At 31.7% G+C, this 144,179-nt stretch overlaps 2 protein-coding genes and 1 long non-coding RNA gene across 3 annotated transcripts; 2 read left to right on the top strand and 1 right to left on the bottom strand.

Moving 5' to 3' along the window:
* The first annotated feature begins 4,358 nt into the window (after positions 1–4,358).
* LOC121113669 (uncharacterized) lies at positions 4,359–8,312 on the top strand. The gene is made up of 4 exons (XM_040707510.2): positions 4,359–4,695; positions 5,929–6,226; positions 6,292–7,210; positions 7,276–8,312. The coding sequence occupies exons 3-4, from the start codon at positions 7,184–7,186 to the stop codon at positions 7,801–7,803; spliced, it is 555 nt and encodes a 184-aa protein (XP_040563444.1). The 5' UTR covers positions 4,359–4,695; positions 5,929–6,226; positions 6,292–7,183; the 3' UTR covers positions 7,804–8,312.
* A 23,487-nt stretch (positions 8,313–31,799) lies between these two features.
* Positions 31,800–35,811, top strand: deltaCOP (coatomer subunit delta). Its single transcript, XM_040707512.2, has 8 exons — positions 31,800–32,646; positions 32,714–32,980; positions 33,878–34,132; positions 34,187–34,332; positions 34,393–34,563; positions 34,620–35,051; positions 35,105–35,306; positions 35,371–35,811. The coding sequence occupies exons 1-8, from the start codon at positions 32,644–32,646 to the stop codon at positions 35,458–35,460; spliced, it is 1,566 nt and encodes a 521-aa protein (XP_040563446.1). The 5' UTR covers positions 31,800–32,643; the 3' UTR covers positions 35,461–35,811.
* A 69,135-nt stretch (positions 35,812–104,946) lies between these two features.
* Positions 104,947–139,066, bottom strand: LOC139904804 (uncharacterized). Its single transcript, XR_011779022.1, has 2 exons — positions 138,887–139,066; positions 104,947–105,563 (listed from the first exon to the last, which is right to left on the bottom strand). It is a non-coding gene; the product is annotated as an uncharacterized lncRNA (long non-coding RNA).
* Positions 139,067–144,179: the final 5,113 nt, after the last annotated feature.

Here is a 144,179-nt window from a genome sequence, read left to right as displayed (position 1 = left end):
TACGTGTAATATATAAGAGCAGCCTGATCTAGAGAGGTGTATGAAATATGCCCTGCAAGTATGTAAAAATAAAATAAACCGAAAATAAATTTGGTGATCCGAACAATTTGACGAATATTTGGGTAGACCTCAGCATGACGTCATGACGTTTTATTAGATCAGCTACAAGGAGCCTTGAGAGAAAGGAAAATACCAGAAGTTCAACTCCTTATATGGTAATGATATAGACAGAAATTACTTCAATGTTAATTTTCAATTTACTCCGATGTCGATCTTCAATTCTACTCCAAGTCCGGCAAAGGCTTCCACTTATAACTCCTAAGCAAACCATCATTTATACTCTCCATGCTTTGGGGCGTCGGCTGGACTTCTTCTTTTTTTTCCAAAACTTTGTTTTTGGATTTTTTTTTTTAAATATCCAAAACCAAAACTATTCACAGAAAATTAAATGTTTTTCTGAAACAAAATTGCAAAATTCCATAGCTATTCAAAATAAACTTTTTTTTTTAAATGCACTGCTATTTACACAAAAATAAATTTCAAATTTTGTAGAAAATAATTAAAAATCCATATTCATTTACAAAATAATAAATTTATGTGAAAAAATATTAAATTATTTGCTCTGCCGCATAATTTTTCCCGAACGAGGAATAAAATTCTAGCTAAAGGCAAAAATTCCGTAATTTAGTTTGGGGCTACAGCTACTCCAGCCCACCCACCCCCCTTTGCAGACACCCCTGTTTTTTTATGATGGCACACACAAGCTAATAATTTATATTTAAATCCTTCCTTCTCACAAATAACATAATAACGATAACAGCTTTAGAAAATAATAAATCATGTTTATGTTGCTACAACAAAAAGTCTCTCCCACTTTCTAAGGCATTTTTTATACACCTCTAATGATCTTATAGATAACAATGTAGTAACAAGGCTGTGTAGTTAAAGCTCAGGGTGTCGTATGAAAAAAGAGAAGACAAGGAAAGTTCATATCTATATTTTGAAGAAAGTTCATAGACGGCTAATAACTCCGAGCAATGCCCTAAGGAGGTCCCGGTAGTTAATGATATTGATGAATGTAGGTCGCATGTTGTAGTATTGCCATATGTAAAATGGTGATTGAAGCTTATAGGTGATTTAAATATCCATATACTTGCAGTGTTGTTTTGTATATCCGTACTAAAGTGGTACCATGGTACTCAAGGGCGTCCTGGAGTTTTGGAGGCTCCTAAAATGCCCATTTTTAGAAAATACAATTCCATTTTTTTCTACATTACAAAAATAAATTTTTCGAACGACAACAACTATAGACAGATGCAAATAATCCAATGGGAGGTGTCACACACAGCCGAATGCGACGAACACGGAGGCATGGACTTATTTAAAACAGAAATACCATTTGGTATTGAAATCAAACATTCAGTGGCATTACGTCATAAAAACATATAACACCACACCACAAATTCTTGAGCCAGCCAAAAAATGAATCTATCTCTCCCAATTTTATAGAATAAGTTAATGTAATTTATACTATTTTAGGTGGAAACGTATTCAAATACATATACATATTTATGTACAAAAATATTGGTAACTTGACAACAATAGGTGCAAAGGACATAACCATATACCTAGTTTGTAATTAATAATAATAATAATTTGGCCCCTTCTATTACCCATTTCAAACCCCCCCCCCTTGCAGACATAGGACCAAGTGACCATGTACAAGTGACAAATCCATATCCTTAAAGTCATAAGTAAGTCTGAAGTATTATGTACTTTTTTAGGAAACACAATATTTTGACGAAAAACACCTTCTTTTTTTTACCAATAATCTTTTTTCTTTTTAGCTCAAAGGCATTATGCTAGTCACAACTCACATGTCAAGTACGTCTACACTGTACAGAGTGAGGACCCAAAACTTGCAGTCACCTGATTAAATTACAAAAACGTGATTTTTATGGGATCAATAGAAGACAACTGAATACAATTATGTGTTATTTTTAAATACTATATTTAGATATATTTTGTATTCAATATGGTGTCCTTCACAAGCAATAACACCTTCCGGACGCTGGTAAACAGATTGACAGCTCTTGACGATGAAGGCCGCGTAATTAGAAATGACGGGGTCAACATCCGGAGCTAAAATCATGTCCGATTCAGGTCACAATAAAAAAGCGAGTCAAGTTCCTCTCCACATGTCTTGCACTGCCCAGGTATAAATTCCAAACACTGCCTATGTACCATATGCCTAGGATATCCCCTGAGTAAGTTCTTGCTCTTTTTTTTTTTTTTTTTTTTTTGGCTATTATATTATAATTATGACGAGGGGACTGAAATAGCATTTCCTTGTATAAGAGAAATGGGTCCTTCCTGGATTGTACATAAAATAAGAAAAACGTAAATAGAGTTTTAACTTTCTCCTGTGATGGCATTTTTCATATAATGTTGATATATATATATATATATGGAAAAAGTGAGAGAAAGAAGCAAAAAGTAATAATAAAAAATAATAATACTTGTGAGTTTCCTTCGGTAGCATTTTTCATATTTCTACAGAGTGATCACTTCATATAACAACATTTTAACATACGGGAGTATTTTTATATTTATTCCCCTTTTAAACGGGATCAAAGTCATCATCTACACACTCACTCTTGATATTTAATCAATTTCTTATATCAAGTCTTTTATTGTGTCTCGTAACCTTTCTTCCAAAAAGAAACATAACAAAAGGCCCAAAATTAGTTGGAAGCAGATAGCCGATTCTTCCAAGGCATGGGATTATCACTGTTCACTGTTTTGTTATGGGAAGGGGGCATTGTTTTTTTTAATTTGAGAAAACTTTTTGGAAAAAATATTGCAAAATTTTACTTTTTAAAAAAAAAAATTTATAATTAAATTTCATATTTTAGAATTTTTTGAAAAAAAATGTAAAAAACCACAACTATTTAGGAAAAATTAAATTTTTGAAAAAAAAATATTTAATTAAATTTCAATAATTAATTTTTTTTTTGAAAAAAGTTAATAAATTTACTTATTTTGGAACGAAAAATTGTAATATTAAATTTTTTGGAAAAAAAGTTCAAAAATTCACAGCCATTCACAAAAAAATTCTAAAATTAGTTTTCAAATATTAAATCTTCTGATCAAAAATTCAAATATTACATTTTCTGGTATAAAATTTCAAATATTAAATTTTCTTGTAAAAAGCAAAAATTCCTTAATTTGGAGAGGGCTACATCCACGCCAGCCCACCCTCCTGCGGACGTCCCTACTTTTAGGAATTGACGTTCAACAGCTTAGCAACAGCTAATTCAACTAATTACTGTTAATAACTAGGGCTGTTTGTCGTAAGCATTTTCGTTCTGTAGAAAAAAAAATCGAAAATCAAAATGGTAACCCTGAAAATTTAAAATGTTTTAGATGAAAGCAACAAAGATGTCATGATGTTTCAGGATCCAATCAATTTCCAATCCTTAGTTCTTCTCTGAGTGCAACAGGAACTTATTTTTATAACTCCCCAAGGGGAAGAGATGTACGTTCTTCATACATGAATTTAGAATGGGACAGGCGCGTACTAGCTGTGGGGTAAGAGGGGGAAGTAAAAATTAGATTTCTCACAAGAATAAAGGCTGTTTAGAGAAATATTTATAGACACTATATTATGTATAGGTGATCAATCTATTTTAATCATTTCATTTGTTCAAATATGAAATTATAATGAAAAATTATTTAATTCCATCATTATGCAATGCGTGAATGTTTTGTAAATTTAAAAAAATAATCTGCAGGAGCTCCTTAGCGTTACTCTCTGCTAGACTAATAAACTTTGATGTTCCTTCCTCAAGAATGAAAGAATTATTATAGCAGCTTTATAAAATAAAATAAAAATAAGACTTAATCTACAAAACACAACAAAAACTCGCACGCTAAAAAATGCTTATGATTTACAATCCTATCCATAAAACTAATTAGATATTATGAACAAAGTACGCAGTGCTTGAAATTGAGAACAACAGCTATAATAATTAATAAACTATGTTCATATTGTCTCCCAAATGCAAACATGAGAGAGGGGGTCAAAAAATGGGGAAAAATTGCCTAGATACATTGTACATGATCCCTTAGGAGGAAAAAATAGTAACACCGTGATATCCATGCTCAAATACCGTTGCTGATTGAGGGAAACACTCTTTACTTATGTAATGCGTGTTATGATTAGAAAGCCTTTTTCTTGTGAAAAAATAATAATAATAAAAAGTTTTGGCGCCCTACCTCGGGCTCAGTTTCTCAATATGAAATATGATATTGATGTTTATTTCCCCCTCTTTTCCAAAAATTGTAATACACATACAACCTACTAAACAGGAGTAGAGCAGTAATAAATAGAAAGAGGGATACTCTCTGATATTAGAACTATTACTTCATACCCTGAGACTACTTAGCACTATCATTCAAAAGTGGAAGCTGCTTACGTAGATATCTTCTTCTTTCGTCACTACGACAACAACACTCCATTCCTTCCTCCTTTCTGTGCGTGTGTGTGTGTGTGTGCGTAATCCTATTAATTAATTAGGAACAAAGAATTCTAACAAAAGAAGATTCAGACTTTATACTTCCCTCAGGCTGAAAGTTAACACAGAGCTTTTGGAAATATATGCCTTACTCGAAGAAGAAAATTGAAGAATTCACGTAAGTGCTTCATGGCAAATAGCATTAGTGTTGGATTTGAGTTACAAATATAGAATTGAATTTTTGATGATTGAGTTAACTCGAGTTCGAGTAAAGACATCAGAGAATTGATGTAATTTAAGTTTGACATCTTCAATGAAGCAGAAGTCAATTATTAACCAAATAATGTAATTTTTAAACATCATTGTATGAAGTTGTATGATCTATAATATCAGAACCAAGCATCAATTAAAATAATGTGGGTGGCCACACGATTAGAGGGATACGATATTTTACAAATGTATCCCTCACAGCATTTGGTGTGTTTTGACACAATTGGTTTGTTTTGTTGGCCAACAGATTAATATTCTAAGGATATCATACTTTTAAAATAATCAAAATGTAATATTTATTACTTGCTTTTCAGTGACGAGATATTATTTCTAGATGAAGAGATATATATAAATATTCAGCCATTAGAATATGCTATATATCAGTTAATATTTAAGTAATAAATCAATCATCAATTTAATCCCGTTTATGTAAGCAAGATGACCGTTTAAAAAGAGAGAGAGAGAGCAATTTTAATGGAAGACATATTTAACAAGCCTTGGGGATGAATACATCTTATCTTGGATTTTTTACTAAATGTAATGACCAGGGAGGCACAAACTTTGTGATCCATGCTTTTTAGGAAGTAACTATATAAGTAAAAAAAATGCATCATTCATATGGCTAAGTTTTAGTACTCTGTACTAAAACAAAGCATTCCTTTGCTAAAAAAATTAAATAGTAATTTTTTTTTATTAAAATCTTTCTTATGGCATCATAAAAATATCAAACAATCTTTTCCACGATACTTTTCGATGCAGTGTTTGGATATTTTCTCCAATGTATTTCATTTTTTCCAGTTTTTATCCCATATATCAGTTCATGCCTAGTTGGCATGTCAGTTATTAATATCTCAGTCACATCACAGCCAATTTGATTTCTTCAAAATCGATATAGCTTCGATTTTTCAAACTAATTTATACTCGAATATTTTTAGTTTTTGATCAATCGAGCTTAGTGCTGTTTTCAAATAATATTGCTTTGAGGAGTTTGATTATTTTTCAAGAAACTACTCCAACCTTAGTCAGGTAATTTTTTTTTTTTTTTTCGAGTTTGAGTAATACTCGAATCCAACACAAAATCGCATCATTTTTTATCATAATACATATTTTTACCTTCATGGTCATTTTTTTATTATTATAGACTGCCTCCTCCCTCCTGCTTTCACGACGTACATATCTAGTTCACCTATGCAAACGGACACTCAACTATGAAATATTCTACAAACGATGTACTATTTATTTAACTAGCTTCTACTACTTACTTAAAAATGAAGAGGGGAGGTCATGTCTCTTTTTTTAGAAACATTTAACATATTATATATGTACTATACTACACCAGCAACATCTAACACTACTCTTAACTCGTGAGGAATTGATTAATTTCACACATCAAGGCGGGGAAGAAGGAAGGAGGATGTGTTTGACAATCAGTTCCATATGTGAGTGTGGCGAAGTAATATTGTTTCACTGAAAAAAATTTCATATTTATATATTATGTACTTAGTGCTCATATCGTGCCTCCATGTCCACAGATATTAGGAGATGGGATTTTTTTCACATTTTTTAAAAGCTATTTACACAAGAGTGATTTGATTCAACTAACAATTTTCGCCGGAGAGTCGTCATCCAATAAAAACGCAGGAATGAAAAATGCCAACTATATTCTTCCTCGAACTGCAATTGACTATAGTATAAAAAGTGATACTTCGACATGATCAATATATATTTCTTTGTAGACAGCAACGCAACATATAAGTACTATACATGGAAGTCGATATTTCGTTTATAAATAGACTCAATTTTCTCATAAGTGGTGATGTTGAATTAACTAAAAAAAATTATTACCTGTATCTTCAGTGTTTAGTGAGAAAATATCATTTCAATGGCATCTCTCTAGGTCTAAAGATACTAGAGATAAGTTCCCTGCTTTCTAACTGAGATTTGAGTTGAGTTTGCCCTTTAAATTGACCGTTTTTCGTCGTTTTTTGACGGATTTTCACCGATTTTTTTTTAAAAATCCCGGGCTTTTAATCAGAGAGGTATAAATAAAAAGAAGAAGAGAAAAAATAGAAGGGAATATAAACATCTTGGCCCTCTTTGGCGACGTGAAGATCCACTTACTATATGTGAATAAAGATTCTTCATAGAGCAGCCCAGGCGCCTGTTGAATAAAGAAAAAGAGTGTATAAAGGGACACTTGTTGGAGAATTCTGACAACATAGATACATTCAATAGCTCCATGTGTTTTTTAAAACATCTATTTTACTGTTTCTCAACATAAATAATCGTCCAAAATTACTCAAAATTCTCGTCAAAAGTCATACGTGTTTTACCTTACACTGAAAACGACGCTGTGAAAAAGGGGAAGCACTTCATTGAATTGTTATTGTCTTAAAATGGGGAATCTCTGCAGTGATAATAAAGTAAGTAAATTGTATTTCCCCGTCATTCGAGCCTTAAATAATTATTATCTTTATGACCTCTTTAGAGTTGTTCACCAAACGCCAAAGGTCGTAACGCTCCGAGGGACCTTAATGCCCTGCTTGTGGAAATCCGTAACCCTGAGGACACGGAAATTTCTCCATGGGCCAAGAAATTTCGTTCCTACCTTAAGGAAAATACTCCGGAATTAGAGCCTGTTTTTGACTTTGTCATTGTGTGCAATGTACTACGCTCTAAAGAAAACGAGCTCAAAAACGTAACTGCAATCAAATGGCGAGTAGTAGAAATACATAAGGAACGACGAGAACTTTTAAATCAAATTGGCTCAACATTCTTTTTCGAAGATGCCCCTACTCCGATAATTTTAGCAAATCGGGTATTGAGAGACACTATTGTGGGCAGGTTGCAGGAATTAGAAAAGGATAAAAGCCTAAGTGAGGCCTATGAGCTAGTATGGCAAGCTCGTTGTGATTATATGGTATGGAAGGGGGGTTTGGATATGGCCTATCAAAAGTTTCTGCGATACGAAAATCGTCCTGCTTCATTTGTGGCTGTTCTCATGAGTATATTATGAACTTATTCTTCATCATCCAATGAAAAAGATCTCAAACACAAGTGAAGATTACATTCAGAATACGTTTATTATTTTTTAATGTTATTATTTTATTTTTTTTGTATCATATTTGCTTCAATCTTTTTGTTTTTGTATCATCATAGCCTCAGACAGAACAACATCCTCTCTTAATGAAGTGAACTGTTATTATCATTAAGGATACGTTGTTAAAGATGTAGGTTATGCTATGAACTATTGCAGCTGCCGTTTACTTCTTTTGGAAGTATGTTCCTATTCATTTTTTATTACTTTATTATACATATACATGAGTCATCATCATTATTATATATTCAATTAATGTCTAAATATGTTGAAGTTGTTTAAATTTTTGCAATTAAAATGTAGCCGAGATCTCATGTAGGCAACTCAACATCTACACACCAGTTCGAAATTTGTATCATATTTCTCAATAAATACAAAAGTATATATTCCTATTTACAAATAAATAGTTTCCGTGTTATAAAAATAAACCCATTTATTTTAGTTATTTCACAATACCGTGGCTACTCCATTAACTACTATCTTTATTATCTGTTTCAAACTTGTTTCACCATCTAAAGTGTGAATAATATATTTTCTATAATATCCCAATCATATCAAATTACACTTTGTAAGAAATAAAGAAAGTTAGAAAGAGCAACAACATTTCTTTATTTCATAATGTTTAATAATTAAATTAATTTATATATTCGACAATAGCCTCTGCGCTAAGTAAAAAGTTAACTCAAGACAATTAATCATGAGCTAATTGAGTGAAGACTTGAAAAAGTACACAGATGTGACGTTTTTACTCAATATTTCAATGTTAATGAGCAATATGTATATTTTTGAAAAGATAAATACAAAAAAATTGTTGTTCTTTTCAGTCGAAGGAAGTTATAAATTCTTTATTATCACTTCTCAATAGTAAAGTTATGTGTCTTGAGAAATAATATGCGAAACATAAATGTTCGGAACATTTTTATATTGAGAGGTTGTGTGATTTAATTTATTTATTAACTGGTGATCATTTTCTCTCTTAAGATCGAAGAATGGTCATGTTATCAAGAATAAAAATTGGTAATTATATTCCAACAACCATTGAACAGAAGCTTATGGGCACGGTTTGGTTATGTATGGCTTTAATCAGAAAAAATAAAAAACAAGATCTACAGGTGTAACAAAGTTGTATATTTAAGCATGGGTAAAGACAGTATTTTTCCAGTGTGGATCATTTTCTTTGAAAATTCCCAAGCTTATTTGATAGATCTATACAATCAAGTGGTCAAGGCTACACAATGTTTCTTTATACAGCTATCGATGATAGTTAAATTTTATTTACGGAAGATGAGAGCAAGGTAACTGTTACGTCACTATCTGGCAAAATATTTATATTGGACATTGTATATTTAAAAACTATTTAGAGTTAGTGATCAATTGTTTGTGTAATAGATTTAAACTTGTACAATTAGTCATAGGAATTAATTCTATAGCTCCTGGTAGTTTGCTGATACTTACGTTAGCCTATTTTTGTTTTTAGAAAAAAACATAATTCATATGTTTATTTTTATATACCTCATAAGAACAATTTCAATACAAACTCAAAATACTTTAATAAAAAAAATCAAACTTATAACTTAAAAATAATAAATTGACCAGGTTATTTATATATTTTTGTAAGGTAAATAAGTTATAAATATTTACTTCAATGTTTACGGAGTTTCAAATCCACAATATTTTGAGGAAGACTGTTTGACTTATAAGTGAATTTCTTTTTTGAAAAGATTGATACATTTGTACATTCGAGATTGCAATGATTGACAATATTTTAATATTGATTCCTACCATAGATTACACAAGTAAAGGATATATATAAGATAAAATATTGTTGGCGTTCTATACATTAGTCGTCACAATATTTTCTTCTTATTTCTATAATTTAATATATAGTATAAAAGAAAAATATCAACATTGAATGGCACATCGTAAATATTTCTTAGTAGTATATCCAGAACAAAGCTAAGTTTTTTCTAGTAATACTATTTTCCCAGTTCTTTCAATCATTTTTATTGGTATTCAAATCCTTATGTAGCTTATAATTGATCTCATTTGTCGAAAAGTTTAAAAAAATATTGTATATATTATAATTAGTGTGCGTAGCTATGTCTGTTAAGTCGACTAATGTATTTTTATATTTTTCATGTTCCACCCCTTGTTAGTGTATCACACAATTACAACACGGGTCATACGAAGTAGGGACCCGAAACTTGAAATAGTATTTAATTACGATTTCATCACCGTTATTTTTAGCCACGAGGTTTCATTATACAAGCAAATGACAGCTAAAAGATCTCCTCCGTGCCAGTACCAGTCCTGAGAAGGACGCAAAGACCGTGGGTATCTCCATCCGGACTTCTCACAACATGAAGAAATCAATTACAGCCCCATACAGCCAAGAAGAACCAAAACTTAGTCGGCAGCAACATGGCTGACTTCTGTCCTGTCTCTATATGGCCCTACTCTAGCCCTGATCTAAATTCCCTGTAATTAAGAGTTCGGGTCGTTTTAGGGAAGAATGTTTGTCAGACCTCTCATTCAAACCATGATTCGATCCAGGCTGCCATCATGACAGAGTGGTTTACCATGGACCCGTCCTTCATCGTTAAGAGCTGCCAATCTGTTCGACGGCGTGTGAAGGCTATTTTTGTATGTGAAAAAGGACATATTATTGAATATAAAATATAGCTAAATATTGTAGCATTTAAACATGTCTCAAATTGGTTTGAGTTGTCTTTTCTGGATTCCATAAAAATAACGTTTTTCGTAATTTAGTCATGATGATGCAAGTTTTGTTTCCTCACTCTACATAGTGGGTAATAGGTAACGTTGTATAAAATATATTCGCATAATGACATTTTGGATAACAACAATATTGAAATAATTTCGACCTCATCTTTTACCTCCATGCTCGAGAGCCCGGAAGTATGAACCATCATGTCGACTACTCTTTTTATCCTTGCAGAAGATGATAGCCCATATCGGACTAATATGGATTTCTTCGCTACCTCATAAGTCGGATTCTCCTCACTAATAGGAATAATATTGAAAACCTCACCCGGCAATGCTGACACCATAGGACTATATTTAACTTTGGTATGACAAATTCCCCTCAACGTAAAATCAAGTTCAATTCTCCGGAACCAGTTCTCAACATCCGAAGAACAGAGCCTAGGAAGGCGGAGTCCCGCAACGGCCATTGCTAAATTCGCCTCTTCCGTTTTAATTGGCCATGATTGTTTTAGGGGAGACACAAGTGGTGAAATTTGCTTTCGGGGCATTTTTCGAATCACGTTGGGGTCACCAATGTAAAGCATTTAAAGAACAAATATCTACTGATTATATTCCAGATAAATATCAATAAGAAGAAAAAGGAGAAGTGATCCACTTGATCAAATCAAACTTCAACATTTATTAGGTAACGGGACATAGTCTTTATGAATTGTCATTTTGTACCTCGAATGTTGGGGATATTTTCAGGTACCGTTGATACTTAAGTAACTACTAAGACCCTGCAATTGTAACCCGAATGTTGGGGGTATTTTGGGTAACGCCGGATTCCAAAACAGGATGCAACCCACTGCGGATACATGAAGAAACTACTGAGAGCCTCTTACAAACCCTCCACTGTACCCCAAATGTTGAAGGTGTTTTTGGGTACCGCCGGGTCCCAAACCGGATGCAACCTACCACCGATACTTAAGAAACAACTAATTCCCATTCACACCCCAAAATTATACCCCAAGTGTTGAGGGTGTTTTTGCCTACAGCCGGGTCCCAAAACAGGATGAATCCAAGCACCGATACTTAAGAAACAGGTAAAAATTGATAGAACTACTAAAAACTGAAAATACCCAACATTCGAGTTACAATTGTTGGTTTTTGAGGGGCTCTTAGTAGTTATTTAAGTATTTGCAGTTTTTAGACCTAGTTGTACTCTCGAATGCACCCCAAACATTCAGGCTCCAATTGGAGGGGGGGGCGTGGTTAGTGACAGACTTTTAGTTGTTTCTTCAAGTATTGGCGGTAAGTTGCATCACGTTTTGGGATCTAGGTGTACTTAAAACACACCCAATATTAAATATTTTCAAAAAATAAATTTTTTGGAGAAAAATTAGATTTCAAATTTTTTGAAAAAAAAATCAAATATCTAATTTTCTAAACTTAATATTTTCACCGCAACAATGGGGGGGGGTTACAGATTTAAACTCCGCCAACATTCGTGGTACAAAATGACAATTCATGAAGTCTTATTCCTTATGTTTTATACGAATTGTCCTTATAGTTATACGAATACGTTTTATACGAAGTTACCGTACACTTGTATATGGTGAAGATATTTTGTCTTTCAAAAACGGACATGTGTTCCAATGCAGGCGCGGCCGCAAAAATATATGTATTATTTATTTTTTGGGGAAGGGGCATGGTTTAATGGATTACTTTTTTTTTAAACAAAAAAATAGAAAATTTAATTTTCGGGAAAAAAATGTGAAAAATTAAATTAAATTTCAAATAATAAAGTTTTTGAAAAAAATAGATTTAAAAAAATCCAAATATTAAATTTTCTATTAAAAAAGCAAAAATTCCTTAATTTCGGGGGAGGGTGGGGGCTACAGGCCCTTGCAATACGTGACAGTGTTAGGGGTTTTTAAAACGAAGGTTAGGGTTAATATTTTGACATATATAAAATTCATAAATACTAACAATATTTTATTTTTAATTATCTATTTAGTTATTTTCATCTTTCCTTATTTTTATTATAACTTATAATTAACTATTTATAAGTTAAAAAGTACCCGATACGATGTAAAAAGAGTATATGTCCATAGAAAAAAGGATGGTTGATAACCCTACGTAATTTATAGATGCTCGTGCATAAATGTTACAACTTGTAGAAAACCTGTAATATGTATTATTTAAGTTGAGAAGTCAAGGCGATTATATTTGGCTACTCTCATATTATACATATTATTTGATATGGGAAAGTAATCTAGGTATTTGAAACATTCTCATTATACTTTATTGGAAAGGTAAAAGAAAGTCTTAAAGTATATGTATTTTGTATACATTTTAAATACCTAATGCATTTAGCTTAAATACAATAGTATTAGTTATAACACTTTGACGTAAATTTGAATCTGGAAAAATAAATATATGTACAGTTGAGTGACTCTTAAATTTAGGGTAAACATAGTCCAAAAATGCCTTTTGTATAAATAAACTGTCTTAAGTGAATTCCGAAAAGGATGTTCAATAAATATATGCACTTTTTCACTATAAAAAACGATTAGGGTTTGTGATTGTGTGTTTTTATTTTTCCTCTGAAAGAAGAACTCTCGCCTATCTGTGGTGTAAAGTGTTACAAAAATATGTGCTTAAATGTTATTTTAAATATAATAGGTTTTCCATTCTATAACAATAATCAAAGTTGTGCGCTTATCAGTCTAGAACCGTTAGAACTGGAACTGACTAAGTCGAACAGAGACTGCAATATATCGCTTATCGGTCTCGGTTCTTGTACTTATTTTCATCTGTTGTATTTTTTAGTATATTTATAACCTTTCAATATTTCATCTAAATTTTTTATGTAGATGAAACACGTCGTTACCTATATTGTATCATGCAACCTTTTCTCTTAAATATGTACTGAGAGACTATTAATGTCATATTATTTTTTCATAATCTTGAAAATGAATTCAGAATTACGCATATATGTATATGTACATTCATAATATTAAAATTTTTGTGCCCCTGCACCCCTACCCTCCCGTCACAGCCACCATTTTGAAAATCATTGTCTTAACCAACTTAGTTTTTTGTGCCCCTGCTAGAAAAAACAGATGGGGCACTATGCACCTGCAGATATTAAAAAATCAAAGAACAGTCAGCAGATATTAACTAGAATACTAATTCAGTAAACCCATAAGTATTGCCCCTGCCTTTTCCTCGCGCTCTCCAACAATGCCATAGCATTCATAAAGAACAAAAAATATGCACGCTTGAATAACATATTTAATCTTGTTTTCTAAGAAATAATGATTGGTGGGGAAAGTTATTTTATTAGCTTTTGAAAGACTGTTGATTCATGTAAAATAGTTATCATTTATAAATTCCTCTATTTTGACTATTTTCAGGTATGAATACCATTTCCTTCAACAAATTATCAAGGACGACGCACACCCTCTAAACATTGAGCCTTAGTCCTCAAACTTTATATTTCTTCATTTTTTACGATAAGGAACATTTTTGGTCTATGTCCTTCTCCTCATATTTTGAAAGAAATAAATTAATCAGCACTCTAATGTCGACTCAAATGGTGATTCGACCTTCAAGTTTGAAAATACCTGAGTTGACTTAATTTCTTATAAAGTTGCCTTTATTTTTATTGCTACACCTCAACAAATGTTTTATGCTTTCTGTTACGATCCTAAGGAATTTTCTAATTAATCAGAATTTCTAATGAGGCTCTAATGAATCTCAGAGAAGACCGACGGTTTTGTTACTAATTGCACAATATCACAGTTAATATGGGGCCTGGGCCATGGTCACCCTATGATAATTTACAATTATCAAAAAGCTAGGGTGTCCATATTTGGATTTCCAATAAAAAAAAGACATATGGCCAAATTAGGGAAGTTTTTCGGGAAAAGAAGTTAATACTTTGTAATTAGTTAATCTTAGAACTAATTTTTTAATCCTTGTCTATTGTCTTAGATTATGAATTTCTAAAAGAATTTTGATTTTCATCTTCTTTTAAATATATTACATTTTATTTTATATTATTACAGAAAATCCTTGATATATATTGAATTAGGAATAGCAATCATTATCTTTTAGCATAAACATATCACCTTTTAACAATCCAAAACAATTAACTTAGGCCATAAAAAATCGGACGTTTAACTCATTAATTAAAAAATCCCGGACAGGATGTAGAAAAAGGAGATGGCCGAGCAAATGAGAAGGTTGGTCACCCAACATATAGCAGCAAAAAAAAATATTTTACTTCATTTGTGTTCTCAATGCAACAAAAAAAATGGCCGAAATAATAGATAAGCTACTTCATTTTTTGTCTTTCCTACTGCCCTTTTCTACTCGATTTCTACTTAATTACTTGACTCGAGTCGATCCTTAACGAATCAACTCATGTCAACACAGCACTATTATTTTGGCATCAACTAGACACATTTTTGCTCATAGTTAAAGGTGGATATTGTATGCAATATACTTTGAAAAATTTGAGAATGTACAACATGTGAACATTGTTGTTTGTATATTATTAGTACCTGTCTATAGATATCAAGATACTAATTACAGCTACTCTTGTAAATGGACCGATAAGAATCGAATTGAACAGATGTGAATTGACTTATATATGTACATATTATAGATTATATTTTTAAGGGTGGTAAAAAATTGATTAAGATAAATCTAAAATATACAAAATACAATTTGTTTGTTGTATTCTTTCAATCAAATAATAATTATAGCGTGATTGTTCAATACAATGAAGGTATATACATTAGATTAGTGATGTGCCGGTCCTTATTTAGGACTGAAGACTAGAGTTCAGTCCTAAAAACTTATAAAGTACGTTCTTTACTCAACTTTATTTCTTCTATTTTAAATCAGTACAGAGAGTCTTAAGGGCCTGGACTAGACCGAACAAATAAGGATCGAACAACACTACAAATGATTCAATAAATAATTATTGATTAAAAAAAATGAATCACATGTTGTACATAAAAATCTTACAAGCTTTTGTATGAATAATTGATAAGCAATTAAAGTGTACCTACCTATGTTACTTGTAATTGTATGTACAATATACATTTAAAAGCACGTGTTGATAATTTTATCACTTACTTTTAGCACCTAAGTCCTAGATATTAGGTAATTAGATAATCAGGAGAAATTGATCAATAATTATAGAGATGGAAAATTTAGGGTACATAATAACTTATCTTCATTAATCTAAACTAATTAATCAGCCAAGGGATGTATTAAATACTTGGTTTTTTGATTTTTTCAAAAAAAAATCCAAATATTAAATATTTGGAAGAAAAAATTAAAAATTAACAGCAATTACCAAAAAAAATTGGAAAAAAATATCAAACATTAAATGTTTTACTCTGCTACATAATTTGCCCGAAAAAAAAATCTTGTTAAAATCAAAAACTCCAACAAATCTTCAAAATTACTCGCCGTCTTTTATGTGCAGACTTGAATGTTCAATCAGATTTTGAATATAATGGATTCTAGTAGGAAATGGAATTCGCTACTCAGGGATTCAATAATAATGACAACTGCTAAGGAAAAGATAATTCATTCTTCAGATTACCAATTCCAAAAAAACGGGCCAGCTAAAAAATACACACAATTTACATCATTACTAATGGCACTGCTGAATTAAAAACCTTGTTAATATCAGCTGCCTGTTACGTAATTTGGGAGGCGGAAGAAAATGAATTACTGCTGTAAAATAGGAAAACCTTCACTATTTAAAATAGCATTAGTACAGAGGAAATAATGTAATTATATTTAAATTCATATATACATATAAATATTTTATAACAATTTATACCTAAGATAGACAATGATGCCTACTTCAGAGTTAACACCACAACGACCAATTAAATAATGAAAAAAAAAACAAAAAAAAAACAGAGTACACACTACAACCGTTTTTCCTTTTCTAATTTTTAAAGGTAGTTTTTTGTTACAAATTGCTCAGTTCTAATTATGTCTCATTTTTCAAAATTTAACCAGAGGTACAGATATGGTTTTTAGACTGGGAAGACCATTTTAGAATTAAACTAGGGACGTACCCTGACATTGCTCATTAATATTGATAAATCTATAACACAAAGTATCTTAACGCCTTCATTACACACATTAATTGTGGGTATTTCCATTATATTTCAAATAAAATTCAAACAATTTTATACCCAGTACAATGAAAATTTATTTTAACTACGCTATTGAATTTGAGAATGAAGGATTTCACGAAATTTTGAAAAAAAAAAAAAAATCCTTCAAGAGTTCCATATTCACTTTTTTTTTTTTTTTTTTTTTTTTTTTTTTTTTTTTTAGGTCAGTTACTTCTCTCAACTTTAATTCAACCATGTAAATTTTATATTAATTTAACATGAATAACATTGAAAATTATTGGTTTTCCTTAGTTTTACACTGTTTATACCATCAAATTCAAGCTACTCACGCCGAAGAGCATATAATTTGGTACTAAAATCATACTTCTATAATAAGTATTACCTCTAAGATAAGTTATTGAAGTTTTTGAATATGTGAGCACCACCTAGTGGTTAAAATTTTAAAAAGGGATGGTTTTAAAATCGGATGGCTGATTTTTTTTTTTTTTTTTTTTTTTTTTTTTTGAAGAGTAAATTTAACTGCATTCATCCCATTTTTAAATACTTTTCACATAATTCAACCATGAGTATATTGCATTTATTGAAATATAATAGAAATACCCTTGTATGGTCATTTGGAAAATTTCATTTTAATTTAAACATGTATTTGAAAATTATAGTTATTTAAAGAACGTTCTTTAAAAATATAATCATAAATTATAACTGAATATAGAAAATTGCAAACATAGATAATTAACATACATTTTTTTGAATAATATTTGTATCACTTCCGTCTCCCATTAAGATAGATAAACCTTTTTTAATATCAAATCTTTCGCATTCCAAAGTGTGTGTTGTTGTTTTTTTTGTTTTTTATATAACATGACTCACTTAAACTCATTACTACATTTTTTTTGTTAGATCAAGTTGTCACCTAGTTCTAAGATATCAAGCACATACTCAAAAAAGAGTCCTTCACAAACAGAAGGATAAACTTTGCTTTATTAATATAGATTATAAGGTTTGACTATCGTATCGTTTGTTGTGTTTTTTATATATGTATATATATCCTTAAAATGTTCAACGTAACCGTGTAAGCAGAAAGTTTAAATTTATTATCACAACCTTTTTATTATAAGGAAATAACTCTACTAAGATGTAAGGAATCATTATGTCGAAGAAAGTTTTGAATTTATGTCTTATAGAGTATTAGAGAGAGGGGGGGGGGCGAGAAACTCGTTGTCGATCCGTGAACTGAGAGAGTAGGCCAGAGGAGATTACATCCCATTATGTAAATGACTAAAACTTTTTATTGTAGATTTACATTATAGTATATTCATGATGGATACAGGAACGAAGTAGTTGTGTCTTCTGTAATGAGATGTAATCTCCTCCAGCCTCATCCCTCTGTCCTCAGATCGACTCCAAGACCTTCTCCTTCCTCCTGCCCGCGTATACTATATTGGAGACAAACTCATTTTATAGAGGATTGACACCATAAAATGTACAAAATATATTCATGTTTAGATTTTGAATGATTTTAATTTCAAAAAACACCCTAATGTACATATATGTATTACAAAAAAATGTATAGATATTAGACGAACAAATTCTTCCATTTATTACTTATGTTATTATTAATAAAATATAAGTTTATAAAATATTTACATTAAATATCTCAATACAGGTAGAATTTACAAATATAAATGAATATACAGGATCTAATCGACGCTTGCATGTACCGACAATTTGGTTTTGATGCAGCTGTATAATGGCGGTTTTTTTGCTTTGTTATTTTTTTCTGGCAGAAACGTTGCTGTATCAAAAAACTTTCGCTAAATTTTGGGCATCATGGTAACAGCTGTTCAAGATATAAAGTAAATGGAATTTACGAAGGAGGACCAGTGTTGTACCTTGACGATTATTTTTGTCCGCAACAACACAAATATTTCAAATTGGGAGGTCTCAAATGTGACTTCATCCCAAAGCAGATTGTGCAAAAGATTTATAAGGCTCTTTTGGAGACGGATGATCCCAAATCCGTCATCAGGTGCAAAAAAGTGAGTACTGCTATTACTTTATTGGCAAGAAAATAAGGACCCCAGCAGTCCAAATCTTAATCCAACGGATTATATTGTCTGAGACTACTCCAAAACTTAAAATGAATCTAACATATGAATAAGATAATTACTAACATGTCAAGGAACTACGTCGTCAACCCCTGCTCCTCCTTCTGGGGCCGTTTCCAGGCCGTCATTGATGCTGGAGGAAAATACATCCCTTAAGCTCTTTTTTAACATTCATATGTACAATTCAAGCTAATTTTCAAATAAATCCACTAAAAAATTTGGGCTCTGTGACAATTGAAAGATTTTTGACAAGTGCGTTGTTTTGATCTTAACACCCTGTATTTGTGTTTTTTGGTGAAAACCCTTAGATCTACAAGGTCAATTTGTACTTAATTTAAAAGAATTTTTTAGTAATACCCCATTAATTGGGATCAGACTTCTGATTGGCCATTGAGATAAGGATAACCAGGATGAATTTGATTTTGTATTATGAACGGACTCAAAATGCAATAGCCAATAGCAAACTAGAAAATATATATTATCTACAAGCGGGTGTGACAGTCTGTAGGTTGTTGTTCAAACTAGTTTTTTGAAAGAAATAGTGAGATTTGCTGTTTGGATTTTATGTTAAGTACATAATTACTATATTTAGGTAAATTGTATAAGTTTTTCCTCAATCTGTATGTCATATTTTCGCTTTCTATCTCCAATTTGGAGACAGTGAGAGCGTATAGTTGAAATTCAATTATTATCACAACCTTTTAATAGTAAGAAAATAACTTCACCAAGTATCACACGTTTATCCTGTAATTATACTGTAATAGTTCATAGTAAATTCAAGAAATAGTCTTAGTGCTTTACTTAATGAGATGTGATCTCCTCCGGCCTCATATAGATCGACTCCTAGCCTCCCCCCTCGACCACTTCATTAGAAACAAAACACAAACCGTACTCCACGTAATGAGACCTTCCATTTACTTTCATGATAATCCAAAGTAGTAGTCGTTCGAATGTCTCAAACAAATCGAGATCCAGATAACATAATTTCCTTATTATTAATAAGTTGCAATAATTGAATTTCAACTCCCCACTTTTACTCTCTCCAATTTCGAGATAGAAAATATAACCTTAACCTAATGTCTTAACCCTATATATTGAACATGATTTAAGTTTTTTTGATATTTTTCTCATCGGGGCATGATACAAAAAGGATAAAACAATCGAAAAATTAAAGTAAATTTGGGGGAAAATGTTTTTACCTATGACATGAATCCCTATGAATACTTATGAATCTGATCTCCTCACAAATAGGTTCTAAATAGTAATTCACTGAATGTAGTTAAATACATAATATAACTGAAAAAAAATTACATATTATTATTTGCAAAAAATCATATGAAATAGTAAAAATATATCAGTATTCATTTTTTTAAATCGTAGTTGTTAAAGAGCTGTCAAGCTCTTTGGATCTATTTTCTTTGAACAGATGGTGAACTTCTGAGGACTTTTTCTTTGGAAACTCTCTTTGGAGAGGTCTCTGAATTAACTCAATTCAAATTATCTTTCCCTGGGCCTTCTCAACTTCACTTTGCAAGTGAAGGAAATGAGTTCCATTGTCAATATTCTGTTAATTTAGTTTTATTTTCTAAAGTTATTTTTTCCCCTTTGTACTTCTATTCGGGAATTGGGATATGGAGAGTGAGACACGTAGTAGTAAAAGGTTTTTCCATTGTATTTGGGGTTCACGACGTCCCCTTTTTTATTCAAAAAACCAACTATTTGGTGTGTTCTTATTAATAAAATTATCATGAATGTGTTGCAATTTTCCTTATAAATTATACTATACAATGGCATTTTCTTCTACCGGCCACATTTAACTATTATATTTTAACTATTTCGTGAAGAATTCATGTAATATCTGACTGTACAAAACCCACACTAATAATAAAGCTTTTAAATCCACTAAAAAACCATATATGGGAAGAGTAAAATTATATTGTACTCGCATAAACAATGTACCTGCATTCAATACCTGCTTTCCACGATGTTATGTATACCTTTTATTAAGTATGTACATGAAACTTACATACATAGGGGCTCTGCTAAATAATTGACACGTGACAACGGTAATAAAAGTTTTGATTTATTGGACAAATATTTGAAATTCAGGTCAATTTGTGTTTGGTGGGATTTTTTTATTTTTTGAATACACTATTTTCAGCGTACCTATATTTTGAGGACTGTTAAAAGAATTATGAGATATGAGGAGATGTTATCACTCAATGTACAGTAATTACTAGATACTTTCTGAAATCCTAAAAGTATCTAATGGTCATATTTTCATACATCAAATGAAAGTCAAAACTTATAATTAGTCTATTTACTAGAAGATTTTATGTGTACTACTTTGAATGGAAAAATGAAAAAATGCTCTGGATACGTGCTTCAATAAATATCCGCGCTTCCTCATCAATTAATGTTAAAACTTATTTTCAGGCTATGAACATATGACTGAATTGTGCATATGTGATTTTGTTACTGGTAGTGGTCAAAGAGACTTGAAATTCTTGGCAGAACTGTTTTTAATGCATTCACTGTCAGAAAAGACATTAAGTATAACAGCAATTCAAGGGCTTATTCAAATTTAGCCAATCGACGTTAGAAACACTGATAAGAGGAAAAGAAGTAGAAAATCGACAATTGATAACAAAATAGGTATATAGTCATTTTTGGAAGTAACGCCATTGTCTACACATTTATCTCTTGTGCTGTTACAACTAAGAAACATTTTAAACCACATGATGCCCTCATTTAGAAAATAAGAATGGTTGAGTTCCGATGATTATAATACGAACAGTTTTTAGAAATAAATTGTCCCCTCCAGACATGTCGTGACATGCACACGTCTGATAGATGTAGAAAATCGTCTTCATAAACCCGAAATGATTACTCTGTGCATTGCTTTTATGCCAAGTTAATTTGAAAACCGACCTCTGATCGGGGTCTTCATGGAACAGAGATCAGGTCCCGAATGTTTTAATGGAACAAGTAATCTGACACAACTTGTGACATTTTATGAGTAGTAGGAAAAAGTGTCAAAGTACAAAATCTCGAATAGAATTTTTTTCGAAAAGACGTTTCTAGGAATTCCTTTGTAAAAACACATTGAAATCAATTATAAACACAAATAATAGTAACTTGTAAAAGCAAATTGTACTAATAAAGAGGAGGAGTTAATTTTTACTCTTTCTTAAACTGCTCAGATTAAGCAGATTTCTTCCTTTTTGCTGTGTAAAAGAGACCTAAATTACCTTTTTAATTCTTTTTTGAGCCTAATGTAATGTTTTTAAATAGAACAACTGGTCTATGAAATGGAAGAACTTGCCATCCTCATCCAATATATACAATGTTGGTTCCCCAAAAAAAAGTCAAATTATAGGTTAATTTATTTGAAAAATTTGTACGAAACTTTAAGTGTGACATGGAAGCACCAAAAAGGGTAGATTCGATTGAGTTTTTAGTTTATGGAGTAAGAGTTAAGAGCCTTAGAATGTCGGCACTTTTTATTAATTAAAAAATATGACATATATAGTGGAGGTGGTTTTTTAGCTACAAAATGATGAACTAGCTGATGATTGTTGGAACTGGGAGTTGGAAATACAGAGCTCGATTCGTGGGTAATGGTGCATCACTATTGCAGATACATATGTGGTTAGCCTACTGGCTGTTCTATTAAAATCTAAACACCTTGAATTTTAAACTTCAACGAGATATAATTTATTAATTAACATTAGAATTTGAACAAAATTAATTCTATAAAAAGATGTGTGTCTGAGCTCTCTAAATCATTAATGTAGCCGCCCTTAGCGGCAATTATGACTTCGGGACGGCGGTGGACGCCCTGGCACCTGCTGCAGATATAGTATTCTATCATGGCGTCCCAGTGCTGGCTGGCAGTGGCTTTGAGGGCCTCGATGTTTGGATGAGAGAAACTACAAGCCTTCCCCTTGACATCCATCTAAAAAAAGATGGTTGAAGGGGTTGGCATCAGGACTGTAGGAGGCTAAAGCGTTTAGGATGGTTTGTTTGCACCCATGGCACAAGGTTCTCCTTCAAGGCAATCATAAATTCGGGCCCTGCGAGCCTCTAACCGACGGGGAACCTCGCCAGAGGGGTTTCCTTGCCGTCAGAGGCAACAAAGCCCAAGGATATGGCGGAGGCAGTGTGCTTTCTGGTACTATGTGTCCTCACTGATTCATTAATGTCTCCAAAGCTTCAGTACTTGTCATTCTGCATGTACCAGCGTCAAGGAGCACGTGAATGGAAATTAATTTCAATACCTAAACCTTCAATAATTAATTATTGAATTAGTAAACTGTCAGATTTCAATGGACCACCCAGTATATATGTGTGGTAGGGGAGATTTAGAGTAGATAGTTGTAACAGGCCCTTTTTTTCGAAAATAAAAAAATTAATTACCACAAAATTTATAACATATGTCTATGGCAGTGGTTCCCAACAGTTTGGGATCGCGACACCAATGCATTTGGGCTGCAAATTGATTTTAACCCGAACGTGAATATTATATAAAACACGATAAAAAATGAAGACAGTTAAATAAATAAAATTATAAAATAAAATAAAGACAGTTATATAAATTCACACTATGAAAATAAATGTAACTGTTCCTTAAGTCACTCAACACAACGTCTGAGACGATATTGAACATGCTTAATTGGTTTGCACCACAGCTGTCGCTCCTCCCATTAGCGTTGTTGTCGCACACTTTGTTAGCTTTATTCGAGTGATTCTTAAACCTTTAAAAATGAGTGTAATAAAAAAAATAATACAGCAATGATTTCTTGAAGAGAGGATTCACTGACATAGTTAATGCGGGTGTTCAAAGACCACAGTGTGTAGTATGTTTGGAAATTCTTGCCCATGAGTCTATGAAACCAGCTAAACTTCAAAAACCCTGCTTTGAAAGATAAAAGATTTATTTTTTTAAAGCAAAAGTTGATGGTGTCAAAAAGTCGCCGCCTTGATAGCAGTGGATTATTTCAAAACAAAAATTTAGCCGTCATTGAAGCTTCATATATGGTTGCATTATGAAAAGAACAAGCTAAAAAACCACAGACAATAGCTGAGAATCGAATTTTTTCCATGCACCAAAGATATTGTGCTTCTCATTATTGGTCCTGAAGCAGTAAATAAATTATCCCCTCTATCCGAGTCGAACAATACAGTAAAACGAAGGATAACAGATATGTCCGAGGATATTTTAAAGAATTAAAACTGGGCTCTTTAGCATACAACTTGATGAAACTACTGATGTGACAAACTTTTCATAACTTCTTGTGTATGTTCGTTATTATAAAAATAAAAAAAAATAAAGGAAGATTTCTTGTTTTGTAGTATTTTTTTTTTTTAAATATATTTTTGCAGAATAAAAAAAGGTAATCAAAATAGCCATTTAATATTATAAAAACGTAAAAAAAGGACCTCACATTTTATTTTCCAGAGAAAAACACGACTATTCCTAATTATTTAAAGAAAACAAAATTATAAATTCAATTCAATTTTTTTTTTTAAACAGCCATGTGTCTGAGTAAAGCTTACTCTGGATAGTTGAGCCAAAGTAAAAGTTCCACAACTTTTTTCAGTCTCTTTAACCACTTTCAAAGATGTTTGTTATAAATACTTCAATCAAAAAGCGCATTATAAGCGTGCAAGGATAAAATTGAATAGTTTTTATGTAAAAATGATTATATCCCAGTTGTAATTAGTACAAGCTAAATGTATCATCGTACGCTGAAAAATGTGTACATTTTCACACATCCATTTATAACCAGTAATGATGCTCTAGGGCAGTGGTCCCCAACACGCGGTCCGTGGATTAATTAGTACCGGGCCGCACAATCATTAATTAGTTATTTATGTTTAATTTATTTGTCTGGGACGACAAGAAAGAAAAATAATTTTTAAAATATTCATCGGATTTCATAGACAATAAGCTACAATGCTTTCTGTATGTTCTTTGCGCTCTTTTGCTAATTTTCTTCATATTTAATCTCTTCTTCTTCTCCTACAAACTGTAAATAGAGTAGTAAACCTTCTTCTAGTATAGTCACAGTCTAAATCAATTATTTATACCCCTTATCAGAATTAAAGTTGTCAAGTGTTGACCGAACCGCAGTTAGAAAAAGGTTGGTGACCACTGCTCTGTGACTCTATGGAAAATATTCAATTACCGTTTACTAACATAATATCATTAACCAAAAATATAGTTATAAATATAATTAAACTTCTGTGGACAATCGAGTCCTTAGCAATGATCGAGGATTCTTATTATGGCAACAAATCTGTTTAAACTAAATGTAGGAACATTGTAGAAGCTTTATTTGACGGTATTATGATAGTACAAAAGTAATGGAGTATTTAGTTTAACCATCTTCTTTAAAAAAAATGTATTTTTGAGCTACAAATCATATTTGATTGTTTAGATGCAGCTGCAGATATACCAATATGATACAGCGATGATTTGACGAAATGAAACAAACCATTCTTCATACTTCTTTATATGAAGTATATTTTAGAAAAGTTTTATTTAGAACAAATCATAAATAATCAAAATTGAGCTAAGGAAACACGGTGTTTTAATCACAATAAGTAAGCACATTCAACAAACTAACATGTGTGAAACGAATATAATGTGTAGTGTGCATATGATCACACATGTATGTGTAATATTTAGTGTTGTACTATGTACATAAATCTAATTGGCGCCTAGTTTTTGAGTGCCTTTGGAGTTAGCCAAAGTGACTTAATTGTTCATATTTTGTTGACTTTATCAATTCAATGAAAAAACTCTATTTGACCCAATATCCAATTACTCAAACTCAATTTTGTTTGGTTTGGAACCCAAATATTAAAAGTGTAGCGGCTTTAATGAAATTTCTTCCTATACTTCTGTTATCTTGATTCACAAACAAAATAGAACTGCGGTTTCCTTTCATTCGAGTTAGTTATATAATATGATGGGTCCTTTTTTATTGTTGAGATTACATTTATATGTTTTTGATAAATTTTGACATTTATTTTATTTTTTCAAATAACTTTTTTTTAATATACATTTCTGAGATCTAAAGTAAATGACCCTCCCTCTCCCCCATATGAAATAATATCACTAAGATTTAATTTGTCAAATAGTTGTTTCGAAAAAATTTCATTAAAAACACTCTGTGAAAATTGTCAAAGATTTGTCACCAACACCAAAACCCCCTTTAAAAAAACTGTAATATGGAAACCTATTACAGTTATTGAAGTTTCCTTCATCAAAGGCATATTCTTTTGTTAAAGTGTTGTTTTTCGAGTACAATGAAGACGTACATTAGTCCAAACAGTGACGACCTAGCCCAATTTTAACAAGAGGGAAGGGGGACGTAAAAAAATGACATAGCTATGACAAAAGGAATAACCACAAGTCCTGATCCTAGTAATGATATAGGCATGAATCATACCGATGGAGCTCCTCAATTCCACTCTGAGTCTAACAAGGACTTACACTTATATCACCGCGACAAATCATCAGTAATACTTTTCGTTTTTCAGGCACGGGTGAATAAAAACCAAGTATAATGAAAATAGCATTGGAAAATCAATATTTTTAGGTTGGAATTACAAAAAGCTGCACCTTCTATCATTATCATATTTTTTTTTCATAACTGATAATTAACTTGGGGATGAGGTCACGTTCATCAAGACCCATGTTTTTCACGTCATTAATTTTAAACGATATGTAGTTTGTTTCAAGACCCCTAGAGCAAGCAAAATCATCCTTAGAATCCCATGAAATCCAGTTTTCCTCTTAAACTAACATGTTCAGAAACTCGAACAAAATAATTTGAATCCATGAAAATTAAACAGTATAACAGAACTCTGACGCAGTTCAATCTATCCTTTTCATTGTTTTATGTTAGATTTTGATGCATCTAAACCGCTGCGGAATGAGTAATAACCAAGGTTGAAATAAGGTTCAAGGGTTATTTTGGTTTCATTTTCAGTTCTTTCATTTAACACAATTTTTTAGTCGTTGTAGATTAACTCACTATCATCTGGAGTCTTCCTGAGGAGTATTTTTTCTTCAAGGTGAAACACAGTGGCGTAACCAGTGATGTATTGTAGGAAAAGATAATAACTAAATTAGAGAAACAAGGTATTTTAAACATCCTTTTTTTTAAAGTAAACATTGTTAGGAGTAATCATTTTTACGCCTCAAAATTTTTTTGTTGATCAGTTTAATTTATCACAACCAATCTCCTTATAACAAGAGTCGACTGTATTTCATTTTCATTAATTACACTATTATTAGAGTAATTGTAAATTGTCATCGTAAATTTTAAGTGTTTATATTCGAGGAAAAAAGGGCGTGAGGTTAAAGATAGACCATTTCCTATATAAACACCACATAATGGGATATAGGGTTCAAGTACCTTTCAAGCTGTTGGAATCGTAATCTTTCCCTTAATTTTTTTAGTATTCCTATAATACAAAACCATTTTGATTTCACTTCTAAGAAATATTTTTAATAAAATTGAGAGCCCTTTTGACTCTAATTACACCGAGTTGTAACGATTAGTTTTGCCCTCCTGAAACAACCCTTTAGCATGTATTCAACTGTACTAAAAATGAAAGGAAAACGATAGAGAAGGGTTCTGGAAAGATGGTCAAATATCAAAGATGCCGTGTTCCTCTACCCAATCTGAGCTAAAGAGTGTAGGAACGAAATTTTAATTTTCCCATTAAGCATTTTTTTTAATTAAAGTCAATTTAAAAATAAACAAAGTTCTAAATCAGTTTTTTTACTAAATAAAATCTGAAACAAAATACAAGAATCAAAGTTTAACCTTAAATTTTACTAACTTCAAAATATTTACCTTCTTCCACCTAAAAAGACACTAATAGGTCATGAACAAGTCATGGTGTGACTTTCTGTTACCTGGGCTAATATATGCACGTATAAATTGCTTCGTCTCTCCTCTATATGATAATGATAATTATCATTCAGGGAGTTATATTACTTTGGAGCAATACTCTCTGTTACCTTATTTACAAAATAATATTAGTAAACTATGCTCATTACCTATTGAGCCACATGTCCTTTTTGAAAATCAAAAATGGACAACCTAGCTATATATATTAATGGTAAATTATCCAAAAGTGGGGTGGCCATAGCCCCCTGTTGCGTGGCTCCTATCTTGTGAAAGGCAAAACCACAGCATATCTCAATGATGAGAGATTAAATATATATATGTTTTTTTATAAAGGAAGTCTAGCTATCTTTTATTTATATCATTTTCAATAGTAATACAGTTTATTAATAGTAATTACTTGATTGTATAACATGAATTAAATCATTATCAAAGGGTCTGATAAAATCTTTTCAAATATCTATGACCTATTAATATCATGTATTATTTTTTTCTAATTATTTGATTACGTTGAATAAATATATTGAAACAAGACAGGTGTGAATGGAATTATAAAGCATTTTGCCCGACACCGAGGGTAAGAGCAAGATTTGCAAATGAGTAGAAAGTTTTTCCAAGAATTTCATAGAAATTTTGGTAATTTTTAAATGAGAAGGTTATGTGACTTAAGTGGTCCGTATACATTTGTTGGACAATACTTTAGACTGTTTGAGTTCTTATTCTAATCATTAGATACCAGAGTCGGGCAAGTTAATGCAACTTAACTTAACTTAGATGAGTTAATAAGTTAAGTTAATTAATTTTTAATCATATCAAATCGATAAATAGGATATTTTTTCAGTGTCGTAGAAAATGTAGTTTTTATATTATCTCCGATATTTTTATAATTTTATATATAGTTTAAAATTATATAGAAGCTCAAAAATCTAAAATTTTAGCTGTCTTCGACTTCCACTTTAGTAGTAGCTTAAATCTTAATTTTTTTCTTGATCGTACAATTGGAAGTGGAAAAAATTTCAGTCAGAGAAACCGACAGAATAATTTTATTATAAAACTTTGATAAAATTTCTCAATGGACTAACTTAAATAGTTATTTTTTAACCTATAAATTATTGTTTAATTTAACTTAAACTACTCTAAACTTAACTAGTTAAAAAATCGCTTGAAATTAACTCTAACTTTACTAGTTAATTGTCATAGAAATCGAAACTAATTTTAATTCAACTAATTACGAAAAAATAATTTACTGTAACTTAACTAGTAAGAAAGATTAGTTCACTTGCCCATCACTCTTAGATACTGAATTTTTGAGCCCCCTGAAGATACCTTCCCCTCCAACTCTACCTTCCTCCATCACAAATATATCTTAATATTTATAATTATAGAAAAAGATTAACTTCAGCCCAAAAAATCTTTGTTTTTTGTGTGTTGTATCTGATCAAAGATGTTAGGTTGTCGCAGAAGAGGGGAGAAAAGGTCTGCACTTTCTTCATTTTAATACATAGATAGAATGGGTCATCATCGGGGGTACAGTGGGTCTAATATTCAATGCCCACGACTTAAGGGGACTACTTTTTTATAAATATTGAATTGATTTCTTTAAAAATGATATTTTATAGCTGATTTAACGAACTTTCAATCGTATCAAGCAGAAAATATTTTCATATTGGGTTCATACATTTATGACGTCCAGTTGACAGTGGGCCGATTTAAAGATTTTTTAGGATGGGGGGAGAGGGTTATGAATATTTCGAAGTCCACTATATTGAAAATGGATCACTGCTTCACTGATCAACAAAACCTTCTAATTATAGCTACAAAAATTAAATTACAATCCATTTTTTTTTTTAATTCAGCCAATTTTGCCTACTTTTCTTTGATGAAATCGATTAAAAGTATAAAATTAATTTTTTAAGATTGAAAGAGATATTATGACGTGCGGGCGCACTTGTGCAGAATACCCAGTCATTCAAATTCACATCAATCCTCATTCAGATTTGATGTTGAAAATACGAATTTGAAGGCATAGTTTTTAATTAAATAATTTGAGATGATAAATAAAAGAACAAGGAACTTAAACATTAATTATTGAAAATGAATTAATATACTTATGTATATATATTTGACCTAAGTTTTGACCGTAAATAAATGGATTTGATGAGCATTTACATTCACAGAGTGAGTATTCTAATAAACTATTTCGAAATCCATATGAAATTTTAAATTTTGGGTCTGTATTTATTTATATTTTCATATTTTTAAAGCTCGCTTGGTCCACTTATTTGTGGACTTGAAGAGGGCGAAACGAGTTCATTTCTAGTTTTTATTAATTTTGAAAATTAGCAAAAGAAAAAAATGTCAGAATATTTTTTTTATTATTTATTCTCTGGATACCCAAAATCTATTAACATTTTTAAATTTGTCAATGACAGTTTTTGTAATTATTAGATAGGAATTTTCATTTAATTAAAATAAATGTACTGATTTTAATATCACGGTAATTATTGTATTAGAATCCAGACTTTATTTCATTAGCGTCAAATGAGTTTGGCAAGGTATGACAACAGTTAAATTAAACAATAATTTATATGTTAAAAAATACCTATTTAAGTTAGTCCATTGAGAAATTTATCAAGGTCTTTGACCTCCAAAAAAGATATAAAATAATTAACTTTGATGGAAAACGTATATTTCAGCTACATCCCTGGAATTTGTCATATATCTTTGCTTTGGCTGAATAGACACCATAACTCTCTGGACATAGATCCATCGTCTTCCAATCATATGACTCACATTTTGAACCATATTATTATATCGTCATTTACACAAGATCAATAATCTCTTTGTTTTATCATTCCTTGATGCAATGGAGATTAATGTAGAGTTTTTTCATGAATAACATAAAATATATTCTTATCAAAGGATTTTTAAAGTATAGCTCAACATTGATGATTAATAAATAATGGCCATTAATTATAAGTATTGCTATTATGGACACATTGGGAAATATATCAATTACTATTCTGATGAATCGAGAGACAAGATTTGAGTACAACTTCAGAAGTAATTCACTGACTAGTAACTATACAAAATGTTTAAGCAGGTTATTTCAATGCAAAGAGCTCAATTTAAAATCCAAGTTACTCACAGTTCAATCACAAATTTTGGTGCATATACTCTAACATTGTCATATTACTTTCTAAGTAGAAACTTAACTACAAATGTTGAGAGACCCAATTCCGTACCTCAGGGATTAGACAAATATTTAAAACTAGGTACTTATATTAGTAAGAATGTGAATTCATTTAAATATACGAAGATTATTTTTGACATAGAGTAAATTATTAATATCTGTTCATTTTTGTGGAGTGTTAAATGACACATGGTTCATAAACTATTTAAGAATATAATTAAATTCTTGATAATTTATTGAATTATATCTAGAGATAAATAAATAATATATGAATTATTGAAAACTTAATGCTAGTTTATAAAATAGATCTTGGATTTAGAAGCCGAATGGTACCTCAGGGACTCGATCAATAAGCTTTTATAGTTATTTTCTCATTTACTGAAATAATACAGAGATACATTGATTTTAGTTTTCGACATATAATTGTTGAGGTTTTTTAGAATTATCTAATTAAATTTGAATACAAAATTCTTGTGCCACAAATATCAACATTTTTAGGCAACGATTCATCAAGAAATCAATCTAATCTCAATTTAAACTAGGACCAACTTGTAACAATGCTTAGTTGAATAAAAATAATTGTGGAATGATTTGATCTAAGGAAATTATATTGATATTCTATTCCAATAGATCTAAATTAATATGTAGGAGTAATAGCCCACCCATCACGCGATCTGTTATGGTGAAAAACATACTTTTTGATGAGATTTTCATAGATGTTGGTAAACTAATATTAATTTACTCTTAGTACAATAATAAGGAAATAATATTCGTTGTAGTTGTTGTGTTATAATGACGTCACATGATATTTTAATCAACTCATTCATTTTAGGTCAATACTTGAAATCCCCAAAAATTGATTTGAGTAAAAAATGAATAGACTGAATGATTGTATACAACTGACAATCAAAGCAAATATATGTTATTGGGTTTTTAAAGTAAATATTCAAAAAATTAGAGAATCAATTATTCTAACTATTGAATTTGGCCTTCAAAAATAAGGTATCAACTTCATTTCGTATTTGTACAAGATTATGTTATAGGAAGTATCACTAAAATAATTAATCATAAGAAATATTATTGCTCGATTGATATTTCTCCAATACTAATATATATGATTATTCCATAAAGTTGGTAGAGCCGAGTTTGGGGGATTTCAAATATTACCCTAAAATGGAAGATTTGATTAATTTATCACATGACGTTAATTTAAAACTATAACTACAACAACTATATAGCTGTATACAATGTTCAAATTAGTTTACCAACAGCTAGGAATTTATAATCAAAAAGGATGTTTTTTATCACAAAAGGTTACAAGATGAGTTCTAATACTACAAGGAGGAACACCAGATACACGGTACTCCTCCAGATAATGTTAGAACTCATTCATCAATTTATTTAATTCGAGTCCTTCCTAGCACCATAATAAAAACTAAGTATAGGCGAGAGGCTCAATGACATCATGTTGTAGATTGGCCCAATGAAATTGCTGCCTTGACTTTATTTACAGTGACGGAGAGCCAATGAAAAGAAAAGAGGAAGGAAAACTTAGGAGTTGAAATAATTAAAAGGAGAGGAACGTCACAACCACGTCACCTTAAAACTTAAAAAGTCAAAGAGAATAAGAAGAAGCTCGGAGGATGGTGAGTTCAGACCTGAGTTTGAGTTCCAGAATGCTGATTTTTCATCCTTTACCCCTCTTTTTCATAGGTCTTGATAGCTGCGGGTGTGAGTACTAAAGGGGGCAAGTCCCTATTGTCCCGTCAATTCGTGGAGATGAATAAATCTCGAATCGAAGGTCTCTTGGCTGCTTTCCCGAAGCTCATGGGTGGAGGCTCCAAGCAACATACTTTTGTGGAGACGGATTCTGTTCGTTATGTCTATCAGCCACTTGATAAGATATATGTCTTGCTTATCACTACCAAGACATCCAATATCCTTGAAGACTTGGAAACTCTCAGGCTCTTTGCTCGCGTTGTAATATTCTTATTAATTATCCCTATAGAGCGTGTTCATGTCACGTCAGACATTTTGGGGGACAAAATAACACATTTATATAACAATAAAACTACATTCTTTCTATAATATTAAAGAAATTAGTCATTGGCATCAAGTAGTATTCCATGCCGGTGTTGAGTCTCTTTTTATATTTTCAAGCCATTTGATGAAGTTTAATCAAGATTGGATGTCAAAAATATAAGGACTTAAACCTTAGCCTCTATAATAATATGTCCCTCCGATGCTTATGTTTTATTATTTATATATCTAACAATAATACCTATCAAAAATGTTCTATCACAATGAAATTAATAAGATATTTTTCTCTAATTAGCTGTCTATCAAAAAAATTATCCCCCTAATGTCTAGTTATATATATATATATTACCAATATGTTATACAATCTTAATTCCCATTTTGTGGCTAAAAATGAATTAAAATGGAAATAATCATAATTGTACAAATTTAGACATTTAAAAGGGATTCTCAGTATATATTACTTTAATTATATTCAAATATTACTGTTTATCATTGGCATCAAAATAGTATTCAATTTATGTGTTGAGTCTTTTTTTTTATTATTATTTTAAGCATTTGATGAAGTTTCATCAAGATTTATTGGAAATTTGTCCATATTATGAAGTAAAAATATCAACTTTGAGCCCCTAAGATGGCATCTCCTTCAATTATTATGCAACTTAAGACGTCACTGAAAACGCTCTATACTTGATTTTCTTTGCCATACTTACGATCATCATAATTTTTTTCATCCACTTATCATTTTAAATTTTGTTAACATTGTCTTTGTTTTTAATCAAATTTAATGTACTTTAAATTCCAAGTGACCTAGTTTTTTTTTGGTTTTTTTTTCAACAGATTCTAGAATACTGTCGCACTATGGAAGAATCAGAAATATTGGACAATGCTTTTAATCTCATATTTGCTTTTGATGAAATTGTCGCTCTTGGTTACCGAGAGAGTGTCAATTTAGCTCAGATTCGCACCTTTGTTGAGATGGATTCTCATGAAGAAAAGGTATATCAAGCAGTTAGGCAAACACAAGAAAGAGAGGCAAAACAAAAGTCCAGAGAAAAGGCTAAGGAACTTCAAAGACAAAAGATAGAAATTCAGGTGAGTTCGACCTTCTTTTAATGAATTCAACTTATATATGTACTTTTTCTTTAGAAGCGTGGTGGAAGAAGCAGTGGTGGAATATCGTTTGGTGGATATGGAAGCTCTGGAGGATTCTCTTCTTCCATGATGGGAAGTGGTAGTGGGGATACACTGTCAACTCCAGCTGAGCCTCCTAAACCCACTTACAGCTCTTCAAGGTAGTCTCAATCCAGTTATTATAGACAAATACTATATTACTATTGATTTTATTTTGGCAGTTCTAAAAAACAGCTTCTACCCTCAAAGGCCATGAAGCTTGGCGGAAAATCTAAAGATGTTGATAGTTTTGTTGATCAATTGAAATCAGAAGGACAAACTGTATCTGAATTGACTACTCAATCATCGAAGATCGTTCCTTCCGTCCAAAAGTCTCAAATAAACATTGAAAGGTACTCCCTTAATTAGATATATTTTCTTTTACAAAGTTAACAATATTTTACAATAGTGTTCATGCTAAACTTGAAGAGAAAATTAATTTGAGTGGTAGCCGGGATGGTGGTCTTGAAAGTATGGAAATCTCTGGTATGCTAACTCTTCGTATAACCGATGAATCGCTGGCCCGTATTATATTGAAATTGGAGGATAGCACTAAATCCATGAATTTAGTCCAATTACAGACTCATCCTAACATTGACAAGGAGCATTTAAAAAAATTCAATCAAATTGGTCTTAAGAATTCAAATAAACCTTTTCCCCTTAATACTGATGTTGGAGTACTTAAATGGAGATTTCAAAGTACAGACGAATCTTATATACCACTTACAATCAATTGTTGGCCCTCTGACAATGGTCAAGGTGGTTGTGATGTGAACATTGAATATGAATTAGAAAATACCAATCTTGAACTTAATGATGTTGTTATTACAATTTCTATGCCGTAAGTATCATGTCTGAGTGATTTGCTTAACTTGATAGTTTATTTATTATTAGACACGGAGCCGCTACACCTGTTGTTGCTGAATGTGTCGGAGATTATACCTATGAGAGAAGGGGAGTGCTTCTTTGGCAACTTCCTATGATAGATGGGTCAAACAAAGCTGGTAGTATGGAATTTTCAGCCAATGGACAACCCGATGATTTCTTTCCTGTTAATGTTAGTTTTTATTCTAAGAAACTTTTCTCAGGAATTGAGGTATCCAATATTATGAATTACGCCTTTTTTTTAAACTTGATGTGAATATATTTATTACTTTTAGGTGGAAGACGTCATATTTGTGCAGGATGGAGGCTCTGTTAAACATTCAGTTGAATCAATTTTAACAACTGACAAATATCAAATTGTTTAGAAGTATTAATGTTGATATCATTACCACCTTTAAGAAGCTACTATTTCATTTTTCTTCCATTTGGTGCTCATTTATAGACGTGTTTTTTTTTTTTTTTTTTTGAATAATTAAATCCTTGCATCAAATGTACTCAGATCATTTCATTGACTGTAATTTTTCAAAAAAAATATATAACTTAAAGGACAGTGACATACTTGCTTCCTTAGTCTGAAGAAAAATATTTCTATGAGTTGAATACGTTCCCCTTAGCCATTTGAGAAAAGTTGAATATGTTTTTAAGTTATTATCTATATTTGCATTTTGTTGATTTATAAGTCTGTTCTTTATATATAAAAAGACATTTGAATTTTATAATAAGTTTTTTTTCTTTTCTTTCATCGGGGTGTTTTGTGTGTAATATATGGGTTTTTATTCAAACAATTATGAATGCATTTAATATATTATACGCTGTACTCCTTATAGGATCACTTCAAATATAGTGTATAAATGACTGATTATAGTAAGCAAAAGCTAGTCGTGTTTGCACAATAAGTGGTCTTTATTTCATATTTATTCTATAATTTCTTATTCATTAGAGGCATCAATTATTTCATTCGAAAGACGTGTTTCAAGATCAAGACAATTTGTACAATATTTTGATCGTATCAGCTAATTAGGAATGGAAACACATAGTTAAAATTAAAGTAATTCGGTATGGCTTTACTGACACACACAAAAACTTGAGTGTTATTAAGAGATGTTATGAAAATGAAATAATATGTAAAATTGGTATGTAACAAAATCAAGCAGCAAACACCTTTGTATCCTGACTTAGATGTGAACTTATGAACGATTCGGTTAAGAGCTATATTCATATAAAGTATATATTACAAAAATATCGCACTCACTTTATACTATGATTCATTCAATATAAATTATAAAATTCAATTCGTTGAATAGAAACTGCTAAAAAAATATCTATATAATATGTTTTAAAAATATATATTGTCCAATGATTCCTGGGAATAAAACCCGTTTGACATGATGAAAATACGATATGTCATGTGTCTTTGGAATGGTCCATGAATGAATGTATATGTTGAAGGAAGGAGTAAGAGGAATCACCTCCGCTGATTCATGTCTAAAGAAGGAGATTCGTAATGTTGTTGCTGCAGGACGGCATGAGGACCCGAGGCCCCTCGAGGTTCATTTCTGTTGAGGCATAGGACGGCAGGATTGAGATTTTTATCTCTCACTCTTTGTTCCAATTTGGTAATGACATCAACAGCCATGTTGAGGACACCTAATTTGGTTTGAGGCTTCTCGGTTCGTTCTTTCCCATCTAAGGACATACAAATTCTTCCTAACTCCGTCAGAGCATCGTTTATATCTCGAATCCGCATACGTTCCCGTGTGTTGTTAGAGAAGCGCCTCTCCTTATCCCGCGCGGCTTTTGCAAGAGGATCCACTAATTCCTCCACCTTTTTCCTTTTCCCACCGCCTCCTCCTCCTCGACCTTTGGAACTGGACTTGGTAGAGGAAGTCGTAGAACCCCTAGAACGACGCCCATCTTCGATGGGCAGGAAATCCGTGCCCAACATGGAAGAGAAATCATCGTGAGCAGATGTGGGAGGCTGAGGTGGGAGATAGGAGGAAGAGGCGGAGGCGGAAGAGGAGGAAGGAGAGGGACCAGAGAGGATCAAATCCTCGTACTCTGCTTTCACTTGAGATGACTGTCCAAGTTGTTGCTGCTGCGGCGGCTGCTGTGGGCCACCCTGCTGCCCCGTGCTCACATATGCATTCCCGCCCCAACCCCCGTTCGCTCCTTCCATTCCCTCCACATAATGAGATCCGCCGTATGTGTCGTAGGGATTGTAGTAAGATGCGCCCGGGGCTCCTGCTGTGGGAGGGACGGCCCCTCCCCCGCCAAGCCCCACGCCACCGCCTTCATAAGAATAGCGATAATCTGATGTGAATTCACTGCCTCCCTGATGCTGCGCCTGCTGTTGCGGCCCACTCGACCCTGGGTTGCTGTAGTTGTTCCAAGCCGTGGCCGCCGCAGAACTCCCCACTCCCGATTCACAATAGTCCTCCACTAAGCCATTCTGGGCCACTTTGTTATACGAGTTTTGAAACACTTGATACAAATGCTCACTACTGTTATTCGTGGTTGTGGCTTCCCCCTCCATTTCAAGAACAACACTCATTCACTCACAAGGAGACACACTCTTCGCATCCCCGCCACAAAACCAAGTCTCGATCAGGGATTCCTACACGAAACGCAAATCCCAAATGGGTAGAGAGTTCAATCTTGATAGCCAAACTAATCACTAAAAAAACTAACTAACTGAGTAACGACGCGCGTTCCCCTCGTACTATGCGCCCAAGACGCGACTAATATATCTATAGAAATGTTCGTTGTTTTCCTTTTTCTTTCTTTCTTTCTTTCTTTCCTTCTTTCCCTTTAGTCTTTTTCTTCTTCTTCTCCTTTTCTCATTATTGAGCAGAGGCTAGATTGGCAGCTCTACTCCATTCTACTACGCGTGCCTAATAAGTAATAATAAAATAACAGCAATCATAATACTCGATCAGGGAACACTGAATAAATGAATAAGGAACGCGCTCTTTTTTTCTGCTTGACGGAAGTGCAATTCATTTTCTCAGGTTTATAAACTAAATCCTGTAAATTGAAACTTGAACTACTCATTTCAAAAAAGAATTACATTTATTTCTATAGAAAGTTGAGCCTTTCAACAATTGTTATTTTAATGACATGAATATATATTACATATTTTTACTATAACCCCATTTTTATAATGGATCACTATTATATGAATATATATCCCAGCCCATTTCTACAAATGAGTGAGCAAATCCATTATCTATCAAACTGAAAGGGTTTTAAAGGATCGTTATGTAGTAATAATATCTACCTATTTAGTAAAAAAAAATTAGATCAAACAACCTCAAAATTCTTCAATATCCTAGCTTAATATTTTTTTTTTATGAAGCAAACCCTCAATTTCAAGCAAATAAACAAAGTATTTAAAATTATTCTTCAGCTGCATTTTTTCAACAAAAAATGTTTGATTGAATTGTGAATAAGCTCCATTTTATCTGTAGAGCCCAAGTGTATATATGTTGCAGTATATATAATTGGCTTAAATTAAAAATACATAATTCCTATTTAATGTCATTGAAATGATAATTGTGTAATAATGGTTCAACTTTCTATAAAAAAATGTAATTATTTTCTGGAATAGGTAAGATATGAGCTGTTCAAGTTTCAATTGACTTTATTTATATGACAAAAAATGTGCACTTAAGTCAAAATAAGCGCACGCCATAAGAAGAAGATATCATTCCATATTCATTTCAGTGTTCTCTGACTCGATTCTACATATATTCTTTTTAACATTCTATGTCCATAATAAATGAGGACACTAATATTATCAAAAAATAAGATGTTCTATTGATAATTATTGATCATATGATATTGTAGTACTAGGTATTCAACATGTTTGTACAAGTTAAAAAGTTCTGGAGATGTAAGCTATGACAAACCCTTTCTTTACCTCTAAATTTCGATTATAATAAGGGAGTTTTTATTCAAAATTATTATGGAAAAGTTCTTGAATACATTATTAAAGACTTGAAACTGAGGACTTTTCCTAAGGAATACATTGAGTTCTTGTTGTTAGATATATTATTATACTCAATTTCACGTTTCTTATAAATTTTTATACTCTAGGGTTGTAACGCTATTTTTTAAACAAATTCTTTTTCTGCAGCTGGTGTTTCTTTTTTTTTTTTTTTTCTTCTTCTTCTTTTTCTTCTTCGTTGCGTGGAGGCGTGTATTTTGAAGAATTCGACGAACCGTTCGCTTGATTAGTAGTCTCTAATGGATTTCTATACACGTTATTATCCGGTGGTACTTGAATAAAACCGGTTATGTACCATTCCGGAGTATAATATAATGTATAGTTGATCAGAATTAATAAAATCAAATCATCCTGGGATTGTATATAAATGATGCGAGGAAATAACGTCGCACGAGCTAAAAAAAGCTAAAGAGGGGGAATGGGTGACCAGGTGCAAACCAACCCCTGGAGTCATCATCTAAGGATAATTGAGTCTTAATAATACTGTAAATTTGTTATTAAATGGTACATGTATGAAAAATATTATTCGGGATTTTGAGGAATCATATTTGTAAACCAAAATGTTGGAGGAAAATAATTTTTTTATAGGTAGACTTTGTGCTCGAAATAAGATAAGCGTTATTAGGTACATAAATACTCTTCACTCTGAAGCATGGAAAACTTCTTTCTTATATTTTAATTTAAGAAAAAAAAAGTATTTTAACATTTTATGATCCACTTCTCTTCCTTTACCCTTTTTTCGTTTTTGGTAGTTGGATTTTAGTTATAAAATATAATACATAATCTCTGAAAATGGTATGAACTTATAATTTGAAATATGCGATCCTCAAGTACTTGTTTATCTTTCTTCCAAATGGTAAAGTCAAAAAATAAAACATTGAATATATACACATTAGGGTTAGTTATACAATATAAATCATTTTCACTTACGTCATAATTTGTAGTATAATTCAAGGACACGCCATCTTGGGGGCTCAAATATGATATATTTAAAGGGAAAAAACTCTAATAAATTCACTCCATGCAATAGGTTTAAGAATACAAACAACTTAACACCTGCATTGAGTACTATTTGATGTCAATAAGCAACAGTGATATTTGACTATAATCAGAGTAATAGGAACTGGAAATCCCTATCAAATCTCTAAATTTGTAGAATCATTATTTTTTTGGGACAAAAAAGAAAGATAATTAAATAAATAAATCATAATCTTTCCATTGTAATAGTTATTTTTTATCTACAATACGGAAATAAGATTGTATAACGATGTAATAACATTTTTATATTAGATATTAGGGTCAGATATACTATAAAACTAGGTAAACGAGGGATGAAATTTTGATAGACAGTAAGGTTAAAGCCCTTTTATTTGTCGATGTCAATTTAACTATTTCCCTTAAAGTCAGTCAAAAAGAGGTTAATTGTCGGCTGTTTAGGCTCCCAAAAATGGCGAAATCAATAGTGCTGACGTCACGTGAAAATGTTCTATACTAGTACTACAGTGATATGGGTGGATTTTAAATTGGTACTACACTAAATTGGTATTGAAGCCAGTGCTTGCAGAGCTATTAGGTCACACAGAAATTGAACTGCTCAAGACGTTTCTCCAAAATGTATGACCTCCCCTCCTCAGTACTCCGCCCAAACAAAATTGGTTTTTATCAACAAAAATCGGAATAAAAATTGTATTCAGGTATTAAATGACCATTATCAAGTATTTGAGCTAGCCCCGACACAAATAAGTTCTGTAAATACGTGTAACTTATCCCTTTTTTTTTTGCTTTATATTTTTAGCTAAAATCCCAATACCAATTTTGTTACCAGAACCGGTATCCTGACAACACTAATACACATAAAGTTGTATAAAACATATATACATACTTTTTTTGTTTACTTTCACAAGTGACAAATAATTGATTAGAAACAGTTGTTTTTATACAAAAAAAAATTAAAGAAACTATACCAACATTTGGATACTATTTTTGAGAGCTATATAAAGGAGACAGGATTAATCCGAGACTCGGTTAGATAGAGTGGAGTCATTGAACAATAGAGATATGTTTTATGTACCTACTACAATGACGATGTACACTTTATGAACGGGAAAAGGCTCATACGTGGAACATGTGATGACAAATATTAACATACAATATATACATTATACATATATCAAATAAAAAGAAGTGCGAACAAGTGTTTAGGCAGCAAGTCTATTAAATATCTACTACTTCCACGATGATTTTTTGATCCACTCTCTCCTCCCTACTAGGTACATAATGATAATTTAATTATTAGTTTACTATTGTTCTAAATCATAATTGTGAAATATATACTCAAGGAAGAGTTAGTTAGATGCAAAGAAGTCGAACTCAAAAAGGGACTCAACCCCCCCTGCCCTTCCGAGAACCCATAAATAATTACCTTTTTATTGATATTAAAGTATATACAAATAAAGTCTTCGTTTGTCATATTTTAAAAGTACCACTAGTTGGTTGCTCAACTATGTTATCAATATTATTAATTAATTATTCGTAAATCTATAATATGTTATGTTACATTACTTATTCATGATGGAGTTCCTCCCTTAAAAAGCGTGCTTTTTTATACATTGCTCGCTCGGAAACTTAAGAAAAGCAAAGTTTATCGATTTTTGTCTGATCAATGGACGTAGTACATTTAATCCTTGTTGCTAAACAATGTTCCATAATAATAACTAAGAGAAAATACATCGAGTACCGAGGAGCAAATTATATCATACTAACGTCATAATCACACAACCTTACAATTTCATTATAAAACTATTATTAGAATTTTAAAACCTTTGCACTTTCGGTATGTAAAAATAAAAAAAAACTGAAAATGAACATGGTAAATAGTGTTTGGTCGATCCTAGAACTGATTTCCTAATCACCCCCCTTTCAGTCTTTTTTATCATTCCGATGATCTTTTTTACCTTTCCAAGATAATAAGAACCGATTAGTCAGTCCTCAAGTCCTAGCAATATTATTGTTTTCTGCACTCTTAGCTAGGGTTGAAAAATATATAAACGAAGAAAGCATTTAATGATAGCTATAATATCTGAGTATTATACATTCTTGCCACACAGGTCCTGTGACTACGTCATTTCAGCTATTGTAGTTAACATAAAAGATACCTAAGGACAAGTCCTAGAACTAACAAATTTTATTGAGATCGGACTCATAGGTCATTTTAGTTTTTAGACCGAGCCAACACTAATTTTAAGCCTTACAATTTGAAGAATGTTGAAGAGGAGAACAGCTTGGCTGTTATAATTCATGAAGTTGCATTAAATTAGCTGTGAGCAGCTGTGAGGTGGATGAAATAAGCACAAGTCCCACTCTGTATAAAGCAAGGACTTAGGGAGGAATGTCTCTGTTTTCGATCCTTAATTCTACTCTGAGTCCAAGGCACGTATACCTCCTCAACAAATCTTCATCTCTCTGTCATTCATAAGCACACACACTCGTGGTTATATTTTAACCTTAGATGTTTTCTCCTCAAGAATGAAAGAATAAGGAAAGCAGCTTTAGAAAATAAAAAACGCTGTTCAGGTTGTCAACATCAACAAAACTCGCACGCTAAAAAATGCTTAGGATTTACAACCTTAAGTATTATAATCAATCTAAACAAGTTATGGCCCTAATGACCCCTATGGCTCCAGCACCATAGCTACTATGCTTTTAGGTTACCATATAAAAAAAGGGGACATCCGACCCCTGTCAATATTGGCTATAGGAGAGTAAAGTTTTAGAATAAAGTATAAAAACATTTTGACTCTTGTCAAAAAACAATAACAAAAAAACAAGATACAATTTAAAAAAAAATGGTATTTCCATATTTTTAAATGTACTTTTATTGGAAAGTTTGAAAATCAATTAATTTCATTAAAATACCAAACATTTCATGAATTTATACAAAAAGTCCCCGGGCCGGATGTAAAAAAAAAAGGTTATGTTCGGAATAAAGAGGACGGTTGGTCGCCTTAGCAATACCATACATATAGTTAAAGAGATAAGTTTAAAAAACAAAGACATTAAATAACAACCGGAAGAAGTGGCAGTTTCTGTTTATTAAATTAGGGTCAATTTCTCTATTCAGGGAAATGGAGGAACCAAGGAGAGTTGATGGCCAAAAACAACAAACTATCTTAAGTTTCAAGGTGGAGTAGAGTCATCCGCAAGGTGGTTGTAATCCCACCTCTAGGAATTAAAAAAAAAATATTTTAATGGAATGAAAATTAGCCCCCCCAAAAAAAAAAAAAAAAAATCAATTTAAGGTTTTATTTTCTAAAAAAACAGTCATTCGAGCAAATTATGCTGTGGAAAAATCCCCCAAGTATTATATATAATCCTATGGAAGACCCTGTGGAGTGTTGTAATACTGGTTACCTAGTACTCCACTCTCTCTACTCAAATATACAAAAAATATAAATTTCATTCAATTGAAACTGGAAAATTGTGACGCATTCCATATTTCACAATTATTAAAAATTTATCTCACTTAATCTATCCTCCGTTGGTCGATCAGAGACTTCTCAGTGTTGTGAGGATCTCTATTGGCCTTTGACTCAAGATATCTCCGGACAAAATGATCCATCAAATTCAGATTAGGGGAGTTAGAAGCTTTCTTTTGCTATGCTTGAGCTATCTCTCCTTTTGATCCCTCCAATGGAGTCCTTAGTCTCCACCACGGCGTTCTTCAACACTGTAAACCTTCTATTGTTAATCCCGGTCATCTTTGAGATCTCAGTTTTGCTAATATATAGATATATAAATTATATTTCAACATAAATAAATACATTTAAGATGGATTTATTAAGTTCTAGGGGTAGTACCCAGAATTGTCAGTTAACTGACAATTTTTCCTTTAATAAAATAGAAGATAACTTCCAATAAATAATCAGTGTTATACTCCGTTTTTCATGATCACACTCAGACGTAACAGGTCAATGTGTTCTGTCCTCAAGAGTGTAAGAATAATAATAAGAGTTTGACAAAACAAAAATATAGCGTGTTTGGATGATTTATGAGTACTTCAGTATTTAGAGCGCTCACTAATAAAAACAAACAAAATTCATTTTAACATACCAGCGTTTATATTTTATTCAAATCATAGCAAATACTAAACATGCAAATCAGTTATAATATACATAAGAGACCAAAACAGACAGAAACAGTGCTCCTGTATACATGCACACGCCTGGAATATCTCAATAATACGACTACATTATTATTTCTTAAATCAAAAATATTTACATGATTTACATCAGGGAGCACTATATACAGTGCACCTAGGGTTTTGTCGTTCCTTACATATTAGAGTCTTAAGACAAGTCCTATTGGTCCTTATGACTATCAGTCCTTGGGACCGGTCATTAAATATATAATTAAAAAATGGATAAACACCCTCAATGACGTCAAGTGCACCCTGTATACGAGGTAAGATGTTATATGCACACGCCTGCAATATTTCATTAAATACGACTTCATTGTTATTTCTTAGATCAAAATATGTTTATGAGATACATCAGGGAGCACTACATAGAGAGGATTTGGTGACTTGCTGTCATATATTCATACAGACTGAAAGACAAACTTTCCTATATTAATATAGAAATCCTCTTTAAATAGTATGAGATACATTCATTTGAAGGGCTTATACTAGAATAATAAGCAAGTCAACTAGTAATAATAAGTAATAACAGACTCCTTCCACGATGAGACTGAGAGCAAGGATAGAAAGAGAAACGGAGAGAGATGTTTTAACTCTTCACTGCTCTCTCTATCTTATTTTTTTTCTCTCTCTCTTTCTGCCAGTCTTAGTTATACTTATAATAACTTATATATATACAGAGATAGATAGTCATACACTTAAAAAACCAGCACACCTGCTTACTACTCCTCAAATTCATATACTATTCTACATTGTCGTACAAAAACGCGTAGAGTGAGTCTCTCATTCCCTGCAATTTATTGATATATAACAATAATAACAAACCTCATTGATTGTGAAAATATTGAAAATCGTTATTTTTTTTTACTTAAATATGATGTATATGTAATATTAAAAATTATAAGAAATAAGGCTCTTACTATACAATAATGTGACGTAGAGCGAGTAGTGCATTGTAGAGTGGTCCTACAATTACAAAGAAAAGGAATTATTGAACAACTCTTTTAACGACAGGAAGTTGCTTCTTCAGTCAAAATAATAAAACTCCATTTCATTATTATAAATAATGTATTTATATTTAAAAAAAGATGCTCTCAAGAAATGTGTATATATTATTATAAATTATATATAGTCTCATAAATTTGTATTAGATGCCTACTTTATAGGAATACGTTTTTAAAGGTTATATCTGGTGCGTCAACATAAAATCAATTTGAACAAAATAAAGAAAAGGAAAAGATCCCCAAATTTTATCTTACTTCAAAATATATTTTATACCACCCAATATTTCATAGACATATTTGAGTTCATTAAACACTTTGTATTCAAATTTCTGGGATGATTAAAGATACCGCAGGATTTAATTATAACCTAGTTTAGTTTAAAGCCTTCATTTGCTTTAAGATACTTATATTTGCGCCGAGATGTCTTTTCAAATCCAATCTATTCATTTAATGAATTAATCCAAGTAATGAAAAAATAACTGAAAATGTAGTAGCTTAAACAAATCAAGAAAAGGAGGTCACATACGTCATGCGAGGATCGTTTGAAAAGTTCGTGCAATCCCCGAGAGATGGCACTACTGGTGCGTTTTGAGTAGCATGTTTTGGTAGAATACACACAAACTTTCAGTCAGATCAGTCTATTTTTTTGTGTTTGGCATTCGTTTGAATCGAGGAAGTGGAGTGATTTTCAAAAAATGGACGAAAAAGAATTGTGTTCGATTTACCACTACATACTTTATGAAAAGCAATACGCCTCAAAAGACTAAAACAAAGCTTAATAAACATTATGGAAACTCGACACCTTGGTTTAGAGCAGTTTATAAGGGGTTTCAAAATTTTCAGAGTGGTCATATGGGCACATCTGACGCTGAACGTTCTGGACGCCCCGTTGAGGTTACTACTCCAAAAATCATTGATAAAATCCATGATATGGTAAGGGAGGACAGAAGAGTGAAAGTGGGTGAGATTTTTAGTGCTGCAGGCATCTCTATTAGGAAGCCTATTTTCATTAATTTTGCAAGCACAACTGTAGAGGTAGAAGCTGGTGCATTGGCGTGATGGAAAATGACTTTTTTGTGGACCAATCGGGGGCATTTTCCTTGCATCTTGGCTTTCAAATGGTCCAATAACGATGAATAATATGCACTTGTAATAGTTTTTCCCTTTTTCAGATAGTCGAGGATGATTATTCCATGTGAATTCAAAAGACAGTTCCCATAATGTTCCCGGCCGATTCCTCGATTCAAAAGAATGCCAAACATAAATAAATAGACCGATCTGGCTGAAAGTTGGTGTCTGTTCTTCCAAATAAACTAACTAACTAAACATAACATCGATATGCACAATTAGTGCCATCTCTCCGAGTTTGCATGGACTTTTCAAACGACTCTTGTATATACATAAGCCCAATATTTCATATACATACATATTTGTGTCTTTAAATTTGGGGATGAGTTAAGATACCAAAGAATTTTAGTTATAGTTTTTATTCAAAAGACTTGTATCGGACTTTTAAAATGAAATAAATCAATTTGTCATTTTTGGTATGGTAACAATCAATTTTGGCTACTTTAAGAGCGCAATTTCCAACACACTCAAAGGGTTGACAACAATTACTTGTTGACACAAATGGAATTTCATTTGTATAAGAGTACAAATGTAGTGCAGACTCAACTTGGAGAAAACATCATTCTAGCTTGCTTTTGTGTTGACGGGCTACATATTGTTTTTTGTAAAAAGAAAAAATCCAAATAAATTTTTTCCTCTATTTATTTTCATAAATTTACATAATTGTTCTGAACTCGCTTTTCCCTACTACTCAAGGAAGAAGAAAAAAAGGAATTCAATTGAGTATGAAAAAAGAAGAGGAGGGGGGGAGGGGGGAGTGATGGGAATAAATGAATTATAATATATTTTTAACCATACAGATGTTTTAATCCAATTTGGTAGCAATCACAAGTTTCCTTCATGATATCGTTTAAATAGTGTTGGGTTTCAATCTGAAACCCTTATAATTTTTGTAGGACCAAACTAATTCGGTCTAAGTTCGGTCCGGACCGATCTTTTAGTAAAATTATGTATTCTCTAGGGTTGAATCCAAGTCAAAATTTTCGAGTTCTGTGTCGAGTTTAAGTGAAGTCAAATTGTGAGAAAAATTTTTCATGTGAGTTCACTTTTATATAAGAAAACTCTTGATTTCAGCACAATTGAGTTTTTTCTAGTTAGAGTAATACATAACTATGAAAATCCGGTGTATGTTTTAGCTTGCCTCTTTTTGTAGGAATTGGTAGTATAAAGAATAATTTTTCTTGCTCGAATACAATTTAAATTTTCTATCCTCGGTTTCCGAATGGTTTCTGAATCAAATTATTTGTCTAGTTTTGTTTAGAAAAAAGTCACCTCAGTCCGAACCAGAAAAAAACCTATTTCGGACCGAGTCTCAACACTGTTATCTTCCTTTTTTATACATGTGATGTACAAGTTGTAACTTGTATGTTCAAATCGTACAAGTTGCAATCAAGAAAGGGAATGAAGAATTTACAATACTTGTGATCAGGATAATTGAATATTTCTTGGATAGTCGATATATAAATAAATGATGTAACTTTCAACTTTTTTGATGAAAATTTATTTTTGATACAAAAAGTTTTAACATTATAAAGTTGAAATTATTATAATACACGGTAATACATAATTTAATATATCAAAATGAAACAATAGTTAAATCAATTAAAAGTGAGTAAACATATTAATTGTTGCTAAAATTAAAATAAAGTACTTTCAGATAAATAAATTGTTACTTTGACAATGTCAATATGCACCAATGTATATAAGGGTGGTTCATTTAAACGTTTTCAAGCCGAGAAAATTTAGTAAAACGCTCCCGTGACTTTATTTCTTAAACAGTTTTATTAAAATATTTATTAATATATAAGACTTTATTGTGTAGAACACTGATGAAGACCTTGGCGTTGGCCTTGAGGCCTTGCTTCAAGATGAAGGGCTGCATAACGTGGCATTTGCTTCTAACAACGACAAGAACTATAACTTGCTGTGGGAAATTGTCCTTCATGATCCTAAGGACGATATAATGGCTTTTTACCAACCATCTATCGTTCCTCGAGTTATGCTTCTGGGTTTCACAGAAATTTTTCTCATCTTAGAAAAAACCAGACAAGATCTTCCACGGAAGGCTTCTGTTTCAGCTTGATCAAATCCTTGGTTCGGTTGATACTTTTCTGCCTGTTTGATGGGGTTAGATACTGTCCATATCAACATGAATAACTGCTGTGGTACTGTAAAATTTTATTGATGACACGGTGGATAGTTGAACAAGGCTTTACGTCGATGGCGTCAGTAATTGGCCGGGATTCTTCTTTTTTTTTGAAAATTTTCATCAACAATGTAGGACTTCGGACGATTTTAGCCGATTCTGGATCACAAGGATTCCGGGAAATTATAGTCAGTGGGTCCTTACCATCTTGTTCAATATTTTTCTTAGTTTTTGGACGAATTGAGTTGTGCACCCACCCGCTGTATCCAAAAATACATTGTTTATTTTCCTATTTAAATTGCACAAAATACAGAATAGGGCATAATGTTTTTGTTCCTGATTAAAACAAGACGAGGTATGTTGTTGTATGGAAGCATAAAGAGCAACTACCGTGGTAGAGTGACATTCGTAGCAGACTTACTCTCCCTTGGTGTGTTTATTTAATAAAAAAATCTTCAAAAGCTTGGGGTGTCAAATAAGTTATAAGCTTGTACTTGGAACTTCTAAATATAGTCTTGATTTTTTTATTTTGAATAATTGTATATAATAATAGGGACACTTTTGGAGGCGTTCCCTGGCTGTACGTACCCCGGATATAAGAATCCGTAATAATCAGTCTTTTAGGCAGGGAGTACTCAAATTAAATTATTGAGTACTCTCTGCTTTAAGTTAATAATGAGGTCATGCATTAAAAAAATTCTTCCCAATAATGTTTATTTCAAATATAAGTATCTTTGTACCCTTGTGACCATTTTGTATCATTTGTGGCACATCCAATCAACGTCTATAATTCTTCCTACTGATCCTCATTAGAAGATGGAATAGGCGACTTCAGGAAGCATTCGGGTCTTGGACGTGTAACTTTTTAGAGTATTTTGGAGCAGGAACAATTTTCCTTTCTGCATTTAAATAATAGCAATTACGTATTGTTATTGACTGGGGTTTTTCAAGCTTGGGCTTAAAAAAAATACAAGCTTGAGTTTGGTAAAGCCCAGCTTGTTTACATCGCTACTTTCTTTTAAGATCATAATCAACTTTTACGATTAATTTCCCTCTCAAATTCAGAATGATGTTAAAAATTAATATATACTGTAATGAAGGCTTCATAGAAATGCAACAGTAGCTTTCACTTGACTGAGTGTCCCCCCTCCCCCCCTTTTTTTTGTTATTATTATTTTTTTCAATAATAATAATATGTATTTATAATATATGGGGAAAAAATCAATAGAACACCAGTTGTGAGCCACTACTACAGAGCTCGAAAGGGCTCCCTCTTTCTTCCACCGAACATTGTAAAGAAGGGGGTGACTGAGTGTGATGGTAGGAGCAGAGGTGATGGACGATAGTAGTGGTTGTTGGCAAGCTGGAGTAACGCCCGTCTTTATTCTACATAGATCGTTTTGATAATATTCCTCCTATTATTAAAAGTTACATCGCCTTTCAACGATTCCCTTGTTTTTTTTAACCATCATTCATTTTACAAATTATCATTTATTATCACTTTATATGTAGATTCAAAAGTTTCGGGTTTATATCCTACTAATAATAATATAAAATATTATTATTAGTCTATAGGTTATTTTCAATGACGTCATCAATTGCATCATAATGTAAGGAAGATGGCAATATTTACCGCATGAAAAAAAACAAATTTTCAATAAATATTGATTAAACGTCATCAAATGGCTTTAAGAATCAAAACAGGGGCGTCCGTAGGGTTGCGCTGTAGGAATTGTAGCTCCCCCCCCCCACTTAAGGAATTTTGGTTTTTACTAGAAAATTTGAAACTTTTTTAATAAGATTTCATTTAATTTTTCAATATTTTTTTCCGCTTAATTTTTTATGAATAGCAATGGATTTTTGAAAATATTTCCCAAAAAATGTCATATGTGAAATTTTTTTCCAAAAAATGTCATATTTGAAATTTTTTTCCAAAGAATTTAATTTATTTTGAACAGTTGTATGGTTTTGATTTTTTTTTTTTTTACAAAAATGTAATATTTGGAGAAAAAAAAAAAATATTTGAAATTTAATTTTTGAATTTTTGTACAAAAAATTTTTTTTTTTTTGTGAACAGCTATGTATTTTTGAAATATTTTTATAAAAAATTTATTTGTTTTGTAAATAACTGCGAATTCTTGAATTTTTTTTCTAAAATAATTTATTTTTTGTGAATAGCTATGGATTTTTGAATTTTTTTTTCCAAAAAAGTTAATTTCTGGTGAGTAACTTAACTTTTGATTTAAAAAAAATATTTCATTGGATTGTATTAGTCCATTTTTATCTAAAATATGGAAATAAAATTGTATAACGATGATATTAGAGTCAAACATATAATACAACTAGTCAATAGAGGATTAATAGACAGTAAGATTTAAGCTATTTTATTTGTATACCATTTGGACATTTAATAGATCACTTACTATTAATGAAGGAAGAATTTTCATTTTTTAAAAACCCTTGGTTTTTAGGGACTCAAAATGGCGGACATTATCAAAATGCTGACGTCACGTGAAAACACTCTATAAAAATGTTTCGAGCGCTGAAGTGCCAAGAAAATATGATTCTGATCCTTCGCTGTCAAAGGAGGAAAAAGGAAAAATAATAGAGTTTCAAAAGGTGGGGGGAGAAAGAAAGAGAGAGAGAGAAAAAAAACCGTTGAAGTATGTAGAGAGTCTGACATCAATGCCTCGTTAAAAAAGAAAAGAAGAGAGGGGTTTGAATTCAATGCATTAGTTACATTTATATAATAATAATATATGTAATACAGAGCCGTAGGAAGAGAGAGACAAAGGAGGGGGGTTGCATTTGTCCCTTAAATAATTTTTATATGCCTTCTTTTCTTATATATTCTTAATGCCTACAAAAACTAAACATTTCCCCCTCTCAAATTGTTAAAACCTTACTACACTCTTGTCAACAAAAAAATTGTATTCTTCGATCCATTATCGAAAACTTCCATGAACAAATTATTCTTATGGGTCCCATTTGAGCCCCTCAAATTGATCGTTGCTATAAAATAATAATATATTAATCTATTTTATTTGAAAGGCCATATCTGGTCCAATATAAATCCCTTACAGACAATAAATATTTTAAACTATAGCTAAAAAAATTAATAGTTTAACTCATCATAAATTTGAATGCTTATAATTTATGCCTATATCAAACTTTGGTTTGTATGAATATATAAATAAAGGATTATCCGGCGTTGCTCCGTCTAAGGAGGGAGAATGATATCACATTAAAAATGGTCAAATTAATTGAGAAAACTAAAAAAATATTCAGAAAATACTTCTGTATGGTACATATACTAATTAATTATTTTATGAATTTTTCGTTGTTGTCGAAAAAGATCCTAATAATTCTAATTGTAATTCTCTTGAATTCTTAATACTATATCAATTTGGTTAAGTAAGGTAACCTACAAAGTCTCATCATAGCAACCCTCCCCCCCCCCCCGAAAAAAACAAAAAAAACAACACTTATTATTGCTTCTTTTAACCTCAGTAGAATTATTATGAATATAAAAAATAATGTATTATAAACTTGAAATAAAATACCAACATATATGCAGGCAAAAAATTGTCTTAATGAGAAGTCCATTTCTTATTTACTTCAATAAATTATTATTTTCGAAATTGGCAAATAAAATTGCAGAAAACTTTTTTGCACTAATTTTGCAACAAAATAGTTAATTGCATTTATTGGAATTATAAAAGAAACGCAAACCTACCAATATTTTTTTCGTATTTGCAAAAGCAAATATGTTATGAAGAATAATGTTGTCGAAAAAATAACACTCGATAACTGGTTCCTTTTTTCAAATATTGCAAAAGTTATGTAATAAAATGTTCCGGAAATTGAAAATCTTGCGTCGACATTTTTTTGTCCCAAAAGCATCGGTCTTGTGGTATTTCTAATCTTAATAAACTGAAAATTGACGTTTGATGAAAAAATGAGAGAACAAAAAATAGAGGAAAAATGAAAAAAGTTGAATTTATATGCAAACGAATCTCCAGACAAATTTCTACATTTTTTTGCATCTGAAATAAAGCAAATTTCAATTTTCACTGATTTAATTTTTTATCCCATAACTTTTTGGATTTTCAATACATTTAAAAAACTTAGTAATTCGTATAGTTGTTTTCGAAGCACCAATCACTATTTGATAAATAACTTAACCTTCTATCTAATCTCCTTGAGCTGCAAAAACAGTTTTCGGGGTTTGGGTATGATATAAGCCCCTCTTACATGACCTCCCCAAAAATTGGCAACCCCGTCTTAGCCTGTCCAAGCTCAAAAGAGGGACCCATGCAAAATTTCAGCCTCCTATGTTCAATGATGTGGGAACGTATAAAGGACTTCATCATTATTATGACGTTATTTAAATGGGTTCATAATTTCTAACAATTAAAAACTTGCACATAGACAGAAACAAAAGTATATCTTGCCTTATAAGGCACTTGTGGCCCATTTTAAAGCCCTCATGGGAGGGCTGAGTGGTTCCTATTTGATGCATTGTGACTTTGAATTAGCAATTTATACTATCATGATATAGTACAAATGCTTGAGAAAAACCATGTGTGGCGTTAGCGCGTGACATTGGATGGAAATCTGTGAGTCACGCCAATTGTGTCAGACTTGAGGACTCTGGGCCTTGAGTACACATTGTATGAGCGCTGCTAGAGACTTGATTAAGTTAAAGCTTAAGTGAAAATCTGCGGACACGTTGTTAAACGTGTTTCAATCCACATTAGCCTCCTCAGTAGTTATCATACGAATCAACCTTCCATTGCATTGCTTTTTTGCTTCAAAACAGAAGATTTTGGGACTTTGAATCTGTATTTTTTTCTAGATCGTTCAATTGGAAGTGGAGAAAATCCCAGACAGACAGAGCGACAGAATAATTTTTATTATGTAGCCTTGATAAATCTCTCAATTGATTTGAACCGAAATATTTATTTCTTTAAATAAAAAATAACATTAACCTAACCAAGGTTCGGTAAGTTAATTTAACTTAAATTACTCTGAAGTTAATTAACTTAAGCTTAACTTGTTAAAAAGAAATTACTCAAAATTAAGTGTAACTTAATTAGTTAATTTTTATAGAAATCGAAATTAACTTTAACTGAACTAGTTATTAAAAGATAAAATAATCATTAACTAGTTCAAAAGATAAGTTAACTTGCCCATCACTGATCAAAAATAATATTCTTAATGTATTGACATTATAAGACATATTCTAATTATTGCATTATCCTTACCAAATAAACCTAATTTAAATTATTCAATTAATGTGTTTAATCACATTTTTTGGTTGCAATTTATGAAATATTTGCTTAAACAAGTTATAATTTATATGTGTCGTGTACATGTTACAAGGACCTGAAACATTTTAAGTGAAGATTTTTCATCACTTTTGACAAATGTAACACACTGATTGGATATTTAATAGACGATTAATACACTAAATACATATTCATAGGCATAAGCAGAGTACTAGTCAACTAAAGAAATCCTGAGCTCGCTCTCATTCAATTAAAAATGAGCACTGCTCATTTTTAATTGAATGATTTAATTGAAATGAGCGCTGCTCATTTTTCGCTCGTATAGGTGTATTTGAATTTGCCAACTCCTTTTGATTACAATTATATTCAATTTATTGCAAGTTCAAGTCTGCTGTCTGATTTGTGACAACTGCACATCATTTGCAATAGCTTATAATAATCGAACTGATTGGTTTAATTAAAATAAGTGTGCCCAGAAATTTTTATTTGTCTTTTTTGAGCACAAAAAGTTTTGGGAATCACTATCTTAGGAGAGATGCATTTACTAGGTTTCGTGCAAATTATACATTTAAGCCTTATAAATGTGGTTGAGCTTCTATAAAGGTTCCTCAAGTTTTGGAACTTTTGTTTGTGTGAGATTTTGAGATCTTACGTCAATTTATTACATAAAAATATAAGAAAATTATATTTCAGTTCGAAAAATTCGTTTAGAATAAACAAAAACAAAAAAGAGGTGTATCTCCACAAAGGAAGGAACTGGTGTTGTCTCTGGGAGAATCAATAGCTGAGTCTTAACAGAGGTAGAAACAGAAAAAGTAATCTCGCTAGTTATTTAAAACAGTGAGTGCGCTCCCTTTCAAGCATTTAAAAAGCGGCTCACTAATTCTTTGGGTATAAGAGACTCAGAAAACTCCAATTAATAATCGTGTATTTAAAGATGTGACTATAGAGGGTTATCATCTTTATTAGTAAAGTAAACTATGTTTTTTTTTGTCTGTATGAATATATAAGAACAAATCACTGGGTACTCTATAGATAGTGCTCCATAATGTATATCATACAAATTTTTATCTAGAAATAACAATAAGTTTGTATTAATGAAATATTGCAGGGGTGTGCATATATCATCAAACAAGTATACAGGGTATACTGTATATTGTGCTCCCTGATGTCCATCATATAAATATTTTTGTCATAAGAAATAATAATGTAATCGTATTAAGGACATATTGCAGGAGTGTTCACGTAGAACAAGAGCACTGTTTCTGTTGGTTTTCGTTATTGGTCTTTTCTGTACACCATAGTTTGTGTGCCTTTTCGCTAATGTTAGAGTTTGAATTATATATAAACTCTGGTGTGTTAAAATGAACATAGTTTTTTGTGAGAGAGCAATCTAGATATTAAAGTACTCATTAGTAGTGATGAACATCCAGTATACAATGGGCATGTTAAAAAAGAAACCGAAAATTAACATGTTAAACCTGGCAATTGCATGAAGGTTTTGGAGGAGATAAATAATAATGCTCATGACGTGCCCTGCGATCAGCTACAGTCAGCTGTGACAAGCAAAGAAGGCGATAAAGAATTTCTCCAATCCCATCGAGGGCTCACATATTCAATAAAAGTTGTGCAGGGGGCTATTTTCGGCTGATTTAAAAAAAAAAATGTCGTCACAACACCTCTCCTTTAAATTTTACTCTTGAAAAATTGAGAATAATAAAATTGATACCAATGGATAAGATCAACCCTATACATAACTCAATTTGAGTTTAGAGGGATGTTTTGTGCTTTACCAAGAGATAGTTTTCTGTTTCTTTTTGGAGAAAAGGTTGGAAGATATAATACAAGTAACAACATACATCAATTGAATGAGTCCTACTAAAAAATGATAAAGCAATGACAGCAGTTACAAAAACCCAAAAGAGCCCCTCCTTCTTAAAACTAAACAGTGTGCTTCATTCTTATTCTTTATTCTTTCATATTCATTATCCACTTAACTCCTACATTCTGATGACTATTTTTAAAGTACAGTAGGACCGTACATACATGCACACACATTGGTATTTCTTCAAAATACGCCTATGAACGCCATATAACCATAATCATTTTTAGAAGCATATTTCTACAATATGTTCCTGTCATATTATGCCCTTTAATGAGAGATCCGAACTGAATCACCCTGCTGGGAACTTCATCAATAAGGGGTTCGAATATTAAATTGGCTCATCATCATATCTCTATTTATAATGATGATTAGAGCATAAACATATATTTTGTATTAAAAAAAGCAATATCTTTTTACGTATTTACGTTCTCAATAAAATAACACCTGTGAGACTCAACCTATTGATTACTAAGTTTTTTTTTGTTTGTATAATATAGGCTTAAAAAAACTAATGCAAAACTAAGCAAAGTCGTGATAGTACATTTCATTTTCGATCCGATTAAATTTAATTTTCCCAGAGGTTGTAACAATGTACTATTCTTCCTTTTAAGAAATAACATCAATTGAAAAATACAATATAATAATAATATGAAGACCCAAGAATTCTGCAGAAACAATATTCCTTACTTCTGGCCTGCCTTTATGTAGCCCACCTCCAGCAATGACCTCAACCAACTGGACTTTGCAGTTTAGGGTGTCTTGGAGGATAATGTCTGCCACACCTCTCATCCAAATTTGGATTCTCTCCGAGCAACCATCAGGATAGTGTAGTACGCTATGGACACAGCCTTCATCGGCAAGAGCTCCCAATCTGTTTTCCAGCGTGTCAATACTCGTGTTGCTTGTAAAAAATATACATCAATATAGTGCTTAAACATATCACAAATTGATTTTTAAACATTTTTTCTTGATTCCATTAAAATAACGTTTTTCGTTATTTAGTCGTGCTTGACCAATTTTTGGGTCCCACCATGTATTTTATAATATAAGTACCGATGGTAGGGGGGCATCCTCCTCATACTTATGTAACCATAATTTGTCCCTCTTCTAAGATTTACTCCATTTATTAACCTATAAGCGGGAGTACCTCTCATTCTCGGAGTTATTAGTTAAACTATAATAAAATGTTTTTCAACGCCTTTGTTATACACATTTGTCGTGCATTTCACCTGAAAAAGATCCCTTATTTTAAATTTATGAATAAATAGAATGACCACTTGGTAGATCACAATACCTCCACCTAAAATAAAATTGAGTATTATATCTCAATTTGTCTCAAAGTTATGGTCGATAATGCATTTTGTCATTTTCTGTTAATTTAACCTTAATCTTTGAATGTGACTAGATATAATCTTCATAGCAAGTTTGATCAAAATCGATTTCTAACTTTTCCCCTAATCCTGGTGGCTAACAAACAGACACTGGCAAAAACATAATCTCTCTTCAACTTGGTCGCAAAGGTAATTATAAGCAAATTTTAATTAAAACATCTATAAAAAAATTACGATTATTTTAATGAAAATTAAAAAAATCCCTTTTTACTATCAATTCTTTAGCATCCAACGAAAAACAGCGAATGATTTTTTTTTTCATTTTAAATTTCTTTTTATATGACAAGCTGAGCTTTAGCTACACGCACTCGTTTCTACAACACTATTTCTCAGATCAATTAGTCAAGCATTTCTTAGATATTAAGTGGAAAATCAAAAATGAACTCTCCACATACAAACTTTACTTAATTAATACAGATATATGTACATGCATTCGTATATTTCAAGATTGATCCTCCCTCTCAGTTTAAAAATTCTAATATTTAACATGAACTAAATATATGATATTTAGAGTAGGACAAAAATTAGAAATAGAAATATCAGCATTTAATAATTAAATATTAAATTTAAGGGGTCTTTTCGTCACGTTTTCTATTTAGTTACTTTTTTCTCTCTATTGTATCATCTAATGCCTTGCTATTACCCCACAGCTGACTTAATATCTTACTAGGATAAATACACAATTAAGTATCACAGATAAAATAAATTTAAGTGGACGTGAGATACACTCGAGTCTTTTATAATGATCAGGAATTCTTATTATGAAAAAGGATATGCTTAGACTGAATGTAGGAACATTCTAAAAGTATTATCTTTGGTAACCAGACTTTATGGAAACACCCAATCAAATTACCTTCTCCATAAAGTCCTGGAACGGACTATATGGAAACTGCGGACTATTTAGAGACATTTTGGATAAAATTAGAAGTTCGAACCTTTTTTTCCTAAAAGGCAGGTGTAAAAAAAAAAGATAAAAGAAAATTTGTACAAATATTAATTATTACTATAGAATTCAAATCCAAGATTGAAGTTTTGACAGATTCTTTCTTTGAATCGGAACATACTTCATGTGGTAGGTGAACTACGGATAGAAGAGAGATCCAAGATTAATTTCTCATGACTTGATGTACACAGTCGCCGTATCCCTAGATCTCGTCAAGAGTTCCTTGCATTGGTTGGATGAATGAACAAGTCTACTTCCTACCTATGTAAACAGCATGCTATGATGTGAGGAGGTATCACAGATAAGCTTAGCATTGACTTCATAGTCTAGTCGGCCACTGTTATGGCTTGGATACTTTTAGTTGTCATATGAGTGGAGATGACATTATCTTCGAGTGTTTTTCCTCCTATGAACTTCAAGAACCTGGTCGTGTACTCTACAGGTATAATGTTATCATGAAGAACAGGAGCTTTAGGTTCTTCTAGGGGAGGAGGGTTACGATATTGTGATGTAAGAAGATCTACTAAATCAAATATATACAGGGAATCGTTGTGGAAGGACATTATGAGTTTTATGTATATATTATATACGAGTGTTTTTCGTTCTTATAATCAAACAAATATTTAAAACGCTACGCTAGTTTTTGTTATTGTATCCATAAAATCATTTCATGTCAGGCGGATTTCCCTTTAACATTTACTTCTAGTGATAAATACCACTTCTTTTAAAAGAGAAGTAAATATGCCATAATTTATTTTCTTATACAAAGGAATCTTAATAAAACTTTTGAGATTCAGCACTATAACTTTAAAATTGAAACTTCTCAATCCCTTTAGAAATATATAAGTTCTATTAAAAATATGTTCTTTTCAAATAACTAGAGCTTACCAAAACGGCCTTTGATGACTAAAGCTTTTCAAACATATCGTTTTCATTAATACATAATAGAAAATCAGATTACCGAAAAAGGGTACACCCTAGTACACACGTTAAAATAAAAAATTGGAAGATGCTTTCTAGTTTTATACTCTAAATTTTGATTTACAATTAGTTGATTGCCAATTTGTACTCTATTCAAAATTTATAGAAAATTGTAACTTTATTCTTTTTATATAATTTATATTTACAAAAACTAATCATAATATTATACTAATAGACGGATACTATTTTTTTATAATTTATGCTCTTATCGACAATGCAGCTTCCAAATACTTTATTCCATCAAATCTTGAAAGTAAATGTACTCTCAGTCCTACATCAATAATGTTATTCTGAGAAAATGGGGCTAATATTAATATATTTGGAAAATGACTATTATACATTTCTATTTGCTCTTTAAGGAGGTTTCCTTGAACGTAGTCGCCCATTGTAGAAAGTCCAATTCTAGGCATGGAATTTATGAGTTTTATAAGTTTGAAATTGACTGTGGAATAATAATTATAGTTATTATCATATAATTAAATTATATTTCAAATCGTTAAAAACGATTTGTAATAAAAAAAAAAACAATTTTAGCAATAAAATAATTTCCAACTTTAAATCTCAAACTGTGAAAATATCCTTATTCTATTCAATCGTCAAAGCTAGACAACTCTACAAATCGACTGGGTTCTTATATTTATCAACCCCTATAAATGATGTTTTATTTTAGAAGGGTCTCAAAACTATGTGTTTCTTCCATTCGTTAGGATCCAAAATCCTCACAGTAATAGGTAGATGGATAATTGCCACAAATTAACGAATTAGTGCACACATACAAAAACAAAATACACAAATATGTAATATACAAATTCATGTAGACGTTCATGGACGAGGTCTACATCTGGATCTATGACTATAACTCTCGTACGTGTACAATAATCCTTGATGCAAGTAAATATTTCAGTATCTTTTCAGGGTCTTTAGATGAAGAATCATCGGCATTCGTATGCCGATGATTCTTTACAAGAGATAGTAGCAGTCGTAATTCTGCGATTCCTTCCAAATGCTTTGAAACCTACGTATTAAAGTTTGAACAATTGTGGCTCGTTTATTTTTTTACTTATTTATAATTTCTCAAAAACTCCAATACAATGATAACATATAAACAAACATATTATAAGTAATATTCACTTTATTATTATCCAAGAAGAAAAAGTCTAAATGCAAAAACGGTAAAACCCAAAATGTCGCAAGGCGAAAGTGGGACAAAGAAAACACGTTACAAGGCGAAAATGTCACTAGAACTAAATCATTCATCGAACAAGCTGCTATGACGATGAGTTCGAACTAGTTGTTGTGTTTAAATAATCTGCTAAAGGAAGGCTAGATACATGGAATAGTCAGAGTTTTTTCTTTCTACACTTGTTTTACAAGTGTAGTAGTACTACTACCCCTACTACACTTGTAGTAGTAAAAAAGGGGAAAGTGAATATTACTTGATATGAACTATTCAACCAACTTTGTTATAAGTGTATGTTAAGAGGATCGCCAAAGATGTGTCAATAAAATTAGGAGGAAAATGTTTTTATACAATTATTTATTTCAATTCAAGAATTATAAAGAAAATTTAAAAATATGACTTATTAGGGGGCTGAAATGATAAATTTCCCTCTCTTCTGCTGTTTTTATTCCTAGAATTAAGACGAACTCAACCATTTTCGACATAACAAAATTTTTCATATTCCCATTAAATACTTTATTTGCAATAACAAATATTAATATTTCGAATTTATGGCTAGATTCACATTCATGATCCTGGAGAAGACTTGTTCTTTCATCGGAACAGATTTTCAGACATGTAGCAGTGCAATATTGCAAAATTCCCAGAAATCAGAGTTTTTCATTATTCACAATAAAAAGTCGTTTGTTTATGAAATTTTTAAGAAAAGGAGATTCGAAGGAGTAATCAGTCCTCCTCTATTTATAATTTATATATTTTATACCCTTCTTCATCTTTAGAGCATTGACTCTTGCTTACATCCAACGAGCTCTCGTCGACTAGCAGTTATCTACAATTAGAACAAGACATTTTTTTTCGAAACCGATCGAGCAATAAAACCTCTAATGTAAAAACAAAAACGGGTTTGAGTGGAGTGTCTTCATTGGCAAAGTCAATTTCAGGAGAAGACACTGCAGCACATTTTTCTAATGAAGAATTGAAGTCCCTTTCAGATTTAAACTCATTGTCTTCGTCAAAGATTCCAGATTACTCATTAATTGGGACTTTGGTATACTTTAAAAAATACTAAAGCATATAACTTTTTCTGCCTGGAGGAGCTGTCTTATAGAGATGTAGTTAGCACCTGCTATGATACGGTATCGACAAAATCTCTTTTCTATGTTTTCTGATTGACACATCCCTGTTAATACGAAATCAAAGTATTAAACATAGATGATATTAAGCGCCAGTGCAGGAATTTCTTTGCATGTATGGCTCAAAGAGAAAAAGGCTTGAGGTATTTAATTCTTTAACATTTAGGTGGATCCACCATTCTCTAATTAAACGTAGAAAGTGAATAGAATAGACTGAAATAAAGGAAACCATGATTGTGACTGGTGATTGTACGTTCTTGAAAGACTGAATTGGCTAGTTGGACTCATTTCTCTGTTAATAAATGAGCAATTTTTGTTCCTTTTCTAATTTCGATTTGGTGAAGTTCATTTAAATGACTAAATTTGGTGAAACTAAGGTAAAAGAAAAGATTCAAACATCATCCAATTGCTATATATAGATTTTAACAGGTGTGTTGGGTCAAAGATTATAAAAAAAATCGTTCAGTGCTGAGAGGAAGTGAATATACTGTCTCTGAGAAGCATTCTTTTTTTTTTTTTTTACATAACCTCAATTTGTGGCATGATTATAAAACCCAGAAGCCACAACATAAAAGCCGATTTCTTTGAATTCTCGGGTTAGTGTATCGATAGATTCTTCTATTTTATCACTATTCAAATTGTTACTCTCTTGTATATAACAAATTTCGTAACAGGAACTCCCAAGGGACTATTTCATTCCACACAGAACTGTCTGAGACACTTTGCCACTATCACTCAACCTGGATATCTTTCCTCCAGAAAAATTCACTCTCTGAGTAGAACAAACTTCATCAGGAAGAAAAAAAATATAATTATCACGCACTTTTCTAATTGGATGAATCCATAGTCTTCACCTAGTTAGATGAGACGATGAGTAGAAATGTCGGGTTAATTTAAACGACCCGGTTGACCAATGACGCAGCCCGGAACAATACATGCGTAAGACATAAACACGTGTAGAAAGCCTCGTGAAATTAATGATAAATTCAATCAAACTGAGGAAGTTTGCTCCTTAGAATCAAGTATTATAATATTAAGGAAAATCATAGATAATGATTTTTGCTTTTTTAGCTACTAAAATTGTAGATCCATAAAAAGGAAAAAAAAGGACAGCTATTCCATGTATCTAGGCTCCCTTGGCTGTCTCCATATAGCCTGAAATAGGACATTATGGAGACAAAAGAAATATAAATTAATTAAAAAAATAATTTGTTTAAATGTCTTATGAAAAAAAACCTTCATGAAGTACAACATTCTTGAATTTTTGAAAAACAAACAAACGTACAGGGTATACTATCAAAAATGTCGTGTTGCAAGAAGTTTGTTTACGCTCTTATTATAACCAAATCGAGGTTGAGTTATAAAAATGAAATACAATCTTGTAAATAAAGTGTATTTTTGTTATTTTTTGACTAAAATTGATTTAAATAACAGGCGCCGTAAGAAGACAAACGAATATAAGCTCTTCTTGACACAATGGAATTCGAACTGTTGAGATTATTCCTTCCGAAAATATTGATTAAATGAAGTTAAGAAGAACAAATGGATATATATTCATTGTGCAAAGCCAATGAAGTAAGTATTGACCTTTTTTTAACCCTCAAACCTCAAATCGTTTGAGTGAGTTGATGTGCGTGTTGTTGTGAAAATGGGCAAAATTTACTAATAATCTGTCATCAAATATTTGTTTTTGGAAGTAGACATATAAATGTTTGTTGTTCTAAAATTTGACGAGTCTAAGTCAATCTGAGTATGAGTAATTGAGCCAAAAACAAAAAGTGTCTTTGAACAATTATTTTGCAGAGAAAAATACTGAATACTATTTGGACAGATTACAAAAATGGGAGCATCGCTGGGAGAAGTATGTTAAAAAATCAAATAAATCGCTACTCATGGTATTACTAATTAAGAACCATTTTAATATCAGCTGCCTGTCACATGATTTTTTTTTTTGAGGGTGTAGTGCAGCATAAAATGAATTACTGCTATTAACAGGGAACGTTCTACACTTAAAATAGCATCAGTACAGGGAAAATATTAAAATTAAATTAATTTGTTATATTATTCCTTTTTAAAACAATTTACACCAAAGAAAGAGGAGAATACTTACTTAACCACCAATAACGAACAAAAAAGCACACACAAAAACTGTTTTTCCTTTTCATATCCCTAAATTTAGTTTTTCTTTACAGAGATCCCTTCTCTAGCTAAACAAAGAAGAAGAAAGAACACATGCAAAAAACGTAATTCCTTTTTCTAATCACAAAACTTAGTTTTTTACATTACAACAATGACAACTTTAGCAATACTATAATGTTCATTTATACTTAATCCCTAAGGAACCACTTATAGTAAAACAGGCCCTGATCAAGGCAGTCCAATTTGATCAACAGATCCTTATATGTACCGGTTGTAGAAAAAGTACTGAGACCTGCTCTAAGTAGTCATTAAAATACTCATAATTGTTGAGGATGATGTTCTACTTAAAAAGTTTTATTTTATAATATATTTTACTAAGAGAAGGCACGTTAATTAGAATCTAGCCACCATCAGCCTCAATGATAGCATCACACCTCCTCCGGAACCCCTTGCACACATTGGCAACGTAGTTCTTTTTCACGATCCTCCATTGGGGGTTTACAGAGATCTTCAGGGCGTCAATATTCGGGTGGTGGACATTGCAGGCACTTCTCAATTTGCCACCAAATGGAGTAATCTAGTAGATTCAGATCTGGGCTCTCAGAGAGCCAAAGGTTCTTGGACCAGAAGTTCATGTTGGTGCTATTCCACTGTAGTAAATTGATAGCAGTATGGGCCGGAGCTCCGTCCAGCTGAAATACGAACGTGACCTTGTGGGACTTCTTCATTCTCTTGGTGATCTATGGGACCACATTTCAATACCATCACGTAGGTTGTAGGTAACCTGTATCTAACAAGAAACCAAATTGGATGCATTTTTTTCTCAAGTTCATGCCACAACCCCCAACATCATCACAGAGGCCGGATGTTTGTCTTGGTGACCGTCTGATGCTGACGTTATCATTGCCAAACCATACCACCTGATCATTTTGCTTGTTGTAGACGGTAAAGGTATTTTTATCAGAGAAAAAAATTACCCGGTTTCGGTAGTGTTTCAGATCATTCAAGAGTTTTTGACATCGGTGAAGACGTAGTTCTTTTTGACGTAAGGACAGGGTTGACCTCTCAATTCTTCTAAGCGACCTTCCTCCAGCCTTTTGGATGGCCTGGCCCACAGTAGACCGATGTACCTTCTTCTTCTTGGTGTACTCTGATATCTTCTTAGTTGGGTTAACCTTAAGGCCTCCATGATGTTTTTTGTCTTAACTTGGTGGACTTTCCACTCTTAGTTTTGTCCTTAAGGTTGTCCCATCAGCCAAATGATTTCGAACCCGATAAACTGTGGCCTTGCTGACGTTTAAAACCTTCATGATGTCCGACGGTATTCCTCCCGTCGCGGATTAAATTGCTTATGATGGCTTTTCTTGCCTCCATCGCGAGATATACATAATTTTTGTTTACAACATGTACATCAATCAATGGCTTAGAATCTAAGCTATTCAAAAATAATAGGAACTTTAAAATTTAATCAACAATACCTATTCATATACTGTATTTTTAGAAGGTCTCATTACTTTTTCTACGCCCGGTATCATGTCTAACTTCCATTTTGACAACGTTTTGACCCTACTACAGCATAGGTGAAGATAATGTGAATATATGTATGGTTGAGCTACATTAATAGTATCTATGTATTCATACAGTCAATATATTATAATATATACCTATGTGTGTATAAGAACAATTTATAAAAAAAAATTCATTGGGAAAAAAAAAAGAAGATTATTTCATATTTATGTTCTTTTATCGATTCATTTTGCAATTACCCTAAGAAAAACCTATTAATTTATATGTATTTAATAGATGGTCGTCGAATAGTTTTCCAAAGAGGGCTAAGTGTTAAAGAATATGAAAGTTAAAAATTACTATTAAATTGACAGGTGGTAGACTCCATTTTCTTAACAAAAAAAAAAAAAATAGAAGCCTATAAAAACGATATATTTATCCACTCTTCCCCTTTTTTTACTACTAAATACTACTACACACAGGGGCCAATGAAGCTATAAATGATAAATAATGATGTTTTTAACTTATTTGGAAATTCCTAAGCGTTTTTTGCTTGTTTTTTTTTTTTGAACAAGTAAGTCATGAAACTGTTTCTTTCTCTAAGAAACAGTTTTCCTTTTCCTCGTCTTATTTTTCAGGATTGTCTTAAAAAATATAGATTATAATTAGAAAAGTTAAGAAATGCTATACATACATATATACCAATATACTGGGTGCACAACCTCTCAATGCTTGAAAATGATTTTTTTTTCAAATGGAATTTTACCAATTACCAAATTAAGAAGAATAATAACAGATTCTGAAAGCTTGATGGATTTTAATTTATTATATTCAATAAAATTACATCCAACCTCAATTATAGTCTCTATACGATACCTAAAGCGCGAGCAGGCCTTCAGCATTTGGTCCTTTGGCAAATCCTGGAATTACTTCTTCATCCGACTGATAAGTTCGCCTTTAGTGTTGCATGGAATTCGGTTGGTTTGTCGTTCGATCACTTGCTACACGCACACATAAAAAAAAGTACATCGGATTCATATGTGGCGAATTTGGAGGCCAAAAGTCCGGTGAGATGAAGTCATCAAAATTGTCTTGGAGCCTTTTGATACTTTTTTTTTAGGTGTGGCAGGGATCAGAGTCCTGCTGCCACATGTAAGGCCTCTTCTTGGCAACCATATTGATCCTGGGGTTCACCTAGGTCTCTAGCATGTCCAGGCTGGCATCAATGTTGACCTTGAAGCCTTTGGTTGTTGGGGACACATAGGGAAAGATGAAGTACCCTTCGGAGCGAACCACCCAAAAAAAAATGACGTGAGATGGATAGGATCTTTGTCTGTATGACGACAGCCTCAAATTCCCTCCTAATCTTGCGAACGAACGTCTCACAGAGTCCCAGATTTCGAGTAATTGTTTTGTTGGCTCCCCTGGTGCAGATTCCAAGAAGGGCTCCGTGTCTTTTCTAAATGTTAGGGATAACAAATTGGTCAATTGGTTTTTTTTTTTTTTTTCCATATGATGCAAGTTTGAACAAGCTATTTAACACAAAAAAATCAGCTGCACAAGTTTGCCAAAGAGAGTGAACTAAAGTGACGGCAACGATAGCTTGTGCACCCTGTATACAGTCATAAATTATTTGTATAAATAAATGGATGCTACATATTATACTCTCCACATATAAATCTTTCACAGTTGGGTATTCAATTGTATATACTCCGTACATATGGATAATACCATTCCACAAAAATTACGTACTCACATAAATACATTATAATTCATGATGCAAAAAATGATTGGTATTCTGCATGACCATGTCTGTGTTAAAAACATTTTTAAAAAACTATTTTTATAAATGTTATTATACATATCATTTTAAAAACTACTTAAAAAACTTCTTAAGAAGATAAGTAGTCCAAAACCTTCATCCAGAACTATTAACCAAGTAGCAAAACAAAAATCAAGTGATCATTTTTTTAAAAGCCAACTATATTTGGACGAATGTTTTGACGATGGTTTGAAAAGTTACCGACCTCGACCTCACTTATACAAATAAACAAAATCCCTTTAACATACCAGCATTTATATGTAATTCAAATCTTAATATACACTGAAAATTCTTATAAATTATGATATGCATAAGATACTAATAACAGACAGAAGCAGTACTCACTATAAATAGTGCACCCTGTATACACAATATTTTATTAATAAAATTACATTGGTATTTCTTAGATCAATATATGTTATACTTACAGTGCACCTTGTTACGGTTTTTCATATATTTATACATACATACAGGTAAACACAATTTACTGTATTAATTTTGTATTATTTAATAATTGATGAGAATGGTTCATAGCTTAACAACAGCTATTTCAAACAATCAAAATTCAAATTTCGATTTGAGGAAAAGAAGTAGTAAAATATATAGCTGACAACGAATAAAGTGCTCATTTTTTTGTTAGTGAGGTAGGCCTCTGAGAAAAGGAAGAAAAAGTTGAATATGTAGTGTGGGAAAATGACGGAAAATGATACAGTGACGTCATCTGGTGTATAGTATAAAATGACATCTCGTGTAGGAAACATCCTAGATAGGGGGTTGATTTATAAATCAATAAGTGATTGCCGTCTCAAAAACCAACTATAAGAACAGGGACGCTACTAAATTTATTCAAAATCAAAAAAGTTATTTGCAAAAAAGAAATCCAAAATTGCAGTTTTTTTTTTCAAGATGCAAAAAAAAAAAAAAAGATGGAATATTGGATTCGTAGATTAAATAAAGTTTATATAAATTTAACACATAAAAATTGATGTTTAACTAAAATATTTGTCATTTCCTGAACAATTTTTTAATTTTTTTCATAATAAAAACTCTTTTTTTTCATCAATCGCAATTTTAAATTTTTAAGAAGAAATGCCAAATAACAATCCTTTTTCTGTATATATTTTTAAGACCAAAGATTACATTGTAGTATTTTTAATTTCTGAATTATTTTATCAAATAATTTTGGCAATTTTGGCAAAAATAAACAAATTATCACGAGCTATTTTTTTGAGGAAATTATTCTCCATTTCTTTTTTGGTTATGCGAGAACGAAAAACATCTTGGTAGTTTGTGTTCCTCTTTACAATGCCTATAAATATTATGAACTGCTTCTTTGCAAAAATAGTGCAAAATATTTATTTGCAATTTTCCTCACAAATTTTGATTTGTCATATATTCCACAAAAATTAAAGGTAGACTTCACATCTAGACAACTTTTTGGTATGTAATTTGAAGTTTATAACACACTTTCAAAAAACATTCATGATACATAATATATATAAATATATTCTAAAGGCGCCATATTATAATCTTCGCCCACACCAAAGGTGTCTAAACATTAGGAAGAAATAACATTGGCCATTGTCTATGTGATTTCCCGCTCCTTCCTTGGCCCGAGCAACACCGGGTAACCCTTTGTTTGTACTTTAAATAAAAATACCTTCACAAATTATAAAAGTCGTTCACAAAATTTCAAATACGGATCACTAATTGAAAAAAAGTCATAAACTTTTTTTTGCAGATCATTCGGTTAAAAATACTTGAGCCAAAAAAGAAATTATTCTAATAATTTAGTTTAAAGAAAACACCATTAAAGAACCCCTTATTTTATATATGCCCTTCAGTGGCTTAAATCTAGCCCTGCCTTCATCCCTGAGAGTACATACATTCATAGATAATGAATGAACTTTTAATTCTAAAAAATACTATCGACATGGATTTATATAATGTATTTTTTTTTTGGAGGGGGTTAATTAGTTTATCTTTCCATAAAATTTTCAATTATATACATAGATATACAGCCCAGAAAGGAACAATAAAAATATGTCACGTCTTATTGCGTGGTTTGAGTGGTAGATAAAATTTTAAAAAAATATGGTGCGCATTTTCTATTAAATTATATACATATGTACTTTGTCTGAGATGGTCTTTTTTCATTTTTTAAATGGTTAGTAGTAGCCTGCCAAAAATGGTATGAGGTAATTCATTTTTTTTTTGCCAACATGGGCTTTTGATTGTTCCCTGCAGAAAATGTGTTGTTACAGTAAAAAAAAAATAGCATAATAACGGAACACTTAAATATTTGTATATTGCACGTGTTGAACTCGTATTTTCATTAAGTTTCGTTTGAGTTCGACTGTGTATATTTATTTCTATATCAATTATAATGCACCTAGAACGTTATGTATAATTAATTGAATCTATCTTTAATTTCAAATGAAGTGTGACTTGATGAAAAACAGTTGTTTATTTGTACAATTTCAAACAAAATCTTATATAATTTGTCAATAAGAAATGTAATTTAGAATTTTTTGATTTATTAGATGAGGATGAAATAAATAGTTCAAGTCGATAGAAAACAAATTCTCAAGTTCCATAAACAATTCTATAAATACATTTGACGCGTTAATCATGAATCTGTCAATCGTTATTTTCGTATCAAATATTTTTTTCAAGAATTTTCAGTTTGAATTTTGTGAGTATTTTTATTCGTTTTAAAGATTTTTTGCCAGCTTTAGAATAAGAAAAGTCACATGCAAATTATTTTTAAAATATGGAAAAATTATCCATGAACACAAGGTTAATAGAAATATAAGGTTAGAGCATAATATAATCGGGATTACTAGAATTTTCTATCTGATGTATTGACTGACTGCTGGGCAAGACAGGCAAATTTGACAGAACACGTAACCACTCATAGTCTATGACGTCACTATGGCTAGAATTGTCTATTTAATGTATCATACTGACTGCTAGGGAAGAAAACCAGATTTTGACATAACATTCAACCAGTCATCTACTATGACGTCAATATTAAAGGCGTGATGGATGTCAAACATCAGTCGTAAATGCGTTATGGTATAACCTTGTACTATTATAAGTGAAGATCTGGTTAATTAATTAATTATCAATGCAAAATTAAACATAAAAAAGAAAATATAAGTAAAAAATGGGGGATAAGATACAATTTAATGTTCGGTAAGCTATCGGAGTCACTATCACCAATTTCATTGGAAGAAGTATGACTGCAAGAAAGTAAAAAAGTTGTCAGTGACTCTGATGATGATTTATCTAAGCGTTTCGATATTGTTGCATGCAATCATGTAATTACTTGAAAAATTTACCTTGACATGATTTCCACAACCAAAATGGTACTTGTGGACACTTTGAAAATACAAAAGAATACACAAAAGGCTGCTCAACAAGAAATAAATAGACAAATGAACAGAAGGCAAATTCAAAAAGAAAATAAAGTTTTGAGAAAGAAAGAGAAACCATTTTGCAAGTCCAATATTTCGACAGTACGGATAAATACTTTAATGCCATTGATGATGATTATCAGAGGTTACAAAAATATGAAATTGGAAAGATTGAGCTCTATTCATAATTGCTACTTGAAAAAAAAAAAAAAAAAAAAGATTTACGAATCCTGTCATCATTATTCTTTTATTTATGAAGAGAGAACAATAAGTATAAAATAATCACCAGTGCGTAAAAGACAAAGAGTAACAATAAGGATTTCCTCTGGAGTTATAAGTGTAAGTCCTTGTTCGACTCGAAGTAGAATTGACGATGGACATCCTTGTAATTCGTACCTTTATAATTTCTTGATATGTTGTGGAGTTTGCGTTTATTTTTCTCATCCCATAGCTGCTTTCAACTTATTTAATAAAACGTCATGACAGATAACATGCTTATCTTCCAAAACATTCTTCAAATTTGTTGTAAAATTGAAAATGGTATTTTTTCTGTGTTTTAACGACAATTAAATCTTTTTTCTTATGGATGCTACGTTACATGCTAAACATTGTTTGTATTTCAATAGTCATATCAATAATTTTTTTTCTTTAATTTTGTAATGGGCACACTCAATTTTCAATTACTTTTTTGTTTTTCTTATTGAAAAGGTTTGAGTATGTATCTAGATGATTTCTTTTGGAAATAAGTTATCTAATCCTATGAGTAAATGGTAACCCGAGGACTTTGAACTATTTTTTTTATATAAAATAGATTCCTTGGGTGTATGTGATGCGGTAATTTTTAACTATTCCACAATACCCTCATGACCCCGGCCAACCTTAAGGCTTTGAACTAGTTTGTGGTGCTAAAGGGATTCCTTAGATGTATTGGTGGGGGTTTTTAACAATCCTACACTACCCCAGGATACTGGCCAATCCAAGGGTGGAGTGTATTCAACCATATTTTAAGAGGCCCTTAGATGTTTATTCCCCGCCTCCTCCTAGATTTCAATAATATTACCTACAGTTGAAAGTACTCCCTTAGGGGGTGGAGCAAACAAATATGTTTGGATATTTGTCATAAATAATACTAAGCAAATTTATAATTCATCATGAAGTTTGAACAAAATTATGGCAATTTTCTTCCGGGCAATTTTCCTAACTGGCAATTTTCTTCAGGGTAGTTGTCTGTGCACGCGTCAGAACATATTATTTGAATATCAGATGAGTCTTCTATTAAAGAAGAATCATGAAAAGAAACATGATTTGTATTCGTTTGTTTGTGTAAGCCGGAATAAAATAAATCTTCGAAGAGTATGTAGACTTGGTCTCGACCCTTATATATGTCATGGGAACTAATTTCGTCCGAAATTTATAAATAGGAATGTTTGGCACTGCAAATACTGAAGACTAATTTCTTCACCAAACGTCCCAAAAATATGGATGCGGCCAAGCAGGAAGTAGAAAGATACCTAATTGAAGACTTTGAAGGTCTGGAAATGATTTTGGCCTACGGGAGAGCCAAAAAGGTATTTCAAAGATACAATATCTTTGTGCTACCCAGTAGTGCCAGCAGCGAGCGTTTGTTCTCCAATACCAAACAGATCCTGAGGAGGACTAGGCAGAGACTGAGAGGTAGCAACTTTGAGAAGCAGCTCCTGTGTATGTCAAATAAAGAGCTAGAAACTAATTAATTAATGTAGACTATATTTTAGCTTTTTTCTACGTATATTTTATTATTCGCCAATATTTTAATTTTTCTACATATATTATATTTTGTAATTATAATGAAATTTTGTAAATAAATACATTTGAAAAAGGTGTATAAATCGATAATTTAAGTGGAAAAGGTATATATATAAATATAGGTTTAAAGAAATTGTATATTTGAATTTGATCGCGATTAAATTGATCGGATCGATCATCACAAATGACCTGATCGTTATACCGCTATATCGCAGTGAATTTCTGAGCACACGCCTGTATAATATTCGATGCATGTATATTGATCATTTTATCCTAATAACAGGAAAAACAGTAGGCACACATTATCAATAAGCCACATGTGAGACTCCAGTTGGCCTTTATTCGTTATTATTGCATTAAATAAATAAACAAGATTCCCGCTTTATGACGTCACGACGTTTATCGATACTATGTCATATATGTAGTATATGACATAGTCCATCCTAAATGATATATTAGAGAAGATGAAAGGAATAAGCAAGGATCTATAGAGAAAAGAGCTAAAGCACCTTCAAAAAAAGATGTTTACCTGTTTTTATGTTGACGCATGTGCAATATTGTTTTGGATTCATTTTTAAAATACTGCTTTGTTACTTCTAATTTATTTTATGTAGCGGTATTTTACGTGAAATTTTGAAGATTGTAATAATTACAATCTTGCACTGAATAAATCAATATTCACTAGGAAATAAATAAAAAAAAAAGTTAAAAAAAAAAAAGACACATGTAATTATTGTTTGAGTACGGTAGTGTCAATTCTCTGGAACCCAAGAGAAGTGACATGTCAACACTGGATATCAAGGTGGAGTAAGAAGATAAGTTTAGCGAAAATGCGAATCACGATTGCAACTTGCCTACTCGTTACAAATAAATTGTCATTCAGAAGGATGTTCTAATTTTAGAATGCCAAAACAGGGTATAGGTCTTAGACAGTTGAGATTGGTTCTTAATTTTCTAACTGTTCTTCCTACATAGATCTTGCACAATTCGTTGATTTCCAAAGATGTGCTCCAGAGATTTCTACAATAGCTTGAGGAGAGTCCAACAATATTTCTGAACCTTTGTCCAATTGTACAAAATGGGTCAGATTCTGTATCAATATAGTGAAAGAGTCTACAATACAAGATGGATTACTTTGAGATGAAAAATCCAACAGTGAGGCTAAAGAGACTTGTGATGGCTTTAAACATGACAAAATAAATAAAAATCCCTCATATCAATGCACTTTTCCCCCAATCAATCAATCAAGCAAAATCGTCATCTGAGCTTCAAGGGACGAAATGTTGGATGGATCTGATTTTAGATAAAAATCATTCTCTGCCCATTACAATGGTTAAATTGGAATAATCAAATTAATTATTTCGTTTTATCCCTGAATCATAAACCGGAGAAAGAGACACAAATTATGAGTACATTGGAATACTTTGTGTGTGTTGTTTTTTCCGTCAAGTATTATTTATTAAATTAAATATCTATATATAAAATAGATTATGGAATCACAAATAAGCCAAAAATTATAAGATAAGTTGTTCTTCTTATAGATAATAACTATAATACAAATTGCTTGATAATTTTGGATTTAACTTTACCAAATTGTGAACACTCTAGACCATAGTGAATGTATTTTCATCAGAAAATCCATTTCCATTGTTCTTTAATTCATTCAGAAGTTGCTGACAACAGTCTGGGTGGAGTTTTTGTAGTTATTTTGAATGTAAGGGCCTCTCAAGCATAATGGTTGACTTTACATGAGCCTTTTTTTACAGGCATGTCCACTGCAGACCAGTCCATCTTCTTCTTCTTGTCGTACTCCGCAAACTTTATAGCTGGGCTCTTATCAAAGGCCTTCCTTTCATAAGAACTGGAGTTAACTTGATTGGTTGCTTGGTATTCCACTTTTAGGGTTGTCTCTGATTGCCAAACGATTTCTTATTCGGTACACAGTGGTTTTACTGACCTTTAGGGTATTCATGATGTCGGACATAATCTTGCCGGGCGGTCTAAGACACTAATGTAAGCTTCTTTTTCTTCATCAGTGATTATCTTGTTTTTCTATACAACAAATATAAGCTGAAAATCCAACTTTTCAATTTATTACCTAAACTTTTTAATTTCACCCACTAAAATTATCAAAAAAATCTGATTCAAAATTATATCAAGACTTTTCCCCGTTCTGCACCATAAAACAGTTTAAAAGTTTCATTAACTAATATTTGATAGTTTGTAGTGTTGTATTGGTGTTTCATTTTGGACTTAAAATATGTTATATCCCTTTTTTAGTCCAATAAATATGTATCAAATTATAGAGCACTTTCTAATATAGAAGACATTAATTGAACTGATATGATAGTAAAGCACCTCAATTAACCAATTGACTTAGTTTCGTAAAACTTTAAGTGTCTTTTCTGAATGAAAATATTTGCCATCATTCGGTCAAATATACAGTCAAATATAATCCGGTAGAGGCGTCAACCCCTAATATTAATTTTGTAATGGACATTCATGAAAGTTCCAAATTAGGAATAATTAGGGATAGGATATGTGTAAGAACATGAGGGGAAGGTGGGTGTGAGACATAGGAAAGTACTTAACTAAGACTATTTTTGATATCAGCTACCTATTATGATTTGTTGGGGGAGGGGGAGAACCTTCTAAATTTAAAATTGATCATTAGTGTGGGGAAAATATTATAATTATATTTAAATTAGTATATTTAAGATTTTATTATGCATTTTTACTATAATTTTACATATTAAAGATAGTGAATAATTCTTCGTTTAAAGAGAGATGTTAACTAGTGTTATGTCGTTATTCATTTAGGAGCAAGGGCCACGGTCCAATTCAGTCCAATTTTATAAAAGCGGTTCAGACCGAGTTTTTTTTTTGGATCGAATTAATTGTAAATTTAATGGTCTCAGAGTGGTATAGGATTTCCAGGCTGGGACCATTATATTTATTATTAGTTTGGTCCAAAAAAAAGTGTTAGTCTGGACCGCTCTCATATAAAAATTCGGTCTGGATCAGTTCAAAGGAAAAATTCGGTCTAGACCGATTTTACAGATGAATTGTTTATAACATGAATCATATGTTTTTTCAAGTACAATGACGTTATACGAAGTTTAAACAGATAGACTAATAGATACTTAAGATAATAAAAAGAACGCTAATGTAGTTTTGATTATACAAAAATAAAAAAAGAACCCCAATATCAAATATTAGGGATAATTTTTGTAAGGCTATCTCCATAAGGATGTCCACAAATCAATGGGATAATCAATTATTTATTTATTTATTTTTAGAGAATGACTTAAACATTTATTCCATTCATCACACCTCTACAAGGTCAATCTGTTAATTAATTAAGGGGATAGAAAAAGAAAAAAAGAAAAAGGTTAACGAATATAGTACTTCAAGGTCCTATCTAAATTACTGAAAAAAATAATGCCTAGGATATTTTCTGTACAGATATAAAAAAAAATATAGAATCTAGTTATGGTGGATTAAGCATTTTTGTACGTTTTTGTCAGTTTTAACTCTCAAATTTTAATGACCTCTTACTGTGACCATACATAATCTTCATACAAAGTTTGATCAAAATCAATAGGTAACTTTTGTCGTAATCCTTGTGACTAACAAACAAACAGAGGCACAAAACCTCCGTTCAACTTCGCCACAGAGTTAATAAATGTCAAGAAAAGTGGTTCAGAGGTGTAAGCCCCAAAGTAGTTTTAACTACCTGGAGGTTACTATTCAGGACTGTTTCTTCAAGGAAACAATCAAAGGCAGACTAGATTATTTTTTTACCTCTCCATCTATGGTATGTCATTTATCTGAATTCAAAGCTATGGCAAATTATATTTTAGGTGATTCTCTGGTGTATGCTTTATTTTTACACCCTTATTTGAATTGAGATCATTTTGGAAACTGAATGTTTCTCTTTTAGACGGTCATACAACTCGATCCGAAATTGTAAAAATTATTGATCAGCAAATGATAAAAAATTGATAATTTTTGACCTACTTCCCCAAAGCATAAACCAAAACCAGGCTAACCTTTCAAACACTTATTAAAAGATTAAAATAAAGTAGGAAAAGTTCTGGCCTAACTCTCATCATAATAGAAAAGTAATCCAGAAATATGTTGAAGAAATAAGAGAGAGAGGCTGCAGGATCAAAGTGTAGGCTACGTAAAGGGTCGGAATTCTTAAAAGAATTTAATGACTTGACCAATATTAATGTAGAGGATCAGCTTAAGACTATCTTGAAATAGGAAGGTATGAGTCTCACTAATTAGAATGCGTAATAGATTAATAGAACATAATATGAAAGGTAAAAAATATTTTAAACAAGTTGAAGGCTCTACCCAAAACAAAAAAAAAAAAAAATCAAGACTCTTTGTTTATTCTATAATATGGCTAATTTTTTTTACAATTTTTTAAATTAATTAGAGACGATAAAAATATGATAATTCGATCAAAATATCTTATTATTTCAATTGACTTGTTAATTTGTTGTCTGTAATATGAAAATAAGATTATATTACGATATAATAACTTTTTTCAAATATCTATTAGGAATTGATAAATAATAAAACTAGCCATTGATAGACAGTAGGGTTAAAAAACATATTTTTTTCTCATTTTGAATTCAAATATTCTGTAATATTAATTAAAGTTTTATTCGAATAAAACTTGTTTGTTTAGTTCCCCAAAATCTACAACATCAACAATGGTGGTACTCTATGAAGGAAAAATGTTTTTTCTTGCTCAAAAATAAATGAAATACAATTTATGAGTTTATGTCTGACTAGTTTTTTAGCTTCATTCCATAGGTTACCAAATTATTTTTTTGTTCAAAATGTACCAAATCGACATTCTTAAGAAATAATTATGAAAAATTAAATTTAGAGATCAAGGACCAAAAATAATTTTTTTTTAAAAAAGAAAAAAAAAACATATTTTTTCTGCTGAAATTTATTTGCTAAAAAAATAAAAAATGAAGTGGTAGCGGATAAAGACCAGATTATACTACAAGACTGGTTCAGACCGAAGTTGCACGGCATTAGTTAAAATTACAACAGTCTCATATCGGTCAAGAATATCCACACCGCAATCTAACCCTAGTAAATATATTTACACTCCTAACCAATAAAAATGGTTTAATAAATTTTTAAATAAATTTTGAATTGTGTTTTTTTTTTAACACATGAAAACTTCATAAATTTTAGTTATGTAGTGAAAGTAGTCTCAACATAAAATGTAAGCGTTATATTCAGTTGTATATATTACTCTACCAAGGGTAATAAAAAATTAAATTTAAAATAAACAGATTATAACTTTTCTTATGTTATAAAATGAACAGTAGTAAGCAGTTTACATTATAAAAAGTAAATTTTCCCATGAGATTTGTTATGCCAAGGGTAGAATTCGACTTTTGAAATATGAGGTATTACTTACAAATGTTCAAGTTTATTACGAAGCACCAGTCGGAAAGTGGAGGCATATGATGTACCGGTTGAAACTAAAAAATTTGAGGGGCAAACGATTCAAAATTATGAGGATTTTAAGTGACCAACTTCAAAAATTTCAAATTGTTTCTATGAAATATCAGTTGTATAAATATATAACTTTTTTAATATTAACCAAAAAAATGTCTATAGAGTGGGAAATATGGTTATTCGTCAAAAATTTATTAGTACGCTTCACAATCCAATTGAAACTTCATAGTTTTTTAGAGTCTCCAGGAAGAATATGTCTACAACGCGAAAGAGAAGTTGAAATGTGATGGGAAATATTAAAGGAAGGATGTCTCTGGTAGAAAACCTAGTATTAAGGGGAAAATCCTCATATGTAGATGTCATTAAGAGATCTTTGAGATTCTCTCACTGCACTTAATAATACACTTGCAAAACTTGGTTGTAAGTCCTTGGTAATGTCGCAGATACTTATCCTTAATATAACATGAAAAAGACAAACCACTGGATGCCATAACAGAGCACTACATCTGCAGCTGGCGCTAACAGCTGATAGTCATCATTGCCGCCAATTAATTCATATTTCGATATATTAAAGCATATGCAATTAGTTACAAAACAAACCAAATTTGAGCTCTCCAGTTTAAGAACGAGTCGAGAAAATGACCCTTTAACGGGATCTACTAATTTTCATTTGCAAACTCCAAGCAGTTGGGAATCTCCAGGACGAGCCTTGTGAGTGTGGAGATACCACTTTTGACACCAGCAGTGAAACAACCTCATTCCCTCAATTATAAGACTCTTTTTAGTTCTTTTGAACTCCTTTTTGATACTTTTCTCCCCTTACAGTCCTAATTCAACCCCTCTTGAATGCAGCTTTTGGATGCATGTCGAGGGTAGGGCCTGTAGTGTTTGTCATCAAAACACCGAGGCCCCCATAGCCACTGTCAGCCAACACTGGGACGCCATGCTAGATGACTATAACCACATTGCGCCAGGCCTTCCGCTAACGGTTGAAAGCCATCATTGCCACCAAGGCCGGCTACATTAATGATTAAGAGACCTCAGACACACACCGATTTATGATATTAATTTTGTTAAATTTTATTGCACATTAATCAATTTTATCTTATTGAAGTCGAAAATTCAAAGTTTTCAGATTTTAATGTACCACTCGGTATTTACCTGGTCCTGCACAAGTTTTGAGACTACTAAGATCGAATTAAAGAATGATATATAATTTGTATACAAAATAAAAATAATCTTATTAATATAATTTATAGAAAGAATATTAAGGAAAGTTAATATTGATTATGATCATCATATATATACTAATAACGGCTTCCAGTTGGCGGAAGAATTAACTCTCCGAAATTCTGATGTTGGGGTCTGACATGGAAGTCCACCAACCATTGGCATAGTCATAAATACTTTAACATTTGGTTGTCAAATTCTGAAGGTTGAGGACTCTACTTGCCACCAGATACTATAATCCAGAGGATTTAGATCTGCTGATTGGGGAGGGCAAAAATTCACCCAAAAACCTGGAACTGAACTGATGGTACACTTTTTGAATCTATTTACCATCTTTGCTGTCAGGAGTGCTACTTTTTTGGTTGGTAGAGAGACATGTTGGAAGAATAAGTCTTCCCACAAGCTATTGAAATTAGTGATAATAAGGTCCAAAGAAAATATAAGAGATTTAATTACTCCAGTAATGTTTCTGTTCCTCATGATGAATCAGGAATACAGTATTAAGAGTGAATTATCTTGGGTCATATAAATAATGTGGTACAACTGATTTTTATTTTTATTTAAAGACGAAGAAAAATAGTTTGTAGCCGAATGAACTATATCGATTAAAAAAACAATCATACACCCTTTTTTGCCATTGAAATCGTAATAAATAGATATCAGAAAGCTGTTTTTTCCATGATTGCTCAAATGTCAACCATGAAATGGGATTTCCACGACTACAGTCTGTGTATGTGAACAAGCGATTTTTCTCTATATTGTTATTTGAAAAGTTATATGCTGTCTCAAGTACCCTAAAATTTTTGAAGGCCCCCTAAAGTTTTTATTAAATACAGGAGGTCCCTGATTAGCGCAGTTTCAAACACTGTGGATTTCGCATAATACGATTTTTGGAATTGTTCTGCAATCTTGTGATTAAATTTTTTGCTGAATTGAATGGGTTAGGTTCCGATTATTTTAATTTTATATAATTGAAATGACCGGTTTAAAAATCAATAAAATATCGGACTGTGATTAAATTTAATAATTATTTAAAAAATCTGGCATACAATTTTTAAATAATTTATGAAAATAAAAGGTTTTTATTGTCCTAACAAAAAAAAAAGGAAAAATAATTAATAGTGCATTTAAAAAAATAATTTATCTTGTTTTACTAGTTTTAGTACTAAAAAGATCCGCGTACAATAATAATATAATGAGGATTTTTCTTTTTCTTATCCGTCACATACTTTATATTGCTAAAGTGTTTGTTTACTATAGTCACACTAATAAATGACGTCATTAGTTAAATGTGAAAAATAAGTGATTTATGAAAATACTTCATAAACGTCGCCCGTAGCAAAGGCGTCTAAACATTAAGAAAAAATAATATTCACCATTGTCAATGTGATTTCCCGCTCCCTCTTTGGCCCGAGCAACGTTGGGCAGCCCTTTGCTAGTAAATCGATAAAACTAAATAATTGCTTAGAAAATCAGGCCTTTATAAATTGGTCACAAAACATCCAAATGTATCTTCCAAATGCATTGTTTTGAGGCATCTCTTCTAAAAATTGAAATCTGACGTTTGATAAAAAAAAAGAAAATAATGAAAAAAATATTGGGGAAATGACTGATATTGCAGTTATACATCAATTTGTATGTGTCAAATTTATATGCAACTGAATTTTGAAACAAACTTCTACAAAGTGCATTTAATCTACGAATCCAACATTTCATTGAAAATACATTTTTTTCGCCGGTAAAAATTAGAAAAGTGCAATTTTCACCGATTTCGTTTTTCGCCCATATCTTTTTTTTGATTTTGAATACATTTAGAAAAACGTACATATTCGTAAAGTTGTTTTTTGATACACAAGTCACTTTTGAATCATTAGTTGAAAAATGGCTACCCCGTGTTAACTTGACCAGGTTCATAACCTCTTTCAAAGAGACAAAATACAAAATTCCTGGGTATCTTTCCCTTGACTATTTAGTTGAAGTAATATTTCTATCTTGAAAGTATATTTTCACATAAGTATAAATTTTTTTTCAACTAAGATACTCTATGACGGGGGTGGGGGGTCGCCATATAAATTCAGCCTTAGGGGAGACATATATATCGATGAAAGAAAACCTTTCATTAACTTTGTATTTGAAACGTCAGCCTCCGTAAGGACAAACCAATAATACTCAACTTGTGTTCCAAATCCACGTAATCATAGAAAAGGTTTTTAAAAATAAGATTTGGGGGAATGGGAAAACAGAAAAAAATCTGGAAAATTAATAATTGTAGTTGAAGCAAGGAAAAAATGTTTTTCCGTCTGATTTACTAGGAACAAAAAGAAGATCAAGGTACTTTAGCAGGTGTAGTTTTTCATTCAATCTGAAAAAAATATAAATAAATATTTTCATATTCTTTATAAACAACAACAGTTCAAACGAAAATAATGGGCAATCACCCCCCCCCTCCTCCATTCCCCCAAAAAAGAAGAAAACAATGAATTTTAGGACCCTACCTACACTTATTTTTCCTTGATTAAATTAAAAATGGTAAAGGGATAACTTCTCCTGGGTTACATTCATTTGAGTAAAGTTATTTTCCGTGATTATCATCAACATATGTGACATTCATTTCAACAAGGATTTATTTGGACGAGCTTCTTTGATCCACATTGTCATATAGTATAAATTACAAAATGAATGACGGCATTGCTATACAAATTAAAAAAAGAACAAAATGGCAATACATCTAAGCTTAGCCTTCATCATCTTCAGAATGATAATTATTGGAGAATGTACATCCTTTTTTAAAGATTGTACTCCAAGGACCAAAGTGTTTGAACGCCATCACGCTAAATGATTTTATAAATGTATTCCCTTCACAGAAACTTCCAAAGTTGATACGAAATCTGACAAGAGCGTTAGTTATTACTGCTAGACTTCTCCCATTTTATTTGAAACAACACTCTGGTAAATAACGACGTCATTTATCATGTAATCTATATTATATAAAAAGGTTTCTGAAATTAACTTCACTGAAAAGAAGCTCCCCCAAATAAATCATCTCTCATATGAACGGCTTTACCCCTCGATGTATCAGGATCTTCGTGTATATTTGGTGCTACAAAAATTGATTGGTTTAATTATAACATTAAGCCACAAAATTTTCTAAAACCTACATTTAATTATTGGTATTTAAGGCGTAGAACACAAAAAGAACCATTAAAACCTTCAACTGCAATAGATCGGATTTTAATGTCTTTTAAAAAAATCCCAAATTTAGAGTATAGTTACGATTTAGAGTCATATTTCGACGTTAAATACCGATATAGAGGAATATTACAGGTAATATTAATTGATAAAAAACATTGGAGCATTCAAAAGATTTATTAAGTTATTTAACAATACAATTCGTACAAAATGTGTCTAATCATACAAAAATCAAGTAAAATGAAAGGTTTTATTTGAAAGGACATATTTTTTCAATTCCTTTATATTATAGCTTTTATTGTATAATAATTCTATAGCGGAGAATAATTGTCTGACTACAAACTGATTTTTGGCCATTTTTTCTGTATCCGTTACAAGAAAAAGTTGTGTAATACTATACAAGTAACCACGTGATGTATGTTGCTAATATGCCACTCTTTCAAATTGTAACCATCTAAATTCTGTTATAATCCAATTTTTTAATCTTAATACATTAAGTTCAATAGTCTATATATATATATATACTAGTGTTCTAAATCTTTTAGTATGCATTTATGTATACATATAATATTTAGTTGTTTATTTCCGTTGATTTAATAAAAATAATAATAAAAGTTGAGGTAAGGGCCATTAAAATTAAATTAGTCACGACTTCAAAACCTTCTATGTATAATAATATACCTCTAGAAGTTTCTACTTTTTTATTAACTCTATCATACCTACGAATCATATTAATTCTAAAAAAAAATATCACAGAATATATTTTAAGACATATCACTTTAAAATCCTTAATGTTTATCTACCATGATTGAGTCTTAAAAGATTCAGTCACTCAATGTTTTATGCAAGAGATTTTTACTTTTTAGTAGGGGTGGGGGAGGGGTAGGAATAGTTGTAACATCTTTAATACTTCAAATAACTTTGTATCGAATATCTCACAATAAAAAGAGACAAAAATGGGGGACATTCTTTGACAATAATTAACATCATATTTGTAACATAAAGTTTGTGGCTATAGCCTTTTTAATTTTTGAGAAAAAGGGCCTCTTGCAACCCTACTTATTGAATAGTAGAAGATAGTATTTAACAGAACTGCAATATGGGACAGTTGACATGAACCTTTTCCCCGAACATAAAAAAAGCTACAATCATACATTTGTATAGAATAATGCAGATAAGTGTGAAAAAAAAAAAAAAATCAATAACCTTTATCATTTATTCTTTGAGATATAAAAAAAACAACTGTTTTTGAGGAGTTTTTAAGTAGTTTTTGTTAATAGTTATTATTTTTGTAATAACCCAGTCAGTTTAATATTGATTTTCCTCTAACATTTGCATTTTTTGCAATCATATGATATCATTTTATCAAAATTTAAAACTCACTCATTGAGGATAAATTTGAGATATTTTAATGGGGGACAGTTGCAAAAATTACTGCAATTTTCCTTGCAATGTTTATCCTTTTTATTATTTTATATAATTACACATCACACATGTTTTTTTTAAAAGCCAGAACGTCTGTATTGAGAGGAACAGTTGCAACATTTAATGAGTTGTATTCAAATGCAATTTGTAAAAAATACTATTTGCTGGTACGACCATTAACTAGATTCAAACAATAGCAGACATATACTTCTGTTGTGTTGAAATTGGGTTAGTACAAGTCAAACCAACATGGGAGTAATTTAACTAAAAACAAAAAGTATTATCATTGTCCCCGGTCTTTCTTACACATAATACCACTTTGTCTCTAACGATACAGATCAAATTTCCTCAGATTTTTACCCCCGTTTTATAGTATACGACTACCTGGAAAATACTGATCGGATTTTAAAAGATATAATGCGCGTTCAGGAATGGATTGTGTTAGTAATAAGGAAAGGTATTATTGTTCAAAAAAACATTAATTAGCAGTAATACTATTATAATTGTCGAGTCTCTTATTAAATTTAACTTTATATCCTATTCAATATATAACTGTTTCTTCGAATGGGAATGACTATTATGTAGCAATATGTATAAAATATAATACTGATATTGGAAACGTCCAAACTATAAATCATTGTCCTTGTTCTTTTTGATGAGCAAAAGGCCACTACCCAATTATTTCATTAAAGTAATGACGTCATTTCTCTATTACTTACTGTTGTAATTTGTTCAGAACAGATGAAGTGACACCCAATGGTATTGAGTTTTAAGCCAAAATATAACTGAAAAGTTGAGTGATTAAGATGTCACGAATAACAAGACAAAAGGATTTATATTGGCAGTTGGGCATAGTAAAGTAGTACCAGAATTAAATCTTCAATCTTTCATAATGAGCAGTTACTTGGGATAGGGGTTTAAAGAGTATGATAATTTCAACGTCAGCTAAAGGAATAAAAAAAAGTTAATTGGTTAATTTTTGTTATTGCAACATCATAGTTGGTCAAGGTTTAGTATCATTTCACACTTGATGCTACATGCACAACGCCTGCGAAATTTTATTACGGTGACATTATTTCTTAGGTCACAAATGTATGAACTACAGAACTAAAGGATGCCCAAGCTATCTATGCCACCACTTTGGCAAGCTCTCTTGGGCAAATACAGACACTTAAGTAGTTGATTTTTTTTTTTGATAGATAGGTTGTTCAAACCTCCACCAGTTGGAAAAAATGAATCAATTGACGAATTTATTGGTCCAAATATTTAGAAAAGGTAGGAAGCTTTCCTTGGCATCGGCACCAGCAGCGACTACATAACAATTACTCAAACTCTGGGACTCAGTAAAACGTTTGTCTGCAAGGTAAGGAGGGAATTTGATGCCATCGTCTTACAGACAATGTTTCCAGCCCACGTCATGGTGATTGGGGTGGTTAGCTCCGAAAGACACATTATTTCTCCCAGGTGTTCCCTCAAGGTGTCAAGGTCAACACTGGTGCCCACTTGGATGTGCTAAAGAGCCAGATGAAGCCCTGGAACGTTAGGGTTCCCAATGGGAGGCTTTATATGTGGCAGCAGGACTCGGCTTCCAGCACCACCTTAAAAAAAAGTCTCAAATAGATTCAAGACAATTTTGACAATTTTATCTCCCTGGAATTTTTGCCGTTAATTCGTCTGATCTGAATCTGATTGATTTTTTTTAGTGTGGGGCGTGATCAAACGACAATCCAGCCAAACTCTCTGCAGCACTAAAGAGAACTTATCAGTTGGATTAAGAAGGAGTTACAGGATTGGCCAAGGAAACAAGTGAGGAAGGCCTGTTCTTGCTTTAAGCCCCTCTTAGTGACTGCAATTGAGACAGGAGATGATTTTATTAGTTAAAATAAATCAAGTTTTTAGAGTCGGGTTTTATTTTTGAATCTGATAACTAGTTGTAGAGAAAATTAAGTTTGAAAAAAATCCTTTTCACACCTCAGATATCTTGCACAACATGTACATTCATACATACTGAAAGAAAGAAAGACAGACAAAGTCCTATTCATTTTCTGAAGCATTACATTTTCACATATGGGAACAATGGCCGCCACCTCCAGCAATAAATATTTATCAATATAATAAAATAAAACTAAAATGCATCTCTTGATCATAAAATTTCTTCATAGAAAGTGCTTGCAAATTGGGGTATGAGCTGTGTTTACTTAATTTATGTGGGTCGTCTAAAAAGGCCTACCTTTACGTGAAGATGGCTGCACTTGTAAATAAAACCCAGTCACATCTATCTAGCATCTGTTGACAGTCACCATAAACAAAAAGAACGAAGAGGCCATGTTGCCCAATTGGGAACCATTTTTAAAATATTTATAAATCCTTAAATCATTAAATACCGCAACCGTCAAATAAATTAACTAGTACAAAGTTTATTCCTTTTTTATATCACCTAAAGAATTTATTGAAGGAGTATATCTTCTTGAACGTGATATCTATCAACTTTAAAATTAAATACTACGATTAAATCAATGTTCATATAACAGTTTAAATGAAATGGTCATTGAGGGGATGTCTTAAAGGAACATGTAATGATAGGATATAGTTGGTAAATAATAAACTTTTGGGGAACAATAGTTTAAAATCTTTTTCCCAATTGGGAGCAATGAGTTGACAATCCTGATTAATGTTTAAAATAAATACATTGTTTTAACTTTCAAACTCCTAATTGAAAATTAAATGTATTGGTACTATTGTTGAGACTCGGTCCAGCACCATTTTTTTCCGGTTCGATCTTTAGTGATTTTTCTAGATCACTTTGGACTGATTTTTCAGTCCAAACCGCAGTCTCATACCGTGGACAGAGTTTTTCTCGGTCTCAATTTGTTGACCAATTTTGGTTCGGTCTCAATTTATGCACCGATTTTTTTTGGTGTCATATATTATGAAAGACAAATTTTTTTTACAGATCAACTGTCTTTCATTTTTTCAAAATGAAAGATTGCGATATATTGTAATGGTAACGATCTTCTATTTCCATAGAAATGTTTTGAAGCCGAAAGTTAGTTTACCAAACAATGGAAAATATAGTTATTTATAATCTTATTAAGAAATGAAGAGTTCTATTAAGAAAAATGTAATGAAATGATAAATACAGTTAGTTTTGGACATTAAGGAATTTGAAGCGCCCTCTATGTTATTAGCACACTTATTTAATACGTACTATTACTATAATTTGAATGTTTTGGTCAACTATGACGGCGTCAAATTCCTCTTGTTTGTATAATGGGCATGTTATAAAAAAGAAACCAAAAATCAACATGGTAACCCTGACAATTTGAAGAATTTTTTGGAGGAAATCAGCTATACTCAGCTGTGGTAAGAGTGGAAGGGGAGAAGGAAATTAAAAAGGAATTGGAAGAAATTACTCCGATGTTAATCCCTGATTCTACTCTCAATCCAACAAGGACTTACAATTATCACTCGACAATGTTACTCTCCGTCTTCTATGGACCCATACACATTTTGTTCATGTTTTGAATACCAATTAATATATTTAGGAAAGGAGGTTCAATACTCAGAAATAAAGTAATAGAGACAACTGCTAAGGATAAGGAAATTCAGTCTTCAAATTACCAATCCTCCGCAAAAAAGGGTCCCCCTAAAAAGTAACAAGATTTACATTAATAGTTATATGAATCATGGAATTTTATATAAACAGAAGTTTATTGACGTCATTTTTTTTCCTATTTCCTATTGAGTCATCTAGCCTTCTTCTTATAGTTACAGGGTGTTCACGATAAATTGGAACTATCTTAAAATTCAACCTGCTTGATAAAAATGGAATTTGGAGTGTATTTGTTAATATAAAAAAAGTTAGAAATGATATTAAACAATAAATTTATTCAACATGTCCTCCCTCAGCAGCCACCATCTTCTCCATCCTGCCCCTAAAGGATTTGCATGCCCTGATGACTTCTGCAGAATCGACAGCATTCCACTCCCTCGTAATGGGGCCCTTCAGAGCCGCGATGCTCTTGTGGCTGACCTTGCACACATCCCTCTCCAACTTCCCCTACAAGTAGTAATCACACGGATCAAGGTCGGGTGAGTGGGAGGGCCAGGTGTTGCAATCCCAGAAAGTGATGTCGTGGGAGTTGAAGAGGTTAGTGGTCCTCATGGTGATGTGTGCGGGGGCTGAGTCTTGTTGGAATATGAACTCCCTCCCAGCGGCTGTATCCTTCATCCAGGGGATGACGAACTCCTCCATGACTTTGTAGTACCTTATCGCGTTAAGCCTTTCTTGGGATTGAAGAAGAAAGGAGGTATCACCTCACCGGTGCTGCAGATGACATCCAAGGTCATCACAGAGGCCGGGAACTTTGTGGTGAAGACTGCAGGGGCCTCTTCTCTCTCCTTGGCAAGCCACCTGTCATTCTGGACGTTGTAGCTCCTGTCGACAGTCCAGTTCTCGTCGGAGATGAAGATGATTCTTCCTCCATGGCTCTTCAGGTCATTGAGGAGACACTTACCGTTGGTGAGCCTGGCGGCCTTCATGGATGCCGTGAGGATGTGTTGTTTGGCCATTCGGTATGACCTGTGCCCGAGGTCCTCATTCACTGACTTGGAGACCAGCAACTTGCTCACTCTAGGGTTCTTGGCCAACCTGGACAAGGAAGTCCCCGGCGAAGCCTTGATGGACTTCTGGAGGCCTTCATGGAAGTGGGGAGTGCGGATTCGGTCACTTCTTATCTTATGGACCTTGCGGCAGACTTTCCCCTCAACCTCCCAGGCAATGAAGATCCGGTACACCGTGGTCTTGGGGTAGTTATGAAGCTTGTAGATAGAAGAGGGCTTGTGTCCCGCGTGAGCCAATTCGAGAATGGCGTCTCTCCTTGCTTGTTCCATGATGACTATTGTTTGTTGTCAAAACAATTGTGGTGGAAGTTATAGTGTATTGTTCACGCAACCTTTTATATTTTATGATTTAACCCCGAATATCCACATTAGGGATCTGGATAAAGTTTAAAGTAGCTACAATTTATCGTGGACACCCTGTATAGGTACTTCATACAGATACAGTTTTTAGTGCATAATTTGTATTTAAATACATTTTTCGTTGTTATTTCTTAATAAACATATTAAACGATATCCGTGGTAAGTAATGAGTTTTTTATGAAAAATATTAAAATTTTTCTCTAAAATAATTGTTAAGATTAAAATGTGTAAATACAAAAATTTCATTCTGAAAAAGCGACTCATTTGGGAAAAGGAAAAAAATATACTGTCTTTATTCCAAGTATCTAGAGTTCCTTGAATGAATGAATTTGTTATTCTTTAATTGTAATAAAATACACCAATTCTACGTGATCCTTTGGAAATATTATTTTCGTCAGCTGAAGTATATGGCTCAATCATTTACGCATTTTGTCGCCTCAAAGTATTTTCTTCTCTATAGATATACACACATAAAGGCTTGAGAGCTGAGCATGCGTTTTTTAAAAGTTGAATGCTAAAAAAGGAATTTTAGTGCTCTGTTCCACTGATTTTAGCGGCAATGCCTCTTAAAATAACTAGCGCGATCAGTATTTCCTCTAAAAAAAGTTGAGTCCTTCAAAAATACATTCATAATTTTTTTTGAAATACTCTCTAAAAATTTAACTTTTGTCATTGTGGATGCTGCTTCCTGACTTCTATTGTATCTGCAATCTTTTATCTGAAAAGAAACATAAAAAGTGCCAAAGTGGTAGTTTGCCAATTCTTCTTAACTTTGGAGCTATTGTTAAATGATATTGATATTTTTTCACAGTTGAAAAAGAGATAATTATAATTTAACCAATCAGCGTTATTTGGAGAACTGTCTATGCAAAAACATCGACAGTTGACAACAAAATAAACTGTATATTTTTGTGATAGAAAGGTAACTCCGTGCTGCATCACTAATATATGTATAGGTTTTTAATGAACTACTCCACATATATCTGATAGAAAATTTTGATTTAATAGGTATGGAGTTGGTGTAGAATAATTTGGAATATTGAATCATTGATAAATAATTTTAAATGATTTCAATAAACTTATTAAAATTTTTAAAATCAGATTTTGAGCCGTTTAAATATTCTACAACTTTACATTTTTAAAAGTAGGACTGTAGCTGATCTGTTTATATTGTTATTTAAGTGAAGTTGTTGACGTTTTCCTCAATGATATAATTTTATGCCTGCATAACATTTGGAATAGATTTAATTAGTGTGAACATATGGTTTGATACAGGAGATGAATCAAATACATTATCATTAATAGATTGAAAGGACTAATTATTTTTTTCATTACAGATATTTTATAAAACGGCTATGCTGATACTATGAATTGTTGGAACCGGGAAATATTATGCTTTCGATTCTTTTGGCCAAATATATTTTTTCTCTTGTCTCCTCTTGTGACGTCAAATAATTTCCCTTGCTATTGCACTTTGTATTTTATCGCTATCACGGCTTTACCTCGCTAACACAAAAATACCCTATGTATTTTCTGGTCAGCTGTAGATTCCCTCCTTTCGTTTGATACGTCATGGCTATTTCATAATGCATTCTTTTTGATAACTACATACACAAAGTAATAAGTTGTTCAATACATTTGCTCCGTTTCCAAAAGAACAGGAATACCATTTCTTGTTGATCCCTCGTCGTTTATAAAATAAATATATTGGGTATTTTAGTATTTATATGAAATTTTTTGGCTATCATATAGAATTATAAAATTTATAGCTGCACTTTCAATAGAATATTATTATTATAATACAGTATCGAATAAAATACTATACATATTTTAATATTCTGAAATATATATATATGTAATTCATTTTAATAATGGCGAAGAAATGATATGATGGCCCTTTCTAAGGGAATAAATACGATATATATAGCAGTTAGTATGATTGGCTTAAAGGGCGAACTACCAGATTATTATATAAAGGTAACGACGTGCTATAGTTCAAGGTTAATAGAAATACAAGCTTAGACCATCATGTAATCAGACTTGCTAGAATTTTCAATCTGATGTGTTATACCGGCTGCTGGTCAAGACAGACAGATTTTCACAAAACACACAACCACTCATAGTCTATGACCTTACTATTGGTAGAATGTTCAATTTAATGTATCTTACCGACTTCTGGGCAAGAAAAACAGATTTTGACAAAACACGCAACCACTCATTTACTATGAAACCAATATTAAAAGCGTGGTGGAAGTCAAACATCATTTGTACATGTGTTATGGTACAACCTTGGGTTTCTATTAACCTTGCTATATTTGTATTGCCGTAAAACTACGCAACCCTCTGTCGCTTTGCTTACAAACGAATACCTATAAGTAAACTACACTCCTATCCCATTGAACAATGAACGGAACGGCAAAAAAAAAAAAAAAAAAAACCCGCTTACGAGACCGGATAAATAAGTTATCTTGGTTAAAGTTGTTCACTGATACTTATTCTGCCATTTGTAATAACTACTGTAGACAAATATAGTTTTATGTTAGAGTGACTAAACCCTTCAGTGAACTACTTGCCTCATGATTTGAAGAGAAGTAACAGAAGGTTAATAACACCGGTTGTACCCCACCTAGGGATTCAAACGATCATCTAAGAGTTGTAAATTAGGTGTAAATATTCCCATAAATATTGATGTCTTACAAAATTATACCATAATATATGTACACCTAACAAAAGCATAATTTGTGTATGTCCATAATATTAGGTACATATTATAAAGAGAATAAGAATCTGACCTTTTGCTTCTTAACTCATAGCAAGTGTTTCGTCTCATCATTAAATAATAAATTATGAAATAGTGAGAATCAATATGAAATTTATGTATTTATAATATATAAATGTATGTACATAAATATAACCATAGTATACAATTATTAGGGGATTACAGCTACCATAATTTTTCCTTTGTAATTTCAATATAATATTAATATACCCACATATGTGGTACGTCCACATAAAAACAATCTTGAACAAAAATCAAGAAAAGAAGATAATCCTAATGTATTTTTTTCTTTCTTGACATAGTAGGTACGTCCCCAGGGATATATATTTTTTAGGATGACTTTATTTTTGGAATTTATTTTTGAATAAAATACAATTTTTTTTTATGTTTAAATATAAGTAAATATTATAGTATTTTATTTACTAAATCTAAAATAGGAATCTTTTGGTGAAATTTTTTTAGATAAAGTATAATTCTTTCTCCAGGAATCAATTGGGCGCGAACGTACAACCAATGAATTCAAGAGAGTAACTTCTCCCAAGCCCTTTGCCTATGAGCTACAGAGATTTCATTTTGAAATAGTTTCAAATGCTAATTTTTTTAGTAAAAAATTTCTAAATGAATTAAAAATATTTAATTTTTTTGAAAAAAAATTCAAAAATCCACAGCAATTAACAAAAAATTAATTTTTTTGAAAAAAACAAAAACATTACAAGGATTAAATTTTAAATTTTTTTTTCAAAATCCAGAGATATTTTAAAAAAATTCAAAAATCCCCAGTTGTTAACAAAGAGTTAGTTTTTTTGGAAAATCATATCAAAAATTAAGTTGAAAATAGGGATTAATTTTTTTTGGAGAAAAATTTCAAAAATCCAAAGTTATTTACAGAAAAAAAAGTCAAATATTAAAGTTTCTTGTAAAATGCAAAAATTTCTTAATTTCAAGGAGGGCTACAGTCCTTTCAGCCAACCCTCTGTTGACGCCCCTGTTGAGTAAAGATACCTAAAGATTTTAGATACAGTTTAGAACCTTTATAAGATTTATGAGACTTATATTTGCCCGCTATGGCCATATTCAAATTAAATTTATCTATTTCTCATTTTTTTTAGTTTGAAGATCAATTTTGGCTTCTTTCATTCATATTGACTACACACGGAAGGTTTAATAAGAATAATTTGTTGAAAGAAATAACTTGTCATTGAAGAATACAAATGAAATTTACACTCCATTTTGATAAAAAATATTCTGGCTTACTTTTGTTTTGACATATGTAGGTACAAAATATTTATCTGTTTTGTGCTTGTATCTAGACGAAGTGGGTGTTTCGTTTAACAAAAACAATATTTTTTGAAAACAGCTTCTCCAATGGAAGAATTTGACAACGACGCTTGTGCGTAATATAACAGGTATAAGTTATTATATCCCAGTTGGAACTTGTACGCCAAATACACCAAGAAGAATAAAACCACCTCCAAAACTTCACAAAGCATTAAATCTCCTTCCAAATACTTCCAAATTAACCCCTGTCTCATAGCTTTTAATCTTCTTGGTGGCTTCCCCTAGTTTTAGTCAACCCATGGGATCAGGGGTTAAATGAAAATTTAGGAAGGTCTATATATGCTTTGTAAAGCAGAGGTGGTGGTCTTTAACCTGCTTGGTTCCTTTGCCCTAACCTTAATTAACCCATGGACCTGCAGCTTATTTTGAAGTATTTGGAGGGGGCCTAAATGCATTGGGAAGTAGCGGCGGGGGTATATAACCTTCTTGGCAGCCCCTCCCATAGTCTTAATCAATCCGTATCCCTAGGGTTCATTTGGGAGCTCTTGGAAAAGGCCTGAATGCTTTTGTGAAGTGGCAGCGGGTTTTTTTAACCTGCATAGTGTGGCTGTTGTTGTCTTAAGCGACCCTTGGGCTTGAAGCCCATTTTTTAAGTATTCGGAGGGGTCCTAAATGCTTTGTGAAGTGGGAGAAGTAGTTTTTACTCTCTTTGGTCTCCCTGCCATTGCACAAAACAAGTTTTGGCCGGTGGTATTCTAATTTTGGTAGCAAATGACTGGAAATTTTCCCAATGGCAATTTTCGCCCAGGCAATTTTCCTGGAACCATATTCTGGGTATGAATATACAATATATATATAAAATTGTGTTTATATAAAAACATCATTTAACACTGTAGTTTAAGTTAATTTACTTCTAAGAACCTGAAAATTAATTACAATCAAACAATCAATACAAAACAGCTTCATTTATTTAAGAATATACATAGAACCGACGTAGAAATTGTTAAAGAAACCTTTTTGAGGAGTATGTAGCATGGAAAAAGGGTAATTTAAAAAAAATGATAAAAAAAAAACAAAACAAAAAAAACACATTAAAAACGATCCTTTTACAACAACAATTATACATACGGACTTCAATATTTGTCATGTGTTTGTTTTTTGTACTGTTTTATGATAAAACTTAATGTTTTCAAATGTTTGGCAGAGATTAATGGATAAAATTTCACTAAATCTGTATTTATTATTTACTAACGGGATCCCGCTCAAAGACAATTTCCCGAGAAATACAAAACCCTGGTAAATAATTTACAACATACACGTTCTATTATACAATTTTTTTATGGACATAATAAGTGAAATTTATTATTTTTTGGGGGCTAAGCAACCACGTTTTATAAAAATGAAATAACTTTTTTATATTAATATTAAAGAAACTAGTGAATTATTGGAATTAAAAATTAAGCCAACAAATAAAAGGATTTAAACCTTACTGTCTATAAAAAATTAATTGCTTAATTTTATTTGATATCTGACCCTAAAATATATTAGAACTATGTTATTACATGCTTATACATTCTTATTTTCATGGTCAGGAGCGTCCGCAGGCTTATATATTTATATCTATATACATTTTTTTTTGTGTTCTTGTTTTTTTGACAAAATAAATCCAAAAATTAAAGTTTCTTGGCATAAAAATTTCGAATATTAAATCATAACCTGCACTTTACTAAATGATATCCTAAATAATACATATACCTATACTTCAAAAAATATCAATTCTTGCCAATTCAATACTGATGCATTAGTACGGTTCCAAATTGAGTCAAAAAAGTTAATTAATTGTACATATTTAGCCATTTTGAGAGATTTCCAGTACATTTTGAAATGGGACTAACAAATAAGAGGACTTAAAATGTACTCTTTATACGCAAGTATTTCAAATAGCAAACACTTAAGACATCTTCAAGACAACCCGAGGCCGCATACATCTTTGATGACACGCTAAAAGCTCTGAGGGCTTGTATTGGAAGTTCTTCTGAATCCATCCTACAGTTTGGACCTGGCAACAAGTGAATACTAACTGTTCCTGCCACGCTATCAGACTCCCCAATTTAAAAAAAATTACCTTGGCGGTATGATAAAAATGTTCTACTTATAATTAAAACAAACCATATTTAATATTATTAAATTCAAATAAATTTTACCGGGCCCACATTTCTCGTTTTGTGATGAGAATATTATAGTATATTACTTTGGCAAGCAACGGTAACATTCATTTTTGCTTTTTTCAATAATTATGTGTTCAATATTATTATTGTTAAATTGGACATCTTCAACAATATGTTGCTTTAATTATAGTTGGTAAGAAATACATGGTTACTAATCTAGAAATATTGTTTTAAAGGCTTAAGAGAGTCAAGATAAATAAATTGTATCACTTCAGTAGTTGGATTCAAAACTTATGAATACTTTGAGAAATAAGAATGTTAATGAAGAGCTCTTGATTTTAGAGTTTGACGATGTAAACGAGGCTGCTTTATATTCCATCTTAGAAAACAGGACCGAGGCTCAGGAAAAACTGAGAAAAGCATGGAAATGCTGAAAATCAGTTGTATCTAGGGTGTTTGACACAAATGCTTCTAATACAGGCCATAGTACAGCTGCTTGTATTTGTCTTCAACAGGTCTTAGGACAGCCGTTACTGTGTGCAGCATGTCGTCATCACATTGGTGACGTGGTGCTGACACAGATACTCAAAGACCTGAAAATAGACACGTCAACATCACTGGAAGTATCCGTCTTAAAAATATTTTTGAAAGTGTGAGCTGCCTCAGCAAAGAAAAGCTGACACTCATTGATCTAAGTAGATTGATGAAATTGAGACTTTGGTAAAAGAATGTCAAAAGTCTCAAAACAAGATCAGCGCAATGATTAATAATAATTTTCTGAACCATGCGTGTTGTATGTAAATGCCCTTAGTTACATGTATTTTTTTGTCTCAAGCGTCATGGTGCAGTGCACAAGGCCCACTGGATGTTTGAAATTGCTGTTTTCAATCAAAATTGTTCTTTTACAGTACAAAAATTTATCTTTGTCACTTAGAACCATTTACATCAAATATCAGAGTTTCTTGTCTTTGTCGTCAATTTTGTATGCTTGATCTACAGTTCATGGTGGAATACACATACCACAGCCGTGGATACTACTTGGAAGGATTTGTGTCAGTGCAAGCAATCACAGCAATATAAGGTAATCAATCCAAGCGTGTTTAAGATCTGCTTTATCTCGTTATCTGTGGCATTTAACTGCTGAAATGGTATTACTTGCGCTCTTCAGTGATTTAATTCACATCAAGTGAGGACACAATATGTATATGAGGCTCATAGTAACGAAATATAAACTACTCCATGATAGATAGGATATACATACATATCGCTTTGGTACTGATTTTGGGAAACTTTCAGATTTAGTTTCATGCGACTCCTAGCTCATCTTTACGCTTCTGGGCTTAGATACTAATTTACTGACCAAATAGTCACAGAGTGGATAAATTTCGTCTTATTTGTCTTCCAAATCAAAGATTAATTCCCTTAACGGCCTTTAAAGGACTGTGCAGAAAGAGGCGTAAAACTAAGCTCGGACTTTATTAGTGTTGCTAAATTAAAAGATCATTTTCAGAATGTGTTATAAGTAGTATAAATAGATAGGATTACGCAAGAGAAAGCTAATGGAATAGTGAGTAAACATGAGTAGTTTTGAAAATAATCACTTTGTAGATTATGTATTTACCTTTTATTTGTTTATTTTGGACTTTGGCCATCGAAAAACGAAATTCTAGTATTTTTTCATTAAACTTTGAAAACAAATACTACTATTTCATGTCTTTTACATCATGCAAGAATGTATAAACTCGAAATATATTCCTTATGATTAAAATTACTTTTGTCTTGTTTATTTAGTTTTTGGATATAAATCTTGTAATATTCCCATTTTTTACTATTAATGTGGGCCCGGACTATATTCACCAAAATTTATTAAATTGAACCAAATTATTTTATATGAGGTAAAACACTTTGGCTATATCGCCATAACGAAATAAAAACATTTTAAAAATCATGGGGTGGGGGGTGTGTTTATAAAATTTAAGTATCTGAAACATTAAATTTAAAAATGATAAATAAGTGAATAAATATATATTCATAGTATATCCTATGTGTGTTGCCTTTAAAAATAGTTAATAGTATCTAACATTAGATAATGCTATATATGAAATGGGCACATACATAAAGTGTTATTAAAAATACTGACATATAAGATTCTGACTATGTGTGATATTTTCTTCAAAGAATTTATAAACTGTTCAATGGCCACAATTGCAGTAACTTATTCTTCGGAGTTTTGTCTCTCCTTTTCTTATTAGACAAAGTCCGTCACTAAAGTACTTAAAGGAGTTTTGGGGAGGAATTTCGAAGATTCTCTTGCAAATGTGATCTCCATATTAAATAGATGTTGCTTCTTTCTTAAATCTTTTTTATTCTATTATATGTTAACATCTATTTTACCAACATTCGGGAAAGCAACACCTTCCACCAACTTTTCAAAAAACATTAGTCTCTTTTAATTCCTAAGGCTTCTATTTCAGTCGCACTTTTCTGAACCTTTCCTTCATTTTTTTTTCACTCAATGCCATTTTGAACACTTGGATTGTCTTGTCATAAAAATTTCCAAATAAACATCAGATCCCTTTTTTAAGTTTCGAGTATCAGGCTTCGACTTACAGCTTCAAGTTGTTTAAGCTTGTAAAGGTGATAATCTACCTTTTTGCACATTATCTCCATGGAAATATTGGTTAAAGAAGTGTCATTAATGTTTTTGGCCTGTTCCTGTTCTTAGCAGATAACTCATCAGAATGGATGTAGTCTCCTCTTAGGCTTACCAAAACAATGTTAATCTCTGGCATGAGGGAATTACAGAGATAAACACTTTCCCTCATATATTGTGATGACATGTTACCTACAACTTGAAATACATACTCTGACTAATTTTTATTTACTTCACAGAAAAGATAATTGCTTATGCAATTAAACCAGAGTACCTTGAAGTTGAAGAAATCAGCTTTGATGGGTTTTGTCATCTGATAATGCATGTTTTTATAAAAAATCTTTTAGGCTTGAGAATGTGGCTTCTTTTGATATTGTAACTGTATAAAAATTTTCCACCAGGTAAACCCTAAAAGGCTGCAAACACAACAAAAGCTAGCCTCAAGTACTATACAGGGTGGTTCAAATCAATTGGGAAAAATCTTGAAAGTCTTGTAACAAACGAACTAGATGGGGGTAGAAATGTATATTTTTTATTATTTGAAAGCTACATATACAGAAAATCTCGCGTGGATCCGGTTTTGCCATTGTACAGATAATAGAATTATTCAGAGACTCCACAAACGAATGATAATTGGCACAAGCCTCATCCTCGGCTCTCCCAGAGATAATAATTGTGTGGGTTGTTTGCAGCTCAAAATTCTGGGCTCCAAATGTGAGTACATTTTGTGGCCAAGACATCCTGCACTTTTTTGCCTTATAAGCCGGTGTACTGTCTTGTTGGATGGTTTAATTTATTCCTTTGTCTATTCCACCTCTCCCAGGAATATAAATTAAAAGTGCAGAACCAGGGAAATGACAAAGCTGGAGCTGCATAAGCTTCCGGTGCCGTGATGCGGTGGTAGGCTCATGTTCAAAGTTATTTGTGTTCGTATATCAATGACAATCTTTAGCTTAGTCAATACTTTAGCCACTTGGTATGCCTTCCTCTTTACAACAGCCTTTTCTTCTGTCCTCATGCTCTTCATTTCCTCTTCTACCTCGTAGTAGAATATAGGAAGATCTTCATGCTCAAATCATCTCCCCATAAATAGTTCCCTTCCAAAATATCCAATATCCACGTCCTTCAATTAAGATGAGGAGAGTAAATTTTCCACACCAATTAAAAGCAACTTAAAATCGTTGTATATCTAAAATAGATAATCCCTGGAATATCTTCTTTTAATATTCTGAGACGCATATTTATGAAAATAATATTATGTAATGAGTTCACCCATACTCCTTGGAACTTTTAAACGTTGAATGCTTTCTTTGGGAAACAGAATTATTCTAATATACTGGAACCCTTTTCCATTTCTTGAAATACCTTTTTGGTACAGTTCATATAGGAAGCTTTGATCATTCATGCATGTCTCTCAATTTTGGTCATTTTTTCATCCAAATATCTTGTATCCGTGCCTGATTTTGTGAACGATATTCCCAACTGTTTGAGGGAGTCTACGCCTGCATATCCTGCCATTGATTTTGACAAAAAAAACCTTCGTACCAATATTTAAAAGTTTTGTCTTTTCCTTGTTGATTTCTAGGGTAGATTTCTTCCTGAACCACTTATAGAGTTGCAAACAATATCTAGCCTTCTTCTTAATTTCTTCTTCTGATTCACCCTCTATGAAGATACAGTTGTCGTCAGCGTAGAATTGACTTCAAATATTGTGGCCATCAAATTCAAGTCCTAGGAGTTTATTATTATTTATTTATTCTGTATAAGGTAAAAGTACCAAATTAAATAGATATGGAGATAAAGGGTCACCTTGACGAGCATTACTTTTGCACTTTATTACCTTGGAGAAAACTCTTTCCATGTATAAGAAAGAGACTACCTTTGAAATGCAACCCCTGACCATGTTAAAATTGTCACAATTTGCACCAATTTATGTTAGAATAAGTCGATCGTTTATGGTATTAAAGGCTTTACGAAAATCTATTGCACTAAGGTACACTATTCATGGCATTTTAATAATTCCTGCTTTATTTAACGTTATGAGCATGAATCCAATTTGCTCCCCAGGAATGATATTTGTTAGAGTAGGGATTATCTTTTGAGTAATTGTATCAGTTATTATTTTGTATAAAACTTCAAGTAGAGTTATTGGACACAAGCTTGTTGGATCAGAAGTGGAGCTATCAGGTTTTGGTATAAGTGTACTAATTCTGCGATTTAAGATAGAGGGCATAATTCCTGTTTTCCTGATTCACTCTGCTATAAGGTAGGCCACAATACTGGTTGGTCATAGAACATTTCCATAATCCCGTCATCCCACTAAGACCCGGTTACCTATCTTTCCTGTATGTGACCCCATAAAAAGTAGCATCGCTATTGATGATATTCAGGAACATTTTGGGTATTAAAAAAAAGAAACGGAAATTAATATGGTAACTTTGAAATTTGAAAAATGTTTTTAGAGGAGGGCAGCTTAGCTCTCATGACGTTACATTAGATCAGCTACAATTAGATTTGACAAGGGGGGAGGCCGGAGGGAGAAGGAAAAAAACAAGGACTACTTTAATGTTTCTCAATTCTAGTCTGAGTCTGTAGTCTCCTTCTTTCTATAAGCACACACGAATATTTTAAGTACCATTGAATGTTATAGATATGGAAGTTATCTCAAAGGAGTTACATAATTATGACAGCAGCTGATAAAAAGAAAATTTATCCTTCAATTCGATAACTAAAAAAAAATAACAAAAAAACAAAAAACGGTGAGCTAAAAAATATACCCAATTTTCATCATTGAGCATCACTGTATTCATAGTTAAACATTTAACCATATAAGGCCCTATTTAGTATTATATAGATCCTTATTTAGGACTGAAGACTCCAGTCCCATCCAGTTCAGTCTCGGTCCATTCATGCTCAGAGCTAAAACTTATAAAGTTTGGTCTTCACTCAACTTCATTTCTTTTTTTAAAAATCAGTTCTACATAGTACTGAGAGTCCGAACTCTTAAGGACCGGTCCTAAGACTGGACCGAATAAATAAGGAATGTCACAACAGTTACCATATCCATCATATTTATGTGACCGGTAAATACATTCCTATTATATTCCTTTCCTGCCTTTTGATTCCTAGTAATTTCATTCCTACTCACTATTAAAGACTTATGATGATATCAATTCTATTCCATAACACCGGGTCACCCATAAATCATATGCGTCTCAAATCTATCACCGTCTACCCAGTCTTCCCGGTAATGTCCAAGGATGAATTTTGCGGTGAATGAATTAACTGCAATTTAAATTATAGGGAATGGAAAGACATGGAACGTATTTGACTAGCACCACCATATATTATACTAGAGTTTTGAAATCATAGATCTTAGAAGTTTGACTATTTCATGGCTAAAAAACTTTCCTAGAAATTGTGCCATTTTTTCCATTTTGTTAGCTTTTCTATTTTTTGTGTTTACCATTTTTCCCTGGCATTTTGTATGACTCTTTTAATAGAAAATGAGCAAACAAACCAAAAAAAAACATACATCACGGTAAGATGGCATAGATATCCTCAGTTTTGTGAACAAGCAACGAAGTAAACTCTTAGGATGCAAAGACCCATAAGATTGATTTTTTGTTTACATGATATCCTCGAACCTTGTCATCACTGCACAAAGTATTTCTATTTCAAACATTAAAAAAAAAAAAGCTCAACCAATTTTTTTGTATATTATTCATGTAATCTCTCAAGAAGCACACGTGCATCGAGGAGCCTTTATGAGAACCCCTATTCTAATCTATAAAAATATTAGTTGAGTATTTATTATGTTCTTTTACCGTTACAATAATGAGTATCTGTTAATTTCACATGAAATATCTATTTTGATTTAAAGACTTATAAGAACAAACATGTACATTATTATGATATTTTTGATTAAAAGTCTAATATACTCGTAAGGTGTAACATTATCCCTGAAAAAAATATACATATTTGAAAAATAAAATTTTAATCTCACTTTTATTTAAGCATTAAGAAACTGGTTATAAGAAAGATTAGTAATTCTAAACCATAGGAAAATAGTATCAACTTCTCATTCAAAAATTCCATACTATCAATTAAAGAAATGCACTTTCAACTTACAAATAATGTTCAGAAAATTCAAAGAAAGATATAGAAGCTAAATGAATGAAATACAAGAACTTATATTAGAATAAGTGTTCATATATTTATAATTTTATTATACAATTAGAAATTGTATATAGGGAGGGGACTTTAAATCCGGAACAAGTTTAGACCTCAATATCTTGGCAACCCTAAGATTTATGTTTATAACAGTGATTTCATCAAATTTAGGGGTGTTTTCAGGGGGTAGACTGAAGGGGCTATGGCCCCTTCCAAATTAAGGTTTTTTTTATTTTTCAATAGCTGTGAATTTTTGAATTTAAAAAGAAAAAATCATATTCTGTGTGTAGCTATAGATTTTTGAATTTTTTTTTTCTAAAAATTTAATTTTCTTTGAATAGCTTTGAACTTTTTTTTTCAACATTCTTTATTTGGGTTATATATTATATATAACATAAATAAATAAAGCAACTGAAACAATTGCGTAAATAAAACATCAATAAACATTATAGTTTATACTTAATACTCAGGGGTGGAATTTCAACTAATATTCTAAAAATCAATCTTTTTAAAAAAAAAAAAAGTAAACATGCAAATTAACAATTATGATAAATATTTGTTAAAATTTCTTAACGCCATTTTTAAAATACTTTGGTGATTCCGTGAAGTTGATGGAAGGTGCCGGATTTCTTCACCTGTAAAATTCGATGACTCACATCCTGATTTAGGAATTTTCATTTTGAGAGGGACATAGCAGGCTGAAGCTGCCAAGATGATATCTCTCAACTCATCCACCTTAATAGGTTGATAGTTAGTTAGTCGGCTGGTGATGAGGGCTTTACAATTAATAATTGTAAAAAAACCTTTCGGAAGAAACTTTATTATATATCTAAGAATTTGCCTATGTGAAATAGAGTCGAAAGCTTTGCAGAAGTCTATTGCTCTTATTGCTCCAAACTTCTTCCTACTCTCCACTGTGTCAATTGCAGCTTGAATATTGCGTGAAACATCGGAAATTTTCCTATTCTTTAAAAATACTTTTTTTTTCAGTCCAATTTTTTTGTTGAGAATTGGTTGCATCTGTTTAACCAATACTCCAGAAAGAGTCCTATATGATTAATTGAGAACAATAATTGGTCTCCAATGGCTATAGTTTGTCCAACCTCCTTACAATTCTTCCTTTTGTCTGGGATTTGGGTAGTTGTCCAAACTTTTCAATAGAATGTTCAATTTTTAAAAGCTACGGAATGCTTTCATCGCTAAAATTCGAATATCCTTTACACGAGACTCCATCTGGACCACATGCTTTATCATCCATATCATAATTTCCTATAAAGTTAGATATAATATCCTTGGAATAGATATAATTCCCTTGAACAATGGAAATTACCTCTCTTTTCGGAAAGTGGCCTTTTCGTGAATAAGTATATATTTTTGAAAAAAAAAAAGTAAAACAAAAAAGTTATACTTGTAGTTTTTTCCCAAAAAATTATTTTTTTGTGAAAAGCTATGAATTTTAGAAGAAAATTTACTTTTCTTTACCCCCCTGCAAATATAATTTTGTGTACCCCCTGAGATGAGGCAGACAAAATTGTAAAAGAAAAATTCAAAATCCATCATATACCCTCCGCATACGAACACCGTGGATACATTACTGTGTCCCTCCGTGCCGGACCCCCACCCAGGGACGCAAATAACTCAATTAATTTATGTTAGACATTCTATTGTTATTTAAGAATGTAAAAGTCCTGCAATTTGATCAAATAGGGTAATCAGAAGAGGATTAATTCCAATAAAAAATAACATTTTTTAGACCTTTAAGTTTTGTGCAAAAGAAATGCTACTATTTGTGTGGGGCATCTTGGAGAGAGAGTCCAATAATCGTGCAAATAACACTGTTCACTCCTTGCAATACTTCATTATAATGTTATAAATTGTAATATAACATACATTGTCTATAAATTTAGGGGATTTAAAATCCACACTCCATATTTATTACAATATTGATTAATATAATTTCCTACAAATAAATATGATCATATTTATAATATGTATTAATTATTAGCCTATTATTGTCTAAAGATATTTTCTGTTTATAGGTACAATAGGCGCTGGAAGTATTTGGAAGTAAGAAGGACAAAATTATGTAGTTTTGATGTCATCAATGGCGTCTACGATTTTTTTTTTTTTTTTTTTTTTTTTTGGGTGGGGAGGAAGTGTTATTGCTATTGTTTTTTATAAAATTGTTAGAAAATGCTTCAGAACTTTGTTTTTTGGAAGTGATCAAAACTTTTTGGAATAAATTTAGAATCGAATTTTTTGGGTAGGGATAAAGTTTGAACGAATAATCTTTTTCTAGAAAAATCTGTCATACAGAAATGATGGAAGGAATTACTTATACTTTTCTTTTGTTCAACATACGAGTGAAAATGTTGTATTGAGTATTAAGAGCTGTAATTAGCCTATAATTTGATAAATTCAATTTATACTTGTTTTTTTTTATTATAGATATATTGTTATGAAACCTACCGAATAGGTGCCAGAATAAAGCAAAACATTCGTAAAGTGCAAAAGGAAAACCAGAAGTCCTTGATGATATTTCCTTTTGAACCCCTTTATAAAATTCAGGAGTTCTTCTTTTGTGAAAGTGGAACCAAGCTGCTACATTTGACAATCGACATTGCACTTATGAACATTTCGGGGTGACAGATTCTTCTTAAGTTTTCTCCATTCCAGAGACAAGGAACAGGTATTAGACACACTTTTATACACTCGGTACACTTACTAATGTTATAGTATTAAGTGACAATCCTTACACATATTTTAGATGGTTCCTTCGTTATGTCGCCATTCCTGCTTCTCAAAGCAGAATTTCTTTTAGTGCATTGAACATTTTATTAAATTGAATAAATTGTTATATGTTATTGGGTTTTTTTTTTTAGAAAAAGATATATTGGCTTTTAAATGTGTGACATTTATCGTTCTATAAGCCGGATAATTTATAAGTTTATTAAAAAAGTCGCCAGGGAAATGATAAAAAGGACATGTCTTTGGAATATCGGACCTTAGTCTAACGACAGAAACGTCCAATTTAAATCTTTTACAGAGATAACGATGATTTAAAAAAAAAAAAGAAAAAAAAATATTGGAATAGAGAAAGAGGTTTTGAGAATATTTTTTTAAATTGTTCCGTCTTGATGATAATACTTTCCTTTGTTTGCAATATATATAATAATTTTGAGGAAAGAAAAGTATTAACACATAGAATCAATTAATATTCAAATTCAATCTACGTACATTTGGTAAATAATTTATAACAGGATTGGCATAATTAGATAGATTTTTTTTAAAGATACAACGATAGAAAATTATGACTTTTAATAAATTATTTACTTTTATTTTTATACAATGGACAAAATAATTATTTGATCCCTTGCCGATTGTTTTGTTCAAATTCCAAAAGTTTGGGTCTTGTAATTGTTCTTCCTGCACGAAAATGATCCAAAACATACAAAAGAGTGCCCAAAAAGAAGGACATTAATGTCATGGAGTGGCCTACCCATTTTTGGACCTCAATACTAATTGAAAATCTTTATTAATAACTTACAAAATCGGCAATACATATTTACTTCCTTCTTTGTATATGTAGATTTGGGATTACCATATGCTTAATTAAGTCTTTTATTTATTTTTTAAATAATCATAAACTGTTTAAAACAAAATAATTGAATGAGATCTCATAGATAAATAATAATATTATAAAAATTGTCAAAACAGCGAATAAATTTGAAATACTAGTACAAATGTCACTCTTCCTTAATTTTTGTATCGTTTAAATGTTCCTACTAAATCAGCAGGATTCTCAGCGTCATCATTTTTTTCTCCAGCCCCAAAATATCGATTATATTGGATTGTCACTTCATCACACACTTTTTCAACACTAATCATAAGTAGGAATATTAGTCCAACCATAAAAGCTACACCTATTACAATCCCCAGTTCTTGGAGTGCAAATAAAGTTTGAATTTGAAGATTTTGAGAGTCCTTCCCATTTCCGAATTTATTAAGTCCGTTTAATAAATTATTAGCATCGTCACCATCGGATCCAATGCCAAGGGAATCTAAATCCATACCCATGTCATCCCCTCCTCCCGTCTCATCTCCTCCCATATCATCCATATTTGAGCCTTAATAAGTTTTGCTGAAAAGGGAAAAAAATAATGTGTTAATTACGCTCAGGATTATGTACATAGGTGGAGTTTTCGGAAGGCATACGCCCCTCTGACTCAAGATTGATTATATGAACAATGTTAAAAATCTTAAACATGATATTAATGGTTAAAAAACAGCGAAAATTAGGATGGTAACCCTGACAATTTCAAGAATGTTTTAGAGAAAAGCAGCTAAGGCGTTATGACTATGGACAGACATTTCTTGGGGGGAAAAGTGGGAGCGATATATATGGTACTACTGAATTATTGTCCACGTTAACATATGGTGCCTATTATATGATTTTGGGGGATAAATATATTACTTCTATAGAGAAGAGAACCTTGAACATTCATAGTAGCTTTTGTTTGGAGAAAATATTGTAAATCTATACTTAAACATGAATATATATAATTAGCAAAGGGTTAACCGGGTTTGCTCTTATCTAGGAGGGAGTGGAAAATCACATTTACATTTGACCCTTGTTATATTTATTAATATTTAGACCGTTTCTGTGCGGGCAAGCATTATAATATAGCTCCTGTATACTATGTATATGAAAAAAAACTATGTTATTAACCACAAAATATTCATGAAAAAAATGATCAAAATGATAAATATATCGTGAAAAAAATGTCTACTCAAATTTTGGAAAGAAAATTGTAAAAAACGATTTACACTAATTTTGCAAAGCAAATTGCAAAAAACCATTTTCACTAATTTTGCAAAAAAAGTAACTAATATAATTAATTGAAATTGTAAAGAAAAACTAAAATCCACAAAGATTTTTTTTATACTTTGAAAAGCAATAAGGTTATGTGGAATAATGTCGTCGAAAAAATAACCCTCGATAACCAGTTCATTTTTGCAAATATTACAAAGATTGTGTAATAAAATCTTTTGGAAATTAAAAACTGATCCAGCATTGCCGTTGTACTTGTACTTGTTTTCCACATTTAATGTGCATTCCCTTAATTGATGGAGTAGCCCAAGGAAGAAATTTCTCCTTCCAACAAATTGCAGGTTGTCTTGGCCACAAAATGTACTCACTTTTGGAGCCCGAATTTTTTACCTACAAAAATATTTCTATCTCTGGGGGAAGATCGAACATGAGGACTGTGCCAAGTACTATTCGTCGGTGTAGGCCCGGAAGAAGTCTGGTACATGTACAATAGCAAAAATGGACCTGCGCAAGGTCGCCGGGGTCTGCCAAAGCTTCTGGCGACGTGTAGTCGAGGTTATCTTAAAGGCAGATTTCATTATGAACAATTGAATGCCATTAAATGTAGCTTTCAAATAGTATAGAATTTATGGTTCTAAAAAATCTAGACTGTTCGTTTTAAGCTTTTAAAGATTTTCCCACATTTATTTGGACCACACTGTACAATATACTTACTCAAGAATATTAACTTCTTTTTTTGCAATTTGTCAAAAAAAAAAAAAAAAATGTTAATTCATTTTCCTTGTATAACTTCTTTATTTTCCTCCACTTCTAATTAAAAATTTATTTCTGAAGTAGACAGATGATAATGAGATTAATAATTAAATACAAATATCTATTATTATTTACAATTATAATGTTGGGTGACTGAAACATCTATTATGATGTACATCGTTATATTCCCTCAGTGATTACAAAGTGAAGGATAGTTTATCAAAAAACGTCGTTAACTTTATTTCATCTCGCTACCTTTCTTCCGAAAGGATGCATAAAAAAGGCTCAAAAACAATTATAAGTTCGCCAATGCTTCCTTAATATGGAATTATTATTTACAATTGTGGCTAGGTATGGGCAAAACAGTAGCTCCAAGGTTAGAATAGAAAAAAACTGTTTGGTGCTTGTGCTCCTTTTTGTTCAGTTTCGTCCTTTTGTGTAAAAGTCGTTACAGATAATGAACTCCCGCCAATTTTTTTGAAAAGGTATAAAAAAATAAAAATATAAATGGCACGTCAAAAGTTAATAGAAATATAAGGTTATACCATCATTTAATCAGGCTTGCTAGAATTTTCAATCTGATGTATCGTACCGACGGCTGCGCAAGAGAGGCAGATTTTGACAAAACACGCAACCACTAATAGTCTATGGCGTCACTCTTGCTATAATTTTCAATTTGATGTATCGTACCGACTTCTGGTCAAGAAAAACAGATTTTGACAAAACACACAACCTCTCATCTACTATGACGTCAATATTAAAAGCGTGGTGGAAGTCAAACATCAGTCGTATACGCATTATGGTATAACCTTGTATTTCTATTCAACTTGGGTCACATCTTTACCTTTATTGTATAATGCAACCTTTCCTAGCTTGGATGGAGTAAATGTCATACTATAATGTTTACTTATAGTTATGCATGGGTCCGTTTGGTTCATAAATAACTTTATTAAGATTAGAAAAGGATAATGTTGTGTTTTCTTTTTCTTCTTTTTCTCTTCATTATTTGTTAATATTTCTTGTACAACATTTCCTTCTAATAAAGACTGCCGCTTACCTTAGTAATATTAAATATAATTAATTTTATTAATCAAATGCCTTAAAAAAGATCACCCTCCGCTTGGATTGCATCTAATTGGATCTCCATCTATCCATTTCCCCTAAGAGTTTATATTTTTCTATCCTAGAAACATGCCTTCTGATACTCTCTTCTTGTTCTGTTCAAAGGATCTCCTCTCTGTGACCCTTACTTGATGGATGTCATCTTTTTTAATGGAAGGATCGTTAATTGTGCAGATGTCCTTTCCCTTTGAAAGTCTGTGATAGTGACTTCTGTGTTCAAAAATATATAAATTCCTTAATCGTCTACAGAATGATCGTATACTGCTATAACAGCTAATAAGTTCCATTAAAAGAGATAATAATCGACTGAAAGCCCAAATGAGGACATAAAGATTCCTCATCCTCCATCCGCTGTTCCTTCATTGAATTCCGTTGTCCTTTCTTCCTTAACTTACTCAAAGAAAAATATTTCATTGATTACAGTCCTTCAGTTTCCTTGAAGTACCTTTTTTGTCTTTGGAAAACGAGTGGAAGATAATTACAGACTCTTAAATATCATATGCCTCTTTTTTCTCTATAGTTTTGTCTGCATTGTCAATCCATATTCTATTCTGCTAATAAGTATATTAGCTTATATATAAAAATGTCTCATTTCGTTGTATTCGTTGCTTAACCTCATTTAAAGTCAAATTCATTTTTTTTTAATTTTTGATAAAGTACTTCCTTCTTCTTTTCATTTTTTATATTAGCTGACTTCAATGCCTGCAAGATTTCATTCATTTTTACATACCCTTTTCATAGAGCTCTCTATATATTTACTAAGAGTTTTCCTTTTTTTTTTAACATGACGTACACACTCGCTTGTCTTGTTATTTCTGAGATCTAGTATCTTTACTCAAAAATGACTTACTTTCAGCATAGATACATGCATAAATAGATTCCAACAGACTTAGTTGCTTTATTAGTATGTAACACTATGATAATGTGCTTTGGAAATAATCCCATTTTCCTAAATAACTATGCCTTCAAAATGACATTGTTTTTAGATTATTATGTAATTTGTGACGTTAATGAATACACTCAATCAAACTATATATTATATACTTATGACTTAATGAATGGACGGGACTCCCCAAAATTAAGACAAAGGGGGCTAAGATCCCCACTCAGCCTTATTCATTTTCCTCCCCAGAAAATAACAATTATCCAGTTTGAATAGGGCATGGACAATGATTTTTGTCCGTTTTCTGGAATTGCTAATATGATGAATGAATTTTCTTTTCCTTAGAAGCTGTAATTATTATTTAATTCTTGAGTAGTTAACATCCTTTCTTAAATAGCTTCCAACACCTCATTCGTTTGTGCACATAAGAGACGGACTGGACTGTAATCTTATGGATTTGTTGCAGAGTTATAATTGTAAGTCCTTGTTGGTGTCAGAGTAGAATTAGGGATGTTCAAAACAATGTTATTTAGATAATTTATAATAATAATATTAATGAGAATTGTTCTTGAATATGACCAACCGGAATTTGCTGCAGGTGCTTTAGATTTACGCCTCTGACATGGTAACCCAATACTCATTAACAGAGTCAACTAAACCTTCAACATTTGGTAGTCGGATTCTTCAGCCCTGGAACTCTGTTTGCCCTCAGTTACTTTGATCCAGGAGATTCTGATCTGGTGGTTAGGGAGGCAAAGAGTTCACCTATGGTACACTTTGGGGACTTTTTATCATCTCTGTTATCAAGAGTAATACTTTTTGAACTCGTAGAGTGACAACAAAAGTCTCTTTGATGCGGTTGACCTAGAGGCTTTACGTCCTTCACTATTTTTATGTATTAACATATTTTATTTACTTTTATTAATATGGTGTAGGGATTCGTTTTTAAGCATAGTCAATTAATGTATCTTTTAGCAAGAAAATTCAACTTGTGCATATATATTTTATTGCCATAGTGTATGTACATCCTTTTAAATACGAATCCCTGCAAAATATATCTTAGTGTCCGGAACTACCGTATTTTGGTTAACGTTCGTAGAACACTACAGCTATCTCTGTAATAGAGAGATCTGAGTGCTCTTTAAAGGCTTAGACTACAGCTTCAGTAGTAAACTTTCTTGGACGACCACTCTTGGAGGCTTATCTGAGGTTCTCATCCTTATCCAGGTGCACATTGACATGTTAGACGGTACCCTCTGAGTCATTAATAAGAAATGAAGGCTCCGAGCTCTCTTGAGAATGCATAAAGAATCAAATTGTTGTAGTATACGCATAGTTATTAAGTTGTAAAAATTGTCTTGATTTTTACACGACCCAGTTATGTATAACTTTTTATTAATATTTGGTAAATATATTTGATTTCCTTTGATAAATTTCAGACTAAAGTATAATTTTATTTGAATATTGGGATGTTGACTTATAGCATGGTCACCGTATTAAATTCTTTTTAGATTAATACAAACACACATTCTCTTTGACCCTTCCACTTTTTTAGTCTATGCATGGCCCCTGATTATTAAATTCTCAATTAGAAATTATTGTTTAAAATAAGCTTATTTCAAAATCAATTTTATACCTTGAAATAAAAAATATCATATTTTAATGTGTGAAGATAATATTGTTTTGTCTTCTTTCAATACATTTTGAAAATATATCAAAAATATTGCAATTTCGACATTTTGATTGAATGATCTTGTTTTTTATTTATGTAGGTAATATAAAGAAATAAATATATATGTGTTATGTACAACTTGACAAGCTTCCAAAAGTTGTATATTTCTGAAGTTATTCATTTGTTAGTCCATTGAAATCAAAACACTTTTCATTTTAAACATCAACAAAATATAAATTATTAATTAACAATAGAATTTCAACAAAATTAATACTATAAATAGATGTGTGCCTGAGCTCTCTTTATCATTAATGTACACGCCTTTATTGGTACCCACTGCAGATGTAGTCCTCTGTCATAGCGTCCCAATGCTGGCTGACAGTGGCTTTGAGGGCCTCGGTGTTTGGATGACGGACACTGCAGGCCTTCCCCTTGAAATTTTGAACCTGCAGTTGCTTTGTAACAGTCGTTTGAGTGAGTGTATATGAGTGTTTTTATGAAAATCGAATACTGAGCTCTCCTTAAATATTTTTTGAAAAAAGTGTAACCTTTAAATAGATTCAAACAATAGCAGACATATAAATGTTTGTTGTGTTAAAATTTGATGCGGCTAAGTCAATCCAATACGGAGTAATTAAGCAAAAAACAAAAAAAGGTCTCGTGAACAATTATTTTGTAGAGAAAAACACCATGTATTATTTATACATGTTACAGGGATGGCAGCATCGCTGGGAGAAGTGAGTAAAGTTACAAGGAGACAGTGTTGAAAAATGAAAAAGTAAATTCCGAAAAAATGTATTGTATCGTTGTTAGGTCAGAAATTTTTCAAACCAACCTCGTATATTGTTTTAAGATTTAGTTTACTGGTATATTTTTCAATAAGAGTAAAAAATAACTTGAGTTGCTAAAATTGCACAAGACATACAAAATATTGTTTTTTTATCGACATTACGATACAGTTGTGCGTGTCTAAAACTGAACATTCCTTTAAATTTTACACCATGCACATATTTGCGATTTTATTGAGTTAAAACCGGCTTATACTTCGATGTAAGGGTCTTGACTAGTTATAAATAAAACTCCAGCAAAATCTAAATAGCAGCAGTGAAACAACAGCCGATAATATCGAGAGACGTCGAGTCAAAATTTTGGAACTTTCCGACCGGGGAAAAACTCCAAATACAGCTAAGATAAAATCCGGTGTCGCTGGCCACCATCTCGCCTAGGCTGAAGGGCGTCTCATCACTGAACAAAACGACGACATCGGCTGACTTTATCTTAAGCTTGCTGAGAAGAATCTCCGACCTTGTGAGGCGTTTTTCCTTGTCTACAGACTTGAGTGCTTGACTAGGGGTTCTCTTGTAGACCTTAAGGACAAGATCTTTCTTAACTAGCCAGTCCATGGTCCTTCTGCTGACGTTGAACTCCCTAGAGAGGCGGCTGACGGTGACCTTACCTCTCTTGTCTTCGACAGACTTTTTCACGGGTTTTTTCGTCCGACCTTCGAGGCCTTGACTTAGATCTTGTGGTCGCCTTATGAATCCCTTTGGCTAACACGCTGTAGACGGTAGTGCGGCTGCAGTTCAGAACCTTGGCAATTTCAATGGGAGTTTTTCCCCGCGTGGAAAGTTCCAAAATTGCGACTCGACGTCTCTCCATATTATCGGCTGTTGTTTCACTATTGCTCTTTAGATTTTGCTGGAGTGTTGTTTATAACTAGTCAAGTCTCTTGCCTTGAAGTATTAATTGGTTTCAACTCAATAAAATCACGGATATGTGTATGGTGTAAAATTTAAAGAAGTGCTCAGTTTTAGACGCGCACATCTGTATTCAGGGATTAAGGAAAGGAATATAAATTTGTTTTATCTATTGGACAATATTTGTTGTAGTTTCGATTGAAAAAAATATTTAGCCATTACATAGCCCTATTGTATTGGACCCCAATATGGTTACGGGTAAAGATACTAATTAATTACTGATGCCAAGGATGGTTTCAGATTGAGGAAAAATGTATTTTCTTTCTCAAATGACCTTTTTTTTGCATATAGATTTTATCATTTTACTCAAATTACCTTTTTTGTAAAACTAATTTATCATTGACTTTCTAATAGAAGGGCAGGTCCTACTGTTGCTACATCGACCTAAAGCCAGCCTTGGTGAACAGGTTATGTTTCCTAAAGGCAGATTAAATAAAGGTTAAATGTAAAAATAATGAAGAAAAAATAATGAAACAAGGACATATACATAAATTGTTACTACTAACTTCTTCGTACCGAATGTTAGACTATCTCAAATTTATCCTGGATGAGTTAGTTGAATTTTAATTAGTTACATCAGCTGATGGCAAAAAAAAACAATCATAAATTAAAAAAAAAAAAAAAAGACTATATCCGACTGATGGTATAAAAAATATGGGATATATTCCGCTGTTTCATTCAAAAACATCCTTTATTAAATTATTTGAGCATCTCAGTACGAGAATGACGTATGAATTTACTCCCTATAAAATATATATGTTGCATTTTTACAATGCAAAAGATATGATTTAGCATTTATCTAACTCATTTATAATGTTGTAACATAGATCTTCAATGAGATTTAAGTATGAATAATGATATATTTATACTAAGACATAACATGATTTCGGAGTTATCAACGCTCACCGAGAAGATCTCCTTTTTATGTTTGTAATTATTACAAAATACTGTTTTATGCAAAGATTAAAGAATATATATAGAAAGTTGACAAAAATAATTAATTAATTTTTTTTCACAATAATTATCATCATGTTATACAGTTGTAATGTAACTTTTGTGACTATAGATTATTTGATGGTCTGAAAAAGTGCCTTTGCAACCACCCCGTGTTACGACTGTCGCTGGTCTCCCATCGTGACCGGTCATTTCATTCTCTGCCATATTCATTCCCGGACATTTCATCAAAATTTATTTCAAAAACTTTCCCAAAAAATTAAATTTTTGATTGTTCTGATCGTTTCAGTGTCCCGAAGTATTTCACTGGGCTACAATTTGATTTTTTTCAGAATGAAAAATAAGAATTATATTTTTATATATCACTTGAGAAAATGAACTTTAATGAAAATATTAAAATTCAACAACACAATTTTAAAATTCAAACTTCCAAAGATCAGCAACATGGCTTTAAAATTGAAATTCTGAATCCTTTAAAAATAGAGATGTCATTAAAAAAAGTTCATTTTCAAATAAGCTATAGAAGTAAAAAAAACACTTTAAAAACATAATTTTTCCGTTGTAATACAACAAAAAAATTGATCGAATTAACAAGTCATATTAAAAATTGGACATCCTAGTTCACACGCTAAGAGAATAATTTAGAAAAAGTGACCTTATTTGTGACCTTCGACCTTTTTATGACCTTAAAACTTTACTGTATCAACTTAAAATGTTATATAACTATTGCTTTAAACATTAAAAGGCTTTATTGATACTGTTTTTTGCGAGTTTCTTCTTTTTACTTTGAAAAAATATGCATTAATGGGTGAAAAATAATTTTGGGGGAATGGGGGGGGGGGGGTTAGCCCGATTCTTTTTTTTTTTTAAGCGTACTGAAATAATCATTTTGCATCCGAAAAGTAAGACTAAAATTGAGTTCACTCATTTTAATGAATTAACATCCCACCCTCTAGTGTTAGACTCTCTTTTTTTCATGAGCCAACTCAAACGTAGCTGCTCACTCTAAATTCTCCTCAAGAATAAAAAAAAATATTAAAACATCTTGTGAAAAATATAATTTGATGAACCAGGGAGTACATTAGCTCTTTGATAAACCTTATCTAAAGTAGCCTTCTTTAATTTTTATTTTAATGTACGTCTTTTTTTTTCCTCTTCTTAATATGAGTTGAACTAAACGTCTGCAAGATTTAATTTATTTCATGCAGTACTCCTTTTTCTATTATACTCCTATTTTGTTTATACTGCATTGCAATAATATATACATCCGGGTGCACTATATACGAGGTGTGTTCAAAAAGTATAGTAACTTTGTATTTTTAGAAAAATGCAATATACTTAAATAAAGATATTTATAACAAGCGCTTCAGGGATTGGAAAAACCATTGGCTTGAAGTGTATTATTTCTGACGAGGATTACTTTGAAAGAAATTCATCAATATTTATGCTGTCCCATTCAAAGTAATGCTCCTAAGATACAATACACTTCTGCAACGCTTTTTCCAATCCTTGAAGCACTTGTTATAAGTACATTTCGGTATTGATTTCAGCTCTTCCAGCGATGCAGTCTGTATCACCTCAATCGTTGCAAATCTCCGTCATTTCATAGGTCTCTTCAGTTATGGGAACAAGAAAAAGTCACATAAGGGCAAATCCGGTGAATATGATGGCTGAGACATGTGCATATTTAAAGCAATAAAGTGTATATAAAATTCCCATGTGCATCCTTCCATAGCTTGATTTGGTAAGCCCTGCCTCGAATGGAAGATGATGTATCGATTCTAAAGATCATCTGTTCACAGTTACTCACCAAAGTTTGGGCTATTTTGGACGCGAAGTTGTTATGCAACATTTGTTTGAGTGAGTTGATGTCAGTGTTTTTGTGAAAAGGGACAAAATCGAGTATCGAGCTGTCAATAAATACTTGTTGTTCAAAATGGCTGAATCAGTTAATCATATCTATCTAGCATCTATTGACTGTTTGTGACCAAAGTGTTTTAGCCATTTTGCACAACAAATATGAGAGCTCGATACTCACTTTTGGCCCCCATCCCTGATGCCTACCCCCTGGACTATACTTTTCCGTGCATGCCGAAGGGAAGGCCTGCTGTGTCTCTCATCCAAACATCGATTCCCTTAAAACCACTGTCAGCCAGCATAGGGCCGCTATGAGGGAGGAGTAGATCCACAACGAGTGCGAGGCTCTCCGCCGCCGCCAGGCCACCATCATTATTACTAAGGGCAGTAGCATTAATTATTAAGAGAGCTCAGAAAAACACCTATTTATACTTTTAAGTTTGTTGAAATTCTATTGTTAATTAATAAAATATATTTTGTTGAAGTTTAAAATTCAAAGTCTTCAATAACTATTGTACCACTCAGTATAGAATAAATCTAATTATTTCTTAAGAGCTCAAGTTATATATTCCTCAAAATATATTCTAAAGTCTTATTTCCTAATATTTCACTAAAATTGGGGTTCTTTAACTGTTGAAGCTGTCCCTGGATACAAGGACATTTGTCAACTTTGACAAGTGATTTCAAATGCAATTTGTGGAACAACATAATTTGATTTAAGGAGCGACATTAACTATTAGAGGATAAATATTTTTTTTTAATAATGTAGTCAGTTTTTCATTGTTTGGGCTATACTGGGCGCAAAAGCGTAATATTATTTTTCATATTGAGTGGCTGTTAGTTTGCAAGGTGGGCGTATTTTCAGTCTAGAGGTGAGATTCTAAAGTTTTCTTGGAAATGCAGTGAGTTGCTTTCATCCATTGGAGTAGAGAGATACGTGCGTTTACTATCGAAAATAAATTGCTAAAAAAAGGTATCACATAATATTTTATCAAAATTAAAATAGTTGTAATTCATCTCCTGAGTTTTTGTTGGGGCCATTTATGAAAATCAGTTTATTGTTTCAATTTCTAAAATGCAAAAAGCAATTTTTCAGTTAAATTTCATAATTTGAAATTTGCAAAATTATTTGAACGCGAATAATTCCACGGATAATTATGCTTGAGAGCTTAAATTGATGCTATCACATGCGGTGATACAATTAGTGCAATTTTTTTAAATCAAGTAACTAGAACTGTATTTATTGCCAAAAAACCAACATATTTAATACCTTTGAGAAATAGCCAATAACTAATTAACTAATCACTCAAAATGATCAAATACGATAACTCCTAATTTTATTATTAAAATGAATAGAAACAATCTCTCAACACTAGTATTTAAATAATATTACACATAAAACTAAATTTAATGTTGGAGAGATATATACATTAATAATCTACCTCACTTTAAAATCAAACCCGTAATAAAATACTATTATTAATTCATTTTGCTGATTGGTAGAGTTATTATATTATATTTCAAGTGGAAGAAATACTCTTGAAATGATGAAAATATACAATCATTGAAAAATAAAGTTAAGAATTAATTCAATTTTGTTTTTACTTTTACTGCCAAAAAAATTGTATTTTTCTGTTTTTTGATTTAATTAAATATTTATTTTGGAATAGTTATATCAATATACAGTCAAATCCGTATAAAAGAAACTCCTATTTTCATATAAAAAGTTGACTATAACCGGATAGTTTTTCTTATATCTGAAATACATCCTTATTATTTTAGCGTATAAACTAAGATTCCAATTTTTAGGGTGACCTGTTCATTCGATTTGGTTATATTTTAAGGAAAAAGTTATGTTTGTAAAGTTTCAGTCTTCAATGGCCGTTTTTTTAAACTCTATATAGCCATTTGAAGATTTTTATTTAACGACATTCTCTATTTGTAAAGTGATTCATAAGTTTGAATTTTAAAGTTATGTTGCTGAACTTTGGAAGTTTGAATTTTAAAGCTATGTATGTTGTTGAATTTCAAAAGTTTCATAAAAATTATTTTTCTCAAGTGATACATAAGAATATAATCCTTATTTACCATTTTGAAGGAAAACAAATTGTAACCCAAATAAATACTTGGGATACTCACGTTCGATTAGTAACATCCATAAATGTTGGATACAAAAAATTAGTACTTAAAATGAAGGACCTTTATCTTGATTTCAAAACAATAAATCTTTGAGATATCCTAGATATTTTCCAGACAGCCAGTCTTTCAACTAATTCAAACATTATTGTATAAATAATTGCACTTCTCAAACTATCTGAATGATTTAATCAACAGTGCATTTTTTGATTTGAAGATTTTGATATGATCAGAAGATTGATCATAACTAAGTTCAAAAAAAGTTCAGATATGTATTGAATGATTTCTTAGACAAAGTTATGAGAGCATCAATAAATATAATTTCAAATTTCCATTATGGTGATTGACAGACAAAGTTGAAACTATAATGAAATTGCAACTTTTGTTAGATATATTAATATCTTTCTCCTGGATATTGAAAAATGAATAAAAATCAAATGGATCCAATTAATCATTCTGAATAATACCCGAAGTATTATATTTTATGAAATTGTTAATATTGAGCGATTTACTTCAAAAGATAAATATAGCTCGTTTTAAAAGGATAGCATACATATATAAGCACATTGTACATCTGTACACAAAATTAATCTGGATACAATCAGGAAAATTTATATATTGCTACATTAATCCAAAAATATCCCAGGTATTCATTAAAAATATTAAAATACAAACATAACTTATTCATTAAAATACAACACAAGATCGAACTAACAGATCAGTCTAACAATGGGACATCCTGGTTCACACACTAAAAAATTCAAAGAAGTTGACGTTTTTGTGACCTCTGATATGACTTTAAAACTTTACTTTATAAAATTAAAATATTATATAACTATAGCTGTCTGTCTGCCTGTAAGAAAATTAGTCAGGGGTTGCCCCTTGATGTATATCATAAACATATTTTGATGTAAGAAATATCAATATAATCGTACTAATGAGCTATTACAGATATGTGCATATAGCATCGAACGTGTACACAGATTGGACTGTACATAGTGATCCCTGATGTATGTCATATACATATTTATTGAATATTTAGAATTGTATATGTGAGCTTTTGTTACTGCTCTCCTATTTACTGGGACTCAAATCGGCGCATTTTTCAACTTTTCAATTTTTTAAATTGTCACTTAAAATTTATTTGAAAATTGGCTTAAATTATAGCATATGGATGTCGAAAAAGAGCTTGTTTCCACTTCCTGCAGCAATCACAGCCTGGATCCGGTCCTGGAAAGAGGCGCAGGTGTTGATGAGATAGTGGTTGACATGTTGGTCATTGTCTTCTTAATGACATGAGATGTTCGATTTTTATTAGATTCAACTTAGCCCAAGACAACATAATCTATCAGATTAAGATATGGACAGCTGAGGGGCCATATTTTCCACCCAGACGAAGTCATGGCAGTGCTGACTCGGCCATTTCAGGGATCTGTCTGACACATATCAGGGTGCTGAGTCTTGTTGTCAGATCCAAGGCCGATCTCCCCGATTTACAAATACTATTGGGGACCACACGATTTGAAATCGCCATGTTGTTGTTGTGGACAAAAACCATCGTCATAGTGCAACACCGTTCCTCCTCCGTAAATTCAATATTCGTTATATGTGGAGCCGCTGTTGCCATTATGTACAAGTTTGTTTATACAACAACGTTTGTGTCGGCAAAAAAAAGAGAGACGCCATCAGGCAGCCGCATCATAACAAAATCATCAGCACACGCAAGCAACTACCAGTAGTTGCATAAATACGCGGACTATTTGTGGCAAATAATTAAATGTGCAATAAAATTTGTATGACGTATTTTTTTTGAGAATTATAATAAAGAGAATTTATTCTGGTATAAAATTTAATATAATTACTGAATATAAGCGCCATCAGCTGCTATGACAAGGCCTTGCACACATTGGTGATGTAATAGTCTTCCATGACTGCCCATTGCTCATTGACGCTGGCCTTCAATGAGTCCAAATTCGGCTGGGGGGGTAGCACAGGCCTTCTTCTCAATTTGCCACCACCCACTTTAGTCAAGGGGATTCAAATCAGGTAATTGAGGTGGCCAAATGTTTTTGTTCCAAAACGGCATTTTGGCAGCGAGCCAATCCTGAGTCATTCCAGAGGTATGGGCAGGTCTTTCAGATCCTTTCCCTCCTTGATAAGCTTCTGGACCTTGAACACAGTAGTCTTGGATAGTCCAGTGTCCTTGATTATCTCCTTGACAGACCTACCGGCGCTGAGGAGAGTGGCAACCATATGACGTTTGACGTCGTCATTCATTGTAAACTACTTTTTTTTATGCGAGTAAGAAAAACAAAAACAAAGCCAAAAGATTTAGCGAGTTACTTGTGCTGAAATTTTTTATTTTTGGTAACGGAACCTCGAGAAATAAGCGTTTAAAAATTAGTCCACGTATTTATGCAACTACTGGTATTTGATATTAAATTCCTGTATAATGTATTAGTATATCATCATTGATATGCAATTTGAAGATTTGAATAAAACGTAAGCGCTGGTATGTAAAAACGAATTAACTCTCACTTGCGTTTTGTACTTAGCATATGGAGAACACAGGTTTATTTGCTTTCATAAATGAGCACTCGAGAGACTATAGTAGTCATCAGTCATCCCATCTTATTATTTTTTTCCTCAAACTCTTTTTTATTATTCTTTCATTCTTGAGGACAGAACGCATTGTATCAATTGATAGTTATCGTCTATATTAATAAAACAAAATTTGTATTTTACCCGTGCCCTAATTACTCCGGGTAATGCTGGATACTACTTGTAATAATTATTAAAAATAAAAGTTCCTTCATAAGACATTCATGACATTTTAATTCCATTTTATCATTTATTTCATAACTATTTTAGTAATAGAAAAGGGCCCTGTAGTTGATGAAAAAAGAGGAACAGAAAAAAAGAGTGCACAATCCTTGTTTAAAATATTCCTTGATTCATCTATCATTTCATAACCTACACAGCGACACTATTTTCATGTTTTTTTTTAAACACGCTCAATTTCGTGACGTAGTAAGTATAAATCAAAAAATATAAGGGAAGGGCTGAATATGTATTATTAGGCCAATTTTTGGTGGAACAGAGGGCAAAGTATAACTATATCTTATTGCCCACTATGGACCCTTCCCTATTGTGTATCCTTATTCGTAGATTTTGTGCAGTATGATTTCCTAGTTCTACATTGTCTCTTTGCTCGATATTCCACCAAAAATCGACCTAAAACTCAAAAACCAACTATATGCAACGACAATTGGGAAGTTTCCATAGCGTAATGAGGCATAGTCCCACTTTGCCCCGTGCTCCACGAAAATTGACCAATTGTCTGCCATATAGGACACTCAATGCGGTGATGAAGATAAATTAAGTGTATCTTTTTTGCGTTAAGACTGAAAGACAATGTATTTGTGATTAAGTACCTTTACTTTACTTATGTTCGTAGGGACATATGACCGAAAACGAGTACAATGCTTTTTTAGTTTGTAGCAGCAACAGATTTTTATTTTTATTTTCAAAAGCTGTTATTATTATTCTTAATTCTTGTTGAGTGAACATCCAAATGTAAAGAACATGTACTCATGAAAGAGAGATATTTTTATGAGTGTCATACCAGGTATGCACCTATAAAATTAGACTTTAAAAAAAGATTCTGACCTTTTATTGTGAAAAAATGGTTACAAAATTTAATTTCCAATGTATACACCTTCGCTAACCACACATTTTCCCCATCTTTCAGGCAATTTATGGTTGCCTTTCCAAAAAAATTGTTCGTCTTTAGCTAAAAACCAGCCATCAATCCATGTTTTAGTTTCAGCGGGAGAATCGAAGCATAAATCATTGAGTGCGTGGGCCATGGATGAAAACAAGTGATAATCGAAAGTCACAAGGTTTGGTGAGTAGACTGCAAGATGTTCCCAATTGTACGATTCAACAAGCTGGCGGAACGATATAGAGTGATGCGGCATTGCGTTGTCATCAATGGAAATTCCCTTGTGTTGCCTGGCTTCATATTTTGGGCGTTTTTGGCATATAGCATGGTTCAAATTGGCCAATCCTTATGGTAGCCATCAACATTAGCGTTTGAGCGGGTTGTAGAAAGTCACACTATATGACACCACACTGGTCCCAGAATACATACATCATTGTCTTCTTCACTTCTCACGTCAAAATCACCACTTTGGAATTTTCAAACCACTTGAAGTACTGTGCTCTCCTTAGAGGATGTCCAATGTAAGCTTTCACAAGGTTTTTATGGCATTGAGAAGTGTTTTTCTTTAATTGGTAACAGAAAATAAATGATGTCCGCACATCGTAGTTTGTAGGGATAAAATTATACATTTTTACGAGCCATAAAAGTGTATTGTTGAATGAAACTATACAAACAATTAATTAAATATTGTTGACACATGTCAAAGCAAACATTTTGAAATGGGACCAGTTTATAATGTCTAACTGGCGAAGTCTAGGGACCAATAGCCGAAAGTCTCATTTGATAGGCGCATACCTAGTAAATAGTGTTGTGTAGGTCCTTATTTATTCGGTCGAAAAAAAACCCGAAAATGACAGATATTGCAGTTATACATCAATTTTTATGTTTTATATTCATATGCAAACGAATTTCCAGATAAATTTCTACAATCCTTGTATTATCTACGAATCCAAAATTTCATTGGAAATACACATTTTTTTGCACTTGATAATCTAATCAACCTCCATGAGGGCTAAGCTTTTCTACTCCCAAAAAATTCTTCGAATTGTCTTACTTAACATCTTACTTTTTGGTTTTTTAACATACTCACAGGTCATATTTTTTTACCACTCTAGTTAGAAGATAAGTAGAGATGTGAAGATTATTGAAATTATAGTTTAAAAAAAAGAAGAAAAAAAAAGAGTATTTTTTGTTAACCTTCAAGAAATTGAGTGTTCTCATTAATTATTTATACCTATTTTGAAAAGTCAAACGTATTAGAGAGCAAGGATTAGTTTTTATAGTGATCTTGTGTATAATGTAACTAAAAATTAACAATTAGCCCTAACCATCGGATGTGTTTTGAACCAGATCAGCTACAATCAAATGTACAGGGAAAGAGTAGGAGATGGAAACAAAGAACACCATTTGATAAAATAACTCCAATGTTGATCCTCAATTTGATTCTGAGTCCAACGAGGACTTATAATTCTAAATCCACAAAAAATCTTTCAAGTTACTCTCCGTTTTATTACAACACAAAGTAATTTACTAGCTAGGTTTGAAATATATTTGGTTTTAGTTGGAAAGGGAATCCACTACTCATAAATTAGATAATAGTGAAAAATTGGGTAAGGAAAAGAAAATTTATTCTTCAGATTACCAACTCCAAAAAAATTGGCCAACTAAAAAAATTCACATCAGTAGGGATTTCTGTAAGTAGATATTTGACGAATCAAAATCGTTTTTTTTTTATTTACTCTCACAAGGATTTATCCAATTTTCACATACCTTAAGAAAAGGTTGTTCTGGTTGCGGGTACACAAAAGTCTCCCCTCGTCTTAGTTTATCATACCATTTACATCTCTAACCATGCCTTAAACTTGCTTTCTCCAAATAAAAGAAAGGGAGAATATGTTTGATTTCACTTGATACAAAATTTTGAGAATCATTTATTAATTTAAAATAATAACAAGTGACGTATAAAACAATAATAAATAAACGTTACTAAACTAATTCCTTTCAACTCAGAACAAATAAATGGAGATGAGCCAAAAAGAGATAAAAAGAAATGCTTTCACATATTTGAGAGAAACAGTAGTCTAGCTTCTTGTAATCACAAAAGCCAGGGACAACATTTTATATGACATTGTATAAACAATTGTATTAAAAGCCCGACCCTTGAATGACTTACAGTTCATTTGACTTATGTATGAAATGAAAGTAGCAAAATATAAATGTTGTATGACATGTACTAATAATCATGTATATCGTTCTTAACAAAACAATAAATCAATGAGTGACATGTTTTGTTTTTGTGAAAAAATACAGTTTTTACAATTTATTTATTGATTTTATGAACGTAATTTCCCAAAAAATTGAATAATAGTTTTAAAAAATGCATACTCCGTTGTTTTTTAATATTTGATCTAAGCTGTACACAAATATAAATGTTCTCTCTCTCTTTCTCTCTAGAACAAGGATAACAGGTGTCGACTTGAGCTTACACTTTTACCATGACTTGAGTGTAGAGAGAATTGAGTTTTGCAAATGACAGTACTTATCATAAGTTTTATATAATTAATAAGTCTTTTGTTCCATATAAATTGTTATGTTTAATCTGAATCATCTCCAGGTAATTGTACAAAACGTCAGGCTTGTTAGTGTTCCACTGTTTTGCCGTTCTGTTCAATTTTTTTCTTCTTTCAACGTTGATCATTCAGCAATCATTTCCGTTCAACTCTGCATTCCAATCATATACACTGTACGACAGTGAATCGCGACTTCCACCTGATAGTTTCAGGGAGGCCTCATTTGAGAACTACGTTTCAATATTTTTTTACACAATTATCTGTTGAATAATATTGTTCAAACGAGCTAAAACTTACTAAAATCAGTTCATTCATTATCCAAATGGAGGCCAAAAGGCAAGATACAGCGGATTTAATTTGCACCCAGCACTGCAACAAGACAAAAAACTGGACCGTGGGCTAGTCCAGAAACTCCATGAGAAAGTTTCATAGTTTTAGTAATAAATATATTTTGTCTGGCCCCCAAAACTTTAAATGTCAAAATTTGTCTTTAAAAAGAAAGATTATCCGTTTAAATTTTATGCCGAACAAAAAATGTAACTCTAAAATTATAATCCTCCCCCCCAACGCCCCTGATGTAGAGAGAAGACAGATTATTAAGCCGGATTCGAAGTACCCTGGTTCGGTTTAAGTAAATATGTATCATCAAATGAAATCTAAGATTCGAGAACAGAACCAGATTTGGGTTTTCGACCTTTAATGGATCAGAAAAAGATATGCTGGATTTTCTAGATCTTAAAAAGCTTTTGGTATTGCTTAATCCTTAATCTTACTCATAGATAAAATTTGTTATCTATATTGAACGTAGCATCTCTAAATATCTTGATTAGTGTTTGGAGCTACTTCTAAACAGACAGTTGCATCACGTGGTTATTCCACACGGCGTTACCTCAGTAACACAAAAATGTATACAGTATTTGGTTGTCAAGTGTCGATATTTCTCTAATCAATTTTCTTAACAATGATTGGTTGGGTACAAATTCATTCTTATTAAACTGTGAACAATTATCAACTATTATTGACTAATAATACCATAGCAGGAAGAATTGGCTAACTACCAATTGATTTGAGCCTGTTTTCTGTTAATTTTAGGAGGATTTCTTTGGCATCCGTAATCAGTAAAAATGTACCCTCAATCTGGATCCTATTTTATTTAGGTACGAACTTTGTGTAAAATTCCCTTAAAATTCAAGAAACTTTTTTGTCTAATTGTGGTTTTGGATCTGGATCTGAAAGTTAGGGTCCTACCCTAAATTTACTTGAACATTTATGTCAAAAGACACCAAACCAATCCAGATCCAAGAAAGTGTGTATCCGTCCAAATTTTACCCTGCCGACGTCACCATTATATAGTTTGTCTTGCAAATACATTCCAGCGCTGGGGATTCATTCAAATGGTATTTTTAGAAGTTGTCAATTTATAAAAAACTGTTGGGACACGGTTGAAATATTATCAAGTGTCCCATTCACTTTTTATAGAATAGAGTCATTGTGGATGGAAGTTTCTTATTTTTGCATATTCCTGAATGTCTTGAAGTTACTACGTCACTGTTACCATAGAGATAAAATGTAGAAAAACAATCCTGACTCCCCCCCTCTCCCCCAAATATATATATATTGTATCGTTTTCATCAAAAGTACTTGAAATTCTTTATTTAACTCCTTAACCGATTGATTTATGTTTTTCATACATGTCTATTTTTTGGGGAAAATAAAAAATAAAATATTGTTTTTTTGTGAAATAACTCTGCCTAACATAAAATGAAAGAAATTTGATATGTTGTCTCACAGGAATCACGGCGATTCCTGGGAGTTTTTAAAGATTTAAACACTACGTATATCCACGTGTATCTTGTTCTTCAAAAAATTTAATTATATGAATTGCTCAATGAATAGAAAATCCATAATTATTTATCTACACTTTTTACTAGTTACTTCATGAGTTTCAACTTACAAAACCGACTTTATAATAAAGTCAAAAAAATTACAAACAAATTCAAAAAAAAATATTAAAATATTTTTTTCTTCTCATATGCCCTAACTAAAATAAGATTTTTTTCTATTTTTAATTTGGTCTCATTTCCCAGAACTTCCGGTACACTGGAACTTTGACTGGGTGGAGGGTAATGGTTTTTGATACAATAGAAAAAAACAACTTTGGATGGTCATTACAAACACCTCAACACATCTCGTGATCCATGATAAATTATAATTTGGTGAACTTTACAAAATAGTGAACACTCTAATTCAGGGGTCGGTAACCTTTTGGAGAGTAAGGGACAAACAGCTATGTTATGTCATGGTAGAGGGCCAAATCGCTATTGCTCTAGAGTTACGTTAGCAAACCATATTATTGAATATATAGTTGATTTTGGGGTGTTTAGAGAAAATAAGGATTCAATATAGGTTTATTAAAATAAACCCCTTATTTTTACTACAGGATTTACAATAAAGAAATGTATTTTAAACACAATTTAAAAGAAAATTACATATTTTTCTAAAAAAAAGAGGGAAGTAGAAAAAATACTAATTATCTAATGAAACACTTGTTTCTTCTTATTTTTTCTATATCAGGTGAAATATTTGTTGATGACAGGAGCAAAACATCATTCAGGTGGTCGTCACGCAATCTTGTTCTCAAATTACTTTTAGTGTACTTCATTTTGGGGGAAAAAATAATTCACAGACACATGTGCTTCCAAACAGCAGACAATAATTCTTTTTATTATTGGACAAACTACCTAAGATATATATATAAAGTCAATGAATTTAGAATAATGTTAATTTAATAATATATAATTCTTTCGATAAATATATTAATCAATATTTTTATTCTAATTGAATAATATCCATCAATAACATTCTAAATTGTCAATATTTTACTGTTGATTTTTTCATTACAACTAAGTTTTTATGAAATTGGCTTTCTGTTGTAATTTTAAATGTCAATTTTATAAATAAAAATCTCGGAGATGATATGTTATGTAACTAAGGAGACCGGCAATAATAAGCACTCTTAAGTAACAAAAAACGCAAGGAAATATATTTCTAAAAATATCCATATTACTTGATTCACGACATCATAGTTCTACAAATCATTACGTTGCTTATATTTTTAAGTTTACAAAGACAAATATGAGATAAGTTAGTAAAATGATTTATGAACAATGTATTTATTTTTTATATTAAAAATCCGATTTCTATGTAAAAGTAATTTATTGAAAATGTCCTTATAATATTTTTCTACAAAAAACAACACAAAATATACATTTTTTAACTTTTTTATTGAAAATCAAAACTATGACAAGCATATAGGTATAGAGTAGCCATTTATTCGAAATAATTACCAGTGGTATCAATAACGGCCTCAATACGGCCTCTGAACCGGCCGCAGACTCTTTTGACCATCTCATTGTCCATGTTTCCGAATACCTCCTTGATGGAGTCCATCAGGCTGGCCTTGGTGCTATGGGGATGTCTGTTGGTACGTCTCTCGACATAGCCCCAGACAAAATAGTCTAAAGGATTAAGGTAGGGAGAGTTAGGAGGCCACAAATCCTTGGTTACGACGACATAACAGTTCTCCGTTAACCACTGCATGGAGATTTTGGACACATGGCAGGGTGCTGAGTCCCTGTTGCCACACCCAGGGCCTGTCTCCAGCCTTCATGGACTTGGTAGGGTCATCCTCAACCATTTCATTCACCTTGTCGACAAAGTCGGTGTCCCTGACCTTCCTGTCGGCGCCCTCCTCCTTGGGTGCCCTCTTTATGGTGGCATCAACATCCCAGGTGTCCTCTAGCTTCTTATGGATACGCTGAACAGTCCGTAAATTCACTCCTAAGGTTGAAGCAATCGTTGAATTGGAGATTTCACCTCCATTATTAACCAATGCCATGACTACGGCGGACCTCGAAAGCTCCTCGTTCCACTTATAGCTCTTTATCTCCTCATCTGATGACGGTATGATGCTAACTGAACTACGTATCGTCAGCTGACAAGAATACCTTTCTTATTTGGTAACCGGTTTTTTATTTGATAATGTCGTCTTCAAGTTATCAAGGTTTAAAGTAGGCGACAATTTGATCCCCGCTCCCTGTATACTAAACACCCATAAAAATGACTAGATGTTTACATTTTTTTGATCGATTGTGAAGGATTCATTAGGATAATTAGATAAAAACAAGTTATTAACGATATAACGATGTAATAACATATTTTTAATACATTTTAGGGTGCCATATACAACAAAAAAAATGGAATTGAGCTATAAAATTTTTTATGGACAGTCAAGTTTAAGTCTTTCTATTAGTTGGTCCAATTTTAACATTCAAAAGTGTACTATTTTTCTTAATTTTAATGAAAAAAGGGTTGATATTGTTATCAAAACTTGGATATTTAGGCTCCCAAAATGAACAACATCAAAGTTGTGATGTCAAGTGAAAATGCTCTATCGGGCAAGAAGAAACTGAATAAATATATTATATTTAGCTTGGGCCTACAACATAAATAAATCAAATTAGGTTTTCTTTCCCAATATCCAATTATATTAAAATTCACAGCGCCCTCTAGGTGAGTAACAAATCTATATTTTATTATAAATAATATTATCATTTAGGTAGTTGTATTATTTTGACAGAAGTGGCTTTGTTTACAAACTAATATCAGTAGAAATAATTATATTTAGAGATTCTTAAAGTCTAATTATTTTCTTAAAAAGCTTAAGAATTGATGACCGTGAAATATACAAAATAATTACAGTACTAATACTCATTAGAACATTTTTAATGTACCTGTATAGGGGGAGGACTAAAAAATTAGATAACATTTCAAAGCCGTTTTCACTTCTCCATATTTTTAATTTGTGATATTTTTATGGCAAACATTGAAGCAAAAGTTGGTAATTCAAGAATTTTCCACACTTTTCATCCTATATACCCCCTCCATTATGAATGATGGCTTCAATACGTGACGAACAAAAGCACAGATGGCCTAGATGAAGTCCAAGGACAAGTTGTTCCTCTTCTCAGTTATCAAAGCCTTCCGGCCATTGACATTGGGGTGAGAAGTCTTGTTCGTCTTGTCCTTCAAGACGCACCAAACAGGGAAATCCAGGGTATTTTGCCGGGTGAGGACGAGGTTAGAAGTCTACCGCCCAAAAGATAGCCATGTGATCCCTTCATAAATACTCTATCTTCTTGGATGTTTGTGACGGAACACCGTCTTGAATATACATGTAATTGTCCCTGGGGAACGTGCTGTTCCACCATGGCAGACATGGTACCTAAGGACCTTGTAATAGACGCCCCTGTTGACTTTCTCGTTGGCCTGGAAGAAATAAGGAGGAATCTTGCTGCCGTCTGACGCCTAGGACCATGACCTGAGCTGGATGTTTGGTCCTGAAGGTTCACTCGACTTGAACTCTGATTTCAGGCAAGAAGCGATCATTTCTTCCATTTAGATCATCGTCAACTTGTCGACTTATGCACGGAGGAGATCACACACCCTCAGCCGTTTTGATTGTTGTTCGGCTTTTTCAGTTCTTTTGAATGGTGCCAAGTACAAAATTGTTAGAATTCTATGTCCTTTCATAAAACCTTCAGGAGAGGATCGAAGTTGCATTTTTTCCAATTAGATTTAATTCCATGTTGAATTAAAATATAAATAATACCCATAAAAAGATATGCTGTGAATTTTACATATTATTATTATAAGAATTGAAAAAAAATAATAGTTTAATTATGTGGCGAGTTAAGACAAAATTTTCGTGAATAAGAATCAATCTTTGGAAAAATTCTCAACACATATTTTGATATCATATATATTTGTATCATGTACATAAAGCCATATACTTTAAACACATACTTCGGTCAATTATAGGATACATTCAAATTTCTGAGATGATTTAAGATATGCAAAAATGTAACCTGTAGTGTATAACCTTCATTTGATTTATGTGACTTAAATCGGTCCTTCAAATATGATTATTTGATTGTGAAGAATTTTTTATTCGTCAGGTATGAAAATTAATTCTAGCTTGTTTTTATGTAGACAATCATCATATGTAAATTGATTATTGAATCTCTCTTCATTTGTAGTTATAACAGGCTATTGAACAGAACGCCAAAATGAACAGCGTTCCATGGAACGTGCGTGCAATGAACAAAACGGAGCTAAAAATTAGATTTTAGCGTTCCGTTTCAATACTACTTACAAAAAATTCAAGAAATCAAAGTTTATAATTTGTTTTAGTTTTTAAAATATGATTTAAAGGGCTGATAAAGTAAAGAGGAACTCTTGGAAGACCTATTTTTTGGCAGTGGTTCAGGGGAAGGGGCTGACGGGGCACTTTTTGAAGACTCTTATTGAACATAACACTTTCTAGTACTCTACCTTGACTTGATAATATGAACTTGACCAGTTCAATAATTCTGAATCATTGGGCCGAGGCTCATCATTTGGTCATGAATGTAAGTTAATGGGCCACTAAAAATAATAAATTCGGCTCTTTTTTGTGGCGAGGGCTGTAGTATAGCCTTGCTGGAACATAGTCCCTCCCTGAGTCGTTGTATTTCACCCAGGATGAGACCCACTCCTTGACAACGTCTTGATACTCCTTGATCTGGTTTTCAGGCCTTTCGGAAACCAATAAGGGGGAATCCTCTTTCCGTCTGATAGCATGATTCCCAGAATAATTTCAGAGGCTGGGAACTTAGTCTGGTTTACCGGTGGAATCTCATGGAGCGCATAGGTGAGGTAGCAGTTGTTATTGGAGTTCTTCAACTAGTCCACGGTCCTGTTTTTATTGTCCTGTTGATGTGCTCGTGCTGAATCAAATTGGCTATACTTTGTCTTTTGGCCTCCATTTCGACAATGAATTAACTGATTTTTGTCAATTGTAGCTCATTTGAACTCTAATATTCACTGAATTATTTTGTTAATAAAATATTGAAAGCTAGTTCTGAAATGCAGTCCCACTGACACTATCAAAGTGGAAGTTACGATTTGCTGTCGTACAGTGTATATACATTATGATTTGAACGCGGAACGGAACAAAAATAATGGCTGAACGCTGAACAAAGAAAAAAAATTATACGGAACAGCAAAATAGCGGAACGCTTAGAAGCCTGAATTATATAATTGAATATATGTGATTTGTCAAAATAAAAACAGGGTGGTATTATTTTTGGAAAAATATCGATCAAATATGTAGCTAAAATGGCCGATAAAGTTATATTCTTTTAATTATATTACCACACTTTTTTGATTCTTTGAGTGTAAGTGGAATTCAAAGCCACTTTTTACTATTGCAAATGACTGTTGATGACGATGAACATAGATAATTAATTAGAGTGGCGATAAAATGACGTCACATCTAGTAGTAAATATTGTATTATGCACCAAAATGTACCCTAAATATGCCACGACATGAATGACCATGCCCAGAGCAGGATGATTGGTCCTGAAGATTTCCTTGATTTCAGCTCTGGGTTCAGCCAAGAAGCAATCATTTCTTGTGTTCAAAATAGCGTCAACTTGTGGACGGAGGAGATCGTACATCCTCTGCTGTTTTGATTGTTGCTCGGACATTTTTGATCGCTTAAAAACATAAAAAATATCAAATTGTACCTTTTATGTGAGTTCTTTTGCACGGTGCAAAGTAAAAAAATTGTCAAATTTTTAAAACTGAGGCTAGACAGCCTCCAAGAGGATTCTAATTTTTGAGTCCTCACATTGTATAATGCACCCAGTGTCTCGTTTCCATATATTCAGACAAACTTTGCATTATTCATATAGATTGTACACATAAAATAAAAATTGACTCATATGGGAAAATGCTATCTCTATTCCAGATACATAGAGCTCCATGGTACAAGTATACCGAACAACAGTAGTTTATAAATATAATCCTGTTTACTTTCATATTTTTGCTGTCAGACAAAGAAAAGTGTTTGTTATTATTTCATTTTGACAGGAAAACAAAAAATGGCTTTCTTTTTTGTTATGACGTATCATAAATGTTCATTTAGCAGTGTAATAAATAAGACTTCATATTTTATTTATCAGTGAAAAATATTCAGCCTAATTAACACAACCAAAAGAAGTGATATACTAAAAAAATAGTACTTTATCGAGTCACTTATGCGGGGGCGTCCGCAGAAAGAGGACTAGAAGGGCTGTAGCCTTCCCCTAACTAAGTAATTTTTGCTTTTTACTAGAAAATTTTATATTTGATTTTTTTTATCAAAAAAATTTAACATTTGAAATTTTTTTCCCAAAAAATACACATTTGAATTTTTTTTCCAAACTTACTGGCTGTGATTTTTTGATTTTTTTTCCTAAAACATATAACATATCAAATTTAATTTTTGTATTCTTTTACCAAAAAAATAATTTTATGTTCCAAAATATATTAATTTTTAGATTTTTTTTCCCATTAAAGCCCAAACATCCCCCCCTCCTCTCAGTATAATCTTGCAGACGCGCCTGTTATGCTTCGGTGAATTTGAGACGGCATCTTAATAGATGCATGATGATTGTATGTTTTTGCTCATCCTTTATATATACATATTGTCGAGATTGATTGATACGCCAATCAAATTACGTATAGATTGGTTAATTGCCGAATTTTTTTCAAAAATTATGGAACTTTAGAGCTTATGAATAATATGAAATAAAAAAAATAATTTCTTATTTTCTCTTCTCTTCAAGATTGTTTATATGTAAACGCACCATATATATATATATATTGACATCAATTTTTTAGGTCAGATAGATTAATTTTATTTCTCAAATGTCTACTTATATTCTAATCGTTGCAACACTTTATGACCAATAGGCATATGAAAAAGGTACAGTTTGTAAAACTGGATCTATAAGTGTTTTTTATGACGATTTCATCAAAATAAACTCATAGCACCAAAAATACAAAAATTACTATTTACTAAAATATCATCATTATTTGCAGTTGCATAAAAGTGTAATGTAAAGGATTTTCTTGTGTTTTTCTCTGGGTTGAAATGACGACAAGTACAAAACTGTATGTACTATGAAGTCATAAGTTAACACATTAACGTAATCAAACGTGATTTCTTGACTGTAGCATGTTTAAAATACCTATAATATAAAACTTACTTCATGAACAAATGAATAAAAAAATCAATAAGAAAAGTAAACAATCTAAATATTTTATAGCAAGTCATAAATAGTTATTTAGGTTATAACAGCCGCAAATGACTCCTTTAACAAAAGTTGATGTCATAATATTAATCAATTGATGTTTAATTAATATATTTTAAACTTTTTTTTCTTGAAAGGGTTAGATGTATGACTAAGTGCTTGGGTTTAAAGTTATTTGGGAGTTTTTATATGATAACATAAAGTTTCTATAGAAATCGAGGGAAAAGGTACCTAAGGCACAGGCTGGGATAAAAATTTATTAGAATGGTGGCAGTATGTCTCTGTGACATCCTTACGTTTTATACAAGAGAGGAGAACAGGGTAGGGTAGCAAAACGTGGACTCGAGCGTTGTATTTAGAAATACATTAATAATTTTATATTTTCATCAATAGGCAAAAAAATGATGTTAATAAAACATGTAGACAAGGTTTATGCAAAACTGGTTTCACTCAATATGACCACCTTCTTTATCAATCACAGACTTTACAGGTAGCTTGATGGCCATGCAGGAGTTGATGACAAACTCCTCTGACAAGTTGTCCCATGCAGATGAGGACTTCAGTGAGTCCGGAATTTCGTTTTGAATTCCTGTTGATTTCCCTGTCGAAAGTGCCCCATATACAAGAGTAAAGTAGGATCAAATGTGGTGAGGAAGGATATCACTTTGGATTATAATCAAGCCAGTTTATCTGCGCAGAAGTTTTGGCACTTGACGGACGTGTAAGGAGGGGCACCGTCCTGAGTGCACACTTAGTTACCTTCCGCATAGTTGGTCTTCAGCCATGGCAAGCTGGTGTACATAAGCACTTTATAGTAGGTATCCTGTTCAATTTTCTTTCTAGCCCTAAAAGAGAACGGATGCATCTTCTTTCTATCAGAGGTCACAACGCCGAGGACCATTATTTGGGCCGAATATTTGGTCTGGTAAACCGCTTTGACTTTTTTTTTATTTCCACAAGCCAATGGTTGGCGGTTGTGGAATTGACCAACTGTGAAAATCTTTTTGTCCGAGAATATTTTCAAAATTGACCTATTTGCCTTGATCCATGTAAGGATTTTCTTGCAATTCTCGAGCCTCCTGGCCAATCTGGGCCAATTTAAAAACCAGGATCCTATAATACTTAGCAATATCTTTAATCTTCATCATATTTTTGGCTTATTACATACTCATGATGATAAAATGACTAAATGATTAGTTTAGTTTGCCTATGTAAAAAGGACGGCGGAAACAGAATATCGAAAAATAATCACAAAACTTTATAATAGTAATGAGAAAATAAAGAGCAATTAATAGTCCCTACGCTGTATAATTTCTATGTGAATAGAGAATACCGTCAAGGAAATACCATCTCTTCAGCTCTATTTAGTATTCCCTCTAATCTATTATTGGAGGAAATCAATGCATCAAAATATATAAAAGTTGGAGGGATAGAAAAGAAAGTTAAAGCTTTAGCTGCCGACTTTAGTATATTTTATTCATGAAGAGAAAAAAGATATTGAGACCTATTTTAAGTAGACGTTACATATTTAGAGGAAAACGGGGAAAAATCTGAATTAAGAATTCATCTTAAAAAACAACTTATAATCACGGATTTTGTTAATTTTTTTTAACGGTATATGTGTTACACCGAGGATGAAAGTGCTAGGAACATTTTACCTTGTATGGAAGTGATATTTTGTGAAAATATAAAAATTGTTGATCGAACGATACAAAAAACAACTTCTAAGTATGCCATTTTTGTAAAGAAAAATTTAGTAGCAAGAATTCAAATATGGACTTAACTGACTTACCTAAAACAACTGATATTTTGAAACTGACTCCTTTTTTAGAAATTTGTGATAATTCTTTACAACAGGAAGGAAGAAGCAGAAGTATTTCTTGGACTCGTATTAATTTCCCCAAGAAGTAAGGAGCCCTTGGTTTATTAAAAATAAAATATTTTTCGGGAAACCGATGCTTTTACGTAGTTCCATCGAATTTTTGATAAGGATTCCGTATGTAATAAAATCTTGGAATAACTGTTCCTTGAAATAATGGGTACTGTGCTAGAGGGAGACAGAGAGAGGCAACGAACCTAAAGATAAATAAGGATATAAGCCCATTCTAAAAAAAAAATTAAAAAATGAAGCAATTATGTAGGAATTAGCTGAATTTTTTATTATTAAAAGAATGGAATTGGAAGAACCAGTTTTAGAATATAGCAAATTTGCATATATATCGGTTGTTGGAGAGATTTTTAATTACAATAATGAATTTGGAAGAAAGTTGTTGTTAAGAGAAGATAAATTGGCCATAAGGATAGTTTTTTTAATAAGAAACAATAGGCTGAGAATTTTTTTTGTGGTTAAATTAAAAAGAAATCAATTTTTAGATGAGATAATGAAGACAAAGTATAGAGTTGGCTTTCAAACCTTAGTCGGGGATATAATGTACCAAGTAAATGAATTATTTTTTCAAGTTTAAATTGAGTCTTGAGATTATGGATTATTCATGTTTTTATACCGGCCAATATCAAGAGAAAATCAATTACATTACTGCAGAAGTACAACTTCTGATTTATAAATTAAGATGCACAAGAACACCGTGGCCTAAAGATTTTTTTGTAATATCACAAAATATTATATTTAATAAAATTAATATTTTTATAAAAAAATAATAAGTGGACATATAATTTAACCGAACGATGTGTAAAAAAATATTGGTTGATTCTTATAAAAATTAGATTATTTAATTAAATAAAAAATAACAAACTCAGTTTAATGCACATAAAAATCTTATTTATATCTCTCAGCCTTTCCTTCAATTGAGAAATAATAGAAGGGGGAATGATATATAATAGCTGGTCAATTATACTTAACCATGGGAGTACTATTCTTCATTTCCTAATAAAGTGTTTACATTGACGTCACAAATGAAAGGATAGCGTCACAAAGCTGCAGATAATGTACTAAATTTAATAACTAATTAATAAAGTAAAGTTTGTCTGTATGCATTTATGTAGATATACTCTCCATAAAGTTATTTTTGAACGTAGGTACTTAATCTATGGAAGACAAAAAAAAAATATATATATACAAAATAATGAACGTCACTTGAGATGAAGTTTAGCAATGTGTGTGTTTAGCTTAATCTCAGCTAGGGTGTAATTTAGTCTCTGGACTAAATGACTACCTGACTAATCCCGTCATATTCTTTGGAATTCTATACCTTTGTGCTTTCGTAAGAAAAGTGAGGCTAACCTCAAGCAATTGTTTAAGATTTTAATATTCTTATCTAAAATGTATTATTTTAACTAAAAATGATAATTTTTATATTGGATAAATACAAACTTAAATTCAATCGTTATAGGCTTTGATTATTGCCCCTGATCGAAATAAATATTAAAAAAAAAAAATCATAATCTGTTATTATAATTATTTTATTCTTGTGAAAATATATTAAATATTGAGTATCTACGTGTGAGTATGCACACGAAAAACAGAGAATAACACTAAAGATTTCATGGCAAATATCTTCTATATTATTAAAGCAATGTTTGTCTCTTCTTCGATGCTTAATTACTCCGGGAAATGTTGGGTACTACCAATAGTAACTGATAATCCTCTCATTTGGTTTGAATATCTATTTATTGTGACGTCGTGTCAAAAAGGTTTATAAGGAAATTGTTCACAGCATCAGCTAATTTGAGATCAACATGAAACACATTCATAATAATTTGTATAAATTATAACCAGCAACTATATAAAAACAAAATTGACAGAAGATGAACGTCGTAATCTTCTCAGTTTCAAGAATGTTTTGGAGGAGAGAAGAAAGAGGAAATAAATAAAGTCCAATCCCCCTCTTTTTGAAGCAAGGGCATATAGGATGGTATGCCTCCGATGTTGCTCCAAGTTTGGCAAGGAATTACAATGATAACTTCCTAGCAAACCTTCATTGTTACCCTTTTTCTTTCATGAACACAGACACTAGTTATTGCTTTAGACTTGGAAGTTCCCTTCTCAAGAATTAAAAAGTAATAACAACAACTTTAGGAATTATATCATCTGGTTAAGGTCGATAATAAAAAAATCGCTCCTAATAAGACTTTGATAACAAATATTAAGGTTGTTGATATTTTGGGGTATCACCGGGCATGAGACAAAATATATAAATTATCAATTGACGAAGCTGTAAAGGGTTTAAAAGATTAAAAAATGAAGATTAATAAAATATCTATATCCATTTTTTTTTAAATAACACAGTCACTGATTAAGTCAGAATGTAATTGTTTTTGAATATGCCCTTTAAAGTGTAGTAACTCAAAAGACAAAAAGACTTATACTTTAAAACAGTCATCTATTGTTTTTTTAAAGACTTGGTCGATGAATGAAGTTGGATGACGTGATTTGATTCATAGGATGTTGAAAATAACTTTGAAAAAAGGAGAATAAAGTATGTAAGTTTGTTGACAAAGATATAAATGACATATAATGGGACCGTCAACATAAAAGGAAACTTTGAGTAATATGATTTTCCTTAAAATTGATTGTGTATTACATTTGTATTCTTTGGCTAATTATAGACAATTTGTATCAACAAAATATTCATATTAATCCTTTACTTTTGTAGCAAATGGCACGTACAGTAGGCAAAATTAATTGGCCGAATAAAAGAATGAGAAATTTTTGAAGATTTTTTTTTGAAGGGCCATATTTGGCCGAATATAAGTCTTTTAATCAAATAAAGGTTCTAAACTGTAGCTAACTTTTTTTTGGGTATCATAACACATCACACAAATTTGAATACAAAGTCTTTAATTGACTCTAATATGTCTACTAAATAATTGGCTTGTACTCCTATATGAAGATTTTCTCCTTTTCAAAATTTTTTTTCAATTCTTTTTAAAGTTGACGCACTATAAATAACATTCAATTCAGAAATTTTTGTAAGAAAGCTATTGCCGTTACTTTGGAGGGTTATATCTTCAATTTCATATGATAGATAACAATTAGATTAACCACTATAGAGCAAAATCATTTGAGCCTAATAAAGATAATAATTGAAGAATCCAATCGTTCGGACGATTAAGAGGGGGCCTTCTCTCCTATGGAAATGCCGGTCAGGAAAAAGGTGGATATTAGTGAGAAAATTAGATATAATGTATGGAAAATTTATAGTATTTTGTGGAAAAACAAATTTTTGTTGTCAAGAATTTAGTATATATAATAACAGAAGGACGAAAATGCTCTTTTATAAGAAATAGGATAGTCCAAATTTCAAAAGTTCTTACCCCGACATGACTTGTTAAGGAGTTATCTTCTTTATTATTAAAGGAAAATTTCGTCGGCGCCTAAAAGCTCCAAGCAATGCTAGGAACTACCACTAGTAGTTGATATGACTTTTTCCCGAAAATATTAAATTCAATTTTTTGCACATAGATGGTGTTTTATGTAGTACCCAAGTACCCCCCGCCCCCCTTTAAGAGCTGCTCTTATATACAATGCATTTCATTTTCAATAGTGCACTGACTGATTATTTATTTCTACTGCAAGACATTTTCTTACATATCTTAATACATTAGTATGTGTATACAATTACAAATATTTGTTAGTTACATATTTACTAGTGTTGAGACTCAGTCCGAGACCGAATTATTTTCGATTCGGTTTTAAATGATTTTTTCCCCGACCGTTTTGGATATATATTATTTTTGAAAAATATAATTTATGCAACACATAGAAGTTCATATGACGTAAATGATGATCGATGTTGATGTACAATTGACGTCATAAAACAATTCATCTTTGTTCTAGACTATTATTTTTTCTATAATCGAATTTCTCTTTGAGACCGGTTCAAACGAAAACGAAACTATAACGGTGTCAGACCGGTCTACGATTTTGAGACAGAAACCCAACTCTAATATTTACGTATGATCATGATAATAGCTCTATATATAAAAATACATATGCAAAAGTTTCATCAAAGAGGCAAAATAAATATTTTTTCAACAAAAAAATGTTAAATAAAAAATGTCTTACTTTTTATAATAATTACTGAGATACTACTCAAATTTAGTTATCTTGTCTTAAGACATTATCTTAGTTATTTTTTGTTAAAAAACTCAGTTTCCATGAAAACAAACTAAAATAAAAGCACTCACTTCGATAATAATATATATATATATATTTTCACTTTGAAAAACAAATACTCACTTTTGAATGTCGTAAGTAACTGTTGGATAAGGAATTGTTTTGTTTTTTTCCTTATTCCTTGAAATATAACGACCCAGACATTCATATGTTGTTCAAGTACGCCCAAACTTTCTTATTCTTTGAAAAAGCAAGTCATAGAACAATGTACACAGGGTTACACTTTACTGTACATGCTCTTTTCATTTTTGTCTTTTGAAAGAACTCATTGGAAACCAAATTTATTTATTATTCTTTTGATTATCAAGAACTTTAAATATTATTATTATTATTTTTTTGCTCTTTTCGTTATATAAATGGGATTTTATACACTCCAAATTCCATAAAACTATCTTTAACTCCTACAAATAACAGATTACAACCATACAGCAGTTATTAATATATTTCTAAAACGTCTAGTCTAAAAAAATTCAATTTTGTTAGAGAATGGGTTTTCTTATAATTATTTGTAATGGCTTCGAATCTAATATAACTTTTTATTTTATCTATCACAAACAACCTCATAAAAATTCATAAATAATGATTTTTTTGTACTTAAAATTTGTTAAAAAAAACATTGATTTTTTATCAGAAAGAAAATTCCAAATTTATAGTTATGATAGTAACAATTTGTTTGTCGTTGAGATCTCAAACTAATTCTGATAAAGTTAATTATTTAGATAAATAACATACAAATACTATTAGCATTTTCATTGATTTTACAAGTACAAAATTGATGAAATAAATTGAAAAAGTGTTACAAACTTAAATAGTGTAACTTCGAGTCAATATCGACGTGTATAGTGAAGTAATTTATTTTTTGGATTACCTTTAATTCCAATTCACTTACTGATGTTCACTAATGGAGGATTATCATTATATTATTGTCATTTTGGTGCAAATTTCTATAATAGAATTAAGCTTTTCATATATGAACTTGTGTGAAGTCTACAAAAAGTACATGATGAAGGATATTATTCAAAATAAAACATCAAAATCAAATATACATTTATCTAAAATATGTGACCCAAAAGAACAACAATCTAGAAGGATTTTTCTCAAAATTGGATGTGGGTTATATTAATATCTTTTGACGAATTATCATTAATTTCTAATAACAAATTATTATGATTCTGTCACTCAAAGTAAGCCAAATTGATCCTAAGAAGAATGAAAAATTGACAGATTTTATTTGAACGGCCATATTGGGGCCAATATAAGTCCTTTCTATCGAGGAAAGGTTCCTCATTATATATTTTTTTTTGGTTATTTTAATTTATTCTACAAATTTGAATAATAAGCCTAATTTTTTTTTATTCAATTGTTTTCTATTTTTGTATACATATACGTCAAGATAGTTATAAGTCTTTTTTCTATAATAACTGTAAAAACAAAATTAAAATATATTCACAAAATTTCGTAAAATAAAACTTATAATAAAAGAGGCCATAAAGAAATGCAACGCGGCGAGACAAAACGCAATATTTTATAAACTCTTTCCCCTCGAAACATTTCTATAAATTTAGCTCACGCAACCTGTGTTTATATTTATAGTTTGTCTATACTGGTACTATAGAAAGTGGGTGGAAGGGGGAGGGACTTCTCACTGATTTTGTATTCAAGAAACCTTTTATATTTTTGGAGGTATGTAATTTTATGATAGCAATTTAACTTTCACAGTAAAATCACAGTTGCTTACTTTAGGTACTTTTATAATTGATGAGGCTATATAACTAGAAACAAAATATAATAAATTAGCTTAATAAGAAGTTTGAGGTTGAAAAGCTAAATTAATTGAGCTGAGATTTAATATTATCAATTTCATTTTCGAAATATTCTTCTTCTTTTATTAAAATGACGAAATCATTAGAAATGTCTATCATGCATGACTTTACTAACGAATTTAACCTCATTTTTTTTCTGCTTCAAGAAATTGACGCAGCTCAAAAAGTAATCTTTACCAGATAGTTGCCTATATTGCCCAAAATTACATTTAATTGGATCCGAGGTTATATTCCCAAGACAAATGTACGATAAATTTTTCACATCCAAAAGATATTTGTATATTTCAATGAGGGCAGTTATTGTTTGAATGGCAATAACAAAGGTATCTATAGTTAATCCATTCTTTTGACATATTGATGAAGCTTGCCACGATAATAGCTGGCTTAAAAAGTTTTTCAAAAACTTTAAATTATATCTTTGATTGATTGAAATAGGTTTTGTTTCTTCTCTTCTTTCCATAGTTCCAGATTTTGGATTTTTAACTGATGTTACGCTCCAAAATTTATTGATAATTTTTAGAATATCTTAGTGCAATTCCATTCTGGGTAATCTTCTTCATATTGGTTTTCAAGAGATTGTTGACAAACTAAAAAAAGCTCAGTTAAATTCACTTTGACTTTTTCAATTGATTTAGGAGCCAGAACTTTGTCGTTGAGTTTGTGTGCAAATTTTATGGGAAGGTCAGTTCCTTGTTATGCAGTTGAAAATTATGATCAACACTGGCAGTAATAAATTCTGATAGTCTTTTAGAATTAATGATAAAAATACAAACGTTTTCCTGTTTAAAAAGTTGTTGTAAAGGGAAGGGCTGTAATTTCCCATACCATACACATCGCTAATAGTTCCATAGAGTAGCGTCTTCCATTTTGGGGTTTTGACAATAGTTCAAGCTGTTCCAAAATAAATAAAAAAATCATCTCAATTTCCTCATCATCTCTATCAAGGCTCCTTAAAGTTGAGATGCAATGCTCAATTCTTGATTTCACAATGCCTGGGATCTAATATAAGCCAGCAAGTTTCCAGCAGCAAACAGTTTGAATTCGATTTGTTGAGCAAATGTGCTTAAATTAGGTCGTGTTCTTTGCCTTATATTTGTACAATTTTATTTTATCTATGTATGGCAAGCAGTAATAAATATTTAACTAACTATGTGCTTTAAATTATTTTGACATATACATATTCCATCATGATGCATATGAAGTTATAGATCTTCAAATTTTTTGAGAGAATATTGAATTTGAGGAAATTCACTGGCAATAGAACAAAATGACAAATTATCTTTTCCTTTTATAAAATGAATTTCTGACGGAAAGGAAGCGAAGTCAATCTTTTTCTGAAAATCAGATAACAATTTCTGAACTTGAATATTACTTCTAGGAATGACTGTTTTTGAAATCCGCACCCTCAAGTTTGTAATTTTGTTTTGTAAAATGCTTACTACACAATCTTGAATATTTATTGGGTTTCTAATTTTGTCTGAAAATAGATAGAAATCAATTAAGATGTTAAGTTATTTATCGTGGTGTAACATTAAATGTTTGTTTTTTTTTTGAAACATTTAATCACTCTATTTCTCTGTTTTCCGATACATGAATATTCATGCTTTATGCATAGAAAAGTTTTATTATGAGGATATAAAATGATGATACGAACCTCGGTGTTACTTGTATCCATTTACGTAGGAGATCACCATCTTTTAGGGGTAGCCTATGTAAAACCACGTTGTCTTCTTTTGGCTGGCCTGGATAACCCGTCTTACAGCCCGGAATACAACAAATATTATGCATTTTTGAAAAATAATGTGAATTATGCACGCGGTAACAAATAGATAATAACTAACTACGTTTCTGTTCATCCAAGGGTATATTATTAACAGGAGTGACGAGTCCCCCTTTCTATAGCCCAAGGTATATATAAACATATAAAATTAATCTTCTACAGCCCTGAAGAAGGCTAACGTCCCTCCAGATGACATCGACTATACTTGGGAATAGGGGTATACCTTTGCACCTTGATGCGTATATTATGGAAATGGTTTTGGTGAGAATGGAGTCCACTTTTAAGGAGTGGAGACCTCCAGGTTATATAACAAACATCCAGTCTGCCTTCTTTAGAGTTAGACCAAACTCCTTTAGGATAATTTCCCTTACTTTGCCTCTGAATGGACTTGTCCTATCACACTCATAATCTAGTGTGGTCTCCTGCTCTTTACCACAAAAGGAACATGTCCTCTCTGTTTCGTTCTTTTTGGACTTGTTTGTTAAAGGCTGGAGGTAGCGAGTCTATATCTGAGCCATTTTTGACTTGAATTGGTAGACGGATTCTTCATTATGGTGTACAAATGTCTTTCCCTCTTCTCCAAAGCGTTGGATTCTTCTTCTTACTATTGTCTTTGAATGGTTAGAATTAAAATACTTATTAATTTCGTTCTTAATTGATTTGCAGAGAAAAGACTGAAGGGCTATTTAAAATGGAGTTCATTTTGTATTTCCAGCTTCCTCATCGCCTATCTTGAGGCAAGGAAAAACGTCGAAGGGCGATATTCTGTTTTTGATTGCAAGAGTTGACCTCTGGAGGTCATTCCTCTGTGATAGAATCATTCTCCTCTACTATAAGCTTATAATTGAATCAAATATGTCTGAAATATGAAGTACAAAATCAATTGCAACATCATATTTTCTTGATTTTTGTTCAAGATTGTTTTATTTTGACCCACCCCATTTACAAAACACAAAATACAGACTGTAAAAAGAAGTTTGAAATAAGGAAATGAATGTTTAAACGTCGTTCAATTGTTAATTAGTAATATTGTCTAAATATTTATAAAATATTTGGCAATTATGTAGTTATTTATGTTGAAATAATTGAAAAGGGATTATGTCGATATTTATGAATGTATATACATATTTTGTAATTAGATAAATAATATTTTTAGTATTGATTTTTGTACATTATTTCTGGAACTAATGTTGGTTCTAGGTAGCCTGACTTTATACAGGTTTTTATCCGTAAATTTTGGGTTAATTTGAGTTGTTTTTTTGGATTTCCTAGAAAGTCACAGGAAATCATTTTTATCCTAACCAAAGTCTGTTGTTATATCGAGTAACGTAGTAGTCACGCCCTTAAAAGCACGTGCCCTATATTATTATACATAAGTATTAATTTTTACATGGCTAAATAGTAATGGAAAATAAATGTATGGCATTTATAGAGATAGTATTAATTTTGTCACATCATCCTATCAAGACTTTTTTAAGTTTTTTTTACAATTTTTACTCTTGGACAGTGTCATCAAATTACTCACAATCATTTTACCTGAGAATATAAATAAAGTTAAAATAACCATTGACTATACTAT

This window comes from Lepeophtheirus salmonis, chromosome 2, assembly GCF_016086655.4.
Source record: "Lepeophtheirus salmonis chromosome 2, UVic_Lsal_1.4, whole genome shotgun sequence".
Classification (NCBI taxonomy): domain Eukaryota; kingdom Metazoa; phylum Arthropoda; class Copepoda; order Siphonostomatoida; family Caligidae; genus Lepeophtheirus; species Lepeophtheirus salmonis.
This window is presented reverse-complemented; position numbering and strand designations above follow the sequence as displayed.

Coding starts and splice junctions, on each gene's coding strand:
- LOC121113669 (XM_040707510.2), top strand. CDS start 7,184: ATGGGGAATCTCTGCAGTGATAATAAA. Junction 7,211..7,275: donor ATCTCTGCAGTGATAATAAA/GTAAGTAAATTG, acceptor TGACCTCTTTAG/AGTTGTTCACCAAACGCCAA.
- deltaCOP (XM_040707512.2), top strand. Junction 35,052..35,104: donor GTTATTACAATTTCTATGCC/GTAAGTATCATG, acceptor ATTTATTATTAG/ACACGGAGCCGCTACACCTG. Junction 35,307..35,370: donor AACTTTTCTCAGGAATTGAG/GTATCCAATATT, acceptor TATTACTTTTAG/GTGGAAGACGTCATATTTGT.